The following is a 144,179-nucleotide window of genomic DNA, read 5'->3' as shown; positions in this document are numbered from 1 at the left end:
TGATCGAATTGGCTACTGAAGCTTGTGCATACATCACGTAGTTCTTGTGCCATGGTTTTCAGCTCCATCAGGTCGTTTAAGGTGTTCTCTACGCTGTTCATTCTAGTTAGCCATTTGTCTAAGCTTTTTTCAAGGTTTTTAGCTTCCTTTCAATGGATTCAAACATCCTACTTTAGCTTGGAGAAGTTTGTTATTACTGACCTTCTGAAGCCTACTTCTGTTAACTCATTGAAGTCATTCTCCATCTAGTTTTGTTCCATTGCTGGCAAGGAGCTAAGATCCTTACAAGAAAAAAAACAACCCTGTTAAAAAATGGGCAAAGGACATGAGCAGACACCTCTCAAAAAAAGACATACATGCAGCCAACAAACATATGAGAAAAGTTGAACATCACTGATAATTAGAGAAATGCAAATCAAAACCACAATGAGATACCAGAGTGGCTATTAATAAGTCAAGAAACAACAGATGCTGGTGAAGTTGCAGAGAAAAAGCAATGCTTTCACACTGTGGGTGGAAATGTAAATTTATTCAACCACTGTGGAAGACTGTGTGGTGATTCCTCAAAAACCTAGAGTCAGAAATTGACCCAGCAATCTCATTACTGGATACATACCCAAAGGAATATAAATCATTCTATTATAAAGATACATACACGCATATGTTCATTGCAGCACTATTCACAATAGCAAAGACATGGAATCAACCTAAATGCCCATCAATGATAGACTGGATAAAGAAAATGTGGTACATATACACCATGGAATACTATACTGTTTGAAGGGTTTTGTGTGTCTTGCTCTCCTTCAGTTCAGCTCTGATCTTGGTTATTTCTTGTCTTCTGCTAGCTTTGGGGTTTGTTTTTGGTTCTCTAGTTCTTTTAGTTGTGATATTAGATTGTTAACTTGAGATTTTTCTGGTGTTTTGATATAGGCATTTAGTGCTATAAATTTCCCACTTGACACTGCTGTAGCTGTGTCCCAAAGATTCTGATACATTGTCTCTTCATTCTCATTAGCTTCAAATAACTTCTTGATTTCTGCCTTAATTTAATAATTTACCCAAGAGTCATTCAGGAGCAGGTTGTTCAATTTCCATGTAGTTGTATGGCTTTGAGTGAATTTCTTACTCTTGGTTTCTAATTTGATTGTGCTGTGGTCTGAGAGACTGTTTATTATGATTTCAGTTCTTTTGCATTTGCTGAGGAATGTTTTACTTTTGATTATGTGACCAATTTTAGAGGAGGTGCTGTGTAGCAATGAGAAGAATGTATATTCTGTTGTTTTTGGGTGGAAAACTCTGTAGATGTCTATCAGATCCACTTGATCCAGAGCTGAGTTCAGGTCTTGAACTTTTTTATATTTACAAACCTTAATTTTTAAAATTTTTCAACTATTTTGTAATAGCACTTAGCTTAAAACACCAACACATTATTAAGCTATACAAAAATATTTTTCCTTATATTCTCATTCTAGAAATTATTTCTACTTAGTTTTTTAACCTTGTAATCTTTTTTGGTAAAAACAAAGACATACCTTAGCCTAGACTGACACAGGGTCAGGATCAACAATATCACCGTCTTCAGCCTTCACATCTTGTCCCACTGGAAGATTTTTACAGGTAATAACAAGCATGGAGCTGTCATCTCCTATGATAACAATGCCTTCTTCTGGAATATCTCCTAAAGGACCTGCCTGAGGCTGTCTTAATTTAACTTAAAAAATAATTAGAGCACACTCTAAAATCACCATAAAAAGTTTAGTAAATACATAAACCAGTAACATATTTATTATCATCAAGTATTACATACTGTGTTTAACTGTATGTGGTAGACTTTTATAGGATTGGCAGTGCAGTAGGTTTATTTACATCAGCATCACCACAAACACATGATTAATGCACTGTGTTACGACATTACAATGGCTACAATGTCACTAGGTGATAGGAATTTTTCAGCTCCGTTTAATAGGACGACAGTCGTATATGTGATCCATCATTGACAGAAACATCATTATGCGGTGCATGACTGTATAACGCAGTGGGGTGTGTGTGTGTGTGTGTGTGTGTGTGTATTTTGTGTGCATAAGGTTGTTAAAGATGACATTGAGGTTTCAACTGGGCACTAAGGTATAACATATTACCTTTTCCTGTGAATTGTCAAATTACCCCATTCAGATTTTCAAATGCAATGACTATTGAAGGATTAGAGGTCTTCTGGCTTGAACTGTGAGAGAATAGCTCATTTAAAACTCATTCTCCCACTGTAAACAAGTATAAAAGCCACACAAAACATACATTGCAGTTGTGCAGCCACAAAACAGCAGCCAGAGCAGGACTATCACCCTTCAGAGAATGGAATCCCTGAGAGACTCACATCCTCATCAGCTTTCTTTCTAAAAGGATTTTTTTTTTTTCAAAATACAATGAAGGGAAATGGAACCCAAGCAGAGAGAATCAATCTCATTAGCAAATGAATCAGAGATCAGAGTTCAGACCTGGCACCTTGACTGGGATTTAGGGATAGGCTGCTGAAAGAGGGAGCCACAGAGAAGAAACTCCCAAAATCTGCACTCCGAAGCTGCATATGCTCCAGGTGATACTCTACCAAGCCCACCAGAGAACAGCTGCTTTGGGATTGCGTACTACGTAGAAATGCCAAAGGCTTCATAGTGTGAGGAGATGTTGGAACTTTATCCCAGCCAAACCTGGGTTGAGACATCAGGAAGGTGAAGCACTTATGAGTGAGGGCCGTGGCCCTGGAATAAGTACCACACTGAAATAGCAAAGTCTAAAATCAAGCCTAAGCAGAATCAAAGTGGGTCCAATTTTTACTAAAGGTAATTCTTTTGTAATTAATGAACTATCAAATTGTTAGCAGTCTGTGGAAGAAGATGGCAAAATCCAGAACCTCTATAACACATCATCCAGAATATGTGGCCTGCCAAGCAGCAGAGAAAATGCAACAAGTAGAGATAAAATCAGGCTAAGAGTTGATGTAGATATTGAAGCCAGCAAGCAAGAAGATTCTCAAAGTATTTATATTAATATGTTAAGGAAAACAGAGGAAAAGATGGGCAGACTATTTCAAAATCCCCGGAAAGATCAATCATAAAAAGAGTGAAAACAGAAATGAACACTATAAGGGACAACATAAAACCATATATTTTATTAAAACGAAAATAAGAGAATATTAGACACAACTTCATGACAATGCCTTTTAAAATTTAGGTGCAATTAAATGAGTTCTTAAAAATGACAATTGAACAAGCCAACAGAAAACTGAATAGAAAATATAAGTAATCCTCCATCCATTAAGAAATGGAATTCTAATTAAATTCCTTCCCACCAAAAAAGCTCTTTGCCCACATTTTTTCCCCTGCCAATTCTTTCAAAAACTTTTTTTTTTAAAAGTCAGTCTTATTCAGTCATCTCTTGGTATCCTTTTGGGATGGGTTCTAGGGCCCCTGTGGATACCAAAATCTATGAATGCTCAGGTCCCATGTATAAAATGGTCTAGTATTTCCTTATTACCTATGCACATCCTCCCATATACTTTAAATCATCTCTAGATTACTAATACCTAATTCAATGTAAATTATTTGCAAAGAGTTGTTATACTATATTTAGGAAATAATGACAAGAAAAAGAATATTTATCTTCAGTACAGATGTAACCACTGTAGGTAGTACTAGCTACATAGTATACCTCAGCAGCAACATAACACTTTCAATCCTCAGGTTGAATTCACAGATATGAAACACACAGACATGGAGGGCAGACTGTCATATATTCTTTTAGATAATAAAAAAAAGAGTCAACACCTTCCAACTAATTTTATAAGGCAACATAGCCCAGAGAAGAACTTAAACATGACAATGACATTACAAAAAACAAAAACAAAAAAACAAAAAACCCACCATCTACATGATCTGATGAACACAGCCACCAAAATTCCATCTAAAATATTAGTAAATAGAAACAAGTAATACATGGAGAGGATAATGTACAATGGGACTGAATGGAATTTATAAGAGAAATGTGACTTTAAAAAATCAGAGTAATTTACCACAGAATAGAAAAAGGTAGAAAAACATGCAGTTATGTCAACAGATGCATGAAAATCATTTGATAAAGTTAAACAACCATTCATTATAAAAACTTAGTAAACCAGAAATAAAAGAAAACTTCCTTAAGCTAATAAAATTATTTATAAAAAAGAAATACCTCTATCTAAAGTCAAAATTAATGAGAAAAATATTGAAAAATCCTCTGTGTTGGGGACAAAATAAGGATGTCCAATATCATTACTTTTTTTTTTTTTTTGAGATAGAGTCTTGCTTTGTCATCTAGGCTGGAATGCAGTGGTGCGATTTTGGCTCACTGAAAACTCCGCCTCCCAGGTTCAAGCAATTCTGCTGCCTCAGCCTCCTGAGTAGCTGGGATTACAGACAAGTACCACCATGCCCAGCTAATTTTTGTATTTTTAGTAGAGACGGGGTTTCACCATGTTGATCAGGCTGGTCTTGAACTCCTGACCTCGTGATCTGCCCGCCTCGGCCTCCCAAAGTGCCTGGATTACAGGCGTGAGCCATCGTGCCTGGCCACGTTTTTTAAAAAATATTTTTTATTTCAAGGTTTTTAGGGGGCAGGAGGTGTTTGGTTACCTGAATTAATTCTTTAGTGGTGATTTCTGAGATTTTGGTGTACCCAGCAGTCAGGAAGGATTGAGCAGCAGGGTGGGGAATATCCATCTCCCCACTTCCCCACCCCAATCAGTCTGAACTGATGGCAGAAACTGCTGATGCTTGGTTTACTCATCCACATTCCTCATTCATTTATTCTTCATCAATTTGGTTCGCATGTTTCCAGCAGTCACTTCACCCCGGAAGCAGACTGACCCCTATTCTTCGATACCAGGGAACCTCAAAGCCCTCTCTCACCACCCTGATACTACACTTCAGCTCAACATCATCACGTGAAGGATCCAACTCTTCAGGGCAGATGCTTCCCCAGAGTCAGCTCCTGAATGTTGGCCCCAGATGTGCCCCCCCATCCCCCCAACCCTTCCCTTTCTGTTTTGCTGTGAATCTGTCAATCACTGGGAACTGGCAGGGAGAGGCAGGAAGAGGGAGCGATTTCTTCGTGCTGTGTCAAGGCATTGAGACAGACCTCTCCTTTTCCCCTGAACCTTGTACTCTACTCTTCCCAGATGCATGAAATAAAGCACAGGCCAGAAATGTCTATTTGAAGAGTAAAAATCCACAGTATAAAATTACGCAGACATAGTAGACATGGGGTAATTTATAACAGTGTGACAGGTGTAAGGGGACCTCAAGGTGCCAAAAAGGCTGGTCCCAGGCTTTCCAGAAGGAGCCATCACCAAGATACACACTCATAAAGTTTTTATGCACATAAAGTTTTATACAATGTGTTTAAAGGCACATATGTGCTTTTGTGCACGTAATTACTGTACATACAATACATTAAAAGATAAGATAATAAAACAACAAAAATAATAATACCAAATAATATGGCACAGCTGCACACACCTCATAGCAACTAACACTTGTCAATCCCTGACCACAAGAAATAGGTGCTCTTAGTTTCCCCCATTTAATATATGAGGAAACTGAGGCATCAAGAAGGAAAGTGCTGGTGAGACCCGGGTAGGGAGTTGAATCCAGTGGAGCCAGTGGACCCAAGAACTGACACCAGAGACTGAAATCCCAGCTGCACGGTGCCCTGGTGGTCTTCTGTCCCAACCGGGTGTTGATCCAGGCTTTGTAGGCTGGTGCTCTGGAGAAAAGAGAGAAACCAGTAAATGCGCCACTGGGTGCAGAGTGCTGCTTTTCATTCCCTGAGGACTTCTCCCTCCTCAGCCACTCCCAAACCAGATTCACCCTTTCTCTGAAGGAAGATGACACCCCTACTTTTTCCTCCCTCCCATTCTTTAACTCCCACAATTCCCACCTGTCATGGGAGGAACCTAGTGGGAAGTGATTGAATTATTGGATGGGTCTTTCCTGCACTGTTCTCATGATAGCGAATGAGTCTCATGAGAGCTGATGGTTTTTAAAAAATGGGAGTTTTCCTACACGAGCTCTCTCTCCTTGCCTGCTGCCATCCACACAAGATGTGACTTGCCCCTCCTTGCTTTCCACCATGATTGTGAGGTCTCCCCAGCCATGTAGAACCATTAAGTCCATTAAACCTCTTTCTTTTGTAAATTGCCCAGTCTCAGGTATGTCTTTACCAGCAGTGTGAAAACAGACTAACACATAAGTGAAACACCTTATACACTTTAATCCATTAAAGACTAGTAAGCAGCATTCACCACGAGCTGATAGAAGAGCCCATGGGCCTTAAGGGAACATTCACTGGTAATGGTCTACAAACAGGGGTAGTTTGTCTTCCCCTCTTTTTATTTAGATGCCCTTTATTCTTTCTCTTGCCTTATTGCTCTGGCCAGGACTTTCTATACTCTGTTGAATAGGAGTGGTGAGACGCCATCTTTGTCTTGTGCTAGGTTTCAAGGGGAATGCTTCCCCCATTTGGTATGATGTTGGCTGTTGGTTTGTCATAGATGTCTCTTATTATTTTGAGGTATGTTCCTTCAATACCTAGTTTATTGAGCATTTTTAACATAAAGGAATGTTGAATTTTATCAAAAGGCTTTTCTGGATCTATTAAGAAATTCATATGGTTTTTGTCTTTAGTTCGATGTATGTGATGAATCACATTTATTGATTTGCATGTGTTGAGCCAATCTTGCATCCTGGATATGAAGCCTACTTGATCATGGTGGATTAGCTTTTTGATGGGCTGCTGGATTTTGTTTGCAAGTACTTTGTTGAGGATTATTACATCAATGTTCGTCAAACATATTGACCTGAAGTTTTCTTTTTTTGTTTTGTCTCTGCCAGGTTTTGGTATCAGGATGATGCTGGCCTCATAGAATGAGTTGGGGAGGAGTTCCTCCTCTTAAATTTTTTGGAATAGTTTCAGTAGGAATGGTACCAGCTCTTCTTCATCCATCTGGTAGAATTCAGCTGTGGATCTATCAGGTTGAGGGCTTTTTTTAGTTGGTAGGCTATTTATTACAGATTTAAATTTGGAGCTCATTATTGGTCCTTTCAAGGAATCAGTTTCTTCCTGGTTCAGTCTTGGGAGGGTGTATGTTTCCAGTAACTTATCTATCTCTTCTAGGTATTCTAGTTCGTGTGCATACAGGTGTTCATAGTAGCTTCTGACGGTTATTTTTTACTTCTGCAGAGTCAGTGGTGACATCTCTTTTGTCATTTCTAATTGTGCTTTTTGGGATCGCCTCTCTTTTCTTCCTTATCAGTACAATTTTTATTGTACAGATCTGCTGGTGACAGATTCTCTTAATTTTCTTTTACCTGAAATAGCTCCTTATTTTGCCTTTATCTTGAAGGACATCTGTACTGGATATGGAATTCTTAGTTGACCTTTTTTTTCTTCTAGAACTTTAAAGATGTTATTCTAGTTTATTTTGTTTCTCTGGTTTCTGATGAGAAATCTTTGGTCAGGAAATGAGGAAGAGAGGAAGAAAAACTGAGAAAATAACATGGTAGACCTAAAACCTATCCTATCAATAATGACAAAAACCTATATAAATCAACACTCCAATTAAGGGCAGAGATTCTGTAACTGGATTTAAAAAAATAACTCAACCATATGCTCTTTTCAAGACATGAACTTTATTTTTTTAAATTTAACTTTTATTTTTAGTCTAGGGTACATGTGCAGGTTTTTGTATAGGTAAATTTGTATCATGAGAGCTTGTCATATGTAGGGTCCAGCCCTACAGGGCCTGTGGGTTTTTCTCTTTGTGTGCGGAGATCGTAGAAATAAAGACACAAGACAAAGAGATAGAAGAAAAGACAGTTGGGCCCGTGGGACCACTACCACTAAGGCACGGAGACTGGTAGTGGCCCCGAATGCAGGCTGAGCTGATATTTATTGGATACAAGACAAGGGGGCAGGGTAAGGAGTGTGAGCCATCTCCAGTGATAGGTAACATCACGTGAGTCACGTGTCCACCAGACAGGGGCCCCTTCCCTGTTCGGTAGCCGAGGTGGAGAGAGAGAGGGGACAGTTTATGTCATTATTTCTTATATGTATTTCAAAGACTTTAGTACTTTCACTAATTTTGCTACTGCTATTTAGAAGGCGGAGCCAGGTGTACAGGGTGGAACATGAAAGTGAAAGAGGAGCGTGACCGCTGAAGCACAGCATCACATGGAGACGTTTAGGCCTCCGGATGGCTGTGGACGGGCTTGACTAATGTCAGGCCTTCCACAAGAGGTGGTGGGGCAGAGTCTTCTCTAACTCCCCTGGGCAAAGGGAGACTCCCTTTCCCGATCTGCTAAGTAATGGGTGCCTTCTCAGGCACTGGCACTACCACTAGACCAAGGTCTGCTAAGGAATGGGTGCCTTCCCAGGCACTGGCGTTACCGCTAGACCAGGGAGCCCTCTAGTGGCTCTGTCTGAGCATGACAGAGGGCTCACACTTGACTTCTGGTCACTTCTCACCGTGTCCCTTCAGTTCCTATCTCTGTATGGCCTGTTTTTTTTCCAGGTTATAATTGTAGAACAAAGATTATTATAATATTGGAATAAAGAGTAATGTTATAAGCTAACGATTAGTAATATTTATACATAATCATATCTATATTTTATGTCTAATATAACTATTTTTATTTTAAGTATTTTCTTTATTATGCTAGAACAGCTTGTGCCTTCAGTCTCTTGCCTCGGCACCTGGGTAGTCTGCCACCCATAATCATATAGTTTCTGTACCCATTAGTACCCACCCAGGTATTAAACCTAGCACCCATTCATTATTTTTCTTGATCCTCCCCCTCGTTCCACCCTTCACCTTCAAGTAGGCCCCGGCATGTGTTGTTCCCCTCTATGTGTCCTTATATTCTCATCATTTAGCTCCCACTCATGAGTGAGAACATATGGCAATTGGTTTTCTGTTCCTGCATTAGTTAGCAAAGGATAATGGCCTCTAGCTCCATCCATGTTCCTGTAAAGTACATGATCTCATTCTTTTTTATGGCTGCATAATGTTCTGTGGTGCATATGTGCCACATTTTCTTTATCCAGTTCACCATTCATGGACATTTAGGCTGATTCCATGTCTTTGCTATTGTGGCAAGTGCTGCAACGAACATACATCTGCATGTAAAACATGCAATTTCAATATGAAGGTACAGATAAAGATGAAAAAAGCAATACCATATAAACAGTAAGCACAGGGGATTGAAATGCTTATTTTACTACCAGTAAAAGATTTTCAAATAATATATATTATCAGAGAGAAAAAGAGGCAATTCATAATAATAAAAGGGTAAATTCAACAGAAAGACATGCAACCAGAAATGGGTCCAGTAGCAAGTCTTCAGAGTTCATGAAGAAAAATTGGAGAGAAGTGGAGAAGTCTACAAACATGGTTAAATATTTTAAAGCTTTCTTTCAGCTATAAATACAAAAACTAAGAAAAATTTAGCAAAGCCATAGAAAATTGAAAAGCATTTATCAAGCACCCAGACTTAATTTACTCATATGCATATGCACATCAATGAAAAATACAAATTATCTCAAGTATGAATGATACATTTACCAGGAGAAACTGTGTTTCAGGCCATAAAACAATAAATTTGAAAACATTGAAATCATACAGAATATATTTTCTGGCCATAAAGGAAATACATTAGAAATCTGTAACAATAAGATGATCCTATGGGACTGAATGCTTTTGTCATCCTTAAACTCATAATTGAAACCTAATCTCTAATGTGATGGTGTTTGGAGGTGGCACCATTAGAAAGTGATCATGCAATGAAGGCAAAACCCTCATTAATGATATGAATGCCCTTATAAAAGGGACCCTAGATTGCTCCTTGCCCCTTCCACCATGTGAGGACACCAAGAAAATGCAACATCCCTGAATCAAGAAGCAGCCGTCACCATACACTGACTCTTCCCAGGCCTTGATCTTTGACTTCCCAGCCTCCAGAACTGTGAGAAATAGATTTCTGTTGTTTGCAAGCCACATAGACTATGGAATTCTTTTACAACTGCTCAGATTGACTAAGACGGCCGATCATTAAAATACCAAGTATTGGAAACTAAACATCAAAATTCTGAGTGACAACTTATTCAAAGAGAAAATCACCAGAGAAATTAGAAAGTCTTCTGTTTTCTGAAGGATAATGAAACACAACACATCAAATGTATGGGATGCAGTTGAAGTAGTGTTAGATATAAAAAGAGTTCCTCTTCAAAGGGTTAACTTGCTTAGCGTCCTGGCTCTTTGTTCCCTGCTTTCAAGGTCAGACTTCCTTACTCTCTGTGTCCCCTGCCCCGGTAAACAAACTTCCCGCCAGTCCTTATCTATGGAGACCACATTCCACATCTGCTACCCACTCTATAGATTAACCCTCCTATTGCAATGGCTCCTCCTGCCAAGACTGCACTCTCCGCTGGTATAACCACATTCCTGCACTTTTCAAGTTAGCCAACTGGGTTCAGCTTAGATTGTGCGGTCCAACTCTGGCCAATGGAGATAAGACGCAGTTACAGGTACAAGCTGCATGAAGAGATTATAAAAACCCCTGCTCTCCTTTGTTCAGATGTGCACTCGCCATTGCTCCATCGTGAGTAGTGCCCTTTTTGCAGAAAGTCAATTGCCTTGCTGAGAGATCCTTTGTCTCAGTGCTGATCTTTATTTACAGTACTGAGCATTTGTTCCCAACAAGTAGTACTAAAGGAAAAACTGATATCCTTAAATGCCTATATTAAGAAAGAAGGTAGGTCTCAAATTAGTAAATTAGTTTCTCCTGTAAGAAACAAAGAAGAACAAATTAAACCAAAGCATGCAGAAGGAAGGAAATAATAATAAAATCAAAAATTGAAGCAGAAAGAGAAAATTAATGAACCCAAATATTGGTTCTATATGGAAAAATCAGTACACTTTATAAATTTCTAGTCAGACTGATCAAGACAAAAAGATACACATTAACAATGTCAGGAATAAAAGAGAACATCAGTACACACTCTAGATCTCAAAAATAAATATTGATAATCTCATGTCAATAAGTTTGACAAGCAAATGAAATGAACAATTTCCTTTAGAGGGAAAACTTATGAAAACTGACCTGAGAAGAGATAGATAATGTGGTCAGCCATATATTGATTGTAGAAATTGAATTTGTAATCAAAATCCTTCTCATATAGGAAACTCCAGAAGGCTTCACTGATGAATTGTATCAAACATATAATTCAGAAATAACATCAATTTTACACATACCTTTTAGAAACTAAAGGAGGCAGCTTTTTTCAATTCAATCTATGAAGCCAGCTGTATTAGTCCAATTTCACGCTGCTGATAAAGACATACTCAAGACTAGGAAGAAAAAGAAGTTTAATTGGACTTACAATTCCACATGGCTGGGGAGGCCTCAGAATCATGGCAGGAGGTGAAAGGCACTTTTTACATGGCAGTGGCAAGAGAAAATGAGTAAGATACAAAAGCAGAAACCCCAGATAAAATCATCAGATTTTGTGAGCCTGATTCAATACCACAAGAACCGTGTGGAGGAAACTGCCCCCATGATTCAAATTATCTCCCACTAGGTCCCTCCTACAACATGTAAGAATTATGGGAGTACAATTCAAGATGAGATTTGGGTGGGGACACAGAGCCAAACCATATCTCCAAATCTCACGTCCTCACATTTCAAAACCAATCGTGCCTTCCCAACAATCCCCCAAAGTCTTTCCTCATTTCAGTATTAACCCAAAAGTCCACAGTCCAAAATCTCATCTGAGACAAGGCAAGTCCCTTCCACCTATTAGCGTGTAAAATCAAACCCAGGCTAGTTACTTCCTACATACAATGCAGGTACAGGTATTGGGTAAATACATCCATTCCAAACGGGAGAAATTGGCCAAAACGAAGGAGTTATAGGGCCCATGCAAGTCCTAAATCCAGTGGGGCAGTCAAATTCTAAAGCTCCAAGATGATCTCTTTTGACTCTGTGTCTCACATTCAGCTCATGCTGATGCAAAAGGTACGTCCCCGGCCGGGCGCGGTGGCTCAAGCCTGTAATCCCAGCACTTTGGGAGGCCGAGATGGGCGGATCACGAGGTCAGGAGATCGAGACCATCCTGGCTAACATGGTGAAACCCCGTCTCTACTAAAAAAATACAAAAAACTAGCCGGGCGAGGTGGCGGGCGCCTGTAGTCCCAGCTACTCCAGAGGCTGAGGCAGGAGAATGGCGTGAACCCGGGAGGCGGAGCTTGCAGTGAGCTGAGATCCGGTCACTGCACTCCAGCCTGGGCCACAGAGCGAGACTCCGTCTCAAAAAAAAAAAAAAAGGTAGGTCCCCATATCTTGGGCAGCTCTCCCTCTGTGGCTTTGCAGGGTATATGCTCCCTCCTGGCTGCTTTCACAGTGTGGCCTGAGTGTCTGTGTCTTTTCCAGGTGCACAGTGCAAGCTGTTGGTGGATCTACCATTTTGGGGTCTGGAACACGGTAGCCGTCTTCTCACCGCTCCACTAGGCAGTGCTCTAGTAGGGACTCTGTATGGGGGCTCTAGCCCCACATTTCCCCTCCACACTGCCCTAGCAGAGGTTCTCCATGAGGGCCCTGCCCTGCAGCAAACTTTGCCTGGGCATCCTAGCATTTCCATACATCTTCTGAAATCTAGGTGGAGGTTCCCAAACTTCCATTCTTGACTTCTGTGCACTTGCAGGCTCAAAACCATGTGGAAACTGCCAAGGTTTAAAGCTTGCAGCCTCTGGAGCCATGGGCCAAGCTGTACCTTGGTCCCTTTTAGGAACAGTGGGAGCATCTGGGACGCAGGGCACCAAGTCCCTAAGCTGCACACAGCATGAGGACCCTGGGCCGGACCCACAAAACCATTTTTTCCTCCTATGCTTCTGGGTCTGTGATGGGAGGGGCTGCCATGAAGACCTATGGCATGCCCTGGAGACATTTTCCCCATTGTCTTGGGGATCAACACTTGGCTCGTTGTTACTTATGCAAATTTCTGCAGCCAGCTTGAGTTTCTCCTCAAAAAATAGGTTTTTCTTTTCTACTGCATTGCCGGGCTGTAAATTTTCTGAACTTGTGTGCTCTGTTTCCCTTTTAAAATAGAATGCTTTTAAGAGCACCCAAGTCACTCTGGATGCTTTGCTGCTTAGAAATTTTATCTGCCAGATACCCTAAGTCATTTTAAGGAAAAGCTAGCATGGGGAAGAAGAGAGAAGAGAATAAAAGAGCTCCCTGCTTCTAGTGAGCGAAGACTGCTGCCTGAGCTTCTCAGCCCTTCATATTTATTGGGTAACAAGAGCAATGAGGAGGATGCAATGATTGGTCAGCTGCTTAATTGATCACAGGTTCAAATTGTTACTGGCAGGCTTCAATTGTGCCTAATCATAAGAAACATTCGTGTGGCCTCCAATATCTCCTCCTTTTTGTTTTTAAATTAATTGAGCAAGGCAATTGCAGGCTGTGCAGCTTTTAATTGCCGGTTGGTGATCCAGCTTCATTTTTCTTAGCCCTTATTCAAAATGGAGTCGCTGGGGTTTGAATGCTTCTTACATATTTCCCCCTTCCCTTTTACAAGAGGCCCCTTAATCCTGAGGGTTGCAGACGGATGAAGGTCTGTCTTCTGCAACTTCATCATGCTGAATAAGGGTGATGATATTCCTGCCTAACTATTAGGGTCTCTTGTATTCAGGGTAGAGAGGAGCTCAGTCAGAAAGCATCAGTCCATTAAGCATCGATGGTACTTCTGAGTTCCAGCAAAAGGTGAAACCCTGGCGCCCCAGCAGTTTCTCAGCTTCCTGTGTGGTTTTCTTGATCTGTCCCCATGTTATGGGGGTTGATGTCAGCGTGACTCCTGTCAGTCCTCATTCCATTTTCGCATTCAGATTCAACTGGCTCATGGCTTGTACTGGGGGAACCAGGTCCAGGGTTGGGATCCATGGGTCCCTCCAGTCTCCCGTTTCAAGACACACCTTGGAAAAAGAGACACAAACCGCTAGCATCTGTGGCCCATGCTTTTTCCTGAGAGGGTTTTGAGGACTTCAATACTTACAGGGGAAAGAGCAGGCAGAAGGGGAAAAATCAGTCAACTCTGCATTCATCTTGTGCTCAGTAAATCTGCATTTTAAATAAGCTAAAGTAAATACACAGTAGTCAAATATGCACTTGTCTCCGGGTGGATGGAGGGATAGTTTCTAGTCTTGTGTTTGTCCTGTACCTGTGAAGATAAGCTGTCAATTTACATTGTTGGGGGAAATTCAACAAAACTCTGTTTTAGGGTAAAGATGTTGGGGCCCACAAGGAATTACCTTGTGAGCAATTTGTGAGGGAGGCCACCTGGGGAGATATGTGGTCTTCTATCTTTGCAGGTATTTGTTTAGGAACAAAAGAAAGGCAATTTTTCCATGACTCAGCTCCCAAACTTAACTTTTCCCTTTGGCATTGTGAGTTTGGGGTCCCAAGATTTTATTTTTCTTTCACACTCAGTATTGCAGTTTATTATTGTCATAGCTTAAATCAGCAGTAATCATAGCTTACCTCAACCTATTTTGGCACCAAGGACTGGTTTCATGGAATAAAATTTTTCCACTGACCAGGGCAGGTGGCGCAAGTGGGTGGGGATTGGTTTTGGGATGAAACTGTTTCACCTCAGAATTCCACCTCAGGCATTAGAATCTTATAAAGGAGCGTGCAGCCTAGATCCCTCGCAGCACAGTTTACAATAGGGTTCGTGCTCCCATGAGAACCTAATGCCACCACTGATCTGACTGGAGGCAGAGCTCAGGCTGTCATGCTTATGCTCTCTCCCCCACCCCTCACCTCCTGCTGTGTAGTCTGGATCCTAACAAGCCACAAACTTGTACTGGTCCACTGCAGGGGAGTTAGGGACCCCTGGTTTGAGTTAGGGACCCCTGGTTTAAATTATGCCGCTATAACAGAACACCTGAGACTGGATAACTTACAATGAACAAAAATGTAATTGGCTCATGGTTGTCGAGGATGGGAATTCCAACATCAAGGGACTGTATCTGGCAGAAGTGAGAAGCGCAAGAGATGGTGAGCGCTAAAGGGAGTAAGAGGTCGAACTCACAGGCTCAGGTGCTTTATGATCAGCCTTAATGAGGGCAGCCTTAATCAGTTCATTAATGAAGGCAGAGCTCTGATGATCCAATCACCTCTCAAAGATCCCATCTCTTAACATTGTTGCATTGGGGATTAAGTTTCCAACAGATGCTTTTCTGGGGAAACATTCAAACAATAGCAGTTTTAAAGGATACAAATGAGCAGCCAGATGAAGTACAGGGGATGACGTCTGAAAGCACCCTGAGCACAGAACCCTCTGTCCCCATGGAGATGGGGTGCACCATCACTGTCAAGAGACAATATCATCTCTTGCTTATACCTCTTTTTTTTTTTTTTTTTTAGGAGTTCATGTAACACTGGATTTTCCTTATTACACAACTGGTTTATTCATTCATTTACCCTCAGCTACTAATCCTCCTTCTCTTCATTTATACCAAACATTTCTAGTTTTGGAAGGAACATTAGGTTCTGCTACTGTGCTGGCCTAGACTGAAGGGAGCAATACTGTTCTAGCAAGTGTCTCCTGTCAGTCCATTCCAGTTTGTAGAGGTTAGGGTTATGCAGGTGGAGAACTGAGCGGCTATCTGACCCCGGGCAATACAGCTGTACTCAGTGCTATCCCCAACTTTGCCAGATGCAGTGAATGCACAACCTACTCCTCCAGGCCCTTAGGAATTCTTGCATAATGGTTTTAAAATATATTTACAGTTTCTTGCTTAGGAATAATTCCTGTTTCTGGAACTTTTATTTGCATCCCTAGTCGTAAGACCACTGCATCAGGTATGAGAAAGGAGAGTTGAGGTGAAGTATAGTCATCACTCCAGTGTCCTCTTGCCATGGGAAAAATTGTATGTAGAGTCACACCAGCACCTTTCCCTGATCCAGCAGGAAAAAAGAGGTCACTCTCTAGTGGGGACACTCCTTTGTCCACACTTGTGTCCAGTGTGAGCACACTCATGAAGGTGTGTAAGCCTGCCCTTCATGCTTATGTCTCCCCACTCCTGCTTTATAAAAGCAATGTGTCAACTGACTATTTTTATTCTCTATGAAACTATTCCTCTGAGCAAAATATTTTTCTGAACATTGTTGGACATTTTGGGCAAGTGTGTTTCCTGCTGTGAAGAAATGTGACTCAGTGATGCAAATGGTTGCAGTATCTCCCATCCAGGTTCTACAATAGTACTCGAAGCATTTGTATCTGAGATGAAGTAGGGATTTCTCTTAGAAGCTGCCAGGCTTCCCTAACATGGAAATAAAGGAAAATGTTGAGTTCCTTCAAGAGAAATTCCAGGCACCTAGCCAGCCCTAAAAAGCAAGTGAGTGAACTTATAAGCAAGCAGGTAAAAATAGCTTAAAACAATAGCCAAGGGAGCTAGAATTACAAGATGTTTGATTCTTTATAGAAACTAAAGAGAACATCTTAACATCTTGAGTAGTTTTTCAAGAATCCATCCTCTCACCAAACAGAGCCAGGGATAAGGAGACCTCAGATAAGGGGAAAATGAGGACTCAATGCTGACTGTGATTCTTTGTTCTAAATTTGTTCCTGAAGGGCCTGGAGAGAGTCAGGTCCATAGACCATACCTGAACATTCCTCCCTTCTGCCCTCAAGTGTGTAGACAAAGCTTTAGCTCCTTATCCAATCACAAATCAGAGAATCTTTCAATCCACCTATATGATCTGTAAGATCCCTCATCAGGATACCCCACCTTTTTAGGCCAAACCAGTGTGTAATTTCTATGCATTGATTTTTGATGTTGCCTGTAACTCTGCTTTCCTGAACTTTACCCCTGTCTTAAAAACTCTTGCTTGTAAGCCATTGGGGAGGTTAGATCTTAAGCGTGAGCTGCCCGATTTTCCTTGCCTGGTGCCTTGCAAATAAATGCCTTCCTTTCTCCCACTACAAAACCTCAGTGTGGATGTTTACCTTTGTTACACTAGGCGAGTGGGCCCCAGTTCAGTTTGATAACATATCTACCACCAGCTGATCAATGCTCCCTCCAGGGTCAGTATCTATTCCTGCCAAAATCCATTTGCTGCCTCCTAGGGATACTGGTATCAGTCTAATTTGCCAGCTATCTATTTCCAAGCCCTTCCCGTGAGAGAATCTGCCACATAGCCATATGCTGTCTCTGTCTCTTCTTAAACAGAACAGTCCTTAGGGGTATTTCGTGCCTGTGAGGTGGAGGATGTAAAAGGAATATGTCTTGATTCAGCCCATCTCTGCATTGCTGCAGCCCTCAGTGTCTACTTATTTTATGGAATCAGGTGATCACCACAAGCAAACGTGGATTTTTTTGAGATGTGGTATTGATATTTTCCCTGGTTGGACTCAAAAGTTGCTGAGGCAAAACTAAAACTCCTGGGCTCGAGAGATCCTTCTGCCTCAGCTCTTCTTGTAGCTGGAATTACAGGTACACCTGGAAAGCACTTAGAAATAAATGCTTGTTGATTTCAATCACCTTCCAAACCTAGAGGGAAGTTATTCTGAGGGGCATTGAACAGCACTGAGGGGATGGCACTAAACCATTCATGAGAAGCCACGCCCATGATCAAATCACCTCCCTCCAGGCCTCACCTCCAACACTGGGGATTATATCTCAACATGTGATTTGGGTGGGGACAACATCCAATTTATATCAGACATCAACATGTCTTACATTAATGCACCCCTCAAATTACCATAGTGATTTCCATAGGACTGTGTCCTATGTGGGTTTTCTTTTCATAGGCCAGTTTTTCATTGCTCTCTTAATTATATGGCCAGGCCATCAGTCACTGCCCATAAGTCAGAAAAACTAAAACATAGGCACTTCTGTCATTGTTCAATTCTTTCATCACTTCTCAGAAAATATCATGCAATTCAACCAAAAAAAAAAAAAAAAAAAAAACTGTCCTGTTTTTAACTTCTTTGATCAAAGGGGTAGACTTCCAAACAGGATGTTGTCCACTCATCTTGCAAATGCTGTACACAAACCAACCAGCTCTTTGTGGGTCAGGTGACTGATATTGCAGTTCAAATCCCAGGATGTCTGCTGCAGAGTTCTATCTTGTTTGGGGAGGGTCACATTATAGAGGTCAATCTACTTTACTCAAAGCCTAGCAATTATCAGGTTCAAGCGATTCTCCTGCCTTCGTCTCCTGAGTAGCTGGGATTACAGGCACCTGTCATCATGCCCAGCTAATTTTGTTGTATTTTTAGTAGAGATGAGATTTCACCATGTTGGCCAGGCTGGTCTCGAACTCCTGACCTCAGGTGATCTGCCCACCTCGGCCTCCCAAAGTACGGTGATTATAGGCATGAGCCACCGCGCCTGGCCACTCTTCATTATATAAAATATAAGACAGTCTGTCCTCTATGTCTGTGTGTTCCACATCTGTGAATTCAACTGCCTGAGGATTGGAAATGTTATGTTGCTGCTGATGTGTACTATGTAGTTAGGGCTACCTACAGTGGTTACATCTGTACTGAAGATGTACAGACATTTTCTTGTCATTATTTCCTAAACATTATAGTGTAACTATTGTTTACAATCATGTACATTGCACTAGGTGTTGTAAGTAATCTAAGATGATTTAAAGTATATGGGATGATGCACATAGGTAGTAGGCAAATACTAGTCCATTTTATACATGAGACCAGAGCATCCATAGATTTTGGTATCCACAGGGGTCCTAGAACCCATCCCAAAAGGATACCAAGGGATGACTATATAAGACTGACATTCCTTTTTTAAGTTTTTGAAAGAATTGACGGGAAGAAATGTGGTCAAGAAGTTTTTCTGGTGGGAAGGAATTTAATTAGAATTCAATTTCTTAATGGATAGAAGACTATTTATATTTTCTATCTAGTTTTCTGTTGGCTTTATTCAGCTGTGTTATTCAAGAATTCATTTCATTGCACCTAAATTTTAAAAGGTATTGTCACGAAGTTGTGTCTAATATTCTCTTATTTTTGTTTTAATAAAATCTGTGGTTTTATAAGTTGTCCCTTCTCACAGTGTTCATTAGTATTTTCTCTTTTTGTGATTGATCTTTCTGGGGATTGTGAAATAGTTTGCTCATCTTTTCCTCTATTATCCTTAACATATTAATAATAAATATTTTAAAGAATGTCCTTGCTCGCTGGCTTCAGTATCGAGATCATCTGAGTGTGCTTCTGTTGATTATTTTTACCTCTACTTGTTGCATTTTTCTGCTGCTTGGCATGCCACATATTCTGGGTGATGTGTTATAGAGGTTCTGGATTTTGCTATCTTCCTCCTAAGACTGCTAACTGCTTGACAGTTCATTAATTATCATAAAAATCAGACCCACTTTGATTCTGCTTAGGCTTGATTTTAGCCTTTGTTAACATGAGTCTAGTTCAGTGTGGTCCTTCCTCCAAGGCAAGGGTCCTCACTCATAGTGCTTCACCATCCTGTTGGCTCAACCCAGGTTTGGCTGGGCTAGAATTCCAACATCTCCTCATACTCCGAAGCCTTTGGCATTTCTACTTAGCATGCAATCTCCAAGCAACTGTTCTCTGGTGGGCTTCTTAGGGTATCACCTGAAGCATATGCAGCTTAGGAGTGCAGATTTTGGGGGTTTCTTCTCTGTAGTGACATTCTAGGTGACATTGTATGTCACAGTACAATGCATTAATCATATATTTGTGGTAATGTTGGTGTAAACAAACCTACTGCACTATCAATCCTATAAAAGTCTAGCACATACAGTTATGTACAATACATAATCCTTGATAATAATAAATGAGTGTTATTTGTTTATGTATTTACTATACTTTTTAATTGTTATTTTAGAGTGTGCTCCTTCTAATTCTTAAAAAATGTTAACTTAAAACAGCCTCATGCAGGTCCTTTAGGAGGTATTCCAGAAGGCATTGTTATCATAGGAGATGGCAGCTCCGTGTATGTTATTCCTGAAAGTCTTCCAGTGGGATAAGATGTGAAGGCTGAAGATGATGATATTGTTGATCCTGACCCTTTGTCAGCCTAGGCTAATATATGTCTTTGTTTTTAACAGAAAAGATTTAAAAGTAAAAAAAAAAAATTGAATAGAAATAAGTTTCTAGAATGAAAATATAAGGAACAATATTTTTGTACAATATTTTTGTACAGCTTTGTAACATGTTGGTCTTTTAAGCTAAGTGCTATTACAAAAGCTGAAAAGTTAAAAAAATTAAAGTTTATAAAGTTAAAAAAGTTACACTAAGTTAAGGTTAATTTATTGTTAAAGAAAGAAAATGACTTTTAAAATCAATTTAGTGTAGCCTAAGTGTACAGCATTTATAAAATCTACAGTAGTGCATAGTAATGGCCTAGACCCTCACATTCACTCATCACTCACTTGCTGACTCACCCAGAGCAACTTCCAGTCCTGTAAGCTCCATTCATGGTAAGTAACTTATACAGGTGTGCCATTTAAAAAATCTTTTTACCGCATTTTTACTGTATTTTTTCTGTTTGCATATGTTTAGATCCACAAATACCTACTATTGTGTTACAATTGCCTACAGTACTCACTACAGTAACATGCTATCCAAGTTTGTATCCTAGGAGCAATAAGCTTTATCATGTAGCCTAGGTGTGCAGTAGGCTATATACTATCTAGCTTTGTGTAAGGACACTCTATGATGTTCACGTAAGACCAAATCACCTAAGGACACATTTCTCAGAACCTATCTCATCATTAAGAAAGAATGACTATATATGTAACGTAAGTCCTTTGAAGTTTAAGCATTTTCAATTTCATATATTTGTCTCATTTAAGAAACATTTTCCATTCCAGCAGGTGTAGCTAAAAAAAATGAAAGAAAAATTTTCTTACTCAAATGTTTTAAGGTTATCCTCCTAATAACATTGGTAGTAGTTTTATTTTTTCATATTTTTCTTTACTGCTTATATAATTTTTTGTTTATCTCAAGGTGTAGAGATATAATTTATTCATGGGATGTTTACTAGAATATCAATGTGGGGAAAAGGGCTTAGGGGATAATGATGAATCAAAACACAGCATAGAGACCAGGTACTGTGGCTCACTCCTATAATCCCAGCACTTTGGGAGGCTGAGGAGAGTGAACCACTTGAGCCCAGAAGTTTTAGATCAGTCTGGGAAACATACTGAGACTTTGTCTCTACAAACACATGTCAATCAATGCAACATAATAGAGAATCTGGAAATAAATCCATATATTTTCAGCCAACTGATTCTTGACAAAGGTGCCAAGAACATACATTTGGGGAAAGGACACCTCTTCAATAAATGGTGCTGGGGAAATTGGATATCCAGATGCAGAAGAATGAAATTAGATCCTTGTCTCTCACCCTATATAAATATCAACTCAAGATGGATTAAACACTTAAATGTAAGATCCAAAACTATAAAACAACTGGAAGAAAACTTACAAGAAACATTCTAGGACATTGGTCTGGGCAAAGATTTTTTGGCTAAGACTTCAAAAGCACAGACAACCCAAACGAAACAGACAGATGGGACTATAATAAATGAAAATGCTTCTGCACAACAAAGAAAACCATTGAAAGAGTAGAGAGACAGCATCTTGAATGGGAGAAAATATTTTCAAACAATTTATCTGACAAGGGACTGATATCCAGAAGATATAAGGAACTCAACTCAAGAGTTAAAAAAAAACCCAAAAAATTCTATTGAGAAGTAGACAAAGGACATGAATAGACATTTCTCAAAAGAAGACATACAAATGGCCAACAGGTACTTGAAAAATGCTCAACATCACTGATCATCAGGGAAATGCAAATCAAAACCACAGAAATATCATCTTACCCCAGATAGAATGGGTACAACTAAAAAGACAAAACAGAAACAAAAACAAAAGCAAAAACAGATGCTTGTGAGGATCTGGAGAAAAGGGCACTCTTACACACAATGTGTAAAATTAGTACAGCAACTATAGAAAACAGTATAGAGACTATTCAGAACACTGAAAATAAAATCACTATATTATCTAGCAATTTGGGGGTGGGGCTGCAGGGTCCTGGAGTTCAGGTTGGCAGAGAGCAGGGCCTGGAGGTGCTTGGGTAGCTGGAGGAGAAGGAAAGAGGATGCCTGGGTCCCAAGGTATCAAAGTGGGGAGGGTCTGGGGCAGGAGGTAAATGGGCAAATTCTTGAGATCCATTGGGAATAGGGAATGATGAGCCCTTGAGATCCAAAGAAAGGGGTCAGAAGCTTGGGCCAGGCTCACCGCTGAGCTCTTTGTAACCCATGACCACCTTCAGACTCCCAGCTAAGTAAGTCTTTGACGCACCCTCCAAGAACAACATCTCCTTGGCTGCCAGCAGAGGGACCTGCTCTCTGCCTATGACCCCAGGGCCCCTGGGCCTGGCATGGCAGCTCCTGCTGTCAAAGGCAAAGAAGAGGCAGCCGTCCAGCTAGCCCAGTGCTATGACTGCAGGCTTCCTGGGGGTGGACTCTGATAGGGCCTTAAGATTCTAGCTTAGAAAGTGGGACCCTGAAACTCCCAGGGCTGGGCCCCTTAGCATCTGTGTAGCAGCTCTCTTTTCCTCAGAACCCTAGAAACTCTCCTGGTCTACACACACACACACACACACACACTCACACTCCTAACAGGATGTTTTCCATTTTTCTCTCCTCCCTGGCTCCTTTCACTCTCTTCCTTCCCGGCTGCCCCCTTCTCCTGTGATCCATTTTTTCTCCCTTCTGCTCTCTGGAGGCTCCCTTCTTCCTGGACGGAGGCACCAGGAGCTGCTGTCCCTGGACCCCAGGGTTGGAGGCTCACAGGCTGATCCCTGGGATGAGCAGCCTCCACCTTCAGGAACAGCAACAGGAACAAAGGAGGGGACGGGAGGCCAAGGCCCCATCTGGTGGCTGAGAGACTGGGTCCTGTGGCAGCAAGGGTTTGGGGTGGGTCATCCCCAGATCTGATCCCACTGTTTTGCCCTGGAGGCCTCTCTCTGCCCTGAGGCAAAAGTCCATTCACTCAGTGGTGAGAGGAAATGTCATTGTCAACATGGATTTTGGGAAGCTGAATGGACTCAGAGCCTGACTTGAGACCCGGAGGCCCCTTGTGTGCAGAGCCCTGTCCAGGTGCTGGGAGCAGAGGGAGAGCCTCGGAGGTCCCGGCTGGTGAGAAAGGGGAGCGGGGTCTTCTGTGCTCGGCCCTGTGGCCACACGGGGGCGCCGCTGCGCTGCTCTCAGATTCTGATTGAGAGCACTCGAGCACTGGGTGAGGGCTGAGTGGGGCAGGGGGGTCGGAGCCTGAGGTCATCCTCGCGGGAATGGAGGTTCCTCCTAAGCAGCCCTGGAATCCGCAGACTCAGGCTAGATTTGTTTGTCTTGCAACGTGAGGCAATTGTGGAGTAGCAAGATCTGGCTCTAGAATTCTCACCGCGAATACGGTTCTCACAGAATCCAATCTGAATGAGAGTCCAGGGCCTGAGTTGACTGCCCTGGGCACACCTCGCTTTGATGGGGTTGCCAAAATGTAACTGGCGCTTACGGAAATTTCAATGATTGTCGAAAAGTCCATATAATTATATACAATTTCATTTCTGATGTCTCTGGCTGTGCCTTTGAAAGGGCAGAAACAGCCACGGAAAGAGGCTGAAAGGCTCCTCTGGGAATTATCAAATCCCTTTTCATAGCAGTAACTCGGACTAGCCCAGTGCTATGACTGCAGGCTTCCTGGGGCTGGACTCTGATAGAGCCTTGATGTCCTAACTCAGAAAGTGGGACCATGGAACTCCCAGGGCTGGGCCCTGAGGAACACAGGGAGAAGGATCTGGAGGTGCAGCCCTCCCTTCTGATCAGCACGGGCACGGCTGTCTGAGGCTTTTCCCCTCTGCGTTCAGCAGGATTGACTCTGCAGTGAGGCGCAGCCCCTGTCTCCCTGGGGGCCTCAGGTCCACACATCCTCCCACTGCCCCATGTCAGAAGCATCTGTTTCCCTTATTTTGTTTTCCACAGACTTCTTTCCTTTTTCTGTCCTGTGACTACTAATACAACACGGGCAAGATCCTGTAAGACCAGGTAAAAGATGTTACTGATAATAATGAAGGCACGGTTGTGAAGGGACAATGGTGGATACAGACAGAGCTAGAGACCAAACAGAAAGGCAGAACAGAGATAGAAACACACACAGAAAATGAACATCCATCCATCCATCCATCCATCCATCCATCCATCCATCCATCCTTCCATCCATCCATGCATTCATCCATGCATGCATGTGTCTGCTCTCTACCTTTCTATCTCCTTACAAGGGAGGTACATCAACACTTTTACATTCATCCGCCAACAAAAATCACAAGATTTTCCTTGTCGGCTCACACCTGTCCTCCTTCATCCAGCCAACTGATGTGTTTGCTGAGGTCTTGCCATGTGCCGCACTGGGTGCTGAGCTTTGGGGTCGGAACAGTAACAGACCTCTGTGATGCACTCACACGGGGCCCTTCACTGTCCTGTCCCTGGCTGTGAGACATCCTCATCTCCCTGAAGCTCTTCTTTCTGCTTCTTGGATAAAGTCCCTGCCCACCTCCCTACTGAAACCTAGGGAACTCTGACATCCTGGAACACCAGTATCTTTAATCAAACACTGACGTTCAGCATTTATCCTGTGTCCGCCACTCACTAAATACCCTTTTGATGATTTTCTCATTTAGAAGTTGTTAAAAAGGGATGTGATTGTAACCTCAGACAAGTGTAATAGAATTGTAAAAATAAGGAACTCTGTGAAAAGGGCTTTTCCTGCTTTCTCCCAGAACATCTCATTTTCATCTCTGTTTGGCTGGATGAAAAGTGGCTTCCATATCCCCTGACATAAAGCAACAAGCAGAAACACGTGCTCAGTAAACAAGTACTTTGGGAAATGCAGGGTCTTGAACACCACCCTCAGGACTACACATAGCAGAAGGACATATGTATCTTTCCTTCAACCCTAGATGCCCAGGGGCTGCATGTTGGCTCCTCACTGGCCTTACTCATGTCCTACTGGAAGAGCATGGTGCTTCCCTGGAAATGTCAGAGTGGCGTGGGACAGCCAGTTCCTCTGTGTGCCCTGCAAGAAACAGACAATTCAGCTTTTCAATTCCACTCAGTATCTGAAAATAAACTGGGTTTTCAGTGTATTCCTCTCTAGGGAGCAAATTGCAGAGGAAACATATTCAGGCGCACACAATTATTTTCTGAGTCAAGAATGTAAGTATGAGGCCCTTTAAGACGAATTAAGAGAAGTTCCTGACCTCAAATTTCATGTGGAAGTTGTAAGATGGAGCTGGCAGCATCTGTCCTCACCTCTGGGTATACAGTTGGGACCCCGCGGGAGGCAGTCAGCCACATTCAGGGCACCAAGCAAACCCTCAGGAAGGACTTGGTCCATGCGGGAGCCTCCCTAAGCAGCTTCTCCCTGAAGAAACCCTGAAGTTTCAGAAATCCACGAAGAACAGAGATATTCGTGTCTCTGATAAAGAAAATGAAATGCCAGCAATCCAGCACCAAGAAGGGAAGCTATGAGACCACATTTTCTGCATGTGGAGAAGACACATCTGACGGAGAAGTGGGAAGTTGTCTGAAAAGTGTTGGGCCGCAGTGAGAGGATGTGGTTGTCACTGCCACCACCCGCTGCTCACTCAGTGACCCCTCCCCATTGTAACTAATGGGCCAATGAAGAGAAACACTTTTCACCTGCCTGTACTGAAACAAGGCTATTACAATAAATCACCTCTGTGGTTGATTTTTCACTCAGGGAAAAAATAACTGGGGTAATGCATGCCTGTAGACCAGGTTTTAAAGAAGTTCTCAGAAAACCCTGATACAGTTTCCAGAAGGCTGACCCAGCGGGAACGAGGCCCAGCGGGAACGAGGCCTTGCACTTCTGCCATCCTGTGTGTCACCGTGATGGAGTTTGCCCAGCTAGGGATGGTGAGAGGCCAAGTCATCCCAGGCAATCTGCAGGCCTGGTGAGGAAGGACAATGACAGACGGGAAGGAGGAAATGCACACACATGATCAGACCTCCTGCCATTCCTTTGTCCCTCAGTCTTTCTCTGTCTTCACTCTCTGAAATTTCATTGTCATAAGCCTTTGTGTGGGTCCGTTTCTATCTCCTGTATTAAGAACTTTGTTGCAGCCATTCACACCATACATTTTTGTCAGTAGCCTTTAAAACATTTTCTTGAATTACTTTCTATGGTTTTTGGAGCTTATATTATGAGACTGCTGAAATTCCTTAGTTGATAATATAATATTCTTAAAGTTCTATCATGCTTGGCATCACATTTTTATTTTGTACTACCTTGCAGCACATAACTTTCATTTCAGTTTATTTTTTGAATTCTTTATTTCGATGATCATAATTTAAAATTCCAGAGCTCTTTCTAGTTCTCTGCATGAAATTGTTTATAAATTTGTTCAAATCTCATAAATGTTGCTGTCTTACATCTTCCACACATAAATGGTAATAGCGGTAGGGACCCATTAGGTCTCCTTGTTACCTGCTTTCATGATAGCACAAACTTTTCCCTTATGGCTCATTAGCAATTTCACAATTTTGGGGTAATTTTTGCTAAATATTTATCTTCCTTAGAATATTGCAAGCTCCCCATCTCCAAGATTTTACTGTTGGTCTTCATTATATCCTCAAGTGCTTAGCAGATCTCCTGATTCACTGGAAATACACTCTGAATGAATGGACTTCTGTGTGAATTTGGCAGTTAAGTCATTGCCTTTCTTGTCTTCCTGAGCTCTGAGCCTAGTGGCCTCCTGTCCATAGAACATTCTGGGACATTGAAACAGTTCACTTGTGTGAGGTGCAGATGAAGAGACAATCAATGGAAGACAAGTCAACAAGGCCTCTGAGAGAAAATCTCCAGGGTTCAACCCTTGCCCCACCACCTTCTTTACCTCTCCCCTTCCCTGTCCGTACAAAGGATCACATACTGAGTTCCCCATGGGTTTGCATTGAGGATTAAATCTGACTCTCTATGTAAAGCCATGGCATTATTTTCTGAGTCATACTAAACGATCCATTATTGATAACTATCATCACTATATTGATTACAATCTTTGGGTTATTTCCATTATTTTGCTTTTATAAACCACAATTCAAGGAACATTCTTATATATCTGTTTTTAAAAAGATATGTAATTATTTCCTTAGGATAAATTCCTAAAAGAGAAATTTTCATGTCAAAATGTCAGAACATTTAGACTGGGCACAGCCCCTCACCCCTGTAATCCCAGCACTTTGGGAGACCAAGGCGGGTGGATCATTTGAGGTCAGGGGTTCGAGACGAGCCTGGCCAACATGGCGAAACCCCATCTCTACTAAAACTACAAAAATTAGCTGGGCGTGGTGGCACGCACCTGTAGTCCCAGCTACTTAGGAGGCTGAGGCAGGAGAATTGCTTGAACCCAGGAGGTGGAGGCTTCAGTGAGTCAAGATTGCGCCACTGCACTCCAGCCTGGGTGACAGAGCAAGACTCCATCTCAAAAAAAAAAAAAAAAAAATCAGAATGTTTAAATTGTTGAGACATTTTGCAAAAATGCTCTTTAGAAGTTTTGTACACTTTTCTATGGCATCAATCTTCATGACAGTCCATTTTCCCTGTACTCTGATCAATACTACCATCATTTACTTTTGTCTTGCCTAAGCTGATAGATTTTAATTCTAGTTCCCATTTTGTAGTCTAGATTCTTATTTTTGCACATGTATTTATTATTGATATAACTATATGACACTTCTTAATCATTTTTAAAATGTAATGCAGATATTTTAAAATATTGAATTTAGTTAAGAAAAAGTGGCCCCTAATATCTGGGAACTCATCTGGCACAGATGGGCATCAGTGTTGCCGGGAGCTGGTCTGGTCTTCACTACTGGGCCATATTAGTCCCTCTGGGATATCAATTATATCACAAAATACCAACACCACACTGGGTCACTCTCAGCCCATGATAAAGTGAGGCAAAACAAAAGTACTTCATAATTTTGTCTAAACCCTGTCCTGGCTAATATGAGTGGCTGATGCTTCTCTACTGATTAAGCTTCATCTGCACTATAGTCCACCCTCCCTAAAGGTAAGATTTATTGAAATATCCAATTATAGAATTTCCCCTGCTTACTGACAGTACTCAATCTAGAGCAATAAAATAAAATAGAATTTCTCAACTGTATTATCTGTATTTTCTTTTTTTCCTTATTCTCATGCTCTGGCATCTGTGTCCTCACTGACTGTGGGGATACTGTCCCTCCCAGGACTAGCCTATTCCTACAGATGCTAAAGGGACTGACTGCAAATGCATCTTTCTTATGCAAACTAACAAAACCAGAGCCCAAACTCAGAACAAGCTCTTTTTTCTGGCTCTCACAGGGCCCCGATACTCCCAGTCAGTCTTCTCCTGTCTTAATCATCTGAGACACAGGCATCAGACGACTAGAGACAATCCCTATACCCCAGCGCCACCAAGATTATTCAGACTCATCAATCCTGAACATGTCTACACTGCTTACCCTGCCTTGTCCATTCATTCCCCTGAAAACCACATTAGAGGCTCTCGCCCATGCTTTCCCCTCCCATTGCCACTGGACCAGCCTTGGTGCTGCCTGTTGTGCTGTGTTTTCTATGTTGGTGGGTAATAAACTCTTTTTTCAGTGGCATTGACCTCTCTGTATTATCATTCAGTCACAACTATTAATTAATTAAATCCACTCGAAACACCAACTGAAGCCCAAATATTATAAGAGGCTCTTTCTAACAGGCACTCACCAAGATACTTGGTGCATTCTCCAACACATGCATTCTCCCTCCCACTGCAGTGAGTAATAAACCCAACTTCTTCACCCACAGATGTGCTGCAGGTGGCTTTGGGCTGAAGGGTATTAACACATTGTTACTAGTTTGTTTATCAACTGTTTACATGTCTTTGAGGTTGATTATGTGAAAGTGTTTGTACATTTCTGTGTTTGTGGATGCCAAAGAGATTTTTTTAAATTTGTAAGTAGTCAAAATGATTATCATGATTCTTCATGGCTTTTCACATTTTGGTTATACTTAGAACATCTGCACTCCAGAGTTGTAAAAACTTCATACATATTTGACCTAGGAAGAGACAAAGAGGAAAGAGGGGTCCGAGAGTTGAAGGACATAGAATTGTTTCAAGTTGTGGAAAAGTAAAGATTACTAATGCAATGGGATTATAAGGTTCAACTATCTTATTTTATAGCTTTAGAAATGTGTCTACTGGGCCTGTAGGGTACTTAATATGTGTGGTATCCAATAAATATGACTTAGGATGAGTACTCAAGACTTACTTGCCTTCTTACATTCACCAAAGTAAAGAAAATATTATGCCAGATTTCCAATAAAATATAGACATGGGTTGGCAACAGTGATGTGCATTTATGAAGACTTGATACTATGAACTGATCATTCATATTTTGGTTGATGTCTATACACTATGGTTGTTAAAATACACATTGATTAAACTTTCTTGGGCATGCTATATTTTAATGATATGTCTGAGACCCATATAGACAAATTCATGGTTTCCATATGAAGACAATTTTAATATATTCAATCCATGAGTCACACGGTATACTTTCAGGGAGATTAAAAACTAAGATACTCTGGTATGCCCTGTCAAATTTCACTGGAGATGTGGCTCCTTGAACTGTGGTGGCTACACTTCTGAGGTAGAGGAAGAAGAACTCTGGTATGTAAGGACTGGGATTTGCATTGTCATATTCCATTCTGCCTTAATAATAAAATGTACCACACATACCCCACCCCCCACCACACACACAGACACAGACACACACACACACACACACACAACACAAACACTCATGCTTACCCAGTCATAGTCCCTGTATGCTAAATTTTCTGTAATGTAAAGCACTTGTGAAAATAAAGGACCAGTCATCACCTTGATGATTCTAGAGATGGGGACCCGATTCCCAGAAGTCATAGGTCAGAGGGGAAAGACTGCTGAAGACAGACCTCCAGTCCCCCAAGAGGGCAGGTGGTCCAGCCCCTGCACATATCCTGTCCTTGTCATGATCCTGCCCTGGGTATGGTTATAGAGTCGAATGGATAAATTGAACTTCATCAAACCAAAACTTTTGTGCATCAAAGAACACTATCGAAAAGGACAATCCATACAAAAGCAGAAAATATTTGCCTATTACATATCTCATATGGGTCAAGTATTCAGATACATAAAGAACCCTTTACACATCAATAACAAAAGGACAAATAATCTCATTACAAAATGGGTAAAGGAATTGAATAAACATTTCTTCAAAGAAGATACATAAACAGCCAATATACACAGGAAAAGATACTCGACATCATTAGCCGTTAAAGAAATGCAAATTAATCCACAGTAATATGGATATAATAATAATTTTTTATAAAAATGAAAATAAATGTTAGCAAAGATAAGCAGAAATTAGAACCCTCATACCGCTATATTTTATGGAAATATAAAATGGCCAGCTGAGGTTCTTATTTGGTGGAAGCATTTCTCTCCTGGGAAACCCACTAAACCCAAGGTAGCAGGGATGTGAAGCGGAATTTTTAAAAGTAATTGACAGGTGTATTGGTACAAGAATATTTATTAACATAATAAATTATCTCAGCTTTTTTAGTCAAAATAACTCCTATAACTTTGTTCATCTTTTAAAAAATTACTTAAGTTGTGCTGATTATGATAACATGCCTGTAGTCTCAGCTACTCAAAAGACTGAGATGAGAGGACACCTTGAGCCCAGGAGTTCAAGGCTAACCCGGACAACATAGCAAAACCTGTCTTGAAAAAAAATGAAAAATGAGTTGCACATGGTGGTGCATGACTGTAGGCTCAGCTACCTGGGGGCTGAGCTGGATGGATCCCTTGAGCCCAGAAGTTAGAGGCCAACCTGGGGCAATATAGGAAGACTTTTTCTCTAAAATTTTAAAAAGATAAATTGCATGAGTTATTCTAGATCTTTTATGTTTTCATATAAATTTGTAAATCAGCTCATAAATTTCTATCAAAAAACCTCCTAGAGTTTTGTTAGTTTTTTTAAATATCTGGGTCAATTTGGGGAGCGTTGCATTTAATAATGTTAAATCTTGCTCCCCATGAACAGGGGATATATTTATTTAGGTCTTCTATGTGCTCTTTCTACAGTGTCTCTTGATTTCTAGTGTCTTGGATTTCAGAGATCTTAAGTATTTTTTGTATGATTTATTTATTTTCCATGTTGTTGTTTTATTGTTGTTGTTTGCCTATGAAGTTTTATTTTATTTCAATAGTTTTTGGGGTATAGGTGGGTTTTGTTTTAATGGATGAGTTCTTTAGTGGTGAATCCTGAGATTTTAGTGCACCTGTCACCCAAGCAATATACACTGTACCCAACATGTGGTCTTTTATCTCTCACTCCCCTCTCAGCCTGCCCCTTGAGTCCCCAAGTCCATTATATCGCTCTATATGTCTTTGCATCCTCATAGCTTAGCTCTTACTTATAATTGAGAACATACAGTATTTGGTTTTCTATTCCTGAGTTACCTCACTTAGAATAATGGCTTCCATCTCCATCCAAGTTGTTGCAAAAGACATTATTTTGTGCCTTGCTATGGCTAAGTAATACTCCATGGTGTACATACACCACATTTTCTTTGTCCACTTGTTGGTCGATGGACACTTAGTTTGGTTTCATGTCATTGCAATCGTGAAGTGGGCTGCTGTAAACATGCATGTGCATGTGTCATTTTCATAGAATGACTTCTTTTCCTTCGGGTAGATATCCAGCAGTGGGATTGCTGGATTGAATGGTAGATCTAGTTTTAGTTATTTAAAGAATGTCCATACTGCTTTCCACAGTGGTTTTACTAATTTACATTCTCACCAGCAGTGCAAAAGTATTCCCTTTTCACCACATCCACACCAACATCTACCAGTTTTTTTTGTTTGTTTGTTTTTAATTATGGTCATTTTTTGCAGGAGTAAGGTGGTATCTTGTACTTAAAATTTCCATTTCCCTGATGATTAGTGATCTTGAGCAATTTTTCATGTTTGTTGGCTGTTTGTATATCCTCTTTTGAGAAATGTCAATTCATGTCCTTTGCCCACTTTTTGATGGGATTATTTGTTTTTTTTCTCGCTGATTTCTTTGCGTTCCTTGTAGATTCTGGATATTAGTCCCTTGTTGGATGTATGGACTGTGAATATTTTCTCCTACTGTGTGGGTTGTCTGTTTACTCTGCTAATTATTTCTTTTGCTGTGCAGAGCTTTATCATTCAACCAGGTCTCACTTATTTATTTTTATTTTTGTTGTGTTTGCTTTTGGGGTCTTAGTCATGAATTCTTTGCCTAAGCAAATGTCCAGAAGGGTTTTTAAATGTTATCTTCTAGGATTTTTATGGTTTTAGGTCTTAGGTTTAAGTCTTTGATCCATTTTGAGTTGACATTTATATGAAGTGAGAGATGGAGATACAGTTTCATTCTACATGTGGCTTGCCAGTGTTTCCAGCACCATCCTTTGAATAGGATGTGCTTTTCCCAATTTGTGTTTTTGTATGCTTTGTCAAAGATCAGTTAGCTGTTAGCATCTGGCTTTATTTCTGGATTGTCTACTCCATTCCATTGGTCTAAGTGCCTATTTTATTTTATTTTGAGATGGAGTTTTGCTCTCGTTGCCCAGACTGGAGTGCAATGGCACCATCTCGACTCACTGCAACCTCTGCCTCCCAGGTTCAAGTGATTCTCCTACCTCAGCCTCCCGAATAGCTGGGATTACAGGTGTCCATCACCATGCCTAGCTAATTTTCTGTATTTTTAGTACAGATGGTGTTTCATCATGTTGGCCAGGCTAGTCTTGAACTCTTGGCCTCAGGTAATTTGTCCGCCTCTACCTCCCAAAGTGCTGGGATTACAGGCGTGAGCCACCGTGCCCAGCTGAAATGCCTATTTTATACCAGTACGATTCTGCTTTGGTAACGATAGTCTTGTAGTATAACTTGAAGTCCGTTAATGTGACGCTTCCAGATTTGTTACTTTTGCTTAGTATTGCTTTGGATATGTGGACTCTTTTTTGGTGCCATATGAATTTTGGGGTTGTTTGTTCCAGTTCTGTGAAGAATGACAATGGTATTTTGATGAAAATTGCACTGAATGTATAGATTGCTTTGGGTAGTGTGATCATTTTTACAATATTGATTCTATTCATCTATGAGCATGGGATGTGTTTCCATGTGTTTGTGTCATCTATGATTTTAGTTTTCCTTGTAGGTATCTTTCACCTTCTTGGTTAAGTATATTCCTAGGTTTTGGGGGATGTTGTTTCTTCGGAGGTTTTTTTGTTGTTGCTTTTTGTTTTTGCAGCTGTTGTAAAAGGGATTGAGTTCTTGATTTGATTTTTCACTTGGTCGTTGTTGGTGTATAGCAATGCTCCTGATTTGTGTATATTGATTTTGTAACCTGAGACTTTACCAAATTTGTTTATCAGATCTAGGGGCCTTTTGGATGAGTCTTAGTATTTTCTAGCTATACGATCATATCCTCAGTGAATAGGGACAGTTTGACTTCCTCTTTTCTAATTTGGATGCCCATTATTTCTTTCTCTTGCCTGATGTTCTGGCTAGGACTTTCAGTACTGTGTTGAATAGAAGTGGTGCACATGGACATCCTTGTCTTGTTTCAGTCCTCGGAGGAATGCTTTCAACTTTTCCCCATTCACTATGATGTTGGCTGTGAGTTTGTCATATATGACTTTCATGACTTTGAGGTAAGTCCCTTCCACGCCTATTTTTTTGAAGGTTTTTTATCATAAAACAATGCTGGATTTTATCAAATGCTTTTTCTGCATCTGTTGAGATAATCATATGATGTTTGTGTGGTGTATCACATTTATTGACTTGCATATGTTAAACCATCCCTGCATCCCTGGGATGAAACCTACCTCATCATGATGTATTATTTTTTTGATAGGCTACTGGATTTGGTTAGCTAGTATTTTGTTGAAGATTTTTGCATCTATGTTCATTGGGGATATTGGTCTGTATTTTTCTTTTTTTGTTATGTCCTTTCCTACTTTTGGCATTAGGGTGATACTGGCTTCATAGAATGATGTAGGGAGGATTCCCTTTTTTTCTATCTTTTGGAATAGTTTCAGTAGGATTGGTACCAATTTTTTGAATGTCTAATGAAATTTGTCTGCGAACCCATCTGGTCCTGGACTTTTTTTGTTATTGTTGACAATTTTTTTTTATTACTGCTTCAGTCTCACTGCTTGTTATTGGTCTGTTCAAGATTTCTGTTTCTTCCTGATTTCGTCTAGGAGGGTTGTATGTTTCCAGGAATTTATCCATTTTCTCTAGATTTTCTAGCTGGTGTATGTAAAGGTGTTCATAGTAGCCTTAAATTATCTTTTGTGTTTCTGTGGTATTAGCTGTAGTATCTCCAGCTTATTTTCTAATTGAACTTATTTGGATCTTCTCTGCTTTTCGTGGTTAACTTCACCAATGGTCTATCAATTTTGTTTAACTTTACAAACACCCAGATTTTTGTTTCATTTATCTCTTATATTATTTTTGTTTCAGTTTCATTTTGTTCTGCTCTGATCTTTGTTCTTTCTTTCTTTCTTTCTTTCTTTCTTTCTTTCTTTCTTTCTTTCTCTTTCTTTCTTTTTCTTTTTTTTTTTTTTTTAGACAGAGTCTCGGAGTCTCGCTCTGTCGCCCGGGCTGGAGTGCAGTGGCGCGATCTCCGCTTACTGCAAGCTCCGCCTCCCGGGTTCACGCCATTCTCCTGCCTCAGCCTCCTGAGTAGCTGGGACTACAGGCGCCCGCCACCACTCCCGGGTAATCTTTTGTATTTTTTAGTGGAGACGGAGTTTCACCGTGTTAGCCAGGATGGTCTCGATCTCCTGACTTTGTGATTCGCCCGCCTGGGCCTCCCAAAGTGCTGGGATTACAGGCGTGAACCACCGCACCCACCCTGTTATTTCTTTTTTTTATGCTGGCTTTGGGTTTTATTTGTTCATATTTCTCCAGTTCCTTGAGGTGTGACATTAGGTTTTCAGTTTGTGCTCTTTCAGACTTTTCTTTTCTTTTTTTTTTTTTTTTTAAGATGGAGTCTTGCTCTGTCACCCAGGCTGGAGTGCAGTGGTGCGATCTCGGCTCACTGCAACCTCCACCTCCCAGGTTCAAGTGATTCTCCTGCCTCAGCCTCCTGAGTAGCTGGGATTAAAGGTGTGTGCCACCAAGCCCGGCTAATTTTTGTATTTTTAGTAGAGATGGAGTTTCACCATGTTGGTCAGGCTGGTCTCAAACTCCTGACCTTAAGTGATCCACCAGCCTCAGCCTCCCAAAGTGCTGGGATTACAGGTGTGAGCCACTGCACCCAGCCTCTTTCAGACTTTTTGATGTCAGCACTTAATGCTATGAACTTTCCTATTTTCACTGCTTTGGCTATATCCCAGAGGTTTTGATTACATTGATAACTGAAAAATCACCCAGGAATAGATTATTTAATTTCCATGTACTCATATAGTTTTTAAGTTTCCTTTTGGAGTTGATTTCCAGTTTTATTCCACTCTGGTCTGTGAAGATACTTGATAGGATTTCAATTTTCTTAAATTTATTGAGACTTGTGTTGAGGCCTATCATATGGTCTATCTTGGAGAATGTTCCATGTGCTGTTGAGAAGAATGTATATTCTACAGTCGTTGGGAAGAACTGTTCCGTAAATATCTGTTAAGTCCATTTGTTATAGGATATGGTTTAAGATTGTTGTTTCTTTGTTGACTTTGTGTCTTGATGATCTGTCTAGAGCTGTCAGTGGAGTATTGATATCCCCTGCTATTATTGTCTTGCTGTCTATCTCATTTCTTAAGTCTGGTAGTAATTGTTTTATAAAGTTGGGAGCTCCACTATTAAGTGCATATAAATTTACCACTGTGATATCTTATTGTTGAAATGATCATTCTATCATTATATAATGTCCTTTGTCTTTTTTTTCTTTTTTCTTTTTTTTTACTGTTGTTGCTTTAAAGCCTGTTTTTGTTTTATATAAGAATAGCTACTCCTGCTCGCTTTTAAGAAAATGTAGTGCGTATACATCATTGAATACTATGTGGCCATAAAAAAGGATGAGATCATGTCCTTTGCAGGAACATGGATGGAGTTGGAGGCCATTATCCTTAGCAAATTAATGCAGGAAGAGAAAACAAAATACCACTTGTTTTCACTTATAAGTGGGAGCTAAATGATGAGAACACATGGATGTGAGCATAGTTTGTATTCAGATTTTGAATCTGAATTCTTCAGCAGATCTCTTTCAAAATTGTCTTTTACATTTTTAGCTTATTTTGGCTTTTAACTCTATAAACTGCCCTTTTGAGCCATTAGGGCTGCAGTTACCTGCTGGGAGGTTGGAGTAAACTCATAGGTAAGGAGGAAAGGCCACCAATTTACAGCTTTTACCCAATAGAGTAGTCTCTCAAGATCAAAGCGCTATTACATTTCTGCTTGCCTTTTTTATTTTCCAGTGACTTCAAATAATTATTTTTAGTATTTTGTCCAGTTTTCATATTGCTATTTAGAGGAACACTTGCTGATCTATCTCTTCATGTTGCCATTACCAGAAGTTCTGTCCTAAAAGAGACTTTTGGGAGAAAATGTCACAGCTCACAATTCAGTTTTGTGAGACAAATAAGGATCCAGGCACCAGACATTCCTTGTTCGAGTTTTTCAAATTGAAGTGAGTTGAGGCCTTGTGTTTGTAACCCCAAATTTCTAAAGGAATCACTGACTTTATGTGACCCCCCAATGATAAAGAAGGACAGTCTATATAGATTGGCCTCGTTACTATTTAAGACAGCACATTCCACACCTGAGAAATTTCTGACTCTGTAAATCAAGTCACCAATGCTGCAGTTAAATTTGAATGGATGCCAAGGAAGTAGTTCAGTTAAGTGTGAAACAAGCACTGCCCATGTCCCCTACCTGCTCTTAAAACCAGGCAATCACATGTGTCTTCATTCAATCCTAAGCTGATTGGAAGCGTTGGAAATGAGACTACCTCACTATTCAGGCCCCGGGCTTTTCAACTTAAGGAGTTCCTCCAAGATTGGAGTACAAGCTCTTTGAAAAATAACTGCACTGGTGTTATTAAACATTAATGAAGATAAATAATTTCAACAAATAAAAGTTGTGATTTCTTATCTTGTGAGGGGATTTCTCTGAACCAAAATCTGGTAAATTAGTACAAGTGCAAAATGTTCCATAAGAAATGGAAATGTCATTCTGATCCAGGCAGGCATCAAACATATCTGCCATTCGGCCTAAATGCTTCCTTGGATATTTGTCTGTGTGTGTGTGTGTGTGTGTGTGTGTGTGTGTGAGAGAGAGAGAGAGAAACAGGCATAGAAGCTCACTACTCAAGTTCCAGGGCTTTGAAGAAAAGCTTTATTCTTTATTCTTCCACTAAATAACAGTTCTTGGCTTGTTATTGGGCCCTGGTAGATTCTGAATGCCATGATCATGATACAGCAAGTAACCAAGTGACTTGAGATGTCCATCATGACCTGGATTTTATTTATTCGCTTATGGTCACCAGCACTCAGTCATCAGGAGGAAGTGGATATATATACTGTATATACATACAGTATCAGACTTGAGCTGGTCCTTAGCAAAGCCAGCTAAGTTGCCTCATAATGTGTACTATATTCCTTGTATTCTTATTACCACTAGTAAATCCATTCTCTTTTGTCTCATCCTTGGAGTCTTGAGGAGTTCCCTAAGGACTGTTGACTATAGAAGAAGAAATTTGAATATGCTTTGAATACCCAAAAGTGTACTTTGCAGCATTACAGGCCTTTTCAGGAATTGTCATAAAGAAGAGTGGAAAGGAAAATACTTCCAGCAGGAAGATTTTCAATCAGACCATCTGGAAGTTCATTTTGCCTAAAGAAATATCTTATTGTTAGATCCTTATCAATGCATGGGTAGTGGCTAATAGTTTGCTCAGATATTCAATGACTTCAAAGGAACAAGATGGGAAGGTTTGTGATAAGGAGCTTTAAGAATAAGGTGTGAACCACTAATGTGGCATATTAGGTATCCACACTTACTCTCATGCTAACAAAAAATGGGTTATCAAAAGATGAAATACATCATAAAAGCACTGAGAGGCTTTTACATCAGTGAAAACTGTCTAATAAATATCAGGGAGCTCTGAATTTACTTTTGTCCTGAGCTCATTTGCTCAATGTAGATAAGTTAAGCTTTAGTTTCCATGGCCTCATAAGGCATTTGGAATAGGAGGCAAAGCTCAAATAGCACTCAAAGTGGGAAATCTCCTAGGATGAACTCCTCCATTTTTCTGGGAGCCCTAAGGTCAGTTCCTCAGTGTAAGGGAAATGCCCCATGCTCAGAGGACTGCAGGGACAGCCGCCTTGGTGCTGAGTGGAACTGGGAGTAAACACAGTGGCCCTGCACATGTACTTGCAGCCCAAGTTCTCACTACCTGGATTGTCTGACAATCATCAAGTTGTGAATTCAGTTTATAGTGGGCCAGGCTCCAAGGAACCTGTCAGAAAACAAATGCGAATAATACGTGAAACAAACACAAACCCTCTCTGGAGGAAGATGCCATCATCCACACTTTTAAAATTTCCTAAAATTATTCCATAAGCAAAATGAGCACTTACTAGGAAAACAACAACAAAACTGTTCACAAGATACAAGTCACCATGAAAGACCAAGCAGAAACACCATACAACAGAATAATAAGAATAAGATATAAAACAGCTCTGCTTATTGTGATTAAAAAACAGGATTTAAAAGACTTTCAGTTAATCAGAAACTACAAATAATGTTCAGGAAAATTTGAAAAGACAAATATACAACATTTAGAAATGAAAATATAATAATATAAAAATCAAGTCTTAATGGATTTTTTCCAAAGACAATTTGGCACAAACACGCCTTTACTGAAGGGAGTTCTAAAGAATATGCTTCAGGCAAAAGGGGAGATCTTGGTTGGAAGATACAAGATAAAAGAAAACATAAATACAAAACAAACAAAAACAAAAATGAAAGTAAACGTGCGGTTAAATTTAAATTAAGGTGAGGTTAAAAAGGATAGCATATGTGTTTTGAGGGAATATATAGTTAGTTAAAATCTATATCCATTCTCTCTTGTCCATACAATAGTGCTGGATTTCTTTTCTTTACATTCTGATCTAAAATTTCAAGATAAACTTGTAACTCATTGTGTTGTCTAATTTGATTTTGTTTTGCATATTTTAGTATAGGGCATATAAAGGGAATATTCTGTGGGTCTTTCTGTGTCATCTTTCTAAGGATTGCTGAATCCTTGTAAGTGATGCATGTACAAAGTCATATGTAGAGTTTTCACTAGTGCAGTTTTCCACAGTAAGAATGCCATTTGTGAAGGTGGTGAAATCTGCTAGTTTGTCTTTCAGAACCATGGACAGTTCTACATGTCCTGGGATGTAGAGAGCCAGATCTTCTTTCGCCTGGATACCATGAAACATGAGGGAGAGAAGTTTAAGAGGAACCTTAATAGTCATGAAATTGTGATTTTAAATATGGTCAGTAACCATAGTCTCAAATACTGCATTCTTCTCACCCCTCTTCCTTCCCCTAATACTTTATTAGCCATGTATTTCATGATCATTACCATAGAAGGGTCTGTTTGAGCAGAAGAGACGACTTTAGGCCAGTCTTGGCATGACACTATAGTGGCTGAAGAGCAATAGATCTAGAACAAAACTGCCTGGAACTCAATTCTGGCCTCAGATCTTCATAATTGTGTTACCATGGGTGAGTTACTTAACCTTTCTGAACCTAATTTTCTTGAGCAAGTTACCTATACCTTATAGATTTCCTTCCTTCCTTCCTTCCTTCCTTCCTTCCTTCCTTCCTTCCTTCCTTCCTTCCCACCTTCTCTCTTCTCTCTCTTTCTTTCTTTCTCTCTTTCTTTCTTTCTTTCTTTCTTTCTTTCTTTCTTTCTTTCTTTCCTTCTTCCCTTTCTCTCTTTCTCTCTCTCTCTCTCTTTCTCCCTTTCTCCCTTTCTTTCTTTCTTGTTTCTTTAGAGTTTTGCGCTTTTTGCCTAGCCTGGAGTGCAATGGTTCAATCTCAGCTCACTGCAACCTCCACCTCCCAGGTTCCAGTGATTCTCCCGCCTCAGCCTTCTGAGTAGCTGGAATTACAGGTGCGTGCTACCACGCCTGGCTAATTTTGTATTTTTAGTAGAGACGGGGTTTCATCATGTTGGCCAGGCTTGTCTCAAACTCCTGACCTCAGGTGATCTGCCTTTCTCAACCTCCCAAAGTGCTGGAATTACATGTGTGAGCCACCACACCCAGCCTAAACTTCATTTCTTTATTGTGGACAAGAACATTCTTTTCATATGGTTGTGATAAATACTGAATGAAATAACCTATGTAGGTACTTAAGCCAATGCCTAGAATACAGCCAGTGCCCTTTAAATGCAGCCACTATTATTATTATAGTTGTTGCTATTATTATTTTCCATGTAATACATTGAGGAGTTTCTTTTTGATAGTTCCCATGAAGACTCTCCAAGGGCTTGTTGAATGAGCAAGATTTGTTAAGATTGTGAAAATTCTTCAGTCATAGCCCTACTAACATTTTTCAGAAGTTCCCAATATCTTATTACAGATTTCCTTTGATGTCAGAATATTAGTCTTGGTTAGGGGCATCTTCTGGAGTTTTAGTGTAGTCCTGGTTCTTTGGGAAAAGAATTATTTCAATAATAATATGGCTCAATAATGTTAAAACTGAGAGTTTCAAAATGTTTAATCTCTGAAGCAAGGGTAGAGCAGATACTTCCTCAATGGAAAGAGGAGAATGTACCAATTGCAAGGCAGCTAAAGAAATATGTGGCCGGGCGCGGTGGCTCAAGCCTGTAATCCCAGCACTTTGGGAGGCCGAGACGGGCGGATCACGAGGTCAGGAGATCGAGACCATCCTGGCTAACACGGTGAAACCCCGTCTCTACTAAAAATACAAAAACTAGCCGGGCGAGGTGGCGGGCACCTGTAGTCCCAGCTACTTGGGAGGCTGAGGCAGGAGAATGGCATAAACCCGGGAGGCGGAGCTTGCAGTGAGCTGAGATCTGGCCACTGCACTCCAGTCCCGGCGACAGAGCGACACCCCAAAAAAAAAAAAAAAAAAAAAAAAGAAATATGTGTTTGCTTATTGTCAGTGTCAATAACAGTGTTTTTTTTAGTCAAATGCCCCATGTAGTACATTCTTCCCAATAAATATCTTTAAAGGCCTCTGCAAGAAAGGGCCTCTGGCCAGCACCATCCTCCAAGTCAAATGGGAAGAAAATCAATAAAGCAGAGGATACACCAATCATTTCAGAAAAGTTCAAGCCTCAAGTTTTACAGAATTAAGTCCAATAATGAGAAGAGAATTGGATATAGAATTCAACATATATCTTGAACACAGAAGGTGACATTTTAGCTTTATAGGTCCCTGAGAATGTTTTACACTTTGCTTCGATGAGATGTGGTGAGCACACATTTGATGTGTTAGGTAGTTTTGCAAAAGTATCTCATAGATGTCTTTTCGTAGGTACTCCTAGATTGCCTTCAAGAAAGATAAGTTATAGACTCATTTCTAGAAGTCTAAGTTCAAAATTTAGTGCCATAAGCAAGTAAACATTTCAAAGAAATACATGGTTACCTTTTGTTATCCAGTGGAAAGACTGGACAACTGCACTGGGGTAACCTCAATTTTTTGCCCTGAAAGGAATCCTTAGAACTTATCATACTCAGATATGCTCATTTTAAAATGAAATGAAAAACAAATAACTCAAACTTTGTGACATCCTGTACTAATATTTTTCAATACATATTTCTACCATTTGTTATTTCAAAATGTGTTTTCCAATTTTACATATAGTCTACTTTAATTACATTTGATATATAATATTCATGGTGCTTTATACACATGAACACATTTGATCCTTACAATCTTGTACAGTTGTCAGAGAATAACTAATTATTCTGTTTTTGCTAATAAATAAGGAAAGCCTAAAAATATTAAATAAAATCCCAAAGGTGAGAGCTGTAAGCTCCTGCACATACCAATCCCTTGACTTTCCAAACTGTTCTCTCTCCTCTCCTTTAAAAATATGGGGGAAAAATCAGATTGATGGTATCTTCTTATCCTAATAATTAACTGACTGAACAGAAAGATAGACTGAGACAATGTGGTGGATAACTTAATATCAGAATTTTAGAAGTTTGTTCTGTCTCCCCGACGTAGTGGTATTTTTAAATACATATAGGAACCTGAAAGACAATGTTTGGGGAAATTGAATAGTAGCACCTAATGCAATTCCTGCAATTAGTAAGCTGTAAATACTTTTTAAATAAATGTATATGTGAAGGTTAAAATTTGGAAGGGATGGAAGGAATCATAAGCAAGAACATAAATACAAAGCTTCTTTATCCTTAGATGAAATGATAAAAGGTCCATAAGTGAGGGGAGACCAATGGGGCTAAGAATGTAGAGGAACGTTTAGGAAAACTGCCAGAACGTGGTACCTGACCTCTCGCGGAAGAGAGGGTGAGAAGCAAGGTAGCTCGCAGATTAACTGATTAAGGAAAGCAGAAACTAGGCAGACTGGAGTGTGGTATTGTGGACACCAACCCGAGATCCATTGACTAGTTGATCACAATCCCCCAAGAATTTTTAAAAGAGTGAGGTGTTCTGCTTCTGGAGATTGATTCTGTAGGCCTAGGAGGGGGCCAAAAATAGTTACTTATAAATAAGGTTCTCCATGGGATTTGGCATGACTCTGCATTCTAGACTTTAGAGTGTAATATCCAGGCCAACTTAGGGACCACAAAAAGGAAGATTCTACCTATAGAATGCCCTAGAGAGGGTGAGGGCAATATTAAGGAAATTCCACTCTGTCGCAACTAGAGGTGGCTGCTGATGTTTGAGAATTGACGGGGTCAGAATGAGCAAACGTGCAGAAGCAAAGACAGTGATGGATAATCGTAGGCAGTGAGGAGATTGGCCTGGCAGGAGCATGTTCTCAAAATGGAAGGGACTTTGGAGCTGTAGGGTCAGAGGTGGCTAAGTGAGAGACTTAGCATTTATAAGTAAGCTTGTTAAATTAAATATATGAATAGGACTGAGGTACGAAAAGAGCGATGATATGCTCAGTGGCTAAATGACTAAAGTCAAGACGTTTTCAACTCAACCTCACTGAGCTACATGGAAAATGTGATAACTAGATATGAAGGGAATGGAGATAAATCCCTTACTTACCTTCTCTAGATATTTACTTTTTTTTTTTTTTTCTGATGGAGCTTCACTCCTATTGCCCAGGCTGCAGTGCAATGGCACCATCTCGGCTCACTGCAATCTCTGCTTCTTGGGTTCAAGCGATTCTCCTGCCTCAGCCTCCTGACTAGCTGGGATTACAGGCACCTGCCACCACGTCTGGCTAATTTATTTATTTATTTTTTTTCAGTAGAGACGGGGTTTCATCATGTTGATCCGGCTGATCTCGAACTGCTGACTTGTGATCCGCCTGCCTCGGCCTCCCAAAGTGCTGGGATTACAGGCGTGAGCCACTGCATCCAGCCTCAGATGATACTTTTTACCAGTTTGCAAGTGGTAGAGCCAGGACTATCAGGCTAGAATAGCTCTTGGACTGCAGTACAAGGGTGGTTTCAGGGACAGATAAAGTTAGAGGCAGAGAGGGAACCTCTCAGATTAGGAAAGACTAAGTATGGCTGGGCCTGGAGAAGCTGACTTCCAAATGTAGTTACTGACTTTATACACAGCAGCAATGGGGTTGTCAGTCAGTCAGTCAGTCAGTCAGCTTGGTTAGTCAGTCATATCATCAGATTAACCACTATCATCTAGTGCTGTGGGAAATCAGAAAACTTTGGGATGGCTGTAAGGATATGTGTGTAAAGATGTCTGTGCAGTGGACATTCGGTGTAGTGACAAATAAAGGAAATCACCTAAATACTTACACTAGAGAAGCAGTTGCACACAAAATACTATGGAATAGGATTTACAATGATGAGTTCAAGATTTTTCCATGAAATTGATGAGATGTTCACAATATAAATAAAAACATCAAGTAACAGGGTATTATAAATAGATTAATCGAATTTTTTGCTACAATGAACAAGAAAATAAAGTAAAACTCACCTGAATTGAAAAGAAAGAAATAAAACTACCTTCATTGCAGATGATATGATCTTATACATAGAAATCCCAAAGAATTTACTTTAAAAAAAGCATTACAACTAAAGAATTTTATCACATTGGCAGGATACAAGATCAAAATATAAAAATTAATTGTGTTTCTATAGAATATCAATGAAAGAAAAATGTTACTTAAAATGTCAAATTTATAACATCATCAAAAAGAATAAAACTGAGAGTCTAGTAATACCCATCACATTTATGGTCAATTAGTTTCTGAAAAGGTTACTAACCCAATTCAAAGGGCAGAAAAGAATAACTTTTTCATCAAATGGTGCTGGGACAACTGGATATCCACATGCAAAAAAAAAAAAAAAAAAAAAATGAGGTTGGACCCCTACTTCACACTATATATAAAAAGTAGCTCAAAATGTATCAAAGACATAAGTGTAAGAGTTAACATTAGAAAACTCTTAGAAGAAAACAGGCCAGGTACAACGGCTCATGCCTGTAATCCCAGCATTTTGGGAGGCTTAGGTGGTTGGATCGCTTGGGCCCAGGAGTTCATAGACCAACCTGGGCAGCATGGCAAAACCCTGTCTCTACAAAAAATACAAAAATTAGCCGGGCATGGTGGCAAGCGCCTGTAGTTTCACCTACTCAGGAGGCTGAGGTGGGAGGATCACTTGAGCCTGAGAAAGCTGAGGCTGCAATGAGCCATGATTGCACCATTGCACTCCAGCCTGGGTGACAAAATGAGACCCTGTCTCAAGAAAAAAAGGAAAGGAAAGGAAAGGAAAGGAAAGGAAAGGAAAGGAAAGGAGGAAAGGAAAGGAAGGGAAGGGAAGGGAAGGGAAAGGAAAGAAGGAAGGAAGGAAGGAAGGAAGGAAGGAAGGAAAGAAAGGAAGGAAGAAAGAAAGAGAAGGAGAGAAAGAGAGAAAGAAAAGAAAGAAAGAAAGAGAAAGAGAGAAAGAAAAAAGAAAGAAGGAAAGAAGGAAGGAAAGAAAGAAAGAAAGAAAATAAAACATAGGCATAAATCCTCATGGCTTTGGATTAAGTAAAGACACCTAATCTTAAATGTGACACCAAAAGCATAAGCAAAAAAAAAGAAGAAAAAGATAAACTGGATATCATCACATTTAAAAACTTTTGTGTGTTTACAGATGCCATCAAGAAAGTGAAAAAAAACCCACAAAATGGGAGAACATTTTTGCAAATCATACACCTGGTAAAAGAGAAACTTCTGTCTATAATATATAAAACTGGTTATAACTCAATAATAAAAAGGCAAATAATCAAATTTTGAAATAAAGGATTTTGATTTACAGTTCTCCAATGAAGATATACAAAAGGCCAATAAGTACACGGAAACATGTTCAACATCATTAACCATCAGGGAAATGCAAATCAACCCTACAACGAGATAGTATTTCACACTGTGAGACAAAGTAGTAAATGTCAGAAGCTGATTTTTACTTGCCAGCATAATTTCACAAAGTCCCTGACTGTGAGGATGTGCACCTCTCTGGAAAGATGCTTTGAGGACAAAACAGGATAGAGCACACAGCTCCCAATGCCTCTTGCCTAAGCCACTACATTCCTTAAAAGATGAATGCCCTTGCCTTTCCCTGCACATAACATAATGTCTGACGGGCATAGTGATCATGCTTCTGTTATCTACACTGGATGAATTCCTGCTTCCAAACTTTGGTGTGATTCTGCTTCAATGTAACTTCTCACCAAGTGTGATGTGATGTTGCAATACAGAACACCTATAATATAAGCAGTGGGCTGAAATACTGAGCTGGTACAGTCTGATAGAGCCTCTCTAAAGGGCTGCTGTTGGGTTGTAGGCTTCAGTCTATAGTCCTCAGTAAGATTTCCAAATACAACTAAGTTAATTCTTTAAAGTTTGATTTTTTTTCCTTAGTTGTAACCACCCACTAGAATGGCTACCATAAAAAGATAATAGTGAACACTGGTGAGGATGCAGAGAAACTGGAACCTTCACACACTGCTGGTGGGAATATAAAGAGGTGTAGCTTCTTTAGAAAACAGGCCAGCAGTTCCTCAAAATGTCAAATGCTAAGTTAGCATATGACCCAGCAGTCCCCTCCTAAGTATACAGCATACCCAAGAGAAACAAAAACATCTGTCCACACAAACACCTATACACAAACGCTTATAGCTGCATTATTAATAATAGTACAAAACAGAAAGAACCCAAATGTCCATCAACTAGTAAATGAATAGGCAAATTGTGATATATCCATACAACAAAATATTATTCAGTAATAAAAAAGACGTGAAGTCTTGCCACATGCTACAACCCAGATGAATCTTGAAAATGTTGTGGTAAGTGAAAGAAGCCAGACACAAAAGGCCACATATTGTATAATTTCACTTACGTGAAATTTCCAGAATAGGCAAATCTGTAGATGTGGAACACAGGTTAGTGGCTGCCTAGGGCTGGGGGAGTTGAGAAGAAATGAGGAGTGACTGCCAAGGGGTATGGGGTTTTTTGTGGGGTGATGAAAATGTTCTGGGATTGATTATGGTAATGTTGGCACAACTCTGTGAATATACTAAAAACCACTGACTTGTATGTAATAAATGTGTGAATTTTATGGTATGTAAATTATATTTCAAGTTGTTGTAAAATGATTAAACTACAAATAAAATTTGAGGACTTTTGCTAAAAAAAGAGCTACAAGGTAAAAACACTCAACATACAATATAGGTGCCTATGTTTGTATGAAAATGGAGAAAGTAGACACATAGAGGGTAGATTGATAACATAAATTACCTTAGTAAAGTGGGCATAGAGATAGAAGATATTTTAAAATGTATTTATACATATTGTGATGATTTCATTTCTAATTCTAAGCATGTATTATTTTTACTCTAAAATTTTAAAAATAGAAAGTTAAGAATCTTGAAAGCTCTGTAGTCAAATAAAAAATAGTAACAAACAAACAAGCAATAAAGAGCCATCTGGAAATTCTTATTGGAGAATTGGCTTAAGCATACACAGGGTGAAAAGAGGACAATGGCTGAAGAATCAAGGCAGGACTACAGCAGCAGGTGAGAAGAAAAGGTAAGTGCGGAGCTATGACAAGGTGGAGAGAAGATGATAGATCCAAGAAGTGGATATGAATCTTACAAAAAACTCTTGGAGACTCAGAAATGACTGGGTTTCCGTAGGAGAGAAACTGCAACCTAGAGTCCAAGACGGCCAGACACCAGCTCTTTAGATTAACTAGATCCCATTTGTCAATTTTTGCTTTTGTGGTAATTGCTTTTGGTGTCTTCATCATGAAATCTCTTCTCATTCTTTGCTCTGAATGGTATTGCCTATGTTGTCTTTTAGGGTTTTTATAGTTTGGGGTTTTACATTTAAGTCTTTAATCCATCTTGAGTTAATTTTTGTATATGGTGTAATATTTATTTAATTTCCTCTAGAGACAGTGATAGACTGTGACAATATAATGCTCAAAGAGACTTGGATTTAATTATAATCCAATTCTAATTGGGATTGTGACCACAGAGAGCCTGGAAGCAGTCTGTACTGGACCACATATACTGATTTATAATTCAGCTTTATACTGGTTTCCACAGTTCGCACTGGAGCTGCCATCGTGTCCCTCAATACTGAAGGGCATGTCCTGGCCCAGGTTTTTCTGGCATTGAACAGGTACTGGCTACTTCTGGGTTCCCCTCACTTGCCTACCGCCTCATGGTCTCCCTGAGTCACTGACAACTATGCCCTGTAGATGCCACTCTGTGGAGCCCAAGATCAAAAGACACTGTGAAGACTACAAAAGAGAAAAGGCCAGCACTTTGGGAGGGCGAGGAAGACAGATCACGAGGTCAGGAGATTGAGACCATCCTGGCCAGCACAGTGAAACCCCATCTCTACTAAAAATACAAAATTATCTGGGCTACTCAGAAGGCTGAGGCAGGAGAATCACTTGAACCTGGGAGGCGGAGGTTGCAGTGAGCCAAGATTGCGCCACTGCACTCCAGCCTGTCGACAGAGCAAGACTCTGTCTTAAAAAAAAAAAAAAATAGGGAGAGAGAGAGAGAGAAAAGGAAGTTCATGTTGCCTGGTCTAGCTCCAACCAGCAGTGCAAGGGAAAGATACCATGTTGACCAAATCATGCTGCTGATTTTCTGAATCTTGAGTGAGCATGGATCCACAATGGAGTCACAGTAGATTTTTCCTACCACCCAAACCCAAAGAGAAAATGATTTCATGATCAGTGACTTCAGCAAACGCAGACCCTGGGAAGTCATGGTTTCTCATACACCATCATTTCTTTGTAGCAACTTCACATCTGGTTCTATCAAGAGGAATCCTTGTGGGTTAGGTGCCTTTGGAAAGATCTTTGTGTACTTCAGAGGATGGGAAATCTATTTTAAAGCACACTTCAAAGTCCTAACTTTATAAGGTTCTTAAGTATTGCCGGTTCCCAAACACTGCCAGTTGATACATAGAAATCTAGATATTAGATTCAGCTTTATACTCTGGATATAATACGACAATTGTTAAAACTTTTCTCGCATCTAACAATGATGTGTAAAATGATGACATACCAAAGTAAAGCCTTGAGCAATTTTGAGAGAATCTCTTGGGGCATATTTTACTCTGTTGAACATGTACTGTAACATTGAGGGACCAATGTTGAGTGCCGTTCAAGAAAAGTTTGGTGGGGATCCATCCGTTTCCTTAATGAAGGATTCCTCATGTTTCCTCAGTTGAAGGTGGTCAGTTTTCCTATGTAGAAACTAGAGAACATTACCTAATCCCTGGTTTCCATAACAACCGTTGAGCACCACTAGCACTGGGGGTGACACTGACAGGTCCTCACAGGACAAGTACTGTTGCCCCCAAGTAAGGGCCTGCAGTGGAAGGGATGCAGAGCTTTAGCAGCAGGAACCTGAAACCTCACCACCAGGCATAGCATATAATCTACCAGTTAATGAGAAGTTTAACTTAATCATTGATCCACAATTGTGATACACTTTTAACCATGTCAAAGCCTAAACGGAAATGGAGGTCTCATTACAGGGTCAACATAGTTTACAAACATCAGCCACAAAGACCCAGACTTATCTCAGGGATTGCTTTTGGCCTGGAGGGATTGGAGTTGGGGACGCATTGGAGCTCTGCAGAGAACAATGTGACCATCTGTCACCCTGGAGGAAACAGAAGTTCCAGACCAGGCATCACAGAATCTGATTTTGTCAACACATACTACAGGTTCCTGAAGCAGAAAGTTCTCACCTGTACAAACTCTAAAAGTTAGTTTTCAGAAACAAATAGATCTGTTTACTACAGTGAAATTTTTGAACAAAAAGCAAATTTATAATGTCTAATAACAACATAAGTGGGTCAGTAGGATCTTTGGAAGTTCTGGAATACTGTACCATAGCAATGTTTCTGTTTTTTAAAAACAAAGTTATTTAATTGGTATAATGTTTCACAAATACTTAAAATAATACAGTGTTACATTTTGAGCTTTGCATTGTCTTGTTAACATATGGTGATGCAGATAGAATGCAATTTATACTTTTAGATACAAATAATTGATTTTGCATTCAAGGAACTTGTTTGAATCAAGTACTTCTTTGGCATTTAATGAGATTCTTGCAAACAGGTATCAACTTTTAAATTTGAGATACATAATTTTGCCTTGCAACCATCCAATTAATTGCTTTTTAAACATTAGATTGTGATAGTTGTATTAGTTTCCTGTAGTTGCTGCAACAAATTGCCACAAATTTGATGGTTTAAAACAACAGAAATCTATCTTCTCACAACCTTGGAGGCCAGGAGCCCCAAATCAAGGTCTCAGTAGGGCTGTGCTCCTTCCAGAGGATCTAGGGGAGAATCAATTCCTTGTGTCTTTCAGATTCTGGTGGCTGCAGGCATTCTTTGGCTTGTGGCTGCATCACTCCAATCTCTGCCTCTGTCTTCACATCACCTTCTCCTCTGTGTGTCTGTGAACCTCAAACTCTGTATGGGTACTGGGTTTAATACCTGGGTGATGAAATAATCTGTACAACAAACCCCTGTGACACAGGTTCACCTATGTAACAAACCTTCAATGTGTACCCTCAAACCTAAAATAAAAATTTTTTAAAATTCCCTCTCCTTTTCTTTTATAGAAATACATGTGATTGCATTTGGGGCTCACCCAGATACTCCAGGCTAGTTCATCCTCTCAACATCCTTAAATTCATCATATCTTTTGCCATACAAAGTAATATTCACTCTTTTGTCATATAAAGTAATAGTTACATGTTCCAGGGATTTGACATGGATATCCTTGGAAGGGTCATCTTCCAGACTACCAAAGTAGTATATTAGTTTCCTTTGGCTGTTATAACAAATTACCACAAATTTGGTGACTTAATATAAAACATATTTATTCACTTACCACTCTTGAAATCAGCAAATTAAAATAATTTTGAGTGGACTATAGTGCACTCAAAATTACTTTCAGTGGACTAAAATCAAGATGTCAGATGGGCTGGTTCCTTCTGTAGGCTGTAGGGGAGAACCCATTCCCTAACCCTGTCCAGCTTCTAAGACTGTTTATGTTCCTTGGCTGATAAGCCCTTCCTCCACCTTCAAAATGAATCACTCAGTCTCTCCTGGCATCATCACATCCCCTTCTCCTCTGACTCTGACACTTCCTGCCTCCTCTGATAAGGACCACTGTGATTATATTGGGCCCACCCAGCAAATCCAAGATAATCTCTCTGTCTCAAAATCCTTTTTTTTTTTTTTTTTTCTGAGACAGAGTCTCGCTGTGTCGCCCAGGCTGGAGTGCAGTGGCTGGATCTCAGCTCACTGCAAGCTCCGCCTCCCAGGTTTACGCCATTCTCCTGCCTCAGCCTCCCGAGTAGCTAGCTGGGACTACAGGCGCCCACCACCTCGCTCGGCTAGTTTTTTGTATTTTTTAGTAGAGATGGGGTTTCACCGTGTTAGCCAGGATGGTCTCCATCCCCTGACCTCGTGATCCGCCTGTCTCAGCCTCCCAAAGTGCTGGGATTACAGGCTTGAGCCACCGCACCTGGCCTCAAAATTCTTAATCACATTTACAAGTCCTTTTTTCCCAAATAAGGCAACACTAACAGTTTCTGGGAATTAGGAAAAGATTAGGGGCCATTAACGAGATTACTCATTAATTTGTGAGTAAAATTATTATAGAGAGGCAAATTATTTATGTCCTATAGTTTGCAAAGCAATGTTGTTTACTGTGACCTTGGCATGTATTTTTAGCAATTAAAACACTTTGAGGATTCATACTACATATTGATGGCTTTTGATTCTTTTGTATTCAAGACTATGCACATTTGGGGCTATGTTTTCTAGAAACATACACAGTAACAGAGTATCTGAGAAGAACTTAGAAATACTGTATTACTATGAGAAAGTACACTTCGTTAATCTAACATACATTATGATTTATATTTGTCTCACAAGTTGATATGCCTTCTCAGATTTTTTTCAGCTGTTTCCTTCTTTCTCTTTCTAAGTCGGTGCTCTACCTGGACTGGGTCAACTTGCCTCTTTAGGACTAGAAGAAACACCATATTGCAAGGCATGGTATACAAATACAACTGACTGCTACATGTTGATTTTATATCCTGCAACATTGCTGAATTGGTTTATTAGCGTGTGAGCTCTCTCTCTGTGTGTGTGTGTCTGTGTGTGTGTATGTAATCCTTAGGGTTTTCTGCATATATGATCATGCTGTCTGCTAACAAAGATAATTTTACTTCTTCCTTTCCATTTTGGATGTTTTACTTTATTTTCCTTGCCTAGTTCTCTGGCTAGAACTTCCAATACTAAGTTGAACACATGTGGTGAGTAGGTATCTTTGTCTTGTTTCTGATGGTAGAAAAAAAGCCTTCCTTATTCTTCCACCTTGAGTGTGATGTTAGCGATGGGCTTCTCATATATGGCCTTGATTGTGTTGAGGTAGTTTCCTTCTATTCCTAGGTTGTTGAATGTTTTTAGCAGAAAGCGTGTTAAATTCTGTTAAATGCTTCTCTTTGTCAATCGAGATGATTATGTGGACCATGAAAGTTTTGAAGTAGGGGAAAGACAGATGACATTTTCTTTTACAAAGATCTCTCTGGTTGCAGGCAGTCTTTGGAGGAGAGCAAGACTGAAGGCAAAGAAATGTGTTGGGAAATGTTGGCAGAAATCCTAGGGACAGGCAATGATGATCTGAGCTAGGGAAGTGGCCACACTTTGCGATTCGCACCCTAGACAAGAGCAGAAGCCTGAGATGGAGTAGCTCCATAGGCCTAGGTGGGAGAGAAGGCTGGACCAGAGACCAGGAGGGCGCTGAGCTGAGTACCAAGCCCACTGCTGCAGGTCAGTTAAAGGTCCAGAGGGAAAGGAGAGGCGGTTCTCCCGGCTTGGGGCACTGTCAACGCAAACTAGGTTTGCGGGGATTAAACTCTAAGTATTCGTGCACTTGGAAGTAGCGACAGCAGATGGGGAGCACTGAGCGAGGACAGAGATGTGCAGTCTGCAGAGAGAACAGGAGCCGCCCTCCGTCGGCTAGCGGGCTGCAGTGCAGTGCCAAAGAAGGGACTCTGGGAGAGCAAAGCTGAGATCTGTGGTGAAAGTGACAGCAGAAGAACTTGAGGGAAAATACATTCCTCTGCTTTTTTGACTGTATTTGGTCTCTCTTTTCTAGCACTGGAGCCCATCTTCCTCTTTTCTTCCTTCTGGCCCTTTCTTCAACTGGATCGTGTTTTCCTCCTATCGAGAAACCCTCCTATTGTGATACTGCAAACCTCCAATAAATCACCAACACTGTCCCTTGAGTCCGTCCCACTCTTTTCAGACACGTTGGTGATTATTCATCTGCTTCATCTGCCTCCTTGTGGAAGTGTTCAGCCCTCCTACATAGAACCTAGACACACATTACCCAATCCATGGCCCACAGCAAACTTTCAGAGCGCAGCAGTAGCAGCAGCAGCAGCTGGGTAGGAGGCTCCCCCCAACACCAGCAGCCCCCACTAGAGTCTTACTGCATCATATAAAGGACATGGAGTGAGAAGAGTAAACAACGTCTTGCAATAGGTAACTGAAACCCCACAGATTACCCACAATATGTAGCCCCTGCTCCACAAGAGCCACGATGCACTGAGAATAGAGAATCCTGAATTCGGGGCACAGTTGCAGAATTCTGATATTCTCTCAGCCCTGACACACTTTAGTGGATTTCACTGCCCTTAGCCACAGGAGCCTTTAAGCTCATCTTGGGGTTTACTCCTGGTCAGGGATTAGGTGGGAGTGAGGGGTGTTCAGCAATGTTGCATTGGGAAGCAGTGAAGTCTCTACAGGGTGATGTATCTAGGTACACAATTGTCAAAAGCATAAGTCTCTCATCAGGCACCACAGAAAGTTTTTTCAGCCAGTGCTACAGACTGCTGCTGGACAGGGTGAATCCACCTCACCTACAAAATTCACGAGTCAGTTTTGCACACTGGGCTGTTGAACTCTGAAGCAAACTGGGAAGTTCTAAAAGCAATAGGAATTGGGGTTACTTAGTAATAAAGATATAGCAACTTATTCCTGGAAAAAAATATTTTCTATAATAGTTCTGAAATCATTAAAATGTCTGCTAAATTTTGAGTTTTGATGCGTTTCCTGCTTAAAGTGAACACAATAAATTCTAAACTGAAGCGCAGCAAGTGGGGTTTTTTGTTGTATGGTGAGAAGAAATGCTGTTTTACTCGGGGTGGTTGTTCCAATCACGTACTTCTCTCCTGCATTTATTAAAAAAAAAATTACAAACAAATCTTAAACTTCACATGAGGATAAATAGGGTTTCTTCTACAGCTCTCTAGTTTGTTTTTAAATATAATATTTTAAGTATGTAACTTATTAGAGTAAAATTTATTAGAATAATTAATTAGAAGCCAGTTGTTTAGCTCCATATTTTTCAGCAATGTTGCATATCAAGATATTGGAATATTTTTTGTGTAAGCAAAATCCTTTATATTTGTACCTGTATCAACAGCTTCCACTTTATTTGTGTACTACATAGCTTGTGTTTTTGTGACTCTGCTTTGTAGGAAAACACATTTCAACAGATTATCTCCCGCTGATTTTATAGTTTCTTACAGCATTTTTGAAAACTATCACTCTGCAAATGTCCTGCCTCGGTACTGTCCTTGAAAACATAGTAGAAAATCTTAATTTGTTTTTTTTTTTTTTTCAATTATACTGAAAACTCGCATTGTACTATGTCTCAGCACTCCCAGATTTACTCGGTGTTTGCTGAAGTAGGTTTGCATTCTGCTGGGAAGACGCATTTGGCAAGGAGTTTCCACTTCTTCAGGAGATCGGCTAAGATACAGTTTGACTTGCAATTCGGTGCTATTGCTTTCACCGAAAGTGTCACGCAAGCTTCATTTCCTGTTATGGCCTATGTATACGCAGAACTGCGCTGAGTGTATCAGTTCTTTTCCCTACATGGATAATAAATAAATTTTAAATTGTAAAAGATAAAGTTTGAGACTGGAATGGCGCTTTATAAGCTTTGGCACACCCTGTGGGGGCGGTCAACTTTGGGGATCCCAGGACACGTAGCACTGAGGACCGCTCCAAGCGACAGAGGGGCGTCCAGCCGTCGGGGGCGGGCGGAAAGGGAGGCACCGCGGAGTGGAACCGCACAGACACGTCACAAGCACCAGGATTTCATTTCACTGGGGCAGCGCGTGGGGTCCCGAGGGAGGGATGCGAGGTCAGCGCTTCTGCCTAGATACGCGACGCGGGAACCTTGGGGAGACAGGTCTGTGATAACTCGACCCTGGACTACACCCTATAGCGGATTTGGTAGGTAGCCTCGGTGAAGGGCGGAGACTTCCAAAGAAGGAAGGGAAGAGCGACAGGAACAGAGAGGAAGGCGGAGGGGCGAGGAGGTTTCTTTCTGGGGCTGTATTTAGCAGGTTGATTGCTTTTCTCTGGGCTACAGCCCCCTCTAGCGTTTGTGTCTTTCTTTCTCTTTCTTTCCTTTCTTTCTCTGTCTTTTCCTTCCTTCCTTCCTTCCTTCCTTCCTTCCTTCCTTCCTTCCTTCCTTCCTTCCTTCCTTCTTTCTTTCCTTTCTTTCTCTTTTTCTTTCCTTCTTTCTCTCTTTCCTCTTTCTTTCCCTCCCTCCCTTTTTCCCTTCCCTTCCCCTCTCTTTTTCCCTTCCCTCCCCTCCCCTCCCCTCCCTTTCCCTCCCCTCCTCCCCTTCCCTTCTTTCTTTTTTTTTTTTTTTTGGGGGGGAGACGGAGTCTCGCTCTGTCGTCCAGGCTGGAGTGCAGTGGCGCGATCAGGGCTCACTGCAAGCTCCGCTTCCCGTGTTCACGCCATTCTCCTGCCTCAAGCCTCCCGAGTAGCTGGGACTACAGGCTCCCGCCCCCACGCCCGGCTAGTTTTTTTTGTATTATTAATAGAGACGGGGTTTCACCGTGTTAGCCAGGATGCTCTCGATCTCCTGACTTCGCGATCCGCCCGCCTCGGCCTCCCAAAGTGCTGGCATTACAAGCGTGAGCCACCGCGCCCGGCCTAGCCCCCTCTAGCGTTTCTTATGCGCTGGGACTTCTGCTTTCTTTCATAGATCAGTAAGGGTTTTTTTCTAATATTTGTGGAAAATTTTCACCACTGGACTCATCCTTCTTTACAATTTGGATTTCAGTTCCCCTAATAACGTTTTAACAGTATCTTAAGAGGCAAGGAGGAAAGCTTTTGTGTCCAGTTGGCCACCTGGAAGCCAGAGGTGTCTGTCATGGTCTTTCTTTTTCTTTTTTTCTTCTTCCTTTTTTTTGAGAAAGGGTCTTGCTCCGTGCCCAGGCTGGAGTGCAGTGGTGCCGTCTGGGCTCACTGCAACCTCCGCCTCCCGGGTTCAAGCGCTTCTCCCACCTCAGCCTTCCAGGTAACTGGGACTACAGGTACACGCCACCATGCCCGGCTAATTTTTGTTTTTAGTAGAGAGGGGGTTTCATCATGTTGGCCAGATTAGTCTCGAACTCCTGACCTCAAGTGATCCGCCCTCCTCGGCCTCCCAAACTGCTGGGATTACAGGCACAAACCACCACACGTGGCCACTCATAGTCTTTTAGTAGCAGTATATTTAAGGGGCAATCTTTGCAATAGTAATAGGAGAATTGAACTTTTAAAGTCAGATAAGTTGTGTGAGAGTCTCAACTAGTCCACTGTCCAGTCATGAGATCTTGGACACGTCATGTAAATTATCTAAGCATTAATTAACTTATGTATAAAATGGATGTAATCATGTTACCATCCACACTGGGGTTTTAGGAAGGACCAATGTAATAAAAGGAGGGCTTTATTAATAACCTCTTTATCTCACTAATCATTGTTAATTTCTGCTGTTTCCTAGGTATCTCAAAACTAAACTCATGCCTCTGGCAGTCATTTATGGAGCAAATATTATGTGCCAGGCAATGTTCAAGTGCTGAGAAAAATATAAGGTATAAAATACATAGTTATAAAACATAGCTATCAGACACAGCCCCCGCTTTCCAGGAACCCACAGTTGTAAAGAGGAGACAATAAATGCAATGATATTGCAGTGTGACAGGAGCTAACACAGCAATTTATGCAGGTGTTGTGGGGATTACAGGGAAGGAAACCTGCCTGGAGCATCAGGCTCAGAGGATCTGGGTAGAGCAGGGATTCTCAACCTCAGCATTATAGTGAGTACTTGATGTTTCAGGCCAGATAACTCTTTATTGTGGAGGTTGTCCTGTAAATTGTAGGATGTTTAGCAACATTCCTAGCTTCTACCCACTAGATGCCTGTAATAACACCACCTTCCTGATTGTGACAACCCCAAAATATATCCAGACATTGCTACATGTCCTGAAGGAAGGGGGTTCACTTGAGAACCGATGCGTAGGAGACAGCTGAGACATCACTCACAGTTGGATTTCCCAGAGGCATCTTTATTTGGCAGAATGACAGATTAGTTTTTCTTATTTTTAAAGACAGGATTTCACTCTGTTGCCCAGGCTGGAGTGCAGTGGCAAGATCATAGCTCACTGTAACCTGGAACTCCTGGGCTCAAGCGATCCTCCTGCCTCAGCCTCCCAAGTAGCCAGGACTATGCACCCGTCAGGCCCGGCTGATTTTTTAAAAAAATTTTTGTAGAGACAGACCCTCAATATGTTGCCCAGATTGGTTCTAAACTCCTGGCCTCAAGTGATTCTTTTGCCTCAACCCCCCAAAGTGCTAGGATTATAGACACACATGGCCCAAGTTAGTTTTTAATTTAGTTTTTTGTTTATATTAATATATAATTGGTTCCTTAGTTATTTTAATGTGTTAGAAAAATACTAGTTTTAAATTGAAAGTAGAGATACAATTCTTTAAATATATTTGGGCAAAAGTGATAAATGCAGAAAACAGTGAATGAAAGAAAATAAAAACAATAGCATCCCACCACATACAAGTCCTGACAATTTTGTAACTATCATGCTGTTTCACTCTCAGCCTCTTGTTGTACTTGTTTGGATTAGGACCTGGAGAGTGCAGAGTTTGGGGCAGGGCATAGGCAGAGCAGTTCAAGGCAAACCTACCCTTCAGGGCAGGGCCCCCTACTCCTGCTTAGAAATACCCAGCATTCCAAAGAGAATGTTCCCCTTCTTCTCCCTAGGCCTTGACTTCTCCTTGGGTCTCAGGCAAACCAAGACTGAGGAATTCTTACAAGTTTTCCTTAGGCTGCACTGCCCTTGAGCTATGAAGCAAAATTACGTTTGATGCCCAAGAACATAGGAGGTGAGAATGAAAGGAAGAGATGGGTGCAGCTGCTTTTACCAGAGTTGGCGGTGCTAAGAGCCTGAGCTGGGGAGCTCGCTGCCATCTCTGCCTAGGAGTCCTCTGTCTCAGGAACTTTAATCTTCCTAAAACATGATTTGCTCACTCACTGCACACATTTTCAGTCCATCTATCCCTGAACCACATCAATCTTCCTAAAACATGATTTGCTCACTCACTGCACACATTTTCAGTCCATCTATCCCTGACCCACATCCTCGCCTAGGGTCCCCTTGAGGCACAGCAAGGACAATTTGGGTCAGAGAAGTTAAGCCTTGTTTATTTTAGGAAATAAAAAAATAGACAAATCAGGATGGGTCAGTCCATTTGTTAAGTAGAGATGGGACAGTTTGGGATACAATACCCATAAATCACATTTGTGTAGTTCTTGATTTTTTTTTTTTTTTACATTAGGCTGGAATAAGACTACCAAATTTCTTGATTTTTTTATAAAGTTGTTTCCCACCCATTTGAGCCGGACCACTTGAAAGAGTTACTTCTGTACACATTTACACAAATCATGATTAGGGCCCTATAACAGAAACACACACACACACACACACACACACACACACACAGAAACTGTTATTTATCAGGTGGTCAAAACCCAGAGATTTGATGATGCCTTATTGTGTTGGTGAAGGTAACGTAATCAGACAATATTTTGTGTCTTGTTTTGTATGGGGAGTAAATTGATGTAATTTCTGTGAAAGGCAACTGGTATTTTCAATCAAAATGTAACTGCAAAAGTATTTGATCTGGCAATTTAACCTTTAGGAATTTATCATGTAGATACAGACCCAGGTGTAAAATAAAATGTGAGCAAAAATATTAAGCATAGTACTCTTTTCACTTCACTTTAAAGTTGTTTTTATCGTGAACAATAACATAAATGCAAAAAAGTACAGCTAAATGAAGCATACATGCAATATACCTACTATCTTACTTGAGAAATTAAATGTTGCTGGCAACCCAGCTGCCTCTACTCCAGCAATCACATACCCTCCCAATTGGCTACTATCCTGAATTTTCAGGAGATGTTTTCTTGCTTTATTTTCAACGTTTTCCCACCTAAGTAGAGATTCCTAAATAGTAAATTATATGTCTGTATATATATTAATATTTTATTGTTTTTGAACAGTACATAAATGGAATCATACAATATGTGTTCTTTTGTATGTGGAGTTTTGCTGAATAGTATTTTGTTTTGGTTTTTTTTTTTTTTTTTTTTTTTTTTGAGACAGAGTTTCACTCTTGTTGCCCAGGCTGGAGAGCAATGGCATGATCACGGCTCACTGCAACCTCTGCCTCCCGGGTTCAAGCAATTCTCCTGCCTCAGCCTCCTGAGTAGCTGGGATTATGGGCATGTGCCACCACACCTGGCTAATTTTGTATTTTTAGTAGAGACGGAGTTTCTCCATGTTGGTCAGGTGGGTCTTGAACTCCTGACCTCAGGTGATCCACCAGCCTCAGCTTCCCAAAGTGTTGGGATTACAGGCGTGAGTCACCGCACCCAGTCACTGAATAGTATGTTTTGAAGACTCATTCATGCTGGATGTATAGCCATACCTAAGCTTTACATATTGTTTATGGGCAGAACACTTGAAAGAATGTAAATACTCAACAGGGAGCAGACTAAATAAATTATGGTATATCCACATAATAGACTATTATGCAGTGATGAAAAATAATGAAGCTGATGTTAGATACTAAAATGGTAAGAGCACTAAGCTTTTTTGCTAAATAAAAAGCAGTATATGATCCATATAATAGTATTCTACCATTTGTATGAAAGAAAAATTTAAATCAAGACCAACTTGTTTATATATATTTACAAAAATATCCAGAATGTTTTTACAGTATTCTCCTCTGGGAGATAAAATGGGTAGCTGGAAAATTAATTCCCCTATCTATTTGCATACTTTCTGAATTTTCTACTACTTGCATGTATTACCTATTGAAAATGAGGCTAGAGAGTGAAACAAAATATTGCCCAGTCGCACAGCTAGCCAATGTCAGAGCCTGGACTCAGCCCGTCCCAGTTATAGGGATTTTAGGCCAGATCTCTTTCTACAACTGTAAAGCCAAGAAGGAATGAATCAACAATTAGCTTTATATTTCATAATCTGGGAAAGCCTAAAAGCATACTCCAACTGAGACTGAATGTTGGTTTGTTCATTTTCCCCACAGTTCCTCTTCAAGAGACAGTTCCAATCCCACAGTTTTGGTGAAATTCCACTGGGCTGAAACAGGGGTAATTTCAGAATGACCCACCACAAAGCAGGACAGGATCCCTAAATGACAGGCTTTGGTCAGGATGGCACAATAAGTTCACACTTGGGCAAAGACTCTCTGCCCCAAGTTACATGGCAATACAAAAAACATAAAAAGAGAAAAGTTATAGTTTAGTTAAGGACAAGAGAAACACCACTCTCCATGAAGAATGGGTCATCAGCAGAAAGCAAAGGCAGTGGGAAGGGCTGACACTTCCAGCATGCTGTTTTTCAGGACTGACTGAAGGCAGGCTCTCTCCTGAAAGAAATTGCCATGGACCACTGCTTGCAGATGAGGCTTCATAAGAAGCTCCAGGCCCAGGCAGTTGGGAGGACTCAAGTATAGCCTGGAGAGAAGGCATTCACTCAAGCCTTAGTGAACCAGCAAATTACTTCACACAATCTGTAGAAATCAACTCAAAATGTATTAAAGGCACAAATGTTCCAGGTAAAACTCTAAAAGAATTCTTTTCCGTTACAAGAAAAAACAAAAAAACAAAAACCTTACGTCTTACTCAGCTCTGGCTGCTATAACAAATACCACAGAGTGGGTGGCTTATACAAGACATTTATCTCTCACAGTTTTGGAGGTGACAGCAGATATAGTTCCAGTGAGGACCCTCCTCCTGGCGTACAGATGACTGCCTTCTTTCGGTGTTCTCACAAAGTAGGGAAAAAGAGCTCCAATCTCACTCTTCTTAAAAGAGCACTAATCCCATCACGGAGGCCCCACCCTCCTGACCTCATCTAAACTTAATTACCTCCCCAGGGTACCCCCTCCAAATACCACCACACTGGGGGTTAGGGCTTCAACATATGAATTTTGGGGAAACACAAACATTTAGCCCATAACACCCTTCGAATCAAAAAGAAAAGAACACCATGAAATCCAGTAGAAAAATATGGGAAAACATTTGAATAGGCAGTTCAAAAAAAGAGGAAAATGAATGATGATGACTTATTTGAAGCTATGCAGTATCACTGGCAATAAGAGAAACTCAGGTTACAACAAGAAAGGGAAACAATGGATACTGATTAGATTGTGACAAAGATGAGGAAGTCAGTTAAAATCAACTGAGCACGTAAAGAAAGATGAACTTGGTATATTGCTGGGGAGTGTAGACTGTGGAAGCTGAAGGAAAGTTTGTCTTTCCTCAGGTAATTTCCATATACAAAAACCCAGAATCCAATTTGTAATTGTGTGTAAGTACTCCAGAGGCCCACTCTCATAGGTCCATGGTCTAGAATTCTACTACAGAGATATATATGGTAACATATATTGGAAGCAAACTAGTTGACTATCTGTACGAGATAAACAAAATGTTTTAAAAGCATAAGCTATGACAGTCCGAAACACTGAATTAGATTTATATATAGTACACAGAGCTTAAAAAACGTTGTCAAAAAGATAAAATGGTCTCTGCAAGCTAGGTATAGTCCTTCCTATCCTGCTGCCAGATCAGTGTGATTTCTGCAGGGTGGAAGCCCAGGGCCCAGCACCTCAGGGTGATATTACAGTCAGAGTTGGGGTCATAGTGGGTGCTGATGGGGAGTACCTTTGGGGATCTGAAGAAAAGGGTCAGAGGAAATTTAGAACATTCATTTCCCTTCCATAGGCCATTCAACAGGGCTCACTGATCGCCCTAAGAAGGAAAGGATTTTAAGAAGAGAAACCCAGACACCAACATCTACTCTAAGAGTCCAGGGGGAACATTTTCCTTTTTCAAAGCAGAGTGAGGCAGGATATAGTTGTGGGCACCAGGTCTGAAAGGAGGTGAGGGGGTCCTAATTAAGTAGTGTGAAGGTCACACTGAGCAGGGCCAGGGTTAGAACAAGCTATAAAAAGCATCAGGATGGAGGCAAAAGATAAGGTCTGAGAGAGACAGTTCGGTTCTTCAGGAAGTAGCTGCAAGATCATGAAAATTAAAACCTTTTATGCATCAAAATATACTATCAAGAGAATAAAAAGACAATCCATGGAATGAAAGAAAATGTTTACAAATCATGTATCTGATAAGGGTCAGCGGCACGATCTTGGCTTACAGCAACTCTGCCTCCTGGGTTCAAGTGATTCTCCTGCCTCAGCCTCCCAAGTAGCTGGAATTACATGCACCTGCTAATTTTTTGGTATTTTTAGTAGAGACAGGGTTCCACCATGTTGGCCAGGCTGGTCTCAAACTCCTGAACTCAAGTGATCCACCTGCCTTGGCTTCACAAAGTGCAGGGATCACAGGCGTGAGCCACTGCACCCAAACACTTACATATTGGGATGCTTTTGTAGAAGCCAGAGGGGATGTAAGAAATACAACTACTCTGAGACAGCCATGCTGTGAAAACATCAAAGCTAGCTAGGGAGCAAGGATACCTGGAGAAGCAATGAGGTGCTAAACATGCGAGTGAAATTTCTTGGGTCTTCCAGACCACCTACCAGACACCAGCTAAATGCAGGTATGTAAGCTGATTTTATATGGAACAGAAGAACCACCCAGTCAAAGTCTTTCAGAATTCCTAGTTCACAGAACCAGAGGAAATAAATCATTATGTTTTAAGCTCCAACATGAAGTGATTTTTTTATACAGCAATTGATAAGCCAACACAGGGTTTATAAGAGAAATAAAGAAAACTGCATTCTGGCAATAGTAAATTTTGTTTGTATGCTTTTGGCATAACCTGATTAGCTGGCAATTAGCAAAAAGGTCAGTCTAGGAATTCTGTACTTCAGTAGGCTTTCTAGGGATATGGAAGAAAACATTTTAGTTGCTTACTCTTAAGAAAACTCTGAGAGTTTACCTATGGGACACAATTGTGAAATGTCTGTTGGTGTCCTTTGTTAGCATCTTTGACTTTCTTAGTTCAGGTTTGCGCCATTTCCTTTATTAGAATTTTATTAAAGATAACTTTGAGACTGGGAAAAGACCTGAGTCTTTTCTGACTCTGAGTGGGCCTAGAGGATATGAACATTCTCCGCTGCTCCATATTTTTCCCCTTGTTTAAAAACAGCAGCAGTGGCATCATTCTCTCCAGCTCTTCAGTCAGCAGTTATGGCAGCCCAAACATGGAATGCCCTAAGGTGGCTCGGGACATTGATAGGGAACTGCGGGCATGGCCTTGGAAATGCGAGCTGCTGAGTGAGGCCAAGTGGTCTATGGAAATCATGATCTCCCCACATGGTGGGATTACAAAGGTGACCAAGAAACACAGACAGAAACAGAAGAAAATGGAATTAAGAGTTGCAGTACCCAGAGAACAGAATCATGGAATGTAAAACAAGTAAACTTTATTTGGGAGACTAGGTGAATCCATCACTGGTTACTGGAACCATGAATCTGCATTTTCTCCTCAGGAAGGTGGTCTGAAATGGAGTGTGCTGTATTTGGCAAGGGCTGTAGTGGTTTAGAATCTGGGTAAATGAGCAGAATCAGAGGAGCAGAATTAGTTTTCTGACTGTGGCACCTCTCACACCAACCCACCTGTCCGTGTGTCCTCTTCACTCTATGTTCTCCGTTATCCCGATCCTCTGAGGTGTCCTCCATTTTCTCCCTCACCTCTCACCTGCTTGGTTCCCGAGCTGGGCCTCAGGCCGGTCTCCCCAGAGTAAATGCCTGGGATCATTGAGGAAGCGCTGGCTGCGCTGGCATGTTAGGCAGGTCTGTACTGTCCAGCGCTGTCCCCTGCAGCCTAGGGTGAACATGGGAAAAGGCATGTCCAGGTTCAGAAGTAACAGTCTCTTGCTGCCAGTTTTGCCTCCAGTGTTTTTCAGTAGGTATCCCCGCTCCCCCACCACACCCCCAATTTGAATGCACATTTGATGGTCTCAGGCCCTGGCATAAGCTCCGATTTCCTGGAACTCTTTAAGATAAAGTTCAAACTCCTTAACAAGACTTCAAGAGCCGGCCTGTTCCCCTCTCCAGTCTCATGTCTTGCCCTCCTATCTCAAACTCCAGCCTCCTGAACTCTCATTTCCTTGACAGCACCACAAGCTCTCTTGTCTCAGAGACTTCACACATGCCTAGAATTTCCATCTCTCACTCCCTCTGCTTATCATGAACTTCACCACTGGCATGAGTAAGTGAGCATTCTACTCCCCCAATTAATTTTTTTCTACACCATTTTGTTTCTTAGTCTGTCCCATCAATCCATAATTTCAATGAGAATAACGAATCTAGCACAGTACCTGACACATTTTAGAAAGTAAGTATTTGCTTAATAAATGAATGGTGATGGGAATCACGTCCTCCACAAAGCCAAATAACATCTATTATTGTGGGGTTGCCTCTTAAAGTAACAGCTATTCTCTACTGCCCACATTGGAAGAAAAAAGCCAAGCCCAAATTCTACTTTGTGCAAGTGCAGTTAGCAACTTAATTCAAACCCGAAGAAGGAAGACTCCTGCGAATCCCACACCCAACATCCATCAAGAGCGAGAAAGGCGCTGTTGGCCTCCAGTGGGCCCTCTCCCCCCCGCCCCGCCCCCAATACTCCGCAATCGTCCACCTCGGCGGGAGCACTCACGTCTCTGGCGCTGGGTGCAGGTGAGGCCCGGGACGAGAAGGGAAGAGCAGCCTCGACAGAGAGTCCTCTTCACCGAGGGGTCCCTGGGGGCAGAGGAGGACAGTGGTCCCGCGTCCGCGCTCCCTCTCGCGTTCCTCCCGCGTCCCGCCCGCCGCCGACCCCATGAACCTCTCACCGCCGCAAGACGAGCCGCTTCGCGATAGTCCTCTCAGTGTGGCAGTAAAACCTCGCTAGCGCCTGGTTCTCGGGGTCCTGGGCAAGGACACAATGGGCGGCCTGCGGGAGGGGAGCGGTCACTCTGGGGCGCCAAGCACCGTCCCCTTTGGGGCGCTTGTCGCAGACTCACCTGGTACAGGAAGTTGAGCCTCTGGAAGGCCTCGCGGTCCTTCACCGGCCCCGCCATCAGCGCCGCGCTCCAGGGTCGCCTGCAAGCCCGCCCCTCGCACAGCCCCGCCCGGGCTTCCGCGCGAGGCCTCCTGGGAAGCGTAGTCCCTGCGCCCTCGGGCCCCTCCCCCAGGCCTCACAGACTCGTCTGTTCCGAAACCCATCCCCAGCAATCCATGCCCAGGGTCCCTTTATGAGTTTTCAGTGCTTTTGTCTTCCTCAAGCTCATGACCAATTATATCACGTAGAGACCTAGTGCAGCAGGTGAGGATCTTACACCGGCTAGACATTTTCAGGACAGAAGGCTGGTCTCTCTATGTAGGTAGGTAAGGGAGATGGTTATGTGCAATTTATACCCAGCTGGGGCTTCTGCCCTACTCTCCTGAAGTCAGAGGCAGATGCCTGTAAGATCTAGAGGGACGGCACAGAGGTAATACATTTAAAAAAAGCACTGGTGCCAGTGGGGGTGAAAGTGGGAAGGATCATAAGGGTGCTGGAGGGAGGGGAAAGGACTCCTGGGTTTCAGAAAGCAGTTTACTCCTACTATTCCACCTACCAAACACACTTCCTGTTATGCAGTGCTGTACACACAGTAGGTGATCTTCACTTTCTGAGTGTTGGTTTCTAACTCCTAGGCTTAGGTACAGCACAGAAATCTGTCAACAGCATCCCCTGTCCCTGAAACTTCACCTCACACCCCTCCCTCTGACCTCTTCTATCTTCCATTTCTTCTGTCTGGTATCCTGCGACTCACAGTGACTATGTTACTGAAGTCAGAAGCAGAGGGATGTGAATTGGAGGAGAAGATGAATGAACCCTGAGATGGGGAGGGCAGCATAAGTCAGGAGAGGATAAGACTTCTCTCCACTCTCAGACCCGGTGCCAGGCGGGGGCAGACAAGCAGGGCTCCAGCTGGGAGGAAGGACAGGCTGAAACCTCCTCTGGAACTAGTTTCACAAGGGTCCTCAGACTCAAATGAGAGAGGTGTGTTTAAAATGTAGATGTAGGCTGGGTGCGGTGGCTTACACCTGTAATCCCAGCACTTTGGGTGGTGGAGGCAGGCAGATTACTTGAGTTCAGGGGTTTGAGACCAGCCTGGCCAACGTGGCAAAACCCTGTCTCTACTAAAATTAGCCAGGTGTGGTACTGCATGCCTACAGTCCCAGCTACTCTGGAAGCTGAGACAGGAGAATCGCTTGAACCTGGGAGGCAGAGGTTGCAGTAAGCTGAGATCACACCACTGCACTCCAGCCTGGGCGACAGAGTGAGACTCTGTCTCATAAATAAATAAAATGTATATGCCCAGGCCCACCCCAGACCTTGACTAACCACTAAGGGTGAGACCCAGGAACACGCATGTGAACACCCAGTGATTCTTACACATCAGTACAAGGCAGTCACCAAATTACCACACAACACAGAGATCACTTCAGTGGATCCTTTGTTCCATATTATTTTAACCAACCAAAGTATCTTGCCACAAAGAACCACAGTCAAGGCACAAAGGTAAGAGGAGGAGAGTCTGGACAAAGTCCTGTTGAGGTGGTAGGACGAACTGAAATGCCCTCAATAAACTGCAGATTCTTCTCTCAGTCATTTCTGTGAAGATTACCCGAACAGCAGATAATCCAAATTGGTTTAGTTTGGTTTGGCATGCATCACTTTTACCTTTTATGACAACATATGTACCCTATAAGTTGTTTATTTTGGCCTAACATGAAAATCATTTACATTCTCTGAAAAGGGAAATGGCAAAGGGTGAGGGATGGCAACAAACAAGCAAAAACCTGGCTTTTGTTAACACCAGTTCCAGGCCAGATGCACACAGGCCAAAGGAAGTTGCCTATCTGGCCCTTCCCTATATACCACCCTCTCCCACTGTCCTTAGGGTGAGAAAGACTCCACTACCTTTCTTCCTTTCTGGCTTGGACACCTTGGCCAGGTAACAAGGCTGACAATTTGGGGGTAGCTACTTAGTAACATTCTTTAAGGCCAGGGCTTTGGATACAAATACCCTTCTCTTTCCTCTAATACCTGACTCTCCTTTCCAAGTTCCCTTGGGAACACCGTGAGAGGATAGATGTGTCTTGCAGGATCTCTTCCACCTTGCCCCTGGAGAGGAGCAAAGTGACTGACTTATTGGTATAAAGAGGCAGGCAATAAGCCAACTCTGCTGAAGGCTGAGGCAGGGACCTGGGTTCTCTGCTTTCCTTTCAACCTCTCCTTCTCCCCACATTCCTACCTCTGGTCAATCCTACCCATAATGGCAATCTTACCTTTAAAATAGAAGACCAGGCCGGGCGCGGTGGCTCAAGCCTGTAATCCCAGCACTTTGGGAGGCCGAGACGGGCGGATCATGAGGTCAGGAGATCGAGACCATCCTGGCTAACACGGTGAAACCCCGTCTCTACTAAAAAATACAAAAAACTAGCCGGGCGAGGTGGCGGGCGCCTGTAGTCCCAGCGACTCCGGAGGCTGAGGCAGGAGAATGGCGTAAAACCCGGGAGGCGGAGCTTGCAGTGAGCTGAGATCCGGCCACTGCACTCCAGCCCAGGAGACACAGCAAGACTCCGTCTCAAATAAAAAAATAAAAAAAAAAAATAAAATAGAAGACCAAAGAAACCTCCCCCCCTTCATTAATCTCTACGAATCTGTTCCTTTAGCCCACTTCCCTGACCTTCCTTCTAGCTTTGTTGATGTCCAATCTCTGCCCTCAGAAAAACTCAACATCTAGACCCATGAGAGCATCTGTCATTCATCTTTCTTGAATTTAGAGGTACACAGACCCCTGTGATCTACCTCAAGCAGCAAGACTATCCTGGGTCAAGAACCCCCTAAAAAGATGTGCAGGGGTTTCTGTTTCCTCCTCTGGTTTGAGCAAGTCAGACTCTCACAGATTTTGTTTCTGGAAAAGCCTCTCCTTCCTTTCCAACCCGTCCTTGTGCAACAGAAAACCTGATGGACTCCAGGGTAGACAATCCTCTGGGAACCAGCTCCCCACCCTGACAGTTAGGAGGGAGTCACAGCTGTGCTGTCTCATCCAGCCCAGTCCTACCTCCCCCTCCACACAAAACCATCCTAGAAACCGAGGTGTTTCTCCATGATGATTCAGGACTGGAACCAGGTGGACACGAAGACGTTCCAGCAGGACACAGGAAGGAGGCCCGTAGCACTTGACCCTGCCTCACCCCAATTATTCCCACATCCCAACCTGTCACTCCCAATCAGTTGGGGGCCTGATGGTAAGTGGTGCAGCATTCTTCCGTCCAGCCCGGATGCCTGGGTAGAAGAGGGGCCAAAGTTTCTCAGTAAAAGTATCAGTGAAGGTATAGATATGAGAGCGGTCTGTGACATTGTAGAAAGACAGTGTGCCGGCCTCATAGTCTAGGAATATGCCTACCCGCTTGGGTTTCACTTTGATGTGCAAAGGGGTAAAAGGTGTGGTGGTGGCCGCATATTTGTCCCCATTCCATAGCCGCACCCGCCAGTAGCCAGTCTCAGGGAGTGGAGTCAACTCGCCCTTTCGGCTCACGGAGTCCCGGCATACACCCACTGCCCAGTGGGTCTTGTCGCCCACCTCCACCTCCCAGTAGTGTCGACCTGAGGTGAAACCCTCAGTAGCCAGGACGCAAGGATAGAAGGTGAAACGCCTTGGTGTGTCAGGGAGATCCCGGAGTCTTGTCTCCACAAACTTGACGCTCTTACGATCCTCCGACAGGACTAGGTTAGGATGAGCTGTCTCAGGGTCCAGGGTCACATCCGCTGGCGGGAGAAGCCAGAGTGGGGAGCTAGATGAGGATGGGAATAGCTAAATGCCCCTGCCTCACTCTTCCAGCCTGCCTTTACAGAGCCTGGTCCCTTAAAAGTCCCCAGAACAACACGGTTTGGTTAACTTTCTCAATCCATGGTGTCACCTAAGGGAGGGGAGAAAGCAATGGCTCACTTCTCACACTGACCCTAAAGTAAACAGATAATAATCTCTTGAGTCTGCAGTGGCTGGTAATGTAGGTTCCCGCCTGGTCCTCTCTTCATCTCCCTCTGACATTATCATTTATCTAACTACGTAGAGAAGTACAAGGTGTAGTCTGAGAGGCAGAAAAAACGGAAAGTGTTAAGAAGGATGCAGAGCAAGACAGCATATGGTCTAGGGATAGGGTGACCATGTGTCACTGGCCTGGTTTATGACTATTTTTCCCTGCATATTCACATTAATATAATGACACTCCCTTTCAGTTTCTTTCTTTCTTTTCTTTTTTTTTGGGGATGGAGTCTCACTCTGTCCCCTAGTCTGGAGTGCAGTGGTGCGATCTCAGCTCACTGCAACCTCTGCTTCCGAGGTTCAAGCAGTTCTCCTGCCTTAGCCTCCAGAGGAGCTGGGATTACAGGCGCCCACTACCACATCTGGCTAATTTTTGTATTTTTAGTAGAGATGGGGTTTCACCATGTTGGCCAGGCTGATCTCAAACTCCTGACCTCAAGTGATCCACCAGTCTTGGCTTCCCAAAATGCTGGGATTACAGATGTGAGCCACCGTGGCCGGCCATTCAAGGTTATGCAAGTTTACATGGTAAATTATATAATCACTCCACCCGATCTTTGGCAAATTATTTAACCTTTCTGGGCCTTGAAAAAGTATGCACCTAAGAGTAGGTAACACTTAAGGCTTCCTCTCACTCCAAGTTCTGTGACTCAGGGTGAGACTAAAAGCCAGATAAAGGGGTAGGTGTGGGTGGGAGTAAGAAAAGTGAGAGATGGGATAACTGAAACCCATATAAGGCAGGACCTAAAAGCTTTCTTCTCTCTAGTGGTTCCTTCTAGTTTCCTTTTGGGAACAACTCACCAATTAGCTGTTTAAGGATTTTCCTTAGGGCAAAGTACTGTCGGGGGAAATTACTGAAGTTCTTTTCCAGCTCTATGGATACTGAAGTCACCTCCATGGTCTTCACCTTCTCACATCTAGGAGGGATAGGGAGATAGGGGAAGAAAGGGCAGGGTTAAGGAGAAGCTCCAGCCAAGTGACTATTCAGATGTTAACATCTTTAGGGAGAAATGAAAATTCTCCATCTTTCCACTTTCTTCCTCCTCCCTGAAGAGCTCACCTGTTGCTTTCTTTTACTAATCCAAGGAGAGCCTTATGATCCCGTGGACAGATCCTCATTTTGAGAGTGAGTCTGTGAACTTTCTAGGAATATTCCTATATTTCATGCAAATGGATGATTGCCCTCCCTGTTCTCCCAACCCCTTCCTCCTTCTATCTTGTTTGGACATAATTCCACCTACTGGCACAAGTAGAATCTGGTTCTGCCTTATCATTCTCCTTCTCAAGAAGTCCTGATGTTCAAAGGGGAAAAGGGATTATTATTCCCAATAATTTGTTCTCTACCTGGCATCATGGGCACAATGAACATTCTCCCATACCCTGCTCAGACACTACATGACTTTCCCAACCTTACCCCCAACCCAAACTCCTGACTATACCCCTCCTCTCTAAGCCAAGACCTAACTCACTCAGAGAGATACAACAATCACTTACTTTTCCAGGGTACTTTTGACATCCTAGAAGGAAGGAGAAAAGAAAGCAGTATTGGTACTGGTATTCAGTGGTCCTGAAGGCAAAAGGTTTCCCCTCCTCCCAAAAGTTCCACAGCTATAAAATAGGCATAGGATAAACTGAGGGTCACGCAGTGCAAGAAGAGTTCCAGGGGGACCTGAGTGCACTTCTCCCAACCTAATCCCTACTTTCAACTTTCGGTCATCATGAAGCTTGGTCATTTATATCACTTCCAAATGATTTCTTTTATGCTTGTCTTTGCTCCTCAAGGATGCTGGGAGCTCCCTACAGGGGACAGGGATTGCATCAGTTCTTTACTCTGGTCCCCCAAGTACCAACCACGTATCTCAGTCTCCTTGAGGATCAGTATAGAGTTCCAGACCGGTGGCATAGGAACAAATCACACATTCCTGTTACGGCTTGGTATCCCCTGTCTTGCATTAGTTAATAAACATTAATAACTGGCCAGGCACAGTAGCTCACGCCTGCAATCCGAGCACTTTGGGAGGCCAAGGCGGGTGGATCACTTGAGATCAGGAGTTCAAGACCAGCCTGGCCAACATGGTGAAACCCTGTCTCTACTAAAAATACAAAATTAGCCGGGTGTGGGGGTGTGCCCCTGTAATCCCAGTTACTCGGGAGGCTGAGGCAGGAGAATTGCTTGAACCCAGGAGGCAAAGGTTGCAGTGAGCCAAGATCGCACCACTGCACTCTAGCCTGAGCAACAGAGCAAGACTCCATCTCAAAAAAAAAAAAAAAAAAAAGGAAGAACAAACACATTAATAACTGTGTGCTGATACTGATTTGTGAATATTTGGGATCCAGAAGACAAAGAAGACAAATCTCTGTCCCACAAGGATTTCCCAGTTTAATGTAGAAGGCAGAACACACATACACGAAAGGACACAGGAACAAACACCAAGCAATACGTAACATAAAAATAAATGTACAATGAAGCCTCACTGATTCAAATGCTGGTAATCTAATCTCTAAGATAAAAAATATGTTCCCTACAGTTTTGCTAACACCATTCATTTACTGAAGAGAACAAAGTATTTCAAACATTTTAGAGGTATTATTGATATATACATAACAAAAGCAATATATTATTTAAACATAATTTCAGGCATACCTCATTTTATTGCACTTCATTTTATTGTGTTTTGCTGACACTGAGTGTTTTTCAGCTAGATGGTTTGTGGCAACCTGTGTTGAGCAAGTCTACTGGCACCATGTTTTCCAACAGCATGTGCTCACTGCGTGTCTCTGTGTCACATTTTGGTAATTCCCACAATATTTCACACTTTTTCATTATTATATCTAGTATGATCTGTGATCAGTGATCTTTGATGTTACTATTGTAATCGTTTTGGGGCACTGTGAACTGCATCCATATAAGACAAACAACTTAATCGATAAATATGATATTTTATGTGTTCTAACTGATCCACTACCAGCCATTCCATCTTTCTCCATCTCCTCCGGCCTCCCTATTCCCTGAGACACACACAACAATATTAAAATTACATCAATTAATAATCCTGCAATGGCCTCTAAGTGTTCAAGTGAAAGAAGAGTCACATGTCTCTCACTTTAAATCAAAACCTAGAAATGTTTACGCTTAGTGAGAAAGGCACATTGGAAGCCAAGATGGGCTAAAAGCTAGGCCTATTGTGCCAAACAGCAAGCCAGGCTGTGAATGCTAAGGAAAAGTTACTGAAGAAAATTAAAAGTGCTACTCCAGTGAACACACGAATGGTAAGAAAGTGAAACAGCTTTATTGCTGAGATGGAGAACATTTTAGTGATCTGGATATAAGATCACATGATTCTCTTAAGCCAAAGCCCAATCCACAGCAAGGCTCTAACTCTCTTCAGTTCTATGAAAGCTGAGAGAGGTAAGGAAGCTGCAGAAGAAAAGTTTAAAGTTAGGTAGGCTGGTTTAAGAAAAGAAGCCATCTCTGTAACAAAAATGTGCAAGGAGAAGCAGCAAGTGCTGATGCAAAAGCTGCAGCAAGTTATCCAGAAGATCTTGCCAAGATTATTTATGAAGGTGGCTACACTAAACAATGCATTTTCAATGTAAACAAAACAGCCTTCTATTGAAGAAGGTGGTATCCAGGGCTTTCACAGTTAGAGAGAAGTCAATGCCTGGCTTCAAAGCTTCAAAGGACAGGATGACTCTCTTATTAGAAGCAAGGGCAGCTGGTGAGTTTAAGTTGAAACCAATGCTCACTTACCATTTCAAAAATCCTAAGACTCTTAGGAATTATGCTAAATCTACTTCCCCTGTGCTCTAGAAATGGAACAACAAAGCCTACATGACAGCACACCTGTTTACAGCATGGTATACTGAATGTTTTAAATTTAAAAAAATTACTTTTTGTAGAGATGGGGTCCTGCTATATTGCCCAGACTGGTCTCAAATTCCTGGCCTTAAGCAATCCTCCTGGCTCAACCTCCCAGAGTGCTGGGATTACAGATGTGAGCCACCGTGCCTAGCCTTTACTGAAATTCTTTTTGGGGGGATGGAGTTTCACTCTTGTCACCCAGGCGGGAGTGCAATGGCATGATCTCAGCTCCCTGCAACCTCCACCTGTCGGGTTCAACTGATTTTCCTGCCTCAGTCTCCCAAGTAGCTGGGATTACAGGCGCCCACCTCCATGCCCAACTAATTTTTGTATTTTTAGTAGAGATGGGGTTTCACCATGTTGGCCAGGCTGGTCTCAGACTCCTGACCTCAGGCGATCCACCTGCCTCGGTCTCCCAAAGTGCTAGGATTACAGGGATAAGCCACCGTGCTCAACCCTTTACTGAAAATTTTAAGTTGAGACCTACTGCTGAGAAAAAAGATTCCTTTCAAAATATTACTGCTCATTGACAAGGCACTTGATCACCCAAAAGTTCTGACAGAGATGAAAAATGAGACTCATGTTGTTTTCATGTCTGCTAATACAACATCCAATCGGCAGCCCATGGATCAAGAAGTAATTTTGACTTTCAAGTCTTGCTTAATAAATGTATTTCATAAAGCTACTATAAATAGTGATTTTTCTGATAGAACTGGGCAAAGTAAATTGAAGGCTTTCTGGTAAGGATTCACCATTCTAGATGCCATTAAGAACATTCGTGATTTGTGAAAGGAGGCCAAAATATCAATATTAACAGGCATTTAGAAGAAGTCTATTCCAACCCTCATGGATGACTTTTAGGGGTTCAAGACTTCAGTGGTGTAAGTAACTGCAAATGTGGGTTTTTCAAAGATTTTCAAAGAAGTTCTACTGTGAGTAAAATGCTATTAAACAGCATCACATGCTCAGAGATATCTTTCATAAAAGGAAGAGTCGAAAGTAAACTTCGTTGTTGTCTTATTTTAAGAAATTATCACAGTCACCCCAATCTTCAGCAACCACCACCTTGATCAGTCAATATTGATACAAGACCCTCCACCAGCAAAAAGATTATTATTCCACTAGGAAACCCAACAAATTAATGTGACTTGCTTTATCAAGATACTCACTTTATTGAAGTGGTCTCGAACCGAACCCACAGTATCTCTGAGGCATGCCTGTATCCTTTAAACTATGTTTCTGTTCTTTTTCAGCAGTACATAAATCAAATTTCAGGACTTGAAAGTAATGGTAACTGCATTTACAACATTTTTAATGCATAGTTTTTCACTAACTCAGGCTAGACTTCCCTCCTTTCAAAAGAATGAATCTTTTCTTTGGAACAGATTAAGCACATAATTGCTGACAAGAGATAAGAACACGAAAATGATTAGAAGGGGATGGAAGAAATCAGATCAGCTTTTCTGTAGCAAAGACCCTTTGAGTACACCTGGCAGAAAGAACTGGATTTAGGGAAGCAGAGCAGAAGAATGAGTATCCCAGGCTGACAAAACAGCCTATGCAAAGCTACACTGCGCTTGGCCTGAGGGGCTATGCAGGGGCAAAAGTCGAACCTTAAGCATCTCGAAGCCCGACTGTAAGCACTTGCCCTCCACCTCCGCAGCCAAGTGGGCCAGGTCACGGCGTTTGTCCCCAAGGTGGGCAGCATTTTCTCGGAGTCGCTGCAGAATGTCCTGTTCCTCTTCTTCTAGTCGTGAAAGCAACACCTGCTGCTCTTCATCCAGCCGCCTATGAAGCTCTTCAAACTCCCTTAAGATCTGCTGTCGGCGACTTTCCACTAGTCTCTGAGAAGAGGGAAGATGTTATATCAGCAGGGTCAGTGTGGTATAAGGAAGCCTTTCTCTCACCCACCATATGTATGAATTAACACAGACTTCCAGTTTCACTGAAAATGGTTTAACAAAGGCTGGGTGTGGTGACGCATGCCTGTAATTCCAGGCTAAGGGAGGTGGATTGCTTGGGATCAGGAGTTCGAGACCAGCCTAGGCAACATGGTGAAACCCCAACTCTACAAAAAATATAAAAATTAGCTGAGTGTGGTGGTGCATGCCTGTAGTCCCAGCTACTAGAGAGGCTGAGGCGAAAAGGAAAGTACAAATACTAAAAAGTTAAAAATAAGATTGTCATCTTTTGCATATTGCAACACATCCACCAGATAAAAACCAGAGAACTGGGAAAATACAAGAATCAGTAAGAATTCTATGGGTTATTATAAAATATACATATGTAGATTTCAGGGCTGAACTTGTTAAATTGTTTCAAGTCACTTCAGAGAATTGGCAATTCCTACCCCAGGAACAGGTTACAGAAGTTTGTTAGTAATTTAGTTTCCTGAAATTTGAAACATGCTTTCTTTAAGCCAGCACACAGACTTGAGCCTTTAACATTCCAGAAATTTGGTAATATAGGATTCAAACACCAGCCATAACACTTTCTGAGAATTATCAGTACATTCTCTCTTCTGCATCTATACTACAACAAATAGTGATCTCCCTAAAGAAAGAATTCCCCAAGCATCATGTGACTAATGGTGAAGCAGAGTGAGAAGCAGAGACTGGGACTCTAGAAGGAAGTGGATAGGGAACGAAAGGCAGGCCTGAGGGTGAAGAGAGAGTGGGGATGCAAAGCCAGGATGGGCCTGACAAGCGTGGCATTTGTGTATTCAAGCTAGTTCCTGGCAGAAGCTGACTAGCTCTTCTAGTTTAGGGCCACTTGCTGCTTCACTTTCCACCACTGCCTTCTCAGTGTACATCTGAATAAAACATGTTCTCACATTTGCCCTCAATAAAACACAGCCTTTGTGTGTGTGTGTATGTGTGTGCATGCATGTGTGTTTGTTTAGGTAGGGGTGCAAATTTAACATTCATGACTGTGATAAATAAATAGGAAGCAAAAAGGCTCTTCCTCTTATAAACCAGTAATCTCTTCTCTTTTTTTCACTCTATATTTTAGGGCAGTGGTTCTTAATGAAGGTGTTATCACCCTCTGAGGATATTCTGGAAATGGGCACATCTTTTTGTTTTCCATAGTTGGGGGAGTTCCTGACAATGACGCTAGCACTCCTCCAATGACAATCTGGCATAGTGAACTGACCTGCAACGTTTTCTAATGTTCTGCTGGATATTCAAAAACATAGGCCTGGGCTTGAATGCCATTTTACATAGTATAAACACAGAGTAATTCTTACATGGTTTTACCATATATAAATTTTTCAGCAATAGCTGAATAAAACACAAGATTATACTCTGTTATACTTAGAACTTTACCAAAAGTTATTATTATGAAAAATCATATCACCAAGAGCTAAGTTACTTAGTATTTCAATCACATTGGCACACATCCATCTCAGTCTGAATTTGTATTTATTGTGTTGCTGATAATGACACATATAGGTGCAAGCATATAATCAGCTACACTGTAGTGTAGTCATGCCCAAATATTACATACCACATTTTATCATCAATTATGTTTCATTATATTTGGACATGATAGACTCTTTAAAATTTAAAATTATGCACATAGGTTATTTTACCTGCAATTTTCAGTTCAGCATAATTACAAATTATTTTTAAAAGGGGCATTGAGTCTGATGAGGGAGAAGGAGGGAGAATTCAAATGGTCACAAGAGGAATGTTGGTGGTAGTTTTGGAGACCACTGACATGACAATTTACAATTTTAAAAAAACATGACATTTCTGTTTAAGCATTTAGAAGGTTTTAAAAAAGTATATTTCCATCTCTATTCTTTACCTTCAGGAAGGTGACCAACATGAAGAAGAAAGCTAATGACTAGCAATAAGCACCATTTTCATATTTTTAGATTTCTCAGAAGGCCGCTAAAAGAACAAAAAACTAAAAGTTCACATTTGTAACCAAAATTGGTTCAAATTTTAAAAATTTCAAATGCTTACTTTGCTGAAATGTATAAGGCACTAAGGTAATAATACTTGCTTTCTGATGAAATGTCATTCATTTAAAAATTCATGTTTCTATGAATCAAAACTTGTATTTAGCTTCTGGTGATCCCTACGTCAACTCTTAAAAACTCATCACTTCTTTGGGAAACCTTTAAGGAGGCCAAATTTCTATGTTGTCTTCTTATGAACTTGCACCTGTGCATTTTGTGCCATTACTAATTTTCTCCACTTAACTTTAAGCTCAAGGAGGGCAGGAACTGTGTTTTGGCTCATCATTGTTCCCCAGTGTCAAATACAGGGTTGGCCTAAACCAGGAGCTTAACAAATATTTACTGATTCACCAAGAACTAGCATTCCTGGTTTTGCCACTTACTGGCTTCATGATCTTGGACTAGTCACTTACTCAAGGTCCATTTCCTTCTGTGTAAGCTGAAGGTAACAATACCTACCTTAAAGAATATCTAAGTTTACCCCTACATCTTACTTACTAAAGATGGCCTCAGGATTTCCTTCTGTCTCTTTCTTGTAGCTTTTCTATGTCTCACTTATCCCAATTTGGCCTGAACTCCAAGACCCTAACAACCCTATAAATCTGGAATGTCATGGATACCTAATGAATTAATGCATAGGACTCAATTCTAGTTATTTTTGCTACAAATGATAATTGTTCACTGTTCAACAGAAGAAAGATAAGACACCAAAATACCATGCTAAAAATAAGGCAATGCTATAAAAGAGGTGCAAAATTGTATGAAAATTAAGAACGCTAATTTCTGAAGGGTCAGGAAAGGCTGCATAGGAAGTGGCTTTCATCCCGTCTGAGAGATGAGTAAGATCCTTTGGTGGAGGATGGGGAGAGGAAGAACATTCTAGGACCAACATCATCTAGCATACTTAAGCTTACTTCAGTTTTAAGAATGTGGTCCTAATGTCATTGGATAGTTCTTCTGAGACTCTTGGTCAGCTCCTTTTCCCTTTCTCCCCAGTGAATCTTCCACATTCTCCTCTCTTCAAGTCCTCTAAGAAACTCCCATCCCTGCCTTCTCAGCAGAAAGCTTCCTTTGCTGCTTTAACAAAAAAAGGAGACCAAGAGGCACGAACACTCTCAGCTCACCAGATGTAAGATATTCTGTCTGTTCATCTCTTAAATCCCTCTTAATACTTAATTCATGACAAGTAATTTAAGTACAATGTTTAATGACAATCAAGCCTAATAAAATACCATCATTTTTGAGAGAACTACATTGTTCTTTCTTTCTTTCTTTTTTGAGACAGAGTCTTGCCCTGTTGCCCAGGCTGGAGTGCAATGGTACGATCTCGGCTCACTGCAACCTCCACCTCCCAGGTTCAAGCAATTCTCCTGCCTCAGCCGCCCAAGTAGCTGGGACCTGTATACAGGTACGTGCCATCAGGCCCGGCTAATTTTTTGTTTTTAGTAAAGACAGGGTTTCACCATGTTGCCCAGGGTGGTTTCAAACTCCTGAGCTCAAGCAGTCTGCCCACCTTGGCTTCCAGAATTGCTGGGATTACAAGTGTGAGCCAGCATGCCCGGCCGAGAACTGCATTTTTCTAATGAACTGGAACTGGTGGATTAAACAGTGTATAGTTAATACCCTCATAGACAAATACCCTTGGGAGCAGTCTACATGGGATTGCCTGCCTTTACCTTGAGCTCACCAGGCTTCTTTTCCTCAGAGGACTTGCAGCGAGTGATCTCCTGCAGCTTCTGTTCCAGGGGCTCCAGACACTTCTGCAGTTTTTCCTGAGGGGTAGGGAAGAAGTGGGAGAGGTGACATTTGGGGTTGACTGGTACATTTCTCATTCAGAGACAAAACCATTTGTTTTAAACCATTTATTTGTTTCCTAGCCATCTTACTGCCTCTTGATCTGACTTCCTTGCCTGTCATTTGGGATGTCAATTTCCTACAGTCCCTCCTCCTGCCACCAGCCTGTCCACATCACCTTCTCTGCTCACCCAACTGCCCACTTACTGAATCTGAGACAGCTGTCACCAACTCAGTGTCCTTTCTCAACTCTTTCCACTTTCTTACTGAGACAACTGCCTGTTACCATCAAAGCAACCTTCTGTAACCTAATATTTTTCTTTAAACCTGTCCTCCCAACCACCTCTATCCACCTAAAATAAAAACATGATTATACTGTAAGTTACCTGAAATCTTGTTTTCAAGAGTAACATAATTAAGCAAAGTATATGATAAAATGTTAACACATTAATTTCTGTTCCCTTTATTCAAACATTTTCCTTTGTCTCAGCAGTAAGTTAAATGATATGCCATGTTTTTTTTTTTTTTTTGAGACGGAGTCTCGCTTTGTGACCCAGGCTGGAGTGCAGTGGCCGGATCTCAGCTCACTGCAAACTCCGCCTCCCGGGTTTATGCCATTCTCCTGCCTCAGCCTCCCGAGTAGCTGGGACTACAGGCACCCGCCACCTCGACGGGCTAGTTTTTTGTATTTTTTTTTTTTAAGTAGAGACGGGGTTTCACCGTGTTAGCCAGGATGGTCTCGATCTCCTGACCTCGTGATCCGCCCGTCTTAGCCTCCCAAAGTGCGGGTATTACAGGCTTGAGCCACTGCGCCCAGCAATATGCCATGTTAACCATTACCTGGAGAAGCTGCCAACAACAGAATGGTTCACCTTAGTCTGGCAGGTATCAGTCTCAAGCGATAATACCTATGCCCAATAACCAATGTGAAAACAAGGAGCATTCTGAGCAGGCAGGCAGAATGAAGAAACGAGACTTTTCAGTCCCTCCTAAGTTTAATCTTTTCCATGTGGTTTCATTCATTTATGAAAAATGATACCTTCCAAGACCACACATACCAATATTCACCCATAAGACTCATATGTATTGCAAAAGTCAGACAGAAATTTTGGGACACTTCTCACCATTGTTCTTTTTCAGGCTAGAGGACAACTGACCACACATACTGTGTGCCCCTGCATATGCAGCTCTGAGAACACAAAGTGAGTAGTAGGAGCTTAAGATCTCTACCTAGGGAGTATCTCATCCTCTGCCACTCCTCCTTTTTTACCCACACTGACATCATGTGTCTGCTTCCCCACCTTGTACTCCTGTGTAGCGTCGTCCAGTGGCACAACGGTGTGGGCCCGGTGGGTGTGGGAAATTGCACAGATTAAGCATACAGCCTCCTGGTCCTCATAACAGAAAAGGCTGAGGGCCTCATGGTGTTGGGGGCAGAGGCTCTCATCCCGGATCTTCCGCTTGACGGCCTGGAGCTGCTTGGCAATTTCCACCATACTGCCTAGTTGCCGATTAGGTCGGAGACTGCGGTAGCGGGATGTCTTTCGACAGACAGGACAAGGGAAGTCCCTCTCTAGGTCTTCCCACCAGCGGGTGATGCAAGCTTTGCAGAAGTTGTGCCCACACTCAATGATGACAGGTTCCTTCAGATACTCCAGGCACACAGAGCAGCTTGCCTCCACCTGTAAGTTCTCCAAAGCCGCAGCTGTAGAGGCTGCAGAGGCCCCAGCCTCTAACAGACTTGTCTCTGCCATAATTTAACTTGGGAGTGGGGAAGAGGACAGAGAAAATAAAAATATTAATTGGAGGTTTTTTTTTTTTTGCATCCCTGGCCCAATATTTATCCCTGCGTTAAGTCCTAACTCCAGATTTGCCCCATCTTGTTATTCTCCATCTTCTCTTCCAATCAATTCAACCTCTTTGTTTGTCCATTTCCAAAACTTGTGACTCCCAGCCATCAACCTTTTTTCTCGTTAGTAAACTGACATACAACCCCCAATTTATCTATCTTGTGTCTTACCTCTGCTTTCTCTTGTTAGAAAGAGAAGCTTCCTTCAACTCTAGCTCAGCATACTTCTCCTGATCCAGGTTCATTCCACTTGTATCTTAGAACCAATAATTCCAGACCACTGTATCCTCGTTTGACATACGTTTCTAATAGATAAGAAAGGAATCTGAGAAGTAAAAAATGTCATAAAATTATTAACATTTCTTAAATTAAGCATATTTTAAAGTTCAATGTTATAAGGGCTTTACGATGAATCCACTGGAGTCTAAGCTTGACTCTCTGACACTGTTCTCTCATTCTTCTGAATCACAATATCCAATCTTTTGGCTTCCCTGGGCCCATTGGGAAAAAAAGTATCTTGGGCCAGACATAAAATACATTGACACTAATGACAGCTGATAAGCTAAAAAAAAAAAAAAGTCCATGCATAACTTTTGTTCTATCAGCCACCACAGAAGGTCCATGCATAATTTTTGTTTTATCAGCCACCACAGATAAGTAAAAAGACTCCTCCCATTCAAAAGGTTAGATAACAGTGTTCTAAAGGCTAACAAATGGAATGAATGAGGCAAAGGCAACCTTCTCTCTTCAGGAAAATCTGAAATTATTCTTCCTTTTATCCATCAGACTAGCCTAAAGGAAGTCTGCTCTCTTCTTGGAATGACATTTCATGCAACATTCCATTTCTATTGTGTTCATTTGGACACTCAGAACTGCTGAAAACTGATAAATTATGGCAACTATATTAAATAGTACATTACTGAGCTCAGGCCAACAACTTCTTGAAAAGAGAGCAACAAGTCTATTTACAGTGACTGGAATCTTTCAATATAGCTATTGATAACTAACAACCTGGGCATACTGTGTCTCCAACTAATAGGTTCTGGAGTGGTTGGGAATTAAGAGACAGAAAAGAGGCAATGAGTTCTCCCTCAAGTGCAGCCTCAGAAGAATTGGAAATGCATAGGAGAGATTTATAAAACACAATGCTGGTCCCCCACTCCATCCTTAAAACGTCGATACTTTTAGCCATGGGTAAGTTGATGTATCTATCCCCATAACCCTTTCTCCTCCCGACCCCCATCTTTCTCCAGGGACCTATTGGAAGGAAGGAAATTTGGTAGATCTATCTCCCCCCTGCGAGATAAGTGGCCATGTAATGAGGTAGGTTAACAACAATTGTTCCTGTATATATTGTTAGCACACACAAATGTGTTTGATTTGGAGTAGGAGCTGATAACTTCTTTGGACTTGAATTTCTTCTGTCAGCAATAGGAGAGAAGTTCAGTCAGATGATTTCTCTCTACCTATGGGAATCCAACTTTGACTTGTGGTGACCCTACCCCTTCCTCAGTCTTTTACAAATTAGGTGGCCTCCTCACCTGAGATGAGTAGAACTGTATGTACAGTAAGGCACCAGGACAGATCTAGACTGGCAAAGAAGTGGTGAAAGAAATAGGGAAAGGGTTAGGGAAGAATGGAGAGGACTCTAAACTACAGTCATAGTGAGACCTTGAGTGCCTCTGGGTTAGTCCTTCGTCTCCCTCTACTCCTTGTGTCTCAGCTGAAGGGCAAACTTCAGGAAGGATCTCACTTTGTTTCAACCACTGTTCAGGGTCCCACCTTGCGACCCTCTCCTGAGAGGTTGTCCACAACTCTGTCCCACCCCCGTCTCCATCTTCTTCCGCCAGATCTGGGGCAGGGGGATTGGAGAAGGCAAAGAGGAAACATAGTGGCTGGCAGGATAGGGAGGGATGCGTGTCCAGGTGAGGAAGAGGTGTGACGTGAAGGTGGGATGCCCGCCGCTATGACGCAGCCGAGACCCGCGGTGACTGCGTCAGAGCTTCACCCGGGGAGGTGAGCAGCAGCGGGACGGGGGAACGGCGGGGTAGCCAAGCAACGCCGGACGCGCTGACGTCGCCGGGGCGGCAAAACGTCCGCCCGGGCCCGAGGCGGGCGGAGGCAGCTGTGGTTACGTGCGGGGGGCCGGTGACGCAGTCGCGGGGCGCTGGGACGCGGCTTGCGGAGCCGGCCGGCGGGGGCAGGCCCCAGGCTCGGGCGCGGCGGCGGGACAGCACCTACCTTCCCGGCTTCGGGTCCGGGAGTGCGGGGCGCAGAGCCGCCGGAGCGCTGCCTCCCTCCTTCCTCCTCCCCTCGCCCCCGCCCCGCGGCGCGACACACAATACTCGCCGGAAGCGGAAGCCGCGCCGAGGCTCGTGTCAGTTGAAGCTGGGGTGTCGGCGGGCGGCAGCGGCCGGGTCTAGCGGTGACTGCGGAAGGAGGAGGAGGAGGGCTGGCGATGAGAAGCAGCAGGAGGAATCAAGGACAAGAAGGGACCCAGAGGGGCAGGTGGCTGATATGCTGGCGTCCAGGTGACCTGAGGAATCCTCTGGAGATAGAGGCCTGCGCATGCGCGTGCTCGAGCGCCGAAGCCCATGGCCCGCAGGGCGCTGGACGGGCGCCCCGGCCGGCGAGGCTGTCCCGTCCAGACTCCAGGCCCCGGCTCTGGCCAGGCGCCGCCGCTCCCCGGTGCAGCTGAAAGTCGACGAAGAGGGCGGGGCGAGGGCGGCTTGTGGACTTCCACACTTTTCCTCTCTTCGGGCCAGTCCGGGGAGAGGGTGGCTAGCTGTGGCGGCGGCCAATTACGTGGCGGACCTGCGGGGCTCAGCTGGCACGTCACTTCCGACTAGTGGAGTTTTAGCCTTTTAACATTCAAGGATTAGGTAAGTTCTCCCCCCGGTAGACTTCAAATACTCTTTGTCCTGCCCCTGCTTGGCGAAGTTTACCGAAATTATCTACCTACCCCGCTGGAGTGGGAGTCGGGAGAGAGCTGGAACCGCGACTCTGCTGCTCACCTTTGTATCCTTAGCTCCTTCGCATGGGGTCCGACCGCAGTAAGTGCGCTGGATAAACGCTTGTTAACTGGGTGAGAGCCCGGGCCTGTTCTTTCCACTCTGGGGCTGTGGCTTGAGTTTCTCCGCAGGAGCAGATAGTGTTTGTGTAGGGACTGCGGACTTTTGCATTACAGCCTCTCTGCTTTGCTCGCTTGCTGCTGGAAGCTTAGCAGGTCTTGTGATTTTGGAGGAAGTGGGTGAGGTGATGAGGCAGGGAAGAGTATGCTGGGAGAGGTGTCAGGGGCCCGGGAAGAGGTGATGGGGCTGGGGAGGGGTTAGTAGTGGGTAGAGGTGTGAAGAGGCTGAGGAGGAGGGGTTAGTGCTAGGAGGGGTGTGATACGGCTGGTAGAAAAGATAGGTTGCTCCGCGTCCCCGCCCCCAGCACTAGTCCTGGAGAATATTGATTAAAAGAGCTGAGCAAATTTTCATGTACTCTCCTTGGTGAGAAAGTGCCCTAATTTCCGGTGTAAGTTGTGCTGCTGTTTACAAATACCCTGCATTATTTAACCTCTCATCTTGGGAGCCAGAAACTATTTACTTGTAGAAAATATCCAGTATCTAAGGTATAAAGATTTGGGATCACACATGCTAATTACAGTTGTCTACCTTTACTGTTCCTTTTTTGTGCCAACAATTGAAGAAGACTAAATTTGCGAAAATTACATTTGGTACCTTTTTTCACATTGCTATGTAGCCGTTAGGGATTTTAGCAGCAGCACTTGTTCTAATTCACAAGATGCCTCACTTGTAAGGGTAGTTTGAAAGCCACTAACTGGGCAGTGAGCCTCCTTAGCCTTGGCTTCGGAGGGAGAGTGAGATTTGGTTTTGATTTGTTAATTTGTGGCGCTTAAGATGTTGATAACCCTCCTTTCTGGCGTTCGGTTTGTAAATAACCAGGAGGATTGTGATTAAGGAAATTAACAAGAGGAGGTCCAATTCTAAGGATTATGAAGAATGAGCTTGCCTAGAGACTGATATTAAGGGGATTTTACGCTGAATATGGAAGGAAAAAATGGAGACTGCCTAGGTAAAACTATAAAATTATGAAGCGCAAGTAGTATGACATATAACAGGGCTAGGCAAATCTTTGCTGTAGAGAGCCAGAGAGGACATCTTTTTGGCTTTGTGGTCCATACTGAACTTTCTTCTTGCAGTATGAAAACATCATTAGACAATACTAAATGAAGGCTGGGCGCGGTGGCTCACGCCTGTAATGCTAGCACTTTGGGAGGCCGAGGCGGGTGGATCACCTGAGGTCAGGAGTTTGAGACCAGCCTGGCCAACATGGCGAAACGCTGTCTCTACTAAAAATACAAAAATCAGCCGGGCGTGTAGCGCGCACCTGTAATCCCAGCTGCTTGGGAGGCTGAGGCGCGAGAATCGCTTGAACGCAGGAGGCAGAGGTTGCAGTGAGCCGAGATCGCGCCACCGCCCCCCAGCCTGGGCAACAGCCATACTCTGTCTCCAAAAACAAAAGCCAAGTGAGCATAGCTGTGTTCCAATAAAACTTTATTATGGATGCTAAAATTTGAATTTAATAACGTTTTCAAATGTCATGAAGTACTCCCCTTGGATTCTGGCCCTCCCTCCACCAATCGTATAAAAATGTAAAAACCGTTCTTAGGTTTTGACTCATACCAACACAGGTAGTAGACCATAGTTTGCCGACTCCCGACAGGATAATAATGAAATATCCAGTATTTTTCAAGCGATAGTAATGGGGAAAGTGAAAACAAGCTATAATCTCTTAATTTCACCTGTCTATTTACTACAGTAATAAAGGGAATCTGAATTCTTACCACAAATTTGTTATGGCCTTTCAAAGTTGCCAAGATTTATGAATGTGCTTACATTCTCTAAACAAGGAAGTCTATATTCCTTGTTTAAAAAGGATTACAGTTCAAGAAAAGTGGAATAACACCTAATTTTGATGTTGATTTATATCAAAGGATTTTCAACACAGGAATATGCAAAAATGAACGATAATAATGGGACGTAATTAAACAAATTTTAAATATACATTTTAATATTGTTTTTATATCAAGAAGGGAAAACAGAAGCAATCTTGAAATGACTGAGTCATATAGAACAAATGGGCATATAAGCAGTGTAGGTAGGAAACTGGTTGAGGTCAGATATGATGAGATGGGAGGGATGAAGGCGGGGTTTAATTGTCCAAGACTTGTGAGATTCTTACTCATGAAAAGGCAATATATCTAATCATCCTCCATTTTTTTTTCATTTTTTTATTATGAAAAATTTCAAACATAGAGACAGTCTTCAGCTTGCTTTTTATACTTTATAGTGGCTATCTTTTATTGTTCCACTTTGGTGACATAGAGCTACCTCACTCTTTTTCAAGTCTGCATTATTCATTTTGTAGACGTGATTTATTCAACAATTTTGAGTAGACATTTAAGGTTCTTTCCACATCTTATTAAATAAAGGCTGTGGAGAACATCCTTGCAAATATATCTTTAGATCGTCGTGCCATTATATTAGTAGGATAAATTCCTGGAAGTTTGACTGCTGGGTTGGAAGGCATGGAAATTTAAAATTCTATTAGATTCTTCCAATTATCTTTCCGTAAGTGCCTGGCAAGGTGTCAGAGCCCTGGCATCGGAAAGTGGTCAACTCACAGGTTGGTAAAATGAATTTACCATACATACAAACAGTATAGGTTTGAAAAAAGGAAAGTTTATTAGAGAGGAAGAATTGAAACCGCCTTTGCAAAATGATGACTGAGGCAGTGAAAGAGCTCTAACTTAACCAACTCCATCTTGCTTCTAATCTCCAAGCTGTTCTTGTTCATTCCTGGGCATAGGCTGAACTAACTTTGGGAGAAACTTAGTTTATAGTTTAAACAGAGAGGATAACAGCCCTTTCCCAAAGCAGACTTCCTTCTTACCTGAGGACTAGACTAACATTAGCCACAAGATTAGAATTTTTGGTTTAGGAATCATGCAGCTGGAGGCTACAAGATTCTGACCCTCCCTAAACTGCTCCTGTGATCAGTGCTTGAGGTATTTTGCAGACCCTGTACTTGATGGGTCAGCTGGCACTACCCAGATCAATAAAATGGCTCATCTTTTTTTTTTTTTTTTTTTTTGAGACAGAGTCTTGCTCTTGTCACCCAGGCTGGAGTGTAAATGGCACGATCTCAGCTCACTGCAACCTCTGCCTCCCAGGTTCAAGTGATTCTCCTGTCTCAGCCAAAATTTTGAGTAGCTGGGATTACAGGCACCTGCCACCACGCCTGGCTAATTTTATTTTATTTTTTTTATTTTTATTTTTTATTTTTAGTAGAGATAGGGTTTCACAGTGTTGGCCAGGCTGGTCTCCAATTCCCGACTTCCGGTGATCCACCCACCTTGGCTGCCCAAAGTGGCTCATCTGATCTTGTGGCCCCCACCCAGGAACTGACTCAGTGCAGGAAGACGGTTTTGACTCTCTGTGATTTCTTTTTTCTTTTTTTTTTTGAGACGGAGTCTCGCTCTGTCGCCCGGGCTGGAGCGCAGTGGCCGGATCTCAGCTCACTACAAGCTCCGCCTCCCGGGTTTACGCCATTCTCCTGCCTCAGCCTCCTGAGTAGCTGGGACTATAGGCGCCCACCACCTCGCCCGGCTAGTTTTTTTGTATTTTTTTTAGTAGAGATGGGGTTTCATCGTGTTAGCCAGGATGGTCTCGATTTCCTGACCTCGTGATCCGCCCGCCTCGGCCTCCCAAAGTGCTGGGATTACAGGCTTGAGCCACCGCGCCGGGCCAACTCTCTGTGATTTCATCCCTGACCAATCAGCACTCCTGGCTCACTGACTTCCCCCCACCCACCAAGTTATCTTTTAAAACTCTGCTCCCCCATGCTCAGGGAGTCTGATCTCCCACACTGCTGGTTCTGCGTGAATTACTCTTTCTCTATCACAATTCTCCTGTCTCCAAGAATTGACTCTGTTCTAGGTAGGGGCAAGGTGAACCCCTTAGGCGGTAACAGAACACTGCAGAAGAGTGTAGTGGCGCGTCTCAGCAAGAGGACTGAGTATGCTGCCATGGATTTTTCTTTAGAGGTATTTATGAACCTTAAGGCAGGAGCTTAGGATAGTAAAATGAGTTTTGGCACGGCATTTCAGAGATGTATGGAAATTTTAGTTACTTGTAAAAGTTGAAAAAGGCCTGGAACCAGACTTTAGATACTAGGAAAGTTTAATTACTTCTGAATTCCCAGAAAAGGAGTTTCGCCTCCGTCTGGCCCATTTGATGGTCTCCAGGTAGTCTTTGTTCCCTTCGAAATTCCTCAGATAAGGAGCTTTTGTCTGTGGGGCCTATTCAGTGGTCAACAGGTGATTTTCCTTACCTCAGTAAGGTTGCACCTATTTTGATCCACACCAGCATATCATGAAATACAGTAGTCCTCCCCTTATCCTCGGTTTCATTTCTCAAGGTTTCATTACTCTTGGCAACCACAATCTAAACATTTTAAGTGGAAAATATCAGAAATAATTCCTGAGTTTTCAATGGGCACCTAAACAATTCCTGTTTTAAATTGCACGCTGCACCATTCTGATGAACATGATTAAATCTCATGCCGTTTGCATCATCCCTTTGCCCAGTATCCACACTGTATATACAACCTGCCTATTAGTCACTTAATAGCCTTCTTGGTTATCAGTTTTACTGCCTAAGTATCACGGTGCTTGTATTCATGGAACCCTTATTTTACATGATAGTGGCCCCAAAGTGCAAGAGTACTAATGGTGGCAACTTGGATATACAAAAGAGAAGCCATAAAGTGCTTCTTTTAAGTGAAAAGGTAAAAGTTCTTGACTTAATAAGGAAATTTTTTGGATGCTGAGTTTGCTAAGATCCATGGTCAGAACAAATCTTCTATCCCTGAAATTATAAAGGAAAAAGAAATTTTTGCTAGTTTTGCTGTCACACTTCAAAATGGAAAAGTTGCAGCCACAGTGCATGTTAAACACTTAGTTAAGATAGAAAAGTCATTAAAATTGTGGCTGGGAAACATCACCAAAAAAAAGTTCCTATTGACAGCAGTCGGGTTCAGTACTATCAGTGGTTTTAGACATCCAGGGATCTTGGAACATATCTCCCAAGAATAAGAGGGAACTACTGTAGTCTGTTTTCCTACAATAGTGCTATTGCTGATATTTTCATATTTTTAAAAATTTGCTAATATTTATATTTATAATCCTTAATAATTCCATAGCAGATGTTGTTTTGCAGGTAATTTTTTTAACCTTTTGTCAGTAGATAGGCATTTACTTCATTTCCTATTGATACTTAGTTGTCTCTTTTTTCTGCTACACAGTATTACAATAATAACTTTCTGAAGACATGTCATGTGCTGGTAGATTTTTGTGAAAAAGGTTTCTGGGTTGAAGGATATGGCATATTTCTAATTTGATGGATGTTGCCATATTGCTTTCTCAGTAGGCTGTTAACCTTTACATTTCCTTACAACAATGTATGATCCTGCCCCCTTCCCACTTGCCCAGCAAAGATACATATTATTTATGTTATTTTTTCCAGCCAGTAAAGAGAAGTCTTAGTTACTTTTAATTATGTTTTCTCTTCCTTTAGTAATTTTGATTATGTTACTGTTTGCCATTCAGATTTGTTTTTCTGTGCATTTTCACTTCTATCCTTTGACCATTTTTCCTGTTGGATTGTTGATTTTATCATTCTGCATACATTTGCACACATGCATGTGTGCTTGCCCTATCCATGTGTCCATGCATGCAAACACACACACACACACCCCTACATGTCCTCATTAAGAAATCCATTCTGACCTCCAGATTCTAATTTGCTTTCTTGGGTTTTCTTACAATATTTTTTATTCCTTACATTTAAATATTTGTTTTTAAAAATATCATATAAAAGGAGAATCTTAATTTTTCTCCAGAGCAGTGCTGTCCAACAGAAATACAATGGAAGCGAGCTAGGTGCAGTGGCTCACATCTGTAATGTCAGCACTTTGGGAGGCCGAGGTAGGTTGATCACTTGAGGTCAGGGGTTTGAGACCAGCCTGGCCAACATGGCAAAACCCCATCTCTACTAAAAATACAAAAAAATTAGACAGGCCTGGTGGCTTAAGCCTGTAATTCATTCCAGCTACTTGGGAGGCTGAGGCAGGAGAATCACTTGAACCCAGGAGGCAGAGGTTGCAATAAGCCCAGATCGCACGACTGTACTCCAACCTGGGTGACAGCGAGACTGTCTCAGAAAAGGAAATATAATGCAAGCTGCTTATATGATTTTAGGTTTTCTAATTATAGCTGCATTAAAAAAGGTAAAGAAAAACAGGTAAAATTAACTTTAATAAGCTGCTTATATAATTTTAGATTTTCTAATTATAGCTGCATTAAAAAAGGTAAAGAAAAACAGGTAAAATTAACTTTAATAATATATTTTATTTTACCAACCTAACCCATTATATTTAAAGTATTATCATTTTAACATGTAATCAATTTTAAACAATTACAAATAAGATATTTTATGTTCTTTTGTATACTAAGTCTTTGAAACCTAGTGTATATTTTATACTTACAGCACTATGTCTATGGTTAAGTGCTATTTGTGGGGCTCAGAACTCATACCTGAAAATATGGTGCTGTGGCATAGTGAACTGAAGAAACCCACAGTTCTCTGGGACCTCCCCATCCCCTACCTCCTCTCTCAAATAAGTTGAAGTTTATTTATCTGCCTGAGATCTACACCCACCAAGGGGAACTGTTGTTTTTTCTTGCCCTCCTTTGTAAGACCCCGAATGTACTCACACCTGAACAGACCCTTTCACTGTCAAAGAGAACTATTTACATGTTAATCTCTGTTCCCAGATCCATTCATTCTCCCTAGTGTCGGCTCACAGCAGCTCCTCCAAGCAGTGCAGAGTCCCCATTGCTTCACATTCTCTCAGTTCTTGGTGTGTTCAGACTTGAATTTTGGCCATTTTTACTGAGTATTTTCCATGATTACAAATGAGATAGTATATACTGTCCTATGTTTATAGGCCATTTGGTATTCTCTATTCTGAAACATCTGTTCTGCTCACATTTTTCCATTGAGTCATCAACCTTTTTCTTATAAGGAATTTTTTGTTTGTTTTTTAGAAAAAAAATAACATTCATTTCTGACAGTTCCGGAGGCTGGGAAGTCCAAGGTCAAGGGGATGCATCTGGTCAGAGCCTCCTTACCCGTGGGAACTCTGCAGAATACTGAGGTGGTATGGGGCATCACATGGCAAAGGAGCAGAGCATGCTGGCTGAAGTCTCTTCCTCTTATAAAGCCACTGGTCTAACTCCCATGATAACCCATTAATCCGTGAACATCTCTTAAAGGCCCCACCTGTCAATACTGCCATATTGAAGGTTAAGTTTCAACATGAGTTTTGGAGGGGACAGACATTCAAACCATTGCATTCTGCCTGTGGTCCCCCAAACCCGTGTTCTTCTCACATACAACTACATTTATTTAATCCCCATGTCCACAAGGTCCTAACTTGTTTCAGCATCACCTTAGAAGTCCAAAGTTCCATCTGTGAAATCAAAACAAGTTATCTACTTCTAAGGTACAATGGCAGGATGGGCATAGGATACACATTCCCATTTGAAAAGGGAAAAGGAAGCCAAAAGAAAGGGTTAACAAGCCCCAAGCAAGTCCAAAGCCTAAGAGGGCAGGCATTTAGTTTTGCTTCATAAGCATTTATTATGATTTCTGCATCTTCCTGTATATGCTTTACTTAAGTATACAGATCTATAAAAATGTTCCTTAGAAGATTTTTTAAATCTTCTTTTCCCCAACACATAACTACTATAATAAACAGCTACTTGCCTTAGAGACTGCTGCAGGTTTTACTATTTTACAACCTGGCCTTTAGTACTGACATTAGGCAAACTCAATGTTGTTTAATAGTGTCAAAGAAAATACTGAATGGTTTCCTCATAATCACACCAGAGATATTCCAACTTGTATTGATAGTAGGGAGCTTCTGATGATCTGGGCTAAGGAGTAAGAGTATGAAAATAGAATTTAGAATGTTTTGCTTAGGAATAGAAGTCCAAATGGATAAGACAAAAAAAGGGACCAGAGACAAGACTATCAGACAGGAAATGGATACTTAATGTGAATTGAAGGAATCTCTGAACTAGACTAAAAACCAAAACTACAAATGAGAAGTACAGGGAAACCAGGTGTAAGTGTGTGCTGAGCAGTAGCTAGAAGCTTGGTGTGGCTGTGACTGGGGTACCTGAAAGGGCCTGGGCTTTGCAGAGGTGTGTTGGAAGGTGGTGGGCTAGGAGGTCCTCTCTTCCCTGCCCGCCTTCCCTCCTTCCATGAGGTAATGCATGCATGGGGTTGGGGACTGGCAGACAGGTAAGGACTTTGTCTGCTAGGAGAAAAGAGAGTGAATGGGAGGGTGGAAGTGGAACAGGAGGAGAAAATTACTTAGACATGAAAACCCTGCAAAGTAATATAGCTATATCATGATATACACGGTGCTCCATGCTATAATTTTAAAAATAAGAGATTTTTGAAGTCAGACTATCAGAAGTTCAAGTCTAGAAGTTTAGTCCTTTACTAGTTATAACTTAATTCAATTTACTCTTAAGTTATAACTAGTAATTTACTAGTTATGTGACTTCAAACAAATTACCTTTTTAAACTTTTAAACAGTATATAATACTAGTGTCATAAAAGTGATTTTCTGTAAAGCAGTGGTTTAGTTAATGCCATATCTGTAATATGAAAGTTATTTATAAAGAGCTTGATAATACTTTTTATGATGAAAAAAATCACTGTCACTCATATGATTAGTATATTTTATTTAGGCTAACTGCAGCATCCAAGATGCATGGTGATGAAATTACAATTGGATTATGTCTGTATTTCTTCTGGAAAATAGGACTTGAATGCAAAGGCAGCACCAAGCAAATCTAGAGTGAAGAGTTTCAACAAGTAGTTTAACAAGATTGTTTCAGGCCAGAGATGATATATTTAGTGGAATTTTGAGAATACCCCTTTATTTGAAGTTTTCCTGTATTGTTGTACTGGAAATGCTTCACTGTATTCAGTCAACTAGAGTGGGTACATGGAATTTTGATATTGCACCTGATTTTGTCCCATAGAACAATTTTTTCTTCCAACACCTCACTCAAATTCAGGAATTTGCATGGGTAGTCATTCTGATGCATATCTCCAAGCTTGTATCTTCCTCCCACTGGCAATGATTCGTTATAGTCTCTGACCATATCTACATGTGATGTGTAAGATGTCTGACAAAAGTCAGAGAAGCCCATTGTTGAGTTTTGTCTCCAAATCTAAGGATCAGTACTTTTGCCACATTGGGCTGCTTCTGTTTGAAAAAGACAAGTGTGGGGGTGGGAGAGATTGCTGGTTATCTTCCAATACCTGTCTTCCTCTTCTTCCTGAATAAAAATTTTTAGCTGGGCACGTGGCTGGATGAATACAAGTTACATTTTTCAGAATCTCATGCAACCAGGTATGGCCATGTGACTGGCCAGTGAGGGTGAGCAGAGATGGTGTGTGCAGCTTCTGGTTCATGCCCCTTGCTTTGTCCCACTGTTTGGAGTGCAGTGCAGGTATGGCAGTAAGCCCTCTCAGACCATGTGGTGGGCCCAGTTCCTTAGGGTAGTCATCTCCAGACTTTGCTGCATGTTAGAATTACCTGGGGAACTTTAAAAATTCCAGTTCCCAGGTCACACCATGTGTACCAATCAAATGAGAATGTCTCAGGGTGGAAGCCAGATATCATTGTTTAAAAAAATCAAGTGATTTCAGTGTGCAGCAGAGTTTGGGAACCACTGCCTTGGGAGTTCCAGAGCAGGAACACTGAGGAAGTCTATGTTGCTGACAGCATTTTAGTTCAGGACTACTTACAACAAGACCATCACATGTCAGAGAAACAGACTTTTACCTTGCCAAGCTAGACACCATTTCAGTGTCTCATGGAGTGATCATCTCTAAATTCCTAAGAAGTCATAAGAGTTAGTTTTCAGTAGGCCCATTGTGATACCATCTTTAGGATACAAGTTCTTCTTTTGATTTTGCTAAGTACTCCTTGGTGAAAATCAGTGGTGGATAGGGCAGCATTGTTAGTGCTTTGTGTTCCTAATTTGGTCTTAGTATCAAAAAGAGCCATCAGTTCCCAGTGCTCATCATCGGTTGCTTGGCCTTCTTTATTTCCCACTCCTTGCTAGTTAAATTCAGGGGCTCAATGGGTAGGTGATCCCAGTACTTGTGGCCACTTATGCAACACAGATTGATTTATTCTTGACAACTTAGTGTGCTTTCTCCATTTTGGTCAATGATGTGGGTGGTCATCCAGGTAGATACCCTGTCCTATTTACCAGTTGCGAGTTTCTCATTTCCTAATTGGTTTTCCTACCTTCAGTCTTGCCACCCTTTGATTCACTTGTACATTATGGAAAGAAGTAGCTCTAAAACAAATAAGACACTGTAACTGCTGGTTAACAGCCTTCATTAACAGCTTTTTGTCTCAAAGTCCAAACACAGGTCTTTCATCATTCAGATTTAAAGAGCCACCACTTTCCTTGCCATGGTTAGGACCAACGTTACTATATTACATTCATTCCTGTTGAATGAGATGCAGCTTTAGATTTTTTTCACTGTACTGTATTCCAAGTTAGAGTTGGCTCAAAAGATGAAAGATATCATGGTTTGGGTTTACCAAGAAGCAGACTGTGAGATACGAATGTGAGTATAAGTAGTTTATTTTAGAGGTGATTTTAAGAAGTCTCCCAGTTACACTGTGGACACTTGCATCTCAATCCCACTGAAAAACTCAACACTGGAATAGTTCTCAGTTATACCATCCAAGGGGGGAAGAAGCTGGAGCATTTATCTACCAACTGCCATTTTGCCGTTGGTTGAGTGCTGCTTTCAGGGATATTAAGCTTTCCCTTGGTGCAAATTAAGCATCCCAGTCAGCCAGAAAAAAGTTTACTGAAAGAAGTTAGTAGCCTTCACACAGAGGTGAATGCCTGAGGCAGGGCTAGCTTCATGGGCATATACCTATGGAGTTGGTTTACTGGTCTACTGCTATCCTCTTGAAATTCTTGAACAAGGGACCCCACGTTTTTGTTTTGCACAGGGATTCACAAATTCTGTAGCCAGATCTTGGTCTGAGGGAATATAAATGGTACAGCAGTAGCTTCTGTTACAAAACTTATTTGTCATTCCTGTGAATTTCTAAGCAGGGACCATTTTTATGCCTGCTGTCTGGTACTGTGCTTGCCACTGAATATACTCAATGAATGTTTGTTTTAAATGATTAAATTTTCTTTCCTATTTTAATTTTTTTCACAGGCACAGTGAAAAACCCGAGGACCCTTACCTCAAGTGTCCTTTGCTCCCAGCTACTGATACTGGATTCCACTCATGATTCTCCCTTTCTTAGTGCATTCATGATATGGACATCAGTCTCTGAGCTGCAGGAGGACAAAGGCAGGGGTCCTGTGAATTCTATGCTCTAGCTTGGATTAAGGGATTTGGAATTGCACTTGTTCCAGAGGTATGTTAGGGGCAGAAAGAAATCACATAGTCGGTATCTTGTAGGCAGGAAGAGTACTTACAAGGACTTGAAGACTATGTTAAAGGTTCTTATGTTAGTTATCTATTGCCCTGTTTTTCTCCAAAGATTAATGGTTGAAAACAATAAACTTGTCTCACAGTTTGCATGGTTAGGAATCTGTAAATGGCATAGCTGAGTGGCTCTGGCTCAGAGTCTAATGTGGTTCCAGTTGATATCAGCTGGGGCTGCAGTTCTGAAAGTGTGAGCAGGGCTGGAGGATCCTCTTCCAAGGTGGCTCACTCATGTGCCTGGCAGGGTGTGCTGGGTGTGCCTGAGGCAGAAGGTGTGTTTCCTGTCACATAAATCTCCTTTTAGAGTGTCTTCATGGCATGGCTGCTAGCATCCCCCAGAGCAAGTGATTTAAGAGCGAGAGCAGGGAGAAAGCTACAGTGTTTTTAATGACCTAATTCACATCTATCACTTCTGTTTGTTAGAAGCAAGTCATCAAGCACTGACCACACTCAAAGGGAGAGGAATTAGGCTCTGCCTTTTCAAAGGAAGCATATCAAAGAACGTGTAGATATATATACCAAAACCACAAGGTTTTTAAAGAGTGTCATATTATAGAGCCTTCAGAAGTAAATTCCCATGCCTTTTACCTTACCTGTGAAGTTGCTAATCTGATACTAATTGTTCATTCTCCTGCTGTTCTGCTCAGTGTCCCTTCCCGTGTGTTGATACAATAACTAGGGTTTATAACCATCCTCTGAGAAGATAATAAAAGTTGGGCACATAGAAGGAAAATAGATGTACTGTGGAGTGGTGGTGGTATACATTCATTTCCTAGAGCTGCTTTAATGAACTACCAAAAACTGGGTGGTTTAAAACAACAGAAATGTATTCCCTCAAAATTCTGGAGGCCAGAAGTCTGAAATCCAAGTGTCAGCCAGGTTGGTTCCTCCTGGAGGGTCTGAGGGAGCATCTGTTTCATGCCTCTCTCCCAGCTTTTGGCATTTGCCAGCAATCTTTGGCATTCTTTGGCTTGTAGACTCATCACTCCAATCTCTCCCTCCATCTCTGTGGGTGTGTCTCTCTGCATCCAAGTTTCCCTCTTACAGGGAAACTAGTTGTTGAATTAAGGGTCCACCTTTAATTCAGTATGACCTCATCTTAACTTGATTGTATCTTCAAAAACCCTATTTCCGAATAAGATTACATTCTGAGGTTCTGGGTGGACATGAGTTTCGGGGACACTGTTCAAACCAGTACGAGGTATAGATATTAAAATTCGTGGGTGTCTCTAGATACTCTTCACCAGAGAGGAGACTTTCTGTGACACTACAATAGCCAGATGTCCCTGATGCAGGCATGGAGTTGGGCATGAACTAGTCAGATTGTAGGACTGTGGCTGCTACTAGCTCATGTGTACATATCTAATTATAGGAAACTAAGAAAATTAGTAGTAAGTACAAGAGGCTGAAAATGGTAATAGCGTGAAGATTATTCCTCAGACCACTTTTCTGTGCCCTTATTGTCAAGTGGTCCTGGGAAATGGACTTTTATCAAGTCTGACTCTTACGTTACCATCTTGCTTGAGTTCTCAGTGCCATGAGATCGTCCCAGAGGTGATCCCTTGCATACCCTGGTCTATAGGCAAAGCCTTGTTTTCAAATCACACAAGTAAAAGATATGCTCCACTAAGTGACATTTCAGTGGAAGAATCAGGATATGGATAGAGGAAGCACTTTTACCTCTTGACTGGTGTTTCATAGACTAGGAAGGTATGGAACTTGATTTTCCTGTTTCTCAAACTGGCTCTATTTCTTTAGGAAGGGACCAAAAGGAGCTGCCCCTATTATAGTGAGCAAACAGGTTTTCTATAAATATTAAATTAAGGAATTTTTTTCTCATAGGGATAGCTGTTGGCATAATAGTAGCTAATGATTATCTATAGTGACTTGTCTCATTTGACTTCTACAACATCAGTATATGATAGGTTTCATTACCCTGTATCTCTCCCCACCACCATTGCCATCCATCAAAACTAAATTATTGATGGTTTCCTAAATCTAATGCCCTGTTGCACCGCTTGATGCTTTTACTTCTTCCTGGATTTCCCTTTGCTTATATTGTGAAGCTGTCCTAATCTTGCTCTAAACGTCAGGTTATTAATGTTTTTCTCTGTACCACTTTTATATGTTTAACTAGTATTGTTGGAGTATTGATATTTCCATGTCTGAACTGTGCCACACTGGAGAGCTACTTTAGCATGGAGATTGATTTTGTTTTTCATTCCCTAACAGTGCCTAACACATGGGGTGGGGGTGGGGGCTCAGTTCAAAGAAGGAACCCAAGGCTCAGCATGATTGAGTAATTTGCCAAAGGTCACACATCTGGTGTGTGGCAGAGCTAGAAGAAGAATCCAGATCTTTAGCCACTCACCAACTATAAATTAAAAAACACTGTCCAAGGACTAATCCTGGGTCAACAGCTCTTGTGTTACTCTACCTTGGTGAGATATTTTACCTTTGTGAAATTTTCTTTATCATTTGTAAGGCTATTTCTAGATCCATGAACTGCAAGTTCTATTTTTATGCATTTTTCCCTAAGGAATTTGAAAAAGTCTCAATATTCTATTCTGTATATTCTTTTAAAAATCAATGTCTGAAGAGGGAAGTTGGCTGTAATGTAGGTGTAGAGAATGTCCTTCTCTGGCTTAGAGTATTAGGAAGTCGGACTAGGCATTCTGTAGGGCCCAGGGCTCCTCTTGACTGTTGTAGCCTGAGTCTTCATACCTCCCCTGAACACTCTCCATTGATGACTGTATGGCCCTTTATTCGTTCTTTCCCTCATCAGCATGTTGAGATGTCACATTTCCTCAGCAGTCTTGCTGGTGTGAGTGTCCTGCGTTGGCAGAGTTGGTAGGGTGGAAAAGGCTTTTTTTCCTGCTGTCCAAGGTCCTGAAGATGTGTTTCTGTGTTTCCTGAAAGTTTCTCAGTTTGCCAAAGGCAAGTTTGAGATTTTGTTTTTGAAGAAATTAAAGAGATGATAGGTGACCGGCTAATGACTTATTGGAAGTCATAGGAGAATGGAAGGAACTACCCAGGTGATGGTGATAGAGTTTTATTTTATTTTATTTTGAGACAGAGCCTTGTTCTATTGCCCAGACTGGAATGCAGTGGTGCAGTGGTGAATTCTTGGCTCACTGCAACCTCTGCCGCCTCCCACGTTCAAGTGATTCTCGTGCCTCAGCCTCCCAAGTAGCTAGGACTTATAGGTATGCACCACCATGCCCAGCTAATGTTTTGTATTTGTATTTGTATGGGGTTTTGCCATGTTGCCTGGATTGGTCTCGAACTCCTGAGTTCAGGCAATCTGTCTGCCTCGGCCTCCCAAAGTGCTAGGATTACAGGCATGAGCCACCACACCTGGCCCAGATTTTCTATTCTTTTGTATTTCTCTCTCTTCTAGTCCCTTTCCTTTGGCTTTTTTTTTTTTTTTCGGACAGAGTCTTACTATCACCAGGCTGTAGTGCAGTGGCATGATCTCGGCTCACTGCATCCTCCACGTCCTAGGTTCAAGTGATTCTCCTGCCTCTGCCTCCCAGTAACTGGGATTACAGGCACATGCCACCATGCCCAGCTAATTTTTGTATTTTTAGTAGAGCTAGGGTTTCACCATGTTGGCCAGGATGGTTTCAATCTCTTGACCACGTGATCTGCCTGCCTCGGCCTCCCAAAGTGCTGGGATTACAAGCGTGAGCCACCTTGCCCTGCCTCCTGTGGCTGTCTTATTGAGTCATTTATCTCTGCTTTTCTTGTTGCTCTGGTCTCAGTCTTGTGATTTACTCCTAGAGGTGCTGGCAAGCCTGAGCTCAGATTTAGGAATAATGGTGTTGGGATAGGAGAAGAATGAGATAGGGACCAGCAGTTGATGAAAAGGAAAGGTGGACATATTCATCACAGGGGTTTCAGGAACTCCATTATCTCACACTCAGCCCCTTTGTCATCTCTGCGATCAACACGGTGGTGTCATCAATCAGCCCTGTGAATGGAGATCCTGACCCTTCAGTTATGGAACTACTAGGAAGAGATATTTGGAGATTACATGGAGGGCTAGTAACATCACTTTCTTTTCCCTTTATCCTCATTTTTTTCCCTTAAGAAAAACACACCCACACAGCAATTTCTTTGCTATTTGCTGTTGGTATCCAGTATGCCAGTGCTTTCTTAATTAATGAGATATGTTTTCCCTTCCTGTATGTCTATTTTAATTGTCAATTTCTGATATCTCTAAACATGTTTTTGTTGTCCCCTCCCTCCATTTCCACTTCCACTGTCCTGTTTCAGTTCTGGACTATAACAATTGCCTCCCTACCTTTATCTGAGCATTTGGTCTCACTCTCTTGTCACACTGCCAGTCTTTGGCCTCCTCAGTGATATTCTAACAAAAAACTCTGACCGTAGTATTCCCCTACTCATCTTTAATGATTCCCCTTCACCTCTTGAGTAAAATCTAAATCTCTTTGGAAGGGCGTTTGAGGTTCCTCATGGTCTTGTCCATTGGACTGGACTAAGGTTATAGATTAGAGACTTGTGAGGAAGAAAAACCAGTTCTAGAGAAATAAAGGCATGGCATCTTTGCGCACTTACAAATGCAGGAAGAGAAGGTTTAAAACCATCTTTCTAGAATCTGCCCTTTGGCTGGTGAAAAGAGCAAAGTTGATCCTTCTGTTTTGTTGACCTGAGACAGCACCTTCTTCAGAAACCCAGATCTTTACAAACTCCTCATGGAAATTACCCTATATCTCTGCAATAGAGGAAGGGCGTGGAGCATTGAAGATACCCATTAAGAGTTCATTTTCCAAATATTGAAAGAGTTCCTAAGAAATACGTTTTATTAAGGTTCTGTGTTAGACACTGTGCTAGTTCCCATGGATATAGGGTAATCAAGACCAACATGATCTCTTATTATAGGAAGCTGAGCCCATGAGCCCATATCTGGGAAGACAGACAAATGATTCCAAAATATTTCTGTAGGAAAACAGCCTATTCCACACCAACTATCGTTTTGATCATAACTCTTTTAAAGTTGGATATTTTCATATTCCTCTTTTTTCTTAAAATCATAAATCTCTCCTCTACTTCCTTCTCTTTTGCTTTCAAATCAGCATTTTTAAAAGTCATTTCTTGACCGGGCATGATGGCTGATGTCTGTAATCCCAGCACTTTGGGAAGCCAAGGTGGATGGATCACCTGAGGTCAGGACTTCGATACCAGCCTGGCCAATTGGCAAAACCCCCATCTCTACTAAAAATACAAAAATTTGCTGGTGCGGTGGTGTATGCCTGTAGTCCCAGCTACTCAGGAGGCTGAGGCAGGAGAATTGCTTGAACCTGGGAGGCAGAGATTACAGTGAGCTGAGATTGCACTGCTGCACTCCAGCCTTAGCAATAGAGCTAAACTCTTAAAAAAAAAAAAAAAAAGCCAGGCCGGGTGCAGTAGCTTACGCCTGTAATCCCAGCACTTTGGGAGGCTGAGGCGGGCAGATCATAAGGTCAGGAGATCAAGACCATCCTAACCAACATGGCAAAACCCCATCACTACTAAAAATACAAAAATTAGCCAGGCATGGTGGCGCATGCCTGTAATCCCAGCTACTCCGGAGGCTGAGGCAGGAGACTTGAACCAGGGAGTCAGGGGTTGCAATGAACTGAGATCATGCCACTGCACTTCAGCCTAGCGACAGAGTGAGACTCTGAATTAAAAAAAAAAAAAAAAGCCATTTCTTGATCCTGTTTACCTGTGTAACACCATCTTCTCTTTTCCTGCAGTGAAGTTGTCTGTGTTTGTCTTCATTTCCTCAATTCTCATCATTCTTGAACTTCTGCAGTCCTCCTTTCTCTTGCTACTCAATTTACACTATCCCCATGGTCATCAGAGGTTTTTCCCTTGGTCTCCTTTATGGCACCGACACCACTCAAGCTACTACTTCCTCACGTCTACATTTGCTCTCTTTCGTCCCAGAAAATTATTGGATACAGTCTAGGATATAATTGCTCCCCTTGTCCCCACATATACCACACACACCTTGCTTCTTCTATAAACCTATCCAGAATCTTCTTAATTCCCCTCACATTCCCAAAATGAGCTGAGCAGTCTTTGAAGTAAAAATTAAGCTATAGTTAAGTTTCACCTCCATTTCACCTGTTCGTTTTGCTCCTTTTTTTTTTTTTTAACCTCTTTCAAATGATCCTTGGGCTTCAAGTACCATGATCTACCCAGATTTGCATTCCCTGGGCTGTGTTCTAGTTCTGGTCATGTCAGCTTTTCCCTTCTGATGAATCCTTGTAATTACTTGAGTCTCATTCTGTCAGGCAGTATCCACAGTGAAGAAGCCAGTGTGCATTGTGGCAAAGCCCAGGAAGACCTAGGTGTGGATTTTTGCTTTACCATTTCCTGCCTGTGTGACTTATGCCAGGGGGCTTCACTGGTGTGGGCCCCAGTTTCTCATCTCTTAGCTGACATCATTTTGTTGGGAGGATTACATGGAGTAGTATGTATAATATATCTGATAACTAAGCAGTTTCAGTTAGTGGTAGTTGTTTTTATTTGACATAGTCTTGATAAGTATTAATTTCTTCCTAAGCCCAGGGTATTTGTATTTTGGCAACAAATAAGTTTTAAAGAAATCAATCTATAGATATTATGGAAATTTGGACCCCTATTTCCTAGTTGAGGAAAGGTATCTGGCACCCGTTGCCACATAGGAGCCCCTGGGCTCCAGGACACCAGGGAAAAGAGGTTAAGTAGGTCCTACTCCTCTGACATGATACCCAGTGATTCAGTCAGGGTACAATTGGGAAAACAGAACCCATACCACAGGGACTGGTTACAAAAGTCTTGAATAGCTGAACGCAAAACAGGATGGTTACGTTGCATTATGTTGACAACAGTGACTCAGGTGAGCAGGCCGTACCTCCTTGAGGTGTTATCTGTGGACAGATTTTTGTGCGATTGTGGCTCAACCCTGGATTTCTTTCTTCATGTGCCTGTTCTTAATGGGCCCAGGAGAGGTAATTCAGGGGAGCAAGGGACCTGTAGAATGATCATGTCCTTTTATTTCTAGCCATAAGGTTATGAATCATGTATCTCGGGGGTCTGATTCTAAAGGAAATAAGTGTCTGCCATAGCAGGAGAATGGAAGGCAGACAGCTGTTCCTATTACTAGAGTTTTAGCAGCCCCCGTAACTCAGCTAGCCCAGACTAGGATCTCAATATCTCACTTATTTCCTTACATCTGTCTGATGAACAGTATAAGAAAACAAATGATCACTTAGAGGATTCTGTTTGGTAGTTAAAACCGTATTAAAATAGAGAGGGTAGAAATTAAGCCTCCTTGATGGTGAAGAGATTGGGAACCACCACTCCAGTGTTAGAAAGTATCGAATGACAGAAGGTGGGCTATATTAAGTGAGAATTCCCAAACCACACCCCCTAGAAGGAATGCTTGGTGACAAGCCTTAGAGGAGAGAGATGCTTGTCTAGCCCATTGCCTGTGTGCCCAGGAAGAGATGTGCACACCTTGAGACACTGAGAGAAGACCCTAGCGAGGAGAAGCCCCAGGCCAGCTTGTCAGCACAGGGCATTGGAGGCCCCCAACCAGCTCCAAGTTCTGAACAGCACACAGCCTTCAAAGGCGTGTACTGCTGCTCATACCCAGCAGAGGCCTTGTACCAGGCCTCCCCATGCAAATCAGTGTCTCTGCAGGGTAGGTAAAGGACCTCTAGCTGTGCTCCCTATGGGGGAACAAATATCCCGTGGGTCACTGAGAGTCTGGAAGATTGCCCAACATTTATTTACTGATCTGTGTTCACCACAGAGCCTAAGGTATTTATTAATATTTTTTCAACCAGTACAAGTGTTTCTTTCATTTAGTGGTCATCTCTGCACTCCACCACAGACTTTTGGGAATTACAAGATGAAAAGGGCCAGATCCTCACCCTGGCATAGCTCAGAGAATTTGATTGGGGAAGTAGGGACATAGACGTGGTCACTACACCATAATTTACTAAGTTGTGAGAACTGGAGGCGCATCAGTGACCACAGTGCACGTGAGCCAGAGGTAGAAGGTACTGTAGACAAAAGGAGCAGCATGCGCCATAGGCTGTATCATTAGGTACAATTTTCTGTCCTTGGGGGAGTCTTTTTAACCCTAAAACAAAAATTATGAATATAGAAAGAGGTCACGGTTCATCTTTGCAATTCTTTCAGGAGAAAACTTGCTGCAATTCGCTTTCTAAGTTAAAAGAAAACAAACAAACAAAAAAGAGTAAATGATATGAATATCACCTGAAAGAATTTGAGGTCTCAAACTTGGGAGGATCTTTGAACAACAATCTTGGGGAATGCCTAACAGTTCATACTCATTTCTTGATGTCTACAGATGGAAACTCTACAGCCTCACATATGTTTCTTTTTCCCTTAACTACTTTATACTCACAGAGAATCAGTGTTCAGCACTTCTAATAGCAGGTCTAGTGGGAGCTTGAGATCAGAACAGAGTTCCGTAGAGGGAAACTGAGGACACACAAGGCAGAGCAGTACCCCCTCATCCATGGGGACCTGTCTGACTGGAGGTAAGGGAGGAGATTCTACTCCACAGATAATCAGGGAAGGTTAAAACTATGTATGTTTGTGACATTTTTGCTCTCTTAGACCCAGATACAGGCTGGAAATCCTTTGGGTTTTGGTGACTCAAAGTGTGGCCAAAAGAACCAGCAGCTTCAGCTTCTCTGGGAGAACATATGAGTGCAGAATTTCAAGCCCGCACAAATTTTTAAAGGTCTGCGTTTTAACACGCTGCTCTTAATTTACTTACATATTAAAATTTCCAGAAGCACTGTTCTAGGACCATCTTTAAGTATTATCCAAAAACATGTAAGATCTTTTTTCATAGCAAATTCTCAAGCTGTACCCTAGAGGGATTGCTTCTGGTTCTCTGCGGTTGGTGCAGGAATCTACATTTTCAGCAAGTGCCTTAGATCCTTGTGCACACTAGCATTTGAGGATTGCTGCTTTAGATGGTGGGAAATCTGAGCAGGGGAGGGATGTGGGCTGAAAATGAAATGATGGTGTTTAGGAACTGGCGCAAGCATGCTTCTGCTCCTGCTGGGAAGCAGTGGAACAGATCCAGTTGATTGTAGAGAATGCAGACCTCATGTCATGCTCAAGTGTCACCTTAATGTGATGGCCGGAGACAGCCACATATGACCCACTTATTGTCCAATCAGTAAGCTCAATCAGTGATAGGAACCACTGACTCTGGTAATTAAAAACTTATTGCAGCCAGGCACAGTGGCTCACGCCTGAAATCCCAGCACTTTGGGAGGCCAAGGTGGACAGATCACCTAAGGTCAGGAGTTGAAGACCAGCCTGGCCAACGTGGTGAAACCCTGTCTCTACTAAAAATACAAAATTAGCCAGGCGTGGTGGTGGGCGCCTGTAATTCCAGCTACTCAGGAGGCTAAGACAGAATCACTTGAACCCAGGAGGTGGAGGTTGCAGTGAGCCGAGATTGCATCATTGCACTCCAGCCTGGGCAGCAAGAGTGAAACTCTGTCTAAAAAACAAACAAACAACAACAACAACAAAACACTTATTTCTTGGCGGGTTCTCATAAGAGGCCATGGGAAAGCCATGTCCAATCTCAGGGACACAGGGTCATCTGGGCCTCTGGCTAATAGAGGCCAAAGAATGGGACTATTTTCCCTGTGAAATTCTGAAAACCAAAAATGGTGGCCTCTTTACCTGCATTAGCAGAGGTAATTTGCTCCTTCTTGAAATCCAAGGTCACTTCTACTGTCTAGGGATTTTGATCCAGGGTCAGTGTGGTTTCTCCTTTACAGGAGAGCTAAGTCTCAGAAAGGCGAGGTGGTTTGTGTTGGTTATTGGCTACCTCAGATTTTAGAGCAGCTCTACCTTGATTGTGGGGTTGACCTTATTTTTTTGCTGTTTTCTTCCTTCTCTGGGTGAGGAAAGAGGACTTCCTGTACATCTCTATCCTTTAATTTCCATTACTCACTTTCTGTGGCTGCTGCTGCAGAAGCCACTGCTGACTGATGTGGATACCCCAACCTTTGGTTTATAAAAAGCCTACGTGTCTTTTGGCCTCTCTCCAGGTCTGCAGCCATGGCTCTTGAAAGAAATAAAAGATGATCATCTTTCTAAAAAGCCTTAAGTCTGAATTATTAGTAACTTAATGGGAGAATCTCACTTTTCCTGCTCTCCTATTTTAACCACAGTTGCTCTAACACAGACCTTTGAGGATCTTTTCATGACTTCATTCACTATATATGCTGTACAGATGCTACTAGGAAGGAAGTAGGTCTGTCTGTTTTGACTGTGGAACTTAACTTGGTCTCTTATCTTTGTGCATGCAACGCTGTCCTTGGGCTAGCCTTCTTGAGCATATCTACTTATGTTCAAGAGGTTAATTGTCCTGAAACCCCCATTGCTATAAGTATTTATTTTACTACTCATAATGCTCTTAAAAGTTGGGGTATTTTTATTTTTTTGATACCTAAACTTCATTGAGATACTTTGAACTATTTTTAGAGAAAACGGAACCTTCTAATACCTGGCTCCTATTTCTTAAAATGTTATGATTATACATGACTTAGGGCTTTATGGCCAAATAACTTCACCGAACCCAGGGAAAAGAATAGATCCATCTGAAGCAGACCTGTAGCTTCCAGTGACCTAAATTTTTGGCTCCATTTGTATCCTACATTTTCAGTGAGGAAAAGAAGTGGAAGGAGACAAATCTCAGCCCTTCCCCTGGCACCTTTACTCTTTACCCTTCCTCCTGGCATGGTGGAAAGTGCACTGGAGGAGGAGTGAAGGGCCCTAGGTTTGCATCCATGTTCTGCCACTTGACAACCTTAATGGCCCTTACAATTGATTTACCCCTATTATGAAATTTGGAATGATTTCTAAAGTCTTTCCTCGCCCTGATATCTTAACATTTTCTGACATTCAGGACTTTCTGTAGCTTCACCTTCCTTATTTAGTGTTATTTTTTTCTCAAGACTGAACAGAGAATGAAGCTGTCAAAGTGTGCTGAGCACACACCCTGCAGCAGGGCAGTGGCCAATTCTAATCTCAAGTCATTAGGCTGCAGTAGCATGACCACTGCCTCCTGTCTACGCCCAGAGGGTAGAGACAGCGGAGCTTCTGTAGTTGGGGTCAGGCCCAGCCACTCTGTGGGGACAGTGATTACTGTTGTGTCACCAATTTGGGGAAGGAGCCACCTTGTCTTATTTTCCCTCTTGAATTATCTTGATATGACCCCATTATAAATTTGCTTCTGTAAACCTCTGTCTCCCAGTTTCTCCTTTTAGCTTACTTTCTATTGAAGTAGAGAAACAGTACAACTTCCATCCTCTTTCATCAGCCTTGAGAGCAGAACACAAGCCCCATTACTGGGAACTATATCCTTGGCTCCCTGGATGCGGCTATTAACTTCTGGCCTGCTACTCTATCACATACTCACATGGAGATGATCTCATCCATGTCCCTTACCTCCTATTCACAACTTCTGTCACCCACAATGCCAATGGCCCTGATGGTCCCTCTGGGAGGCAGAGAAGAGTAAGCTGGAGTCACCCCTTCCCTGTACTTCCCACCTTGCCAGGCCTATTGGTGCTAGTGCCTGTTCTGATCTTGGCCTGACCCCTGTTCCCTGGGCACTGGGCTGCAGGTTGGAGAGGCAGCATGATGGAGTGGGGATAACACATACTCCAAAACCAAACAGAAGCCAGACCTGGGTTGGGTCCTGGCTAAACAGTTTAGAGGCTTGGTGACCTTAACCTCCTAATTAATCTTCCTAAGCATAAGTTTCCTTATCATAAGTTGTGTATGATAAAATTTTCCTTGGATGCATTCATTTTAGCATGACTTGAAATTATGTGTGAAGGAACCTGGCCCACATAAGTTGCCCTGTAAATTTAGGTTCACTTTCCCTTGGACATATGGATGACATTAACTCAATACAGTTATGACTTCCCCAAAACTCCCAAATATTCTCCTTTAAGTTCTTCTCTTATTTTCCCGTTAGTTTGTTTGTAGTCATATTTCTTAATTCTTATATCAGGTGAGATTCCCACATCTTCTAGTTGGACAATATTGGAGAAGACACCACATTTTGACTGAGTTCCAGTGATATGACAGCCTTTCAATTCTCTAATCTCATAGAAGTTAGAAAAAAAAAAGTAGATAATCAAAATCCACGGAAAATACAGAAGATTCCATTAACTCTGAGAGTGATTATCAGGTATCCTTAGGACCTCAAGAAAGCTGTTTTCTCCTGGGCCTGTGGAGAGCTCAAGTGCCAGCAACCTACCACAAAGTTGGTGGCGGTAGTAGGGGAGTGGGGGGAGGGGGCGGTGAAGTGCTGAAGGGCTTCTCAGTCTTCTTTAATTAGAGTGGGAAGAAAAGAGCACCTCCTCATTTTAGAGTACAAGGTGTGAACTCACTCTCAGCTGCCAAATGAGCTTCACCTTGGGCTGTTCTGCATGCTTTCTCCTAGTGCTTTAAGCCACCCTGAGATGTACAGACCAATACTGGCTGTCACAAAAATACACTTGAGTACATAGACCATTGACACTATAAAGCAAATGAACAATGAAGTCTACATAACAGCCAACTAACAACATGATGACAGGATCACATCTGCACATATCAATATTAACCTTGAATGTAAATGAGCTAAATGCCTCATTTAATAGGCAGAGAGTGGCAAGTCGGACAAAGCAGCAAGACTCAACTGTATGTCTTCAAGAGACCCATCTCATGTGCAGGGACACCAATAGCCTCAAAGTAAGGGGATGGAGAAAGATCTATCCAGCAAATGGAAAACAAAAAACAGCACTCTGTATCCAACAAAAACAGAATATACATTCTTCTCAGCTGCACATGGTGGTACATACTCTTAAAACTGACCACAATTGCTTTCTTGGCCAGAAGGCAATTCTCAACAAATTCAAGAAACCTGAAATACCAGCCGGGTGTGGTGGCTCACACCTGTAATCCCAACACTTTAGAAGGCTGAGGTGGGCAAATCACTTGAGGTCAAGAGTTCGAGACCAGCCTGGCCAACATGGTGAAAACCCATTTCTGTTGAAAAATATAAAACTTAGCCAAGCATGGTGGCATGTGCCTGTAATCCCAGCTACTCAGGAGGCTGAGTCACGAGAATTACTTGAACCTGGGAGGAGGAGGTTGCAATGAGCTGAGATCATGCCATTGCACTCCAGCCTGGTTGACAGAGTAAGACTCATCTCAAAAAACAAAAACAAAACCCGAAATACCAACCACATTCCTGGGTCACAGTGCCATAAAAATAAATACCAAGAAGATCTCTCAAAACCATATAATTAAGTGGAAATTAATCTACTTCTGAATGACTTTTGGGTAAACAAAGAGAAATTAAGGGAGAAATCAAGTAATTGTTTACAACTAATGAAAACAAAGATAAAAACATACAGAATCTTTGGGACACAGCTAAAGCAGTGTTAAGGGAAAACAATAGTGCTAAATGCCCACATCAAAAAGATAGATCTCAACCTAACATCACATGTAGCGGAACTAAGTAAACAAGAGCAAACCAACCCCAAAGCCAGCAGAAGAGAATATCCAAAATCAGAGCTGAACTGAACAAAATGGAGATGAGAAGAACCATGCAAAAGATCAAAGAAAGCAAAAGTTGGTTCTTTGAAAGAATAAATAAAGTTGATAGGCCACTAACTAGACTAATAAACAGAGAGGGGAGAAAATCCAAATAAACACAATCAGGAATGACAAAGGGGACGTTGTCACTGACCACACAAAAATACAAAAAACGCTTGGAGACTATTATGAACACCTCTATGCACACAAACTAGAAAACCCAGAAGAATGGATAAATTCCTGGGAACGTACAACCTCCCAAGATTGAACCAGAAATTGAAACCCTGAACAGACCAATAACAAGTTCCAAAAATTGAATCGGTAATAAAAAGCCTACTAACCAGAAAAAGTCCTGGACCAGATGGATTCAGAGCCAAATTCTACCAGACATGTAAAGAGAAGCTCGTATCATTCCTACTGAAACTATTCCAAAAAAATTGAGAAAGAGGGACGCCTCTCTAACTCAGTCTGTGAGGCCAGCATCATTCCGATACCAGAACCTGGCAGAGACACAACAGAAGAAAAGAACTTCAGACCAATAACCCTGATGAACATATGTGCAAAAATCCTCAACAAAATACTACCAAATGAAATCCAGCAGCACACCAAAAAGCTAATCCATCATGATCAAGTAGGCTTTATCCCTGGAATGCAGAGTTGGCTCAACCTACCCAAATCAATAAATGTGATTCATCACATAAAGAGAACTAAAAACAAAAACCACATGATTACCTTAATAGATGCAGAAAAGGCTTTTGGTAAAATTCAACATTCATTCATGTTAAAAACCCTCAACAAACTAGGTTTGAAGTTACAGTCCTCAAAATAATAAGAGCCATCTCTGACAAACCCAAAGCCAATATAATATTGAATTGGCAAAAGCTAGAAGCATTCTATTTAGGAACTGGAACAAGACAAGGATGCCCAGTCTCAATACTCCTATTCAACATAGTACTGGAAGTTCTATTCAGAGCAGTCAGGTGAGAGAAAGAAAGAAAAGGCATCCAGATAGGAGGGGAGGAAGTCAAATTATCTCTCTTCACAGATAATGATTCTATACCTAGAAAACTCCCATGGTCTCTTCCCGAGGGCTTCTAGATCTGAAAAAGAACGTCAGCAGGGTTTCAGGATACAAAATCAGTTTACAAAAATCTGTAGCATTTCTATACACCAGTAACATCTAAACAGAGAATCATGTGAAGAATGCAGTTTCATTCACAGTAGCCTCAAGAAGAATAAAATACCTAGGCAGGTGAATCACAAGGTCAGGAGTTTGAGACCAGCCTGGCCAACACGGTGAAACCTTGTCTCTACTAAAAATACAAAAATTAGCTGGGCATGGTGGCGGGTGCCTATAATCCCAGCTACTCAAGGCAGGATAATCGTTTGAACCTAGGAAGCAGAGGTTGCAGTGAGCCAAAATCATGCCATTGCACTCCAGCCTGGGTGACAGGGTGAGACTCCATCTCAAAAAAAAAGAAAATGTGGTGTGTATACACCATGGAATAGAATACTACACAACTATAAAGAATGAGATAATGTCCTTTGCAGCAACATGGATGGAGCTGGAGGCCATTATCTTAAGACAATTAATGCAGGAACAGAAAACCAAGTACTATATGTTGTCACTTTTAAATGGGAGCTAAACATTGAATACACATGGACATAAGGGAGCAATAGACACCAGGACCTACTTGAGGGTGGAGGGCGAAAGGAGGGTGAAGACTGAAAAACTACCTTTTGGGTATTATGCTGATGACCTGGGCGACAAAATTATCTGTATACAAAACCCCCATGGCATTGTAGTTTACCCATATAACAAACCTACACATGTACCCCTTGAACCTAAAACAGAAGTTGAATAGTGAAAAAAATTTTTTAAATATATTTTTACTGAGGGAGAAGGGGACTGAGCATGGTGGCTCATACCTATAATCCCAGCACTTCAGAAGATTGAGGCAGGAGGATTGCTTGAGGTCAGGAGTTTGAGACCACCTTAGGGAACATAGACCCCATCCTTACAAAAAATTTTAAACATTAGCAGGTGTGTTGGCATGTGCCCATAGTCCCAGGTACTCGGGAAGATGAGGAGGGAGGATCACTTGAGCCAGGAGTTTGAAGCTGCAGAGAGCTGTGACCATGCCACTGCAGTCCAGCCTGGATGATAGAGCAGAATCGTGTCGAATGAAAAAGAAGGAGAGGAGGCAAAAAATTTTGCCTTGAGCTGGCCCTGCCATTAGAGGAACCCATTAAGAGCAATTTCCTGTTTGGTAAACTCAAAGTTCACTGATAGATGCTGTTATTGTTAGATCACTTTAAAAACTGTACAGTGTGATCCAGCACAGAGCACAGTCTTTCAAAGGAAAGAAAGCTGGATTTAAATTCTGACTCTGCCTCCTAGGGTGTAGCCTTGAACCAAGGACATTCCTTCAACTCTTGCTTTGATCGTAACTAAAATGAAGGATAATCAGTAATGTGAGTATACTGAAAAAAAGGAAAGTACTGAGCATGGTGCTGGCATCCAAGAGAGGCTCAATAACTTTCTTTATTTTTATTTCATAGAATTCATGACCTCAAAGAACATATCTATGAGTGATTTCTGTTAGGGAAACATGTTAACCCTGCCCCAAATACCTAGTGCTTTTAAAAAAATAGTCACATGTCTAATAGTCTATACAAATTCTCTCTTGTCAGGTAGAAGTGAGAGCAAGAGTCTTAACTGCAAACAAATACCCTTGTGAACTCCGAAATACTTCAAACTTTTCATTACAAAGATTTTGTCACAGACAGGGGACATAGCTAGGGGTGTTGGAAACCACACCCACTTCCACCTGAGGGAAAGACAGGATAGTAACTGAGTGACCACTAGATACCCTCTCTCAGAGTTGAAGGGTCCTTAAGCCTGAGAGGTCATTATTGTCATCATCTGTGCCCTGTAATGAGGTATTAGCAGGGGTGATGTGTATTTCTTCCGGACTGGGAATTTAACTGCTGGTTTATGTTCTTCCAGAGCTCCCTCTTTGCCCACTAGCAGGGCAATAGCTGGTGCTGAAAACAGTGGCTGCTTGGCGAGCCTGGATCTCCAAGTGACTCCAAGTGACCCCCTCAGCAACTCCTGATGAACAGGTAGCATGAAAAAGAAACCTTTTTGGTTTATACCAGTGAGATATGGGAGTTGTATATCATTGCAGCATAATCTAGGCTATAGATGATGCAGTACTGCTACATTAGGGTTTTTGATTTCTAGGTCAGGCCCTATGCCTAGGATAGCTTACTGCTGACACACTCTTCAGCCAGTCTCTCAGCTCTGCACAGCACCAGATATGCCAGGATTTTGGCCTTTGACTCAGAGCTCTTTTCTGGAATTCTCTTCTTCATGACCAGAGAATAACTCTGTCTTGCTTTGCTGACAAGAGATATTAATCTAGAAATGGCTATAGTTATAGTTCATACAGGAAATGTATAAAAAAATTGAGCTAATTTAGAGAAGAGAAAATAAAAGGTGGGGAGTTTTAGTTGCATTCAAATCCCTGGTTCCAGTTGTACCTGAGATGCAGTTACATTCTTACTGTTCCTTTAGTTTGCTGAATAACATAATGAATCCCTATGTTGACAAGGTTAAGTTAGATTTCTATCATTTTTCTAGGAATAACATAGTGTGTTTTTATTTGCCCAGATGTTATAGCTCACCTAAAAAAAAAAAACCCTATCTATCCAGGGCTTTTGTTGCCTTTTTTTTTTTTGAGACAGAGTCTCACTCTGTTGCCCAGGCTGGAATGCAGTGGTGCGATCTTGGCCTATTGCAACCTCTGCCTCCGGGGTTCAAGCAGTTCTCCTGCCTCATCATCCCTGGTAGCTGGGACTACAGGCATGCACCACCACACCTAATTTTTGTGTTTTTTGTAGAAACGGGTTTCACCATGTTGACCAGGCTAGTCTCAAACTCCTGACTGAGGTGATCCTCCCGCCTCAGCCTCCCAAAATTCTGGGATTACAGGCATGAGCCACCATGCCTGGCCTATTGCCATTTTCAGTGTTGTGTCCAGTGATGTTTCCTTCACACCTAGAAGTCTTCAGGGGATTTGTATATGGATTGTGAAATCCTCTAGTGACATGGAAGTTTCTATGTCATGCAGAGAGAGAAATTGTGATGTCTGGATGCCTGAGGTTTTTTGGAATGAGGCACTATGCATTTGCAAGTAATTGTAAACTGTATAATCCAGGATTAAAAGATAAACTATTGTTGCATTTAGAACTGTGTTTAGAATACAATAATTTGTTGTTGTTGTTGTTTTGTAATAGGACTGAAACCAATAATAAGGCAAGTCAACCAAAGGTTCTGTGGTATAGACAAGACAACAAAAGGACAGACTACTTGTGGAACCTAGCATTGTTCTTCTGCAGCACTAAGTAACATTTGTGCTCCGTAAGATCTTTGCAAACCACACACAAGAATTGCTGGTCATCCTGCCAATAGATGCTGCTCACAGAACCAAATTTCCTGTGCTGGATTGTCACTCATGGGCTTGAGAGTAGGAGACTGGAGACCAAGGTGGCTAGAATCCAGTTGGGCCTGACGTCTCCCTGTTGAAAGAGCTCCTTGTGGAATGGACAGCACATGGCTCCCGTGGTGGATCTGATAGTGGTACAGCACCAAGTGATTCAGGCCTGCCCCGGGCCATGGCCACAGAAGATGCTCCCAGGGTCCCCCGTGTACTCTAGACACACTGCAGGCCACCTCTCCCAGCAGGTTCCTAGTCATGGGCCCTATCATCATGACTTCTGTCCAAGGTGTGCTCAGAAGTCTCTTCCTTAACACCTGTGACTTTCTGACAGGTGGAGGATGTGGTCAGGAATGGGAAAAGGATTCAGGACGGGAAGAGGAAGGGGTTCAGGATGAAGAGAGATAATCTGTGCCACAGATGCTGGCCCTGCAGTTACCACCCACCTAGTCCATGTACACACATTCTAATCCCCTCCCATTCCTCTACATGCTGCGGCCAGAGAGGCCTTTCTCAAAGTGGAAGTCTAATCCTCACTTCTCTGGTTACAGTGCTGGGCCGTGGATGACTTACAAGTCTTAGCAGGAATTGTCTGCGCACTCCCCGCTCCTGCCTGCTACCTTGTTTCCCTCCAGTCATGAGAGCAAACATGGATTGAGCATTAACAATGTGCCAGGCTTATCCTAAGTCCTTCAGATGTATTCACTCAAACAATCCTCACAACATTCCTGTCACATCTCCTGTTTCGCAGGGAGGGTTCTAAAGCACGCAGTGGGTGAGGAACTTGTCCAGGGTCACACAACTAAGTGGGGATGGAGAAACATCAAATCTAGGTGGTCCAGGTGGTGGCCAGAACCCATCAGCACCTCACTACAGCTGCCTCCAGCTTCTCCCTCTAGGAAATACTCTTCCCTGTCAACTCCTGTTGTCCTCTGGGCTCAGTTGACATGTCATCTCCTCAAGGAGGACATCCTGAGATGCTCCCCGACTAGGGTGGGCACCCACTTCCACACTCCAAATGCATGTCTATTTGACCTGTGTATTGCTGCATCCCCACTGCATGGCAGATAGCAGGCCCCTAATAAGTATGATTTGAGCAAATAAATATAGTTATTCAAAAAATAGGGAGGACTTCTTGTTTCTAGTAATGGTGGACTAGGACATTTGGACCAACCCTCCTGGAGAAAATAGCCATTTATTTTGATGCAATATACCTGGCTATGACTATAGAGATTTCAGATATTTGGAGGGCTACTATGTGAAGATTTATACTTACTCTTGGTGACATAGAGGTTAGAAATTGGTCGTTTCCATAGAGTATGAGAGACACAGAATCGTGCTCATCATAAGGATCTTTTTTAAAAATTAGACTTAATAAAATGGGCTGCTTTGGTAGGTGATGAGTTCTCTGTCACGAAAGAGATTCAGCCACTTGCTCTGAGAAAGCATGGAGAATATTGACACCGTAAGGGTCGACCACCTCATCTCTGAGGCCCCCTCCTCGCTAAGGTTGCCGTTGTACGTGGAACACTGGGCTGAGTGTCAAAGAACTTGGGTTCCACAAGCTGTGTGATCACGGCTGGTTATTTTTGGATCTATTCCTAATATCTGTTAAGCTGACCCATCAGTACTGACCCACTTCACAGAGTTATAAAGGGATTAAATTTGGTATTACATAAAAATTTTTGTTTTGTTTGCTTTTTGTTGTTCTTTTTTTTGTTTTGCTTTTTTCTTTGCATTATGAAGTCCCAAGTCAACTTTTTCCATTCTTTTATTTCTTAAAAAATTGACATCATCATTATAACAACAAAACAATTTTTAAAATAAAATAAAAACCCTGCAACCCCACAATCTAGTACAATAATCATACTTTTTTCTCTCTATTCTCTTTTATTGTGACCAAGGATGACTTTGGGCATTGATGGGAGGAACTATTTCGTTTAACACCCTGCTATCTGAACATGATTCACACTCGGCCTTTCACCACCCCCCAAGTAGCTACACATGATATGATAATAGTATTGGTGGTGGTTTTAGAGAGTTGGAGAGAAAACTGAAGTTGGATTTGGGTAAATGAAAAAAGAGTGGGAATTATGTTTTCTCCATTCTAAAGCCCATAGAGCAATGTTAATTGTTCCCACCCCTCTGCTATTCTGTCTCCTCAGGTACTGTGTGCAGAAATGTGATTGAGATTCAAGTCAGGGCCTCTGCCCTTTTCCCTCCAGAAACAAAACCAAGGTAATTTATCCTGAACACACACGGTGAAAAAAGGAAGGAAGGGAGTGGGGAGAAAAAGTCCAGGTCTTACCTGGGATTCTCTGTCTCCTGCAACATGAAGGGTTTAGCCTGGGAGGAGGTGGTGAGAACTCTGTGACAAAAAAAAGAAGGAAAGAATAGTTTTACCCATGCTGAAGTTAAACCTTCACCTAGAGAAGCAAAAAAAAAAAACAAAACAAAAAAACAAAACACTGTTCCATTTTGTGCCTCCCTTCCTAGAGTTTTAGCCAAAGGTTTAACTAAGTAATTGGTTTTACCATGGCACTCACTCCTCTTATCCTGAGTCTGTTTGCCTCCCTCCCCATCATCCTCCTCACCTCTTTCAGGCAGGGTGGGGATAGCAGCAGGAGGAGATTCTGGGAGCCTGGCAACTCCTGTAAGGACTGCAGGACAGCCCCTCTGTGGGGTGCGTGGTGCCCCATTTGCTGTCCTTCTGAGAAGAAGAATGCACTGCCTTCACTTTACTGTGTTAGAGTCCATCCAGACAGTTCTATCCAAAGAATAGTTTCTTTTTTCCCCAACAGGCAATCAGGAAATGATTCCTTTCCCGACTACTTCTGTCTAGTGCCTGGGAATCTTGAGTCAATCCCTCACTAAGTCAGTGACTAAGGAAATCTCCCCTCTCTGAGCCTCCTAGTTCATGTTGCTTAGGGAACCTGATATTTTCGTGAAATCTGCCTACACATGGGCAACCCAATAACAGAGCTAATGGTGGTGACCAAAGTGAACAAAGAAGTATAGTTGTGTCAGCTTCCTAGTTACCCATGTGGACAAGTCAGCAGGATCAGGACATGAGGAAGAGTAAATGTGAGACAGTCATGTGACTTCTGCGATAATATTCTAGATTTTTAAACCCCGAAATTTTGCTAAAATTTTGGTGAAACCCTGAACTTTCTTCGTTGCATATACTGGGCCCTATCTGTACCGTCATACAACTATCTCACATTAAAGCTATTTTTCTTGAGCACTGATGAGTAAGGTTGGTATGTTTGAGTTCCTCAGATCAACAAAAACTCATTTTCCTGTAAGTCTTATGTTTAGTATTTAAGGAACTAAAACTTAAATACATTGTGTGAAATGGTTGACACTTCACTGATAATGATTTATTGCTTGGATTAATAAATTTTCCAAAAGTTGTCTTATTATGTAGAATATGGTTTGCAACCAGCAGCAGAACCATTAATCTATACTGTGATAATATGCACTATGTATAATTGTTTAAAAGCTTCTACTTAATGATGTAACATGCTGTATTTAATTACACATTTGGCTAAACTGTATACTAATATCTGATGGCATTTTTCCAGTGTGTTGCTTTTTTCAAATACTTTATTGTACAAAGCTGTTCTTAATATTTTTCAAGTTTTTCTCTTTGAATTTTGCTAATGTTTTCCTTGAATTATGAGCACTGACAGAATGTGCTTAGCACTTTTGGCTATTCACACAGCTTTTGAGCATGATTTGCATCCAGTATTGACATTGCTAGCAATAATAAGCCATCTGTGAGTTTTGTCAAAAGTTATTGGGGATTTTTTTAAATTTTAGAAATGCAAATTGTTTCCTTGAACTAACTTATGCAGTTGCAAAGGCATTTCCAGTTGTTACGCTTTTTGTACAATATCAGGTGTTCCAGATTATGATTCATTATTAATGTCATTGCTTCCTTGTTCCCTCTGAGATCCAGAAGATTCATGTTTACAATATTCAGAAACAAAAAGGTGTCCAAAGCTTGTCACTTTATTATTACTGTTCTTAATATTCTGTTTAAGTTTTTGAATTCATAGATATCAAAACACTGCACAATTATGATTTTCACAGGAATAACAACACACCAACAATAAGAACAAAAGAAAAGCAAATAGGCTATCTAAAAGTTTTGACAATATTAGGATAATGATAAATTGACAGTTTTTCTAAATCTCACAGTAAAGAATGTGTAGCAACCCAGCAACACTGCTACCTGTGACCTCAGGCTGCAGCGTCAGCTCTTCCCTGGGTCTCCAGCCTGCCAGTCTAACCTGAAAATTATGTGCTTGCCAGCCCCTACAGTCATGTGAATGAGCTGGCCCAGACTGGTCACCAGGTCAGTTTCTGTGTGACATTAATTCATTCAGTGTTCAGCAGTCTCTTTGGAGCTGAGATGTACCTATCATCTGCCTTTTGGGTGCTCAGGGTGGAGAACCAGAAAAGTATAATCTAATGTGTATCCTCAAAGAGCTAACAATATGGGGTGGTACCCATAGGTCTGGGAACACTTTACTGACTCTGTGAGGCATACCAAGAGACGTCAGAGACCAGTCCCTCCTCAAATGCCAAATGAAATGCAGAGAAATAGTTTGCTCAAGTTCATAGGCCAGATATCCCAGTGGTCAGGGAGTTTCATGAATAAGATGAAACTTTGCATGGAACCTGAGGGATATGTACCATTTGAGTGGGTGAAGAAAATGAAAGAAAGACATTCCAAGCAGCTAGAAGTTAGGAAGCAGCAGGGTATGTGATGGGATTGAGCACAGTGGATTCAGAGGATAGACTGCAGTTCAATAATTTTTAGTAAATATCTCCCAACTGTTTGGCACTATTGGAACAAGTTCTTGAATGCCAAATGAAGGTATAAATCAATGAGAGGCATAATAAAAGCTGAGCAGTGCTTGGCTTTTTATGAGCTGATCCTGACAGGAGCAGCTATTCAACAAAATTGCCAGGTCGTTGTTACATAGTCCCTGCCTTCTAGGGGCTCACTGCCTACTAGGAGAGACCATCTGAAAGTTGGTGCAGTGTGTAACTGTTGGATTGGGAGTTTTGAGCCTGTGAACTGTGGGACCCCAGAGAAGGATGTGACTACTCTAGGCAGAACACTTCTACAGTTTATTAACCTTGAAATTCATTAGAGAATTTTTCAGCAGAGGGTTGGTACTTAAGGTTTGCATTCTGTAGAACCTCAAGGAAAGCTGTACTATGCATAATGTACCCTCTTATGTTAATGTTGTGTACTGTGATCCTGTTTCAGGGACTTGCACTTAGAATCTGTTACAGTGAGCACAGAAGCAGACCTGTGGGCTCATAGTCTTCACCCCCCGACCCATATATACAAGATGAACAGAGCTGTGGAGGTTAAACAACTTGCCTTAACAACACAGTTCATGGTAAAGCCCAAGACTGTACCTGCCTGTCCAGTGCTTTTTCATTTGTATTCTGGAACTAAGCATAGACCACTTCCCAGGCAGAGCTGACAGCAAGTAAAGGAGATCATAATCAGGGGACCAGACAACTTTGTCTAAGTGTGAATGTCACCTAAGGAGCAGCTGTGAGAGCAGAAGGGTGGGGTAGAGGAGCAGACACCCTGAGGGAGAGTCCTTGGGGGTGCGTCTGCCAGACTGACACTGCCTGGCCTGGGCAATGGAGGGGCGGGCAGGAACCACAGGTAGTGGTGGTGTGGCTACTACAGTTACAACTGCCTGTGCTTGGATGTGAACCCTCTGCAATACGCAGTCTCATTCATTGCCCTCTACATTCTACACCGAGTAGAAATGGAAGGCAAATGGGTACTTCACAGAGAGACAAGATCTAAGTGGAGAAGGAATGCATCCTGTGGCTGTGGAGATCCTTGGAGCTTGGAGGGGAAAGCTTGAGCCCCACTGGTAATGACCTCCCACAGCTCCCCAACTCAGCCCTCCCCACGTCCCCATTGGGGGCCAATTCTCCAGATTGGGGGGACTCCCCCATAGCTCATCCATCATAGGGATGTTGGTATCTGCTGTTGGTTGGGTAGGGCCGATGTGCTGAGGATGGCTCCCCCACAAGCAAGAGATGTGGATTTTGGGAGCTTCCCATCTTGCGTCCCTTGGGCAGTGCTACCTGCCCCGTTTTTTTAAGTGTTTGATAAGATGGAACTGCTTCCAGGAGACCACTGGGCTTCTTTTTATGGACTCTTAAAAGTTTCTCACACTTCTGACCTTTCCCACTGGAGATCTGGCAGCTATAAATCTCAGTAACTAACATTTATCTAGAAACACTGACTGGTGGCTTGATAAGAGAAATTTTGAAGAGGTTCTTACTCTGAAGGAGAATGTGTGCATTGAGCTCCAAGGCCCTTTCCCTGGATCCCTGCTAGGCTTAGGCTGGGTTCCCTCAGGCATGCTCCCTGCCTTGCCCTGGCAGCAGCCAAAGCATCAAGAGTTATGGTGCCTTTGCCTTTGTCATTGGAGTAGACACCATTCAACAGGCCTGTGCCTGGGCCCTCTCTGCTTTCTCTTCCACAGAGCCTGCCGGTGCACAGATGAACTCTAGGGTTCTGGGCCCTGTGGAGATCACACTGACCTGGTAACATGATGAAGAGGGACCATAGAGCTTGTGGACACCAGGCCTGCAGGAGATGGAACCTTCTAGAAGGGAGTGGCTGTGGTGGTGCCTTCTGGAGAATAGCAAAGATAAACATGCCATGTACAGCATGAGGGGCTCCTCACCCTGAAATGGGGTAAGGAGATGATGTAAGCAGAGCCACTTCTCAGGGAAAGGAGAGGAGGGGCCCTTCTGGAGATTTTCAGCAGAGGTAGGGCTGAGGCCGGGGGGGTCAGCACCCCTCACCTATCCTTCCCTTCTGAGAGCCAACTTCTGAGCCCACCATCCCTATCAGGGGAATATTTCCCAGCCACAAGTAACCACTGACCTGTAGTCACTGGTGTTGTGGTTGCTGGAGCTGTGATCACTGGGGCTGTAGTTATAGGAGTTGTGTTCAGGAGGAACAAGAGCTCAGATGCAGAATGTTACTCTGGGTTTTCTTATTCTCACCTACGGATGCCTCACCCGAAGCAGTTAAACTCCTGCCCCTTTTCCTTCTGGAGCCCCTGTGGAGACTCCTGTTATGCAGCAAAGCCTGGAAGGGGCCCCTGGCTATGGAGGGGAGGTTGAGCAGCCACAGGTTTGGTCGGAGGAAGGAGACCTTCTGGACTCCCGGATCCTCAATACCCAGGGAAAGCCAGTTCCTGTGGCTGCCCCTGATACTAGGACCTGGATCTCAGTTAGCATTTTTTACTGCTCCTCCATGAGCTTTCAAGCACAGGGCTACATGAGGCTCAGGAACTCCCAGAGTGCTGGGGAAATGGGTCTGTTTCTCATGGGACAAAAATTCTCAGGTCCTTCTCTTTCAGATTCCTAAGTTGCTTACAAGAGATTAAGTGGGAATAAGCCAGTGCTTGAAATGAATTGGCAAGTCTGAAGGGAGTGTGTAATGTGCATGTGTCTCTGTGTGTACATGTAGATGTATAAGCAGGTATAGGCATCTGTATGTATGTAGATTTGTATATATGTGTGTGTTTATAACCATGTATGGGTTTTTGTATATGTATGTGTCTGCACGTTGATGTATATAAGCATAGCATGTGTGGGTGGGTGTGTGTGTATTACTCTGTGACTTCCTCATACTGGCACCACCCTGGCCTTTTCTTGGTTGCCCCCACCCTGTGGGTTGTAAGGGGCAGAACAGCGTTCCACCTGCAGGCATGGAAGAGGGGTCAGGATAAATGTGGGGGAGAGCTGGTCCTCTTCACACTTGGAATAAGGAAACAGGAGCTAAATGGATGGGTCCCTCCCTTTTACAAAATTCTGCATTAATAAAAGTGTCAGTCACTTTCCTAAGGGATTTACAGGAATTAAATCATTTAAACTTCACAAGAGCCCCATGACATAGGGACAACTTTCAACCCCATTTTTCAGACAAGGAAACTGAGGTCAGTAGGAGGTTCGTTGACACTCAGTAGGCTGATTCATGATTCTAAGGGAACAGTCTGACTGCTAAGCCCAAGTAACCACGCTGTCCTGCTGACCCCCATATTTGTCCACTGGCCACCTATGAGTCACCTCCTGTGGGCTCTGACCAGCTTCCTTTTCTTCTCCAGGCACAGAGACTGAACTGGAGTCTATTGCATTTGCCACAGTCCCCATGAGGGCAACTACAGGGAGCTGAGGGGCCTGAAGTTGATAGTGGCAGGAGGCAAATCCCTAGGCAGATAGGGGCAGGTGCCCAGTGAAATCGCACCTTCAAGCCAAAAACAGCCTGAAGCCTGAACACTGGGCTGCTTGTTCTGGATGAAACCCACAACTCAAAGTGAGAATTTCTGTTCCTTTTTGCCCACTCTTTCCCAGTTGGTTCTTTCTGAATAATGCTTTTAAACCAATTGAATGATGCCCTTTCCAGTGCTACCTGTGCCTATAAAAGCCCAAGATTCAGACACACAGAGGGACTCCCTGGCCTTCAGGTTGGGGTAGGAAACCACCCTCGCATCCCCTCTCTGCTGATGGCTGTTTCATTGCTCAATAAAGCTATTCTTTACCCTCTTCACCCTGCAACTGTCAGTGTAACCTCATTTTTCTTGGACAGGGGACAAGAACTGGGAACCCACTGTGGCCCTCTGCCCGCTGAGGGCAGCCACCCCATATGATGGGAAGTGGCAACAGAGCTGACAGAGCTGTTAATGCGTGGGACTAAAAGAGCTAATTAGCATGCTGTAACACCTCCTCGGGGGCTTCAGAGTTGCAGGCACCGCTGCCTGGGCACCACCCTGTAGTACCCCCTCACCTGGATGCCAGGGGGATCCAGCTGCAAGCCCCACATAGAGCCCGCTCCTGTGCTGGAGCTTGGAATGGCTGGCTGGGTGTGCACTTGCTTACTCAGACGCTCCCTCCCATCAGGGGCTGAGCACGCAGTTGTGGCGGCCACAGGATCCACGCTGGAGTGCAAGCCAGGCGTGGCCCAATGGGCCGAGTAAATGGGGCATCTCTTGTGGTGAGCCCCACCCTAGTGAGGCCTGGGGTGGGGTGTGGGGAATCACCAGCCTCAGAGGTCTTGGACTGGCAAGTGGCTGAGAAAAATCCTGTGTCAAAGTGATCCATAGTCAGTCAGGTGGGGTGGATCATGCCTGTAATCCCAGCAATTTGGGAGGCTGAAGTGGGCAGATCATGAGGTCAGGAGTTCAAGACCAGTCTGGCCAAATATGGTGAAACCCCATCCCTACTGAAAATACAAAAATTAGCCAGGTGTGGTGGCGTGCACCTGTAGTCCCAGCTACTCAGGAGGCTGGGGCAGAAGAATCGCTTGAACCTGGGAGGCAGAGATTGCAGTGAGCCGAGATTGTGCCACTGTACTCCAGCCTGGGCAACAGAGCGAGACTCCATCTAAAAAAAAAAAAAAAAAAAAGGTGACCCATCAGCTGATGGGGTGTTCTTGCTGCAGGTGGGGAAAGGATGGGTTATGTCTGCCCTGGAGGGAGTCAATGATGTTTGCATCAGGGTGTATGATGTGCACTATCCAGAATGCTGAAGGGTAAAGACCAGCAGTGGCCATGCAGAGTCTATTCATCACCTTTTATTTCACAGTCTGAGAACACAGCCCATGTGGGCCTGAGAGCCTGCAGGTGTTCACTCATCTCCTTCCAATCCCTGCTGGCCCCCTTCTCTTCTTCCAACCGAACCCCTGGTAATACTGGCATTACAGAATGAACCGTGATGGGGAGTCTAGCCAAGCCTCTGCTGCCACTTCCTCCATTCTTTCTGCCACTTTCTAGTGGGGTCTCCTGGATGATGTGAGAGGAGAGCAACTGAGATAGTAAGAGAACTTGATGTTTACACTGGTAAAAAGAAAGCGGGTTGTCAACCTAGGAGAAAGATAAGGGCTGCCATAGGGAAGGGATGAGAGAAGTTCTAACTGGCTCTAAGGGTAACTTAACTCAGTGAAAGCTGTGAAATGTTTTTTCAGTTACCTATTGCTATGTAAGAAATTACCACCAATGTAGCAGCTTATAGTAATGTGTATTATCTCACATTTTCTGTAGGTTAGAAACCCAGGCATAGCTGTGCTGCTTCCTCTGCATAGAGTTTCTTACAAGGCTTTAATCAGAGTATCTGCCATGGCTGGTTTCTATCTGAAGGCTGAAATGGGGAAGGATCCACTTCCAGGCTTAGGTGATTGTTGGAAGGACTAAGTTCCTTGACAACTGTTAGACTGACATCCTCAGTCTTAATGGCCTGGTGGCCAGAGGCTGACTTCAGTTCCCTGCCATGTGAGCCTTTCTGCTCCACCAAAACTTGCAAGCAAAGAGGGAAGAAGACAGTCATCTAGCAAGACAGAAGTGGGGTCAGAGACCCCAAGAAAAGTGGGTAGCCAGGCCTCTTCCCTGGACAGTGTCTTGCACAGGTTGGACCAACACTGAACGAGGTCATTTTAACCCAGGTCCTGAGTTAGACCAGATGACCTGCAGACGTGTGCTTCGTTTATGAAAGCAAATCCCTGGATACAAAAATCTAACATGTTACTGGAAAGGCTCCTCTTGAGTTCTCTGTGAACCTGGGAGAGCACGCTCTCTTAATATTTCTCCCTGTTACTTTTCAGACCTCCTGCATCTCTAAAGAACCACCATCACTAAATCAACTTTGTAATTCAAAATTATTATTATTTTGAGACAAGGTCTCACTCTGTTGCCCAGGCTGTAGTGCAGTGGCACAATCAGAGCTCACTGCAGCCACAACCTTCCCGGGCTCAGGCGACCCTCCTCCCCCAGACTCCCAAATAGGAGGTACTACAGGTACACACCACCATGCCCAGCTAATTTTCATAGTTTTTTCTAGAGACGGTTTCATCATGTTGCCCTGGCTGGTCTCAAACTCTGGGTTCAAGTGATCGGCATCCCTTGGCCTCCTAAAGTGCTGGGATTACAGGCAGGAGCCACAGTGCCCATCCTCAAAGTTATTTTTGAATATCTATTAGATGCACAAAGTTTAAAAACTTAGTGTAATAAAAATATGTATACAGTGAAAAGTAAACTCCATCCTCTATCCCACCAACAGCTTTTCCAAATTCCCTGCCTGGACACAACCACAGTTACCAGTTTCTACAGTATTATAGATGGCGGTTTCCCTTTTTTCCCAGATATTTTACCACACTGAATCTGCACCTGTATGTTCACTTAATGATATGTTTTGAGATTCCATTTTTAACATCCAAATCTGGTTCTGTTTAAGATACTGATAATGATAGAGAAAAAGATAGTGATAATGACAAGATATTGATAATTCTATTGCCCCTGATTTTTTATAATTTGCAAATTATAGCAAAAATTATCCTTATTCCACACCACTGGTACAAGTGTATTTTGCATTGCTATGTAGAAATACCTGAGACTGGGTAATTTATTTTAAAAAGATGTTTATTTGGCTCACAGTTCTGCAGGCTGACACAACGCATGGCACCAGCATCTGCTTCTGTTGAGGGCCTCACAAAGCTCTCAATCAGAGTGGAAGGCAAACAGGGGCAGATGTGTTACATGGCAATAGGGTGAGCAAGAGAGGAGGTGGAGCCAGGCTCTTTGTAACAGTCAAATCTCGCAGTAACTAATAGAGTGAGAATTCACTCATATTCATGAGGGGGGCACCCAACCATTCATGAGGATACACCCTCATGACCCAGACACTTCCCACTAGGCCCCACCTCCAACCCTGGGGATCACACGTCAACATGAGATTTGGAAGGGACAAATATGTAAACTGTATCACCAATGGAGTTATCTGGGCACATAGCTGCCCTGATTAAAAGCTGTATTCTACAGCCTTTCTTGAGGCTAGCTCTAAGTTTTGGCTAATAAGATGAAGCAGATGTGAAACTGTAGGTTTTGCTCTTAAAGGTCCGGGCCTTTTTCTCCTTCCCAGCTTTCCCTGCCCTCCTCAAGGACCATAGACATGGTCTTGGGTACTCCAAGTCATGCTAATAAGGGCAATACCCTTATAATTATTATAATAGCAGAGAAGGAAGGCCAAAGGAGCCCAGTTGCCTAGACAACTTCATAATGCAGATGCCTTAAGTGGCCCTGGACTGTCTGCCTCACTGTCATGGGAGACATACACACTACTTTCCTATTTGACCGTCTGGGTTGCTGCTGCACACAACTGAATTAATATCCTATCTAATAAGAAGAGAGAGATTAGGACTTCCGGGGAGTGAGGAGCTGTGATAATCTGTTCTGGAGATGAGCAGAGACATATTGACAGTGTTCACCACTCGGGGCTCCCTGGGATATTTATTCTGAGTTGAAGTAAGGGAAAGCTGGGGCACGGGGCAGCACAGCGAGATTGTTATTTTCCCCATTTTTCTAGCCATGGAGGATTCCCTGGGGGAGTATTTGTACTCACCAGGTGTTAGATTTGTGTCTCTGTTTCTTCACTTCCTTTCCTCTTTACCACCAGATCCCTCATTCATCCCAGCCGAAAAGTAAGTGAGCCGAAAAGACTCACTGCCTCTCCTCATCTTCCTCCTGCTGCTGCTGTCTGATGATAGATGCAGGGCACTTCTTTAGGAGGTCATGGACTGACACAGTTCTCCTTCATTCTTGCTTGTAGTTCTCAAGGATAACTTTAGAATGTGCTGGAAATGCAATAAATATCCTGAGATGCACAGGAACTACCTGAAACACCCCAGACTTTGTTCCTGTCCCTCCTAGGGAATGCAACATTTTGAGTTAGGGAGGAACTGCCTGGGACAGACTGGGCTTTTGCTCCTCTCTCCTGTGGAAGCAGGAAGTCCTTCAAAGCTTTTTTCAGTGATTCACAATGCCCCTGAGGCATACAACCCTGGTCAGGCTGCCTTTTGGGGACCTTCAGCTGTTGTGCAATTAGGGCACATGCAGTTGAGACTCCATCCATCATTGGCAACCTTCTTGAACCTGACGGGACTAGCTCATAGACTGACTTCTAGGCTTCTGTTGTCCCTTGCTGCCTATCTGTATGTAATAAACCTGCTTCATATAGCTGGTTGGGTGTTTGTTCTCTCACCGTACTTGGCAATTGGTAAAACTGCAACCCAGGGTGCAGTGGGTGGAAGCATTCTGACTCCTAAGTTTGGTGGTTAATATAATGATAGTTTTCCCTATCCTCTATACAGTGTGAGTCCTCCCTTGGGATTGGTTACTTCTGAATCTGCATCACAGCAAGGACTGTGGAGGCTGAGGCTGAGAGGAACAACCCCTCAGGTCAAAAAAAGGAATACAGGGCCATTTGCCATCAGTTTTGTGGGGTGTCTGTGCTTTCCCAGCCTGGCTTGGACAGTAACCTGACACATTTGAACCCTGATGTCTCCAAAATATGTATTCCATCATAATTAGAATACTTACCATATTCTACTTATTATAACCATTGCATTAGGTCCAGCTTATACTCCAAGGCTAAAGATTACATAAGGCCACAAATACCAGGAGATGAGGCCCTTTGGGGGCCATCTTTGTGTCTGCCTACCACAAAAGTGACCTTGAGAACAACCTACTGCATAGATTCCCACAGTGCTGTAGGAAAGGATGCAGAGATTATAAGGAGATACAGACCTGAAGTCGAGGATTTGGTGCTTAACTCTAGTAATACAAATCAAAATTATGATCCTAGAAAGGTAGTCCACAATTTCTGGTAATATTGGTAATAAAGGTGAGGAAATGAAAAGAAGGCAAGATGTGCTAATAATGTTCTTTGTGATTTTTCTCATGGACCAGAGAATCTGCCAATCTCTTTTTGTTTAATGGTTATGTGCTTTAATTATAATCACACACAGGCTGAACAGACTTGTCCTTCTCCCACAGCGTAGATCATCCAGCTGTCCTGCTCTCAGGGGAGGAGCACTTAAGTTTGCACAGCACCACAGACCTCTGCAGCCCAAGCCACTGAGGCACTCAGAGACATCTCCCATGTTGAATGCAGCTAAATAAACTGCACAGAGTTTACATTACTACATCCACCCAGAACAAGGCCAACACATCCTACCCAACTGACACCTCAAACCCATCTCCAGGTGAAACTTTTTCTGCATGAAAGCTACTCTACACAACTGGAAGGAGAGACTGTTCCAGCAGATGCACAGATAACAATGCAAAAACGTGAAAAACAAGGAAACATGATAACACTAAAACAATAATTCTTTAGTAGCCAATCCAAACTAAGTGAAAACGTATGAATTCTCTGAAAATAAATTCAAAATAATAATTTTAAGGAAACTCAACTAGATACAGGAGAATACAAATAGACAACTTCAACAAAACCAGAAAAACAGTTCATCATCTGAATAAGAAATCCAGCAAAGGGTGGATATCGTAAAAGAACCAAAGAAGCCTGGGTAATCATGCCTATACTCCCAACACTTTGGGAGACCAAGGCGGGAGGATAACTAGAGCCCAGGAGGTTGAGACCAGCCTGGGCAACATAGAAAAAAGATAAAATATTGAAGAAAAAAAATCAGATTTTACAGTTACAGAAGTTCAGTGAATGAGATAGAAAATACAGTCAAGAGCTTTAACAACAGACTAATGTAAGAAAAAAGACTCTCAGGCAGCATTAATAAGAAAATTTGTAGCACTAAACGCCCACACCCCAAACTTAGAAAGATCTCAAATTAACAACCTAACATCACAACTAAAAGAACTAGAGAAGCAAGAGTACACCAACCCCAAAGCTAGCAGAAGATAAGAAATAATCAAAATCAGAGCTAAACTGGAGACTGAGACATGAAAAAAGATTAAAAAGATTCACAAATCCAGGAGTTGTATTTTAAAAAATTAATAAGGTAAGCCACTAGCTAGACTAATAAGAAAATATCCAAATAACACAATTAGAAATGACTAAGAAGATATTACCACTGACCCTACAGAAATACAAATAACCATTAGATACTACTATGAACACCTATCTGTACACAAACTAGAAAATTTAGAAGAGATGGATAAATTCCTGGACATATACACCTTCCCAAGACTGAACTAGGAAGAAATTGATTTCCTGAACAGACCAATAATGAGCTCCAAAATAGAATCAGTAACAAATAGCCTACCAACCAAAAAAAAGAAAAAAATCCCAGCACCAGATAGATTCACAGCCCAATTCTACCAGATGTACAAAGAAGAGCTGGTACCATTCCTACTGGAACTATTCCCAAAAATTGAGGAGGAGGGACTCCTCCCTAATTAATTCTGTGAGCCAGCATTATCCTGATACCAAAATTTAGCAGAGACATAACAACAACAACAACAAAAAAGACAACTTCAGACCAATATCCTTGATGAACACTGATGCAAAACCTCCAACAAAGTACTTGGAAACTGAATCCAGCAACATATCAAAAAGCTAATCCACCACAATTAAGTAGGCGTTACCACAATGCAAGATTGGTTCAGTAGACCCAAATCAATAAATGTGATTCATCACATAAACAGAACTAAAAGCAAAAACTATATGATTACATCAATAGATGCAAAAAAGCCTTTCAATAAAATTCAACATCACTTCATGTTAAAAATTCCCCATAAACTAGGTGTTGAAGGAACATAACTCAGAATAATAAGCACCAACTATAACAAACTCACAGCCAACATCATACTGAATGGGCAAAAGCTACAAGCATTCCCCTTGAAAAGTGGTACAAGATAAGGAAGCCCTTTCTCACCACTCCTATTCAATATAGTGTTAAAAGTCCTGATCACAGCAGTCAGGCAACCAAAATAATAAAAGGCATCAAAATGGGAAGAGAGGAAGTCAAACTATCCTTGTTTGCAGACAACATGATTCTATATCTAGAAAACCCCATAGCCTCAGCCCAAAAGGTCCTTCAGCTGATAAACAATTTCAGCAAAGTTTCAGGAGACAAAATCAATGTACAAAAATCACTAATATTCCTATATACAATAGCCAAGCCAAGAGCCAAATTAGGAGCACAATCCCATTCATAATTGCCACAAAAAGTATAAAATACCTAGGACTGCAGCTAACCAAGGAAGTAAAGGATCTCTACAATGAGAATCACAAACACTGCTCAAAGAAATCAGAGATGACACAAACAAATTGAAAAACTTTCCATGCTTATGGCTAGGAAGAATCAATATCATTAAAGTGGTCATACTACCAAAAGCAATTTATAGATTCAATGCTATTCCTATCAAACTATCAATTACATTTTTCACAGAACTAGAAAAAACTTTTAAAATTCATATGGAACCAAAGAGCCTGAATAGTCAAGGCAATCCTAAGCAAAAAGAACAAAGGTGGAGGCATCACATTACCTAACTTCAAACTAGAAGGCTACTGTGACCAAAACAGCATGGTACTGATACAAAAGCAGACACACAGACCAATGGGACAGAATAGAGAGCCCAGAAATAAGGCAGCAAACCTACAGCCATCTGATCTTCAACAAAGTTGACAAAAACAAGCAATGGGGAAAGGGCTCCTTATTCAATAAATGGTGCTGGGATAACTGGTTGGCCATATGCAGAAGATCGTAACTGGACCCCACCCCTTTCTTTTACCATGTACAAAAATTAACTTAAGACGGTTTAAAGAGTTGAAACCCAAAATTATAAAAATTCTGTAGATAACTTAGGCAATGCCATTCTGGACATAGGATCTGGCAAAGATTTCATGATGAAGACAACAAAAGCAATCGTAACAAAAGCAAATATTGACAAATCAGATTTAAGAGCTTCTCCACAGCAAAAGAAACATCAACAGGGCAGACAATCTACAGAATGAGAGAAAATGTTTGCAAACTATGCATCTGACAAAGGGCTAATATCTAGCATCTATAAGGAATTTAAACACAGTTACAGGAAAAAAAAAAAAAAAACCCACTCCATTAAAAAATGGGCAAAGGACATGAACAGATGCTTTTCAACGAAGACATACATGCAGTCAATTAGCATATAAAAAAGACCTCAATTATCACTGATCATTAGAGAAATGCAAAATCAAAACCATAATGAGACATCATCTCATGCCAGTAAGGATGGCTACGAAAAAGTAAAAAAATAATAGATGCTGGTGAGGTTATGGAGAAAAGGAACATATACACTGTTGTTAGGAGTGTAAATTAGTTCAACCACTGTGGAAAGCAGTGTGGTGACTCCTCAAAGAACTAAAAATGGAACTACCATTTGACCCACCAATTCCATTACTGGGTATTTACCTAAAGGAATATAAATCACTCTACCATAAAGACACATGCAAGTGTATGTTCATTGCAGCACTATTAACAATAACAAAGCCAGGCGCAGTGGCTCACCTCACACCTGTAACTCCAGCATTTTCAGAGGCTGAGGCAGGCAGATCACCTGAGGTCAGCAGTTTGAGACCAGCCTGACCAACATGAAGAAATGCCTTCTCTACTAAAAATACAAAATTAGCCAGGCATGGTGGTGCATGCCTGTAATCCCAGATACCTGGGAGACCAAGGCAGGAGAAGTGCCTGAACCTGGGAGGTGGAGGCTGTGGTGAGCCAAGATCATGCCATTGCACTCCAGCCTGGCAAAGGAGTGAGACTCCATCTCAAAAAAAAAAAAAAAAAAAAAAAAAAGAAAGAAAAAATACACAGTCAAATAAAGAAAAGGCAAAAATACACATTCAGCAGAGACAAAAAAGAAAAACCAATGATGTATACCTACAGGATCTAGAAAACAGCTTCTTAAGGGCAAATCTAGGAGTTATTGGCCTTAAAGAAGAGATAGAGAAAGAGATAGGAATAGAAAGTTTATTGAAAGGGATAACACAGAACTTCCTAAATCTAGAGAAAGATATCTATATCCAAGTACAAGAAAGTTATAGAACACCAGGTCAATTTAACCCAAAGATTACCTCAAGACATTTAATAATCAAACTCCCAAAGGTCAAGGGTAAAGAAAGGATCCTAAAAGCAGCAAGAGAAAAGAAACAGATAACATACAATGGAGCTCCAGTATATCTGGCAGCATATTTTTCAGTGGAAACCTTACAAACTAGGAGAGAGTGACATGACATATGTTAAAGTGCTGAATGGAAAAAACCTTTTACCCTAGAATAGTATATCCAGCAAAAATATCCTTTAAATATGAAGCATAAATAAAGACTTTCCCAGACAAACTAAAGCTGAGGGATTTCATCAACACTGGACTGGTCCCATAAGAAATGCTTAAGATAGTACTTCGGTCAGAAAGAAAAGGACATTAATGAGCAACAAGAAATCATCTAAAGGAACAAAACTCACTGTTAAGAGTAAGTACACAGAAAACCCTAAAGTATGATAACATTGTAACTGTGGTGTGTAAGTAGAAAGAATAAATAATAAACCAATCAAAAATAATAACTACAACAACTTTTCAAGACATAGTCAGTACAATAAGATAAAACTAGAAACAACAAAAAGTTAAAAAGTGGGGGGATGAAGTTAAGATGTAGAGTTTTTATTAGTTTTCTTTTTGTTTGTTAATGCAAACAGTGTTATCATGTTAAAATAATGGGTTATAGAATAGTATTTGTAATCGTCATGGTAACCTCAAACCAAAAAAACATACACTGGATACTTAAAAAGCAAAAACCCAAATCATATCACCAGAGAAAATTACCTTCCCTAAAGAAAGGAAGGAAAGAAGAAGAGCACACAATAACCAGAAAATAAATAAATAACAAGGCAGGAGTAAGTCTTTACTTATCAATAATACATTGAATGGAAATGGACTAAACTCTCCAATCAAAAGATGTAGACTGGCTGAATGAATCAAAAAAACAAGACCTATCGATCTGTTGCCTACAAGAAACACACTTCACCTATAAAGGCACACATAGACTGAAAGTAAAGGATTGGAAAAAGATATTCCATGCCAATGGAAACCAGAAAAAAAGAGGAATAATGATTTCAATACAAAAACATAAGAAGAGACAAAGTCACTATACAATGATAAAGGGGTAATATGGTTTCCATTTCTGTGTCCCCACCCAAAGTTCATGTTCCGCTGTAATCCTCAGTGTTGGAGGTGGGGCCTGCTGGGAGATGATTGGATCATGGGGATGGATCCTTCATGAATAATTCAGCACCATCCTCTTAGTTCTGTTCTCATGATAGTGAGTTCTTCTGAAATCTGGTTGCTTAAAAATGTGTAGCACCTCCTCACACCACCCACTTGCCTTGATCCTACCTATTCCTGCTATGTAGATGCTTGCTTCCACTTTGCATTCTTCCATGAGTAAAAGCTCCCTCAGGCCTTCCCAGAATCAGATGCTGCTATGCTTCCTGAACAGTCTGTAGGACTATGAGCCAATTCAACTTCTTTTCTTCATAAATTAACCAGTCTTGGGTATTTCTTTATAGCAGTGCAAGAACAGAATAATACAGAAAATTGTTACAGAGGAGTGAGGCATTGCTAGAAAGATACCTGAAAATATGGAAGCAGCAGTGGAAGGAACTGGGTAACAGACAGAGGTTGGAAGAGTGCGGAGGGATCAGAAGACAGGAAGATGAGGGAAAGTTTGGAATTTCTTAGAGATTTATTAAATTGTTGTGACCAAAATACTGATAGTGATATGGACAATGAAGTCCATAGGAAGTCTCAGATGGAGATGAGGGACTTATTGGGACCTGGAGTGAAGGTCATTTTCGTTATGTGTTAGCAAAGAGGTTGGAGACATTGTGCCCCTGCCCTAGGAATCTGTGGAACTCTGAACTTGAGAGTGATGGTTTAGGGTATCTGGCAGAATAAATTTCTAAGCAGCAAAGCGTTCAAGAAGTAGCCTGGCTGCTTCTGGTAGCTTATACTAATATTTGTGAGTAAAGATATGACCAGAAACTGGAAGTTATATTTAAAAGGGAAGCAGAGTGTAAAAGTTTGGAGAATTTGCAGCCTGGCCATGTTGTAGAAAAGAAAAACCCATTTTCTAGAGAGGAATTCAAGCTAGCTGCAGAAAACTGCAAGTAACAAGGAACAAAATGTTGATAGCCAACATGATGGGAAAAACAACTTGAAGGAATTTCAAATACCTCGGGGGTAGCCTCTCCCATCACAAACCCAAAGGCCTAGGAGGGAAGAATGGTTTCCTGGGCCAGGCTCAGGGTCCTGCTGCCATGCACAGCCTTAGGAAACTGCTCTCCAAATCTCAGCTGCTCAGCTCCAGCTTCAGCTCAAAGGGTCCCACGTACAGCTCAGGCTGCTGCTCCAAAGGGTGCAAGTTATAAGCCTTGGTGGCTCCATGTGGTGTTAAATTAAGCCTGTAGGTGCACAGGGTGCAAGAATTGAGGCTTGGGAGCCTCCACCTAGATTTCAGAGTATGTGTGGGAAAGCCTGGATGTCCAGGCAGAAGCCAGCTGCAGGGGCAGAGCCCTCTTAGAGACCCTCTACTAGGGCAGTGTGGAGGGGAAATTTGGGGTTGAAGTTCTCACATAGAAATCCCCTCTAGTGTACTGCCTAGTGGAGCTGTGAGAAGAGGGCCATTGTCCTCTGGATCTCAGGATGGTAGATCTGCCAATGACAGCTTGCACTGTACACCTGGAAAAGCCACAGGCACTCAATGCCAGCCCATGAAAGCAGCAACAGTGGCTCTACCCTGCAAAGTCCCAGGGGCTGAGCTGCCCAAGGCCTTGGGAGTCCACCCCTTGCACCAGTGTGCCCTGGATGTAAGATATGGAGTCAAAGGAGACTATTTTGAAGCTTTAAGATCTAATGACTACCCTTCTGGGTTTCAGACTTGCGTGGGTCCTGTAGCCCCTTTCTTTTGGCCAATTTCTCACTTTTGGAAGGGGAGTATTTACCCAATTCCTGTACCCCCACTGTATGTTGGAAGTAACTAACTACTTTTTTATTTTATAAGCTCACAGGTGGGAGAGACTTGCCTTGTCTCAGGAGAGACTTTGGACTTTTGAATTAATGCTGAAATGAGTTAAGACTTTGAGGGACTGTTGGGAAGGCATGAGTGTATTTTGCAGTATGAGAAGGACATGAGATTTGGGAGACGCCAGAGGTGGAATAATATGGTTTGGATCTGCATCCCCACCAAAATCCCATGTTCAATTGTAATCCTAAATGTTGGAGGTGGGGCCTGGTGGAAGATGATTGGATCATGGGGGTAGTTTCTCTTGGTTTAACACCATCCCCCTGGGTGCTGTTCTCATGACAGTGGTGAGTTACTGTGAGATCTGATTGTTTAAAAGTGTGTGCCATCTCCTCCACCTTCCTCCTGCTCCAGTCATGTAAGACATGCCTGCCTCCCCTTCACCTTTTGCCATGATTGTAAGTGTTCTGAGGCCACCCCAGCAATGCTTACTGTACAGCCTGCAGAACTGCAAGCCAATTAAACCTCTTTTCTCTATATATTACCTAGTCTCGAGTATTTATTTATAGCAGTGCAAGAACAGACTAATACAGGGTTCAATTCAGCAAGGGGATATAACAAATATAAATATATATGCACTCAACACTGCAGCACCCAGATATATAAAGCAAATATGAATAGAGCTAGAGAGAGAGAGTGACCCCAACACAATAATAGCTAGAGACTTCAACACCACATTTTCAGCATTGGACAGATCTTCCAGACAGAAAATCAAAAAAGAAACAACAGACTTAATCTGCACTATAGATCAAAATGGATCTAATACATATTTACAGAACATTTTATCCAATGGCTGCAGAATACACATTCTTTTTTTTTAGCACATGTATCATTCTCAAGGATAGACCATATGTTAGGTCACAAGTCTTAAAACATTTAAAAAATTGAATAATATCAAGCATCTTCTCTGACCACAGTGGAATACAACTAGAAACTAACAACAAGAGGAATTTTTCAAACTATACAAATACATGAAAATTAAATAATATGCTCCTGAATGACCATTGAGTCAATGAAGAAATTACAAAGGAAATTGAACAATTTCTTGAAACAAATGATAAAGGAAACACAACATACCGAAACCTATGGGATATGGCAAAAGCAGTACTAAGAGGCAAATTTATAGCTGTAAGTGCTTACATCAAAAAAGAGGAAAAACTTCAAATAAGCAATTTAACAGTGGCCTTAAAGAACTAGAAAAGCAAGAGCAAACCAAACCCAAAACTAGAAGAAAAGAAATAATAAAAATCAGAGCATAAATAAATAAAATTGAAATAAAAACAATGCAAAAGAACAATGAAACAAAAAGTTGCTTTTTTTCAAAAGTTAAATAAAACTGACAAGCCTTTAGCAAGATGGAGAAAAAAGAGACGAGATACAAATAAATAAAATCAGAAATGAAAAAGAAGACATTACAACTGACTGCAGAAATTCAAAGGATCATTAGGGGCTACCATGAGCAACCATATGCCAACAAATTGGAAAATCTAGAACAAATAGACAATTCCTAGACACATACAACCTACTGAGACTGAACCAGGAAGAAATCCAAAACCTGAACAGACTAATAACAAATAATTAGGTTGAAGCCATAATAAAAAGTCTCACACTAAAGAAAAGCCAAGGACCCGATGGCTTCACTGCTGAATTCTACCAAACATTTAAAGAACTAATACCAATTCGACTTAAGCTGTTGAAAAATAGAGGAGAGAATATTTCCAAAGTCATTATAGGAGACCAGTATCACCCTGATACCAAAACCAGACAAAGACATATCAAAAAAAAAAAAAAAAAATACAGGCCAATTTCTCTGATGAATATCGATGTCCCAGAATCCTCAACAAAATATCAGGAAACTAAATTCAACAATACAATAAAGAGATCATTCATCAGGGTCAGGTGCAGTGGCTTATGCCTCCAATCCCAGCACTTTGGGAGGCCGAGGTGGGCAGATCACCTGAGGTCAGGAGTTCGAGACCAGCCTGACCAACATGGTGAAACCTCATCCCTACTAGAAATACAAAATTAGCTGGGTGTGGTGGCACATGCCTATAATCCCAGCTACTCAGGAGGCTGAAGCAGGAGAATTGCTTGAACCTAGGAGGTGGAGGATGCAGTGAGCTGAGATTGTGGCACTGCACTCCAGCCTGGGTGACAGAGTGGGACTCCATCTGAAAAAAAAAAAAAAATCATTCATCATAACCAAGTGGAATTCATCCCTGGGATGCAAGCATGGTTCAACACATGCAAATCAATCAGTGTAATACATCATGCCAAAAAGAATGATTAAAACCATATGATTATTTCTATTGATGCTGAAAAAGTAAAACCATATGATTATTTCTATTGATGCTGAAAAAGTACTTTATAAAATCCAACATCCCTTCATGATAAAAACCCTCAAAAAACTGTGTATAAAAGAAATATACCTCAATATAATAGCCAGATATGACAGACTCACGGCTAGTATCATACTTAATGGGGAAAAAGTGAAAGCCTTTCCTATAAGATCTGGAACACAACAAGGATGTCCACTGTCACCACTGTTATTCAACAAAGTACTGGATGTTCTAGCTAGAGCAATCAGACAAGAGAAGACAGAAAGGCCATCCAAACTGGAAAGGAAGAAGTTAAATTAGCCTAGTTTGCAGATGACATGAACTTATATTTGGAAAAAACCTAAAGGCTCCACAAGAAAACTCTTAGAATCAATAAATTCAATAAAGTTGCAGGACACAAAATCTACAAAAACCAGTAGCATATCTATCTGACAACAGTGAACAATTTGAAAAATTTTAAATTTATAAAAGTAATTTCATTTACAAGAGCCACACATAAAATTAAATACCTAGGAATTAACCAAAAATGTGGAAGATATCTATGAGGAGAACTATAAAACACTGCAACCTCCACCTCCTGGTTCAAGCGATTCTCCTGCCTCAGCCTCCTGAGTAGCTGAGACTACAGGCATGTGTCATTACACCCAGCTAATTTTTGTATTTTTTTTTTTTTTGAGACGGAGTCTTGCTCTGTCGCCCGAGCTGGAGTGCAGTGGCCAGATCTCAGCTCACTGCAAGCTCCGCCTCCCGGGTTTACGCCATTCTCCTGCCTCAGCCTCCGGAGTAGCTGGGACTACAGGCGCCCGCCACCTCGCCCGGCTAGTTTTTTGTATTTTTATTAGAGACGGGGGTGGGGGGGGGTCTCTTTTGTGGGATCTACCCCACAAAAGAGAAAATCAGGGTTGGGCATGGTGGCTCACACCTGTAATCCCAGCACTATGGGAGGCCAAGGAGGGTAGATCACTTGAGCCTAGAAGTTCAAGACCAGTCTGAGCAACATGGCAAAACCTGATTCTACAAAATACAAAAAAAAAAAAAAAAATAGCCAGGTGTAGTGGTGCACACCTGTAGTCCTAGCTACTGTGGAGGCTGAGGTAGGATCACTTGAACCTAGGAGGTGGAGGTTGCAGTGAGCCAAGATCATGCCACTGTACTCCAACCTGGGTGACAAAGCATGATCCTGTCTTAAAAAAAAAAAGAAAAGAAAATCAGTATACGGAGGAGATATCTGCACTCGTGTTTGTTACAGCACTGTTTACAATAGCTAAGATTTGGAAGCAACCTAAATGTCCAACAGCAGATGAATGGATAAGGAAAATTTGGTATGTATACACAATGAAGTACTATTCAGCCACAAAAAGGAATAAATTCCAGTCATTTGCAACAACATGGATGGAAGTGTACATCATTATGTTAAGTGAAATAAGCCAGGAACAGAAAGGCAAATGTGTCATGCTCTCACTTATTTGTGGGACCTAAATTCAAAACAATTGAACTAGGCTGGCTGCAGTGGCTCACGCCTGTAATCCCAGCATTTTGGGAGGCCGAGGTGGGAGGATCACCTGAGGTCAGGCATTCAAGACCAGCCTGGCCAACATGGCGAAACTCCATTTCTACTAAAAACACAAAAATTAGCCGGGCGTTGTGGCATGTGCCTGTAATCCCAGCTACTAGGGAGGCTGACACAGGAGAATTTCTTGAACCCGGGAGGTGGAGGTTGCAGTGAGCTGAGATTGTGCCACTGCACTCCAGCCTTGGCAACAAGAGTGAAACTCCGTCTCAAAAAAAAAAAAAAAAAAAAGGAAAAAAAAATTGAACTAATGGACATAAAGAGTAGAAGAATAGTTACCAGAGGGGATGGGAATGGTAGTGGAGGGCTGAAGGGAAGGAAGGGATGGTTAACGGATGAAAAAAAATTAGAAGAATAAGACCTACTATTTGATAGCACAACAGGGGGACTACAGTCAATATAATTGCATGTTTCAAAATAGTGTAATTGAATTGTCTGTAACTCAAAGGATAAATGCTTGATACCCCATTCTTCATGATGTGCTGATTTCACATTGCATGCCTGTATCAAAACATCTCATGTACTCCATAAATATGTGCAGCTATTATGTACCCACAAAAATTGAAAATAAAAAATAAAATATATTTTTAAATGTATTATTATTTGTCCTCTGTGAATATAACTCGCTTCTGGCCCTCCTTTTTATAGGCATTTAAAAGAATGCATTTAGGCAGATCAATAGCCTTATATAATATACCAAAACTACAAATCTGCTTTTTTTTTTTTTTTTTTTTAACATATCACATTCAGCACAGCTACTGAAGTTGGGGCTAATTATAGGTTACATTTTCATTAATCCACTGTCATCCATTATCATCCATCCAAGTTTTGCTAGAACTGGAGTGGTGAATTCAATAGTTGATGATGAAGCCACAACCCCTGCATCTTTTATGTCTTTGAGTGATGTTAGTTTATTTCATTGCCCCTCTAATACTACATTATTTTAAATTTTCTATTTTGGTTGATATTAGAAGTTCTCTCAGGTGCATCCACTTGGCCTTTCTTACAACAAATCCTTTACCCCACAGGTGAAATGACAAATGTGTGAGTGAAATAACTAATGTACAAAATAAATCCATCAATTACATATTTGGAAACCAGAAAAATAACCACCAAGCGGATTTGTGGACACAGAGAATCTACTGAGATAGGGGTGGACCTGAGACAGGAAATTATTTTCCATTCCCCATGTGCCTCTCCTCTAATGGAAGTCCATGAAGGTGCTTTGGTTCCCCAAGTATCAGTGTCAAATTGGACCCTGTATCCAATAGACCTAAAAATGTCTGGGCATTTCCCTTTATCAGTGTATTGATACCTGAATAAGTGGCCATTGATCCTTTTAGGGAAGGGTGTAGGGAATGTCTACTGTATACACTTGTCATGGTGTTGCAGATACTTCATCAGGGACGTGACTCTCCTTCAGCGAATGGATTCTGGATCTAAGAACTGGTGCATGTCTGGAAACTGGGCAAGGGATTTTAAACTTCTATTGAAGCAATCTCAGACTTCAACTTATCTATTTTTCATCTATTGATTCTAATATTAAACAACAGTCTTATAAGCTGCCCAACTAGAAACACCATAGTCTTAGTAATTTCCCTAAATCCCTTGCAGTCAGCATTTCCTGGCTTTCATTCTAACATTACTCACTATTTCAGAAATTTTGTCCATTTTGATTCTGCCTTGCTGCCAGCTGGCCTCTGGCTTTCTGGGATCCTACTGTCCATTGTTGCTAGGGCACCGAGTTCTCCAATATCATCTCATGGAGTCAGCTCCGGCCCATAGAGGACAAAATTAGGTTAATACACTGTTCACCTGCTCATTACTTGTTGCCTGATAAACAGCGTTTCCTTTGGGCCCTTCCAAATAAACAGTCACACAGTTTTATAGAGTGTGTCTATCTATGCCAGCATGCTCACTGCTCTGAGCCTTTTGGTCTCTTTCTCCACAATCTGCCATGGCAGCTCTGGCATGTTGACTTTATTTCAAGTGAGCCATCACTTTTCATTAGAACAGTTTCATTAAGATAGAATTCATATATTATTCAGCCATTTAAACTCAATGGCTTTTAGCATATTCATAGTGCAGCTATCACCACAATCAATCGTAGAACATGTTCATCACTCCAAAATTATTTTTAGACCATTTTCATCACCCATGTACCTTTATTCCCAGTCATCCCCATTTCCCTCCAACATTTCCTCAGTCTTAGGCAACCACTCATCTACTTTCTGTCCCTACAAATTTATTTACTTATTTATTTTTATTTTTACTTTTTTTTGAGACAGAGTCTCGCTCTGTCACCCAGGCTGGAGTGCAGTGGTGCGATCTCGGCTCACTGCAAGCTGTGCCTCCCGGGTTCACACCATTCTCCTGCCTCAGTCTCCCGAGTAGCTGGGACTACAGGTGCCCACCACCATGTCTGGCTAATTTTTTTGTGTGTTTTTAGTAGAGACAGGGTTTCACCATGTTGGCCAGGATGGTCTCAATCTCCTGACCTCGTGATCCGCCCACCTCGGCCTCCCAAAGTGCTGGGATTACAGACATGAGCCACCGTGCCCGGCTACAAATTTATTTATTATACACATTTCATATAAATTGAATAATATAACGGATAGTCTTTTGTGATTGGCATCTTTCACATAGCATAATGTTGCCACTTGGATTAGTACTGCATTTCTTTTTATGGTCAAATATTCCATTCCATAGATTGACCACATTCTATTCATTCATTCATGGGCATTTGTATTGTTTCCACTTTTCAGCCACTGAGAATAATGCTGCTTGAACATTATGTACAAATTTTTGCATGGACATCTGTTTTCATTTCTCTTGGGTATACATCTAGGAATGGAATTGCTAGGTCAAATAGTAACTCTATATTCAAACTTTGAGGAACTTCCAGAACTTTAAGAGGCTGCAGCATTTTAAATTCTTACCAGCAGTGTCCAAGAATTCCAATTTCTCCACATCCTCACCACTGCTTATTGATATCTGTCTTATTTATTCTAGCTATTCCAGTGACTGTGCAGTGGTATGTCATTGTGGTTTAATTTGCATTTCCCTGTATTAATAGTGCCAATCATCTTTTCATATTCTTGTTAGCCATCTTTATATCTCTTGTGGAGAAGTATCTATTCAGCCCTCTGTTCATGTTTTAGTTGTCGTTTAATTTTTGACTTGAAAGAGTTTTTTATGTGTTCTATATACTAATTCTTTCTCACATATAAGATTTATATATACTTTCTCCTAGCCTGAGGTTGGTATTTTTACTTTTTTGATTGTGTTCTTTGGAACACAGAGTTTTAAACTTGTTGATATCCAATTTATCTGTTTGATTTATTGTTACTTGTGTTTTGGTGTCATATTTAAAAACACATTGCTTAATCTGAGGTCATGAAGGTTTTTGCATACATTTTTGTTTGTAAGTTGTATAGTTTTAGCATTTACATTTAGGTCTTTGGTCTGTGTTAAATAATTTATGTATATGATATGAGGTGGGGTCAAACTTCATTCTTTTGCCTGTGGATATACAGTTACATCAACACAATTTCTTTTTAAAAAAAGCATTGGCCATTTCATTTTTAAAAACATTTAATTAACAAAGTTGTTCATGGCATATATTGTGATGATTTAATACACACATACATTGTGTGATTATGATTGCAATCAAATTAACAAATCCATTACTGCCCATCGTGAACATTAGATTTCTAGAACTTGCTCATCATGTAACTGAGAGTTTGCACCCTTTGACCAACATCTCCCCATTTTTCCTACTCAAACCCCTGCTAACTGCCATTCTACCTCTGCTTCTATGAGTTTCACTTGTTTTAGATCGCAAATATGAGATTATATAATATTTGTCTTTCTCTGTCTGGCTTATTTCACTTAGTATAATATCCCCCAGCTTCACCCATGTTGTTGCAAATGTCAGTATTTCCTTTTTCTGTGGCTATTATTCCATTGTGTGTGTGTGTGTGTGTGTGTGTGTGTGTGTGTATACATACACACATTGCTATGGTTTGAATTTTTGTCCCCTCCAAAACCCATGTTGTTTCAAACCATTTATATTTCAACATGGGTTGAAGTATATATATATATATATATTTCAGAGATGGGGTCTCACTATGTTGCCCAGGCTGGTCTTGAACTCCTGGACTCAAGCAATCCTCCCACCTCAGCCTCCCAAAATGCTGGGATTACAGGAGTAAGGCACCGCACCCAGCTGCATGTTGAAATTTAATTGCCATTGTAACATTATTAGGAGGTGAGACCTTTAAGAGGTGATTAGATCATGAGGGTTCCACCCTTGGGGGTGGGTTTAATGCCTTTATAAAAGGGCTTCTAGGAGTGTGTTCTCTGTACTTGCCTTTCTACCTTCAGTCATGTGATGATGCAGCAAGAAGGTTCTCACCAGCAGCCAATGCCTTGATCTTGGATCCATAGCCTCCTGAACTCACAGAAAATACATTTCTGTTCATTATAAATTACCCAGTCTGTGATATTGTGTTACAGCAGCATAAAACAGAGTAAAACACATTTTTTAAAATCCATTCATCAATTGACAGACCCTTTGGTTATTTCCAGGAAATAATACTGTGATAAACATAGGGGTGCAAATATTTCTTTGAGATATTGATTTCATTTTCTTTGGATACATGTCCAGAAGTAAAACTGCTGGATCATATACTGGCAGTTCTGTTTTTAAATTTTTAAGGAAAGGCCGTTTTAATTTTTTGAGGAAAGACCATACTGTTTTCTATAACGCTGGTACCAATTTATATTCCCACCAACCACGTATAAGGATTCCCTTTCCTCACACCCTCATTAACACTTATTACCTCTTACCTTTTTGATAATAACCATTCTGACAGGTGTGCGGCAACATGTCATTGCGATTTTGATTTGCATTTTTCTGATTACATTCAGCACCATCTCATATACATGTTGGTCATTTGTATGTCTTCTTTGGAAAGATGTCTATTCAGGTCCTTTGTCCAGTTTTGAATTAGGTTGTTTGTTTTATTGCTGTTGAGTTGTGTACAATTTCTTGAAAAGATTTTTCTTTCCCCCATTGAATTGCCTTGGCAGTATTTTTGAAATTTAATTGACCATAATTATAAACTTTTATTTCTAGCCTCTCTATTCTATTGATGTGTATGTCTATCTTTATGTCAGTATCACTCTGTATTGATTATTGCAGCTTTGTAGTACATTTTGCCATGAGGAAATGTAGTTCCTCAAACTCTGTTCTTTGTCAAAAGTGTTGTAACTTTTGTAGTTCCCTGAATTTCCATATAATTTTAATATCATCTTGTCAGTTCCTGCAAAGCAGTCAGCTGGGATTTTGATAGAACTGCATTGAATCTGTAGGCCAATTTTGATATACTGCCATCTTAATAATATTGTCTTCTGATCCATAAAAATAGAACATCTTTTCATTTATTTAGTTCTTTGATTTCTGTAAATATATATTGACGGTTTTCTTGTAGTATAAATTTTGTACTTCTTTTATTTATTTTTAAGTATTTTATTTTTCCCTAGCTTTATTGAAGTATAATTGACAAACAGGAATTATA

General features: G+C 41.8%; 2 protein-coding genes and 2 long non-coding RNA genes across 17 annotated transcripts; 2 read left to right on the top strand and 2 right to left on the bottom strand.

Moving 5' to 3' along the window:
- Positions 1 to 63,769: 63,769 nt before the first annotated feature.
- On the bottom strand, positions 63,770 to 65,496 carry RPP21 (ribonuclease P/MRP subunit p21). 2 transcript variants are annotated; one of them, XM_023194339.1, is made up of 5 exons: positions 65,373 to 65,495; positions 65,202 to 65,302; positions 65,027 to 65,109; positions 64,067 to 64,192; positions 63,770 to 63,914 (listed from the first exon to the last, which is right to left on the bottom strand). In XM_023194339.1, exons 1-5 carry the CDS (start codon positions 65,427 to 65,429, stop codon positions 63,817 to 63,819), a joined length of 465 nt encoding a protein of 154 aa, XP_023050107.1. In that variant the 5' UTR covers positions 65,430 to 65,495; the 3' UTR covers positions 63,770 to 63,816. The 2 variants fall into 2 exon arrangements, with proteins under 2 accessions (XP_023050107.1, XP_023050108.1); XM_023194340.2 differs by having other exon boundaries at positions 63,777 to 63,914; positions 64,060 to 64,192; positions 65,373 to 65,496.
- Positions 65,497 to 67,942: 2,446 nt separating this feature from the next.
- Positions 67,943 to 84,599, bottom strand: TRIM39 (tripartite motif containing 39). Of its 7 annotated transcripts, none has more exons than XM_023194333.3 (8): positions 83,936 to 84,599; positions 81,093 to 81,246; positions 80,374 to 80,833; positions 78,955 to 79,050; positions 74,925 to 75,155; positions 70,944 to 70,966; positions 70,251 to 70,366; positions 67,943 to 69,172 (listed from the first exon to the last, which is right to left on the bottom strand). In XM_023194333.3, exons 3-8 carry the CDS (start codon positions 80,824 to 80,826, stop codon positions 68,625 to 68,627), a joined length of 1,467 nt encoding a protein of 488 aa, XP_023050101.2. In that variant the 5' UTR covers positions 80,827 to 80,833; positions 81,093 to 81,246; positions 83,936 to 84,599; the 3' UTR covers positions 67,943 to 68,624. The 7 variants fall into 7 exon arrangements, with proteins under 7 accessions (XP_023050101.2, XP_023050102.2, XP_023050103.2 ...); XM_023194334.3 differs by having other exon boundaries at positions 81,093 to 81,226; XM_023194335.3 differs by lacking the exon at positions 83,936 to 84,599 and adding an exon at positions 82,463 to 83,130 and having other exon boundaries at positions 81,093 to 81,226.
- On the top strand, positions 83,007 to 122,380 carry LOC111527834. Of its 7 annotated transcripts, none has more exons than XR_002726783.2 (6): positions 83,674 to 83,803; positions 112,275 to 112,390; positions 113,567 to 114,055; positions 115,932 to 116,004; positions 117,970 to 118,126; positions 119,051 to 122,380. It is a non-coding gene; the product is annotated as an uncharacterized LOC111527834 (long non-coding RNA). The 7 variants fall into 7 exon arrangements; XR_003307079.1 differs by having other exon boundaries at positions 117,970 to 119,186; positions 119,569 to 122,380; XR_002726785.2 differs by having other exon boundaries at positions 117,970 to 119,681; positions 120,303 to 122,380.
- LOC116418810 lies at positions 83,826 to 109,058 on the top strand. Its single transcript, XR_004228968.1, has 2 exons — positions 83,826 to 83,939; positions 107,691 to 109,058. It is a non-coding gene; the product is annotated as an uncharacterized LOC116418810 (long non-coding RNA).
- Positions 122,381 to 144,179: the final 21,799 nt, after the last annotated feature.

This window comes from Piliocolobus tephrosceles, chromosome 5 (genome assembly GCF_002776525.5).
Source record: "Piliocolobus tephrosceles isolate RC106 chromosome 5, ASM277652v3, whole genome shotgun sequence".
Classification (NCBI taxonomy): domain Eukaryota; kingdom Metazoa; phylum Chordata; class Mammalia; order Primates; family Cercopithecidae; genus Piliocolobus; species Piliocolobus tephrosceles.
Note: the sequence above shows the minus strand (reverse complement) of the source record. Positions and strands in the feature narration are given on the sequence as shown.

Coding starts and splice junctions, on each gene's coding strand:
- RPP21 (XM_023194339.1), bottom strand. CDS start 65,429: ATGGCGGGGCCGGTGAAGGACCGCGAGGCCTTCCAGAGGCTCAACTTC. Junction 65,303..65,372: donor GGCTCAACTTCCTGTACCAG/GTGAGTCTGCGA, acceptor CCCCTCCCGCAG/GCCGCCCATTGTGTCCTTGC. Junction 63,915..64,066: donor CCAGCTCGGGAACCAAGCAG/GTGAGAGGTGAG, acceptor TCATTTACCCAG/ATTCTAAACCACTACAGCCC.
- TRIM39 (XM_023194333.3), bottom strand. CDS start 80,826: ATGGCAGAGACAAGTCTGTTAGAGGCTGGGGCCTCTGCAGCCTCTACA. Junction 75,156..78,954: donor AGAAGCCTGGTGAGCTCAAG/GTAAAGGCAGGC, acceptor CCCTCTTCTCAG/AGACTAGTGGAAAGTCGCCG. Junction 69,173..70,250: donor AATCCTTAAACAGCTAATTG/GTGAGTTGTTCC, acceptor TTCTCCCGCCAG/CGGATGTGACCCTGGACCCT.